Raw genomic sequence first — 113,884 nt, 5'->3', positions numbered from 1 at the left:
TGGTAATGAGGCTTCACTTCCTAAGGCCAAATAATTGTTATCTTTTAATTTCAAAGCAACACTGTAGGGTAGAGCTATTATTAATCTGACTTTGCTGCTGATGAACTAAGCAAAGCTAAGTTACTCATCTAAATTCTTACAGAAAACAAATCATGGAAATCTGACTTTACTTTCTTTGACTTGACTTCGCTTTCTCACAAATGTCTCCCAAGCTTCCCCTTATTAATGTTATTATAGTCCCTATTACAAAAGTTTATTAGCTTCTCACAGGGTCACAACTGAATGAGATGAAAATTATTTCATAGTACAATAACTCATATAAAGTTATGCAAATTACTTAACCTGTTACAAACTTGTAGTCACAATTAGATGAGTAAATGCATATAATATGCTTAGTACACTGTCAGGCACACAGCACTGACTGCATATTAGTTGTTAATAATAGCAACAAGATTCTTTTAATAATGGATAGAGACATTTGTCTTATAATAGTGGGTCATTATGTACACACTGATAATAGTTAATAAAATAATGGTAAAAAAAGGGAAATAAATCTTTGGCCTATGCTCAATATTTTTAAAAATATATAATTTTTTTTTCTTTATACCTGTACACCTTTGTACTTTTACCTCTTTATCAATAGGGATAACCCAGAAAGTTAAGCAGAGACCCAGCTTGCTCATGGGAGCTTAGACTGCTGTTGTACTTGGTGTCTACAGGTGTTTCATGATGTGTCTCATTTTCCAGGGCTCCCCTGAGACCAGAAAATAGGTCTCCAAGTTGTGGATGACTCTCTTGGTTGACTGCCCCAAGATTGCTTCCTGTGCATTATTTGCTGTCTGGAGGTGGTCAATATATTGAAATGTGCAGCTCCTCATGCAGATGAATGAGTTCATGATTTCAGATGCCTGGAAGGATGAAGGTTATCCTTTCTTCTGCTGGGTTATGCTTTCCCCAGCAGTTTCCTTGGTGAGTTCTAGAGCCTAGTTAACTGGTCAGTGCCAAGTTGCTGAAGCTGGATAGGTTAGAAATCATGCCTACACTGTCTTCCTACATAGTTCTAGGTACCACGATCTTACCTTTTTTTTTACACTTACTATTTGCCATGAAAAAAAAAAAAGTAGCTTGTTTTTTTTTCTTTTTTAATCAATGATTAGATTATTAGATGATTGCCAAAAAGAATGGATTTCTTTTTGATTGTTTTAATATCTTTGGGTCAGAATAAAACTGGCAGAAGCATTTTATATTTCTGTGAGTAGCCTGTGAAGCAGAAATGATTCAACTATTCTCATTGAGTAGAAACTGTAGTTAAATAGCTAATATTATACTGGAGGAACTTTAGTAATGTCCATGTGGTGGAAGGTAAGGATAATTCTAGATTGTATAGCTCCTCAAGAAGAGATGTATTGATGTTGCTGGACCAGTGAAGGGAGTCATCGAAGTATGTTAGTGATGGGAAATCTCTTGTTCCCCTGGTGTCAGCAGGTGACTCAAGTGGTATTCTTAGCTATCATTCCTCCCCCTCAGCTCATGTTCCATGAGCTACATCCCATCTCGCATGACAGATTTCTGCTTTAGAATAATACTCAACAGTAATCCACTAGGACCCTTTAGGCAAACAAGCACATGCTTTTATGGAGGAAGATTATCTATCAAAAATAGGCTGGTTAAAAGGGCCCAGATTACTAGGAAACCTCACTGCTATACCTATCCAGTGAGGATCATGTCTAAAGTTTCTTAAAATCTTAAAAAAATAATAATAATAAAGTTTCTTAAAATCTTGAGCTCATCCTCAGCATCTCCCCATGAGAGCCAAACTGGGAATCATAAGTACTTATCAATCTTCCAGTCAAGAGAATCTCATGGATACTGATACCATGAAAAGAGGAAGTTCCAATTTTAATCATTTGTTTAACAAATATCTAGTGTTCAAGGACCAGAACTGTGATCCATGGTGGGGACTCAGCACTAATGAGATAGACCTAGTCTGCGACTTCGTGGAACTCAGGTTTTACTGGGAAAGAAAAATATGTAAATACAAAAATAATTACTTAATTGCAATTATTGAAAATGCTTTGAAGGAAGAATAGAGGGTATTCGAGCATTTATTAAATGGACCTAATTTAGAATGAAGGTAACATTTAACTTGAAAAGCAAAGGGTACACCGAATTTAGTCAGGCTAACATGATAGGGAATTGGTACAGGAAACAGGAGTATGGGGTTGGGAGAGAAAAGATGGGAGGATGCTTGATTCAGGCCGAATGAACAATGATCCTGCATGGAGGCCACACAGGAGACCAGATTTGATGTGGCTTAATAATACAAAAAGAATAAAGGTCTGTGAAGACACAGAGCAGGGAGAGTTAGGGGAGGAGGTTGGGAAATGAGCCTGTAAAAATGAACTGGGCCTAGAAGGTAAAGTTAAACAATTTGGATTTTATTCTTAGAGCAAAAGCAAATATCTTTTTTCCAGTTTTATTGAGATATAATTGGCATATAACATTGTGTAGGCTTAAAATGTATAACATATTGACATGATACATTTTTATATTGCAAAATGATTACCACCATAGCATTAGTGAACACCTCCTTCCTATCACATTATTACCATTCCATTTTTGTTGTAAGAATATCTAAGGTCTACTCTTGTAGCAACTTTTAAGTATATAATACAGTTTTATTAGCTATAATCACCATGCTGCCCAAAGATCCCCAGAACTTGTTAATATTATAACTGTAAGTTGGTGCCCTTTGACTAATACTTCTCCAATTCCTCCGTCCCAACCCTGGTAACCATCAAGTCTAAGAAAGATCTTGAAAGCTCCTGAGCAAGAGTGAGTCCTAACCAAATTTATGTGGAGGATGAATTGTAGGAAACCAAGAGTAGAAGAAGAGAAGTAGTCCAGAGACCATCCTACTAACCCAGGTGCGTATGAGGGGGCACTGGAGTTCTATGAATACAAAAGAGACCCAGGGAAGACCGATTTCCCAAAAGTAAAATCAGCAGGACTTGATGACTTATATGGGGGTAGTGTGAGGTACAGTAAGATGTCAGGAGCTTTATCCCATGAGTCAGTGGTGATGATGTTTTTTGCAGGGAGAAAGATACCTTGGAGAGGGCAGACATAAGAAGAATGAAGTTGAATTTTGGGAGAAGGTGTAAAAATCGAGAATTACGTTTTAGTAAAACAACACATGTAGTTACAAGTGTGTAAATTAGAAGAGAACTGTGGTGGTGTAGATAGTACTCAGTATAACAGGAGATTAGCTGATTGCCTAGGGCAGAGGTATTCAATTCTCAATTTTCATTAAAATCACCTGGAGGAATGTGTGTGTGTGTGTATGTGTGTGTGTGTTTAATATGGATGTTCAAGATGTAGTCTGAAGCAATTGGCCCAAAATATGTTGAAGTGAAGCCAAGAAACAAGTATGTTTAAAAGCTTTGGGGCACCTGGTGGCTCATCAGTTAAGCATCTGCCCTTGGCTCAAGTCATGATCTCAGTGTCCCGCCCTGGGGGGTGCCTGCTTCTTCCTCCTCTTGTACCCCTCCTCCTGCTTGTGCTCTCTCTACCTCTCTCAAATAAATAAGTAAAATCTTTAAAAAAATAAAAAATAAAAGCTTCCTTAGGTGATCCTAGTAAGCCACCCAAATTAAGAATTACTGGCTGAGATGAGGGAAAAGCTAAAATTAAGTTGGTTTTCACCTTATGTTCAAATTTTCTCATATTCTTGTGCATCTTAGTGCTAACATCACCTAACTGATGATAACTTCATTTCCTCACAGACGGTTTCTTTTGTCTCTGTTAGTCCCTATTGCCTGGACTAAATCTCCTGGGGTCTAACAAGAACAACCACATACAATGGAAAAAATCAAAATCAGGGGCACCATCCATGGAGCAATTTGAAGGTTTAAGGATCTTCTTTTTTTTTTTTTTAAGGATCTTCTGAATAATGACTATTCAGAGGTCTCTTCAGAGAATGAATGCCTGTGGATGACAGTACCAAACACAAAGAATCACGGGGGAAAGGAACAATGCTATTGCCAGGCTGTGTAACATCTCTTTTCAAATGCAAATGTCTCAGATACTGGGGTATCGGTTACTCATTCTAAAGAAAAGGTGGACAGCCTCAGACCCTGGCAGGACTTCACCCCATCACTCGGCTCTTGAGTCACTGTCAGTGCTCCTAAAAGATTAATTTCCTGCCTGGTGAGCTGCTGTGGCTTGAAAATTCAAGTATAAATAACAAGTGTCAGAAAGTCTTTAATCAGTGAATTAGCATTTCAAAGATCAAAGATAATAGACCTTGAAGTCTCTCTCAGCTCTATAGAGCTGTCACCAGGCTAATAGTTGAGACACTGCTGTCTCCTTCCTTCCTTCCTCCCTCTTCATAGTTGTCCTGTGGCTTACAGGGTGGCACCCCCCTGCCAGTGTAAGAAATGTGCTTGCTTATTCATTCCTTTTCCCTCTGTGGTTTTTCTATGAATGTCTTTTTCTATTTTCTGTTCTTGTCCAGCTGTCCTCTTCCTGTACCTTTCATGATACACATATTTATTGAGTTTCTACCTTGTTTTAGGCTAAATTGTTCTGTGCTAAATTCTGGATATTTCACAAAAAAGAAAAGAAACATGAGCCTTACCCATGATATATATATATATATATATATATATATATATATATATATATATATATATATATAATGTTTGCATTTTCCCTTTCCTTCGGTCTGTCTACCTTTTCTTTCTATTCTGTTAAAAAGAAAACCATAGGCCTGGAATGGAGGCCTTAAGGTCGAGGCCTCAAGTCAGTAAACCAAGATTTCACACATAACTTAGCTGTAATTTCAACCCCCTAGAAATGTAACCTTTAACCAGCAAATATGGGAATTTCCTGGCCAGCACTAGGAAATGTACTGATAGTTTCCTTCTGTCTCCCTTAGGAAGGCCACCTTATCTGAAACAATGGATTCTTTGCCAGATGCCTGGGTGGCTCAGTGGTTGAACCTCTGCCTTTGGCTTAGGGCATGATCCTGAGGTGTGGGGATCGAGTCCCCCATTGGGCTCCCTGCCTATGTCTCTGCCCTCTGTGTTTCTCCTGAATAAATAAATAAAATCAAACAACAATGGATTCTTTGCTAATAATTTCCTTTTTCTCACACCCTCTCTACCTTCAAAAACCTTTCCTTTTCTGTAGTCCTTGGAAGCTGCCCTCTGCTTACTAGCTCGGATGCTGCCTGATTCATGAATCAATTAATAAAGCCAATTAGATCTTTAAAATATGCTCAGTTGAACTTCTGTTGTTTAACTTCTTACATCTCCATTAACTGGCTGTAATGTGGAATTAAATTCTTTAGAAATGCAATTTATGTGTATTGAATCTAATCTCCCTTTCACTGTGCCATGTTTTAATGCTTTTTTTTTCCTTCAAAAATTAAAATAAAACAATCACTGAGGCTAACTGAGTAGAGTCTGGGATATCATCTGGTATTCAAGCACATTAATAATTCTCAGGAAAATGTTAAAATTATTCACATCAAGTAGAATAAATAAAATACTATACTTAGTCTTATGTCCTTTTAGGTCAAGTTTTGCTGCACAAAGAATCTCTGCACCAGACTTAGAAAGATTTTATAACTTTCAGAGCCTTTTAAATTTTAGAATAAGGATAAAAGTCTTTAGATTTCCCCAGCACATGCCTGCCCATAGTAAGCATTCTTAGAAATATGTGTTGAATGGAATTTCATCTGCTTTATTTTCTTTAACACTAAAATAAAATATTTTAGCATTTTAATATTTAGTATCATGTAAGGATAAATATAAATTAAAAATAAGAGGCTTGATTCTATCTGTTGAAAATAAGAGATTTTCCTCCCTTTCTTTTTCCAGGAAAGTTATAATTGGAAGTACTCTCTCCTTTCTTTGAAGTGTACATGAATCCTTTTGAAGACTAGATTGGCACTTGGTCGGTGGTATGACAGAGAATGTGTTAATGTGTTTTTCAAGGACCTGGGAGTCATCTTTGAAATGTGAACATCAATGGAGGTAGGATCCCTCGCTTCCAGGTTCCCCGGGATGATGGTAGCCTAACTTAAGTGGGTACTTTGTTCCAAGTTGCAAAGCTACTTTCTGTCATAAGTGTTTTTCTTTTTCTTTTAAAAAAGATTTTAAAAATGTATTTATTTATCTGAGAGAGAGAGAGAGAAAGCATGAGAATGAGTGAGGGGAAGGGCAGAGGGTGAAACACACTCCTGGCTGAGCAGGGAGCCCAATGTGGAGCTCCATCCCAGGATCCCAAGATCATGACCCCAGCCAAAGGCAGACCCTGACTGAGCCACCTAGGACCCTATTTTTCTTCTTGTTAAAGCCAATTAGCTAACATAGACAGTCACCAATCACCAAGTAAGAATGAACTATGTGTGGCAAATGGTGTTGTCACATCTTCTTAGTTGAAGACTAGTTATTACTTTTCTTGCAAACATGTATGTGATGGGTTGTATCTGCTTAGTTACATAAAGGAATGTGAGTCCTTTCTGACCTTGCAGTCACTTAGAGGGTTTGCCTATGACAAGTTTCATATCATCCTGGTTTAATGCTAATCTGGTTAAAAAGATAAGTGTTTCTCTACTTCCTTTGTGGAGAGTATTTCTGGGTTGAAAGAAGATTTTATTTTTAATTCTATTTCCCCAACAATTTATACCATGAAACAGTAGCCACATTTTAAAGATAATGTCAGGGGTGCCTGAATGGCTCAATTGGTTAAGCATCTAATTCTTTTTTTTTTTTTCTTAAAGATTTTATTTATTTATTCACTAGAGACACAGAGAAACACAGGCAGAGGGAGAAGCAGGCTCCCTGCAGGGAGCCTGATGTGGGACTCCAGGATCACGCTCTGATCTTGGTACCAGCTCCAGTCTTGGTCTCAGAGTTGTGAGTTCAAGCCGTACATTGGGCTCCATACTGGATGTGAAGCCTACTCTAAAATAAATAAATAAATAAAGAGAATGTTCAGCCAGTTTTAACTCCTTTCTACCAAAAGTTTTGCTTGCTAAAGATAAATTTCAAAAAATAAAAATAAAAAATAAAATAAAATAAAGATAAATTTCAGTTAATGGTAAATTAACTTCTTTCATAAAGTATGGGTAATTGGTAGATGCCACTTGTAAAAGCAATATGTGTACCTCTTAAATATTGCTGCATAAATCGGAGACTGCTAGGATGGAGTGGGTAAGGGATGATATTTGAGTAAAAAGAAAGAAAAAATAAAAGTCAATAACAAAAGGTGAAGAGAGAAAAGAAAAGGATCAGGGCTGAGCTAGTCTAAGAGAGTATTTAATGGGCGTGATGATTAATTTTATGTGTCAACCTGACTGGACTATGGGATACCCAGAGAGCTGGTAAAAATCTTATATCCTGGTGGTTCCCTAAGTGTGTTTTCACAGGAAATTAGTATATAAATTGGTAGAATGAGTAAAGAATATCTTCCTCACCAATACAGGTGAGGGTCATCCAATTGTTTGAGGGTCAGAACAGAACCAAATGGCAGAGGAAGTTCAAATTCACTCCTTTTGTTGGAGGTTGGACATCCAGCCCTTGAACATCAGTGCTTCTGGTTCTCCAGTTTTCAGACTCAGATCTGGATTTAAACCATTGGCCCCTCTCTAATTTTGGGGGTTTTAGACTCAGACATACCATTGGACTCCTTGGTTCTCAGGCCTTGAGACTCAATCTGAATTACACAAGGGTTTTTCCAGATTTCAGATGGCAAATCATGGGATTTTTTGCCCTCCATAATTGTATAAGCCAATTCCTATAAATGAATCTCCTTCTCTCTCCCTCTCTGTCCTATTGTTGTTTGTTTGTTTTTTCTGGATAACTTGGACTAATACAATGAGACTCATTACAACGTTCCTATAGAATTACCAATTTTAACTCAATTAAGATCACAAACACATGTGCTCCTATGTAAACTTAGTTTTATCCAGGCCTTTGAATGAAGTTTCATTGGTCATCTCACTGCATATATTGGAACTTATACTACTATATAAGTATACTACTATACTACTTATACAACTTATGTTGTAGGCCTACAGGTATTTTCAGAATTTAGGTGTTTAATCAGTTAAAACATCTTTGGTTGCACAGAGAATATGTGACTCAATGGCCTTATGAAGACTTATGTTAGCTCCTCTATCTGCCAGTTTAGAGGTAGGACAGGGCTTCATGACTGACTGAATCCAGTGACTCAGACTCCATTTTGTCTTTAGTCTATTGGTTGTAACTTCTTTGTGTTATCATCCTCAGGCTTCTTATGGCATTTTCTATGCTTTACAACTTCCTACTATGACAGGAAACTTTTGCCCAACTGTTTCATGTAAGACTACTGAGATTCTCCTTAATCAGACCACCGTTTTTCACATGTCTACCTCTGAATCAGAGCTCCTGGCCAAGAGAAGCCTAATAAACCACTGAAGACCCATCCTTGTAGATAGAGTGAGATGACCTTCCTCTGTGTTACATGTACTGCTTGGGAAATTAGTGTATACTTTTATCAAGGGAGAAGGTAGCTGAAGTAAATGGACACTGGGGAGGTACTCAGCCCATAATGCATAGTATAGGTCAACACATGTCTGTACAATCTACAATCTACTAAGGAATCCATAAGTGTGTTCTACTATGTTCTTGAGAAGACTCAGGGTATGTCTGCTTTGTGTATATTCCCATACCAGTATTATCATACTAGCAATGAGTCATAATGACGTGACATGCATGTGCATGATAGGAATAGTACTGACTACATTTGGTTTTCTGGGCAACTTCATAGTCTCTTGTAGTAGTTACTTAAGAAAATGAGCTATACAGAGTGGCTGGGGCATTTAAGAACTGGTATAAATTTGCCGCGCTTCCTCTTCCTGTGTCATGAGAACCTTAGAAACCTCATGTTGGGATACTCACATTGCTAGGTGATAGAGCCTCCATGAACCCAAATCGGGTGACAATACAGAGCAGAAGGCTCTGCAGTCTCTGATGGGACTGCATAAACAAGAAATAAACTTCAGGGCAGCCCAGTGGCTCAGCGGTTTAGCACCACCTTCAGCCCAGGGCGTGATCCTGGGGTCCTGGGATAGAGTCCCACTGTCAGGCTCCCTGCATGGAGCCTGCTTCTCCCTCTGCCTGTGTCTCTGCCTCTCTCTCTGTGTCTTTCATGAATAAATAAATAAAATCTTAAAAAAAAAGAAAAACAGAAAGAAACTTCAGTTTTGTTAATCCATGAGATTTCCAGGTTAATATTACCACATCACAACCTGCTTATCTTGATTAGATATTACATTATTATTATATTGTATATGTGATTATCTGAGCATTATTATAACTTTCAAGTGTTTTTATCTCATATTTATAAAATAATATTTATATTGCTGGGAGTCAACTGCTGGTTCATTGAAATATTTTCTCTTATGGTTCAATCTTTGTCTCTTTTAGGGCTATAAATTAGTATATAAAATATGCCTTTCTCTACCCAGCCTTGCCAATGGGTCTATAGTTTAACTACGAAAGTATATGTTATTTTTATTACTAAAATGCTTAAGCTTTTAAGTTTCATGCTTAAGGATTAAAGTTACCACTATAAGAAAGTACACTTAAGAGCACAGATCTGCTACACTGAAAATATTTTGTTGCCACTAAGTTGAGAATATACACAATTTTCTGTATCTTTTATCCCCTTTTCTTTTCACTGTGATTAATAAGGTATTACAAGAAGAGTGTAATTGCAGGTTATAGATGAGTAAACTGAAGGTCAGACTTAACCAAGGTCTAATCCAAGATTAGACCCTAAATCAGTGGTATTTATATCATGCCACATGTCAAAACCACTTCTCTAAACAAATATAATAGTCACATTCCTAAGATTTTCTAAAAAGATGAGGCAATAATTAGTCTTACTTTTAGCAACATAAACTAATTTACTGCATTTTGCCTTAAGCTAATTGGTTAGAAGTGGAAGTTTATGCTTGCAACAAGAATGATTGAAGAACTCTCTTATCTGTGCCATTTAGTAAGTAAACTTCAAATCTAAAACTATTTATTTCTAAAAATTAGCATTGTAACATTTTATTATAAAATGTTTGTTATAAAAAGTACTTATTTTGCAACTGAAGACCTAAGTTTATGATGAACATACTTTAGAACCGGCAAGGTAGCTGCATAGTGTATTAGATATTGTGCTGGGGGTCCCTGAGTCCACCCTCAAGTTCCATGAGTCACTGGAAGGATCCAGAAAGGTTAATATATGCATGCTTGTGGTTTATTACAGTGAAAGGATATGGATTGAAATCAGCAAAGGAAAAAGGTACGTAGGGAGAGGCCCAGGAATAACCAGGTACAAGTTTTCAGGAGCTCCCTCCCAGGTGGGGTCTCACAGGGACACACTTAATTCTCCCAGCAATGATGTGTGATGACACATGCAAAGTGTTACAAACCATGGAAGCTCACATAAGCTTCAATGACCTGGATTTTTTATTGGGAATCAATCGTATAAATGTGCAGCACAGAGTGACTAACCACAACTCAGACTCCAGTTCCCCCCTGCTCCCATCCCCTGCCAGAACAAAACAGACATTTACTATAAAAACACATAGCCCGAGGCTTCAGGCATACAAACACACATAGGTAAACTACTCCAAGGGCTCAGGCCATCTCCCAGGAACTGGTCTAGGGCAGTCCTCAAGACTGGCTTTTCTTTGAAATGCAGGTTGAGTGACTCAGGCCTGCACAAAATAGTGAATGCTTTGGTCCCTAGATATAGAATGGGACCTGGGATTAGGACAAAGCAACTCTGCCCTATGACCAATAATGGATCCCTCATGATCCCTAAAAACTCAACTTTGTGATCTTTAAAATGGAATAAATAGCATAAAAAAGCATACTTCATGATCTCATGAAGTATAATAAAAAACAAGTGAAAGAATAGATATAAATAAGTTTTATAATTTATACTTTATTCAGGTGATTATGGAGAGTAGGGGCTAGAAACCTTGTAATAAATGTGATCGTGTCGATATTTTGTGCATTTATTTATTCATTCAGTAAGCACAAACTGAATGCCTAGAATTTGCTGAGACTAGAACAAAATGTTAAACTATACTAACATGCTTCCTTCGCTCACAGAATTCATCATATGTTAATAATAAACATATGATACCCTTAATAAAGGGTAGAGAGATAAGTGAAAAGACCTGGGAGTGTTGTGATAAAGATGGTGATGGGCTGGTAGAGGCTGTGATGGGGGTTGCTTAGATGAATAATGTGACCAGGTTAGTGGTGTTCACCAATTATTCAGTTATTCAATTCATTCTAGTCAAGGGACAGTGAGCAGAAGTTTCATGAATCCCTTTTGAGTGGAGGCTTTAATAGCAGGTGTGTGTTCTCCAGGCTCTTGGGTCTCTGCATGGAGGACATTTGTTCTGACTTTGAATTTTGCATGTATGAAGAATAAATGTCTGTATTGTTAGGATTATGAAATTCAATGGTCAAACTTTTATTGCAGCTTGGTATACTGTACTTGACTACTGGGATACCCAACCTAGACCTAGGAGTTAGGAAGACCCAGAGTAAAAAAATATCAGGGAATTAAAATAATTCAGTGTGATTGGATTAAAAAGTGCTTGAAGGGCAGTGAGAAATACTAGGATAAGAGGTAGGTATGGTCCAGAGCTAGGTAGGTAAGGTCCAAAGCCTTGTAAACCGTGTTAAGGAATTGGACAAATGACAAAGAGCCATTGAAAATTTCAAGCTGACATGATAATCAGGTCACATTTATGTTTTAGGATGATTACTCTTGTTGCAGGACAGAGAATAGACTGAAGCAGGTCAAAATTTGAGGTGAGGGAGCTAGTTATAGAGGCTGGCAAAGCAAGGCTCCAGGAAAGCTATACTGGATTTATGGGGAGACTAGGGATGAAGGGTGGGAGTGGGGAGGAGAAAAATAGAAATAAATCTTTTTCACAGGCTTTGGGAGGGATTCTAGCAATGTGTTCAAATAGATTAATGTTTTTGTAAAATTTACAAACATAAGATATTTTAACCCTAATCAGCTGACTCTCTACTCCAACTTCCCCTCTGCTAATCTTCTTCCTGTTGAATGGCTTTGTAGAGGCTGTCAGCATATTTGGATTCAGTTAGGGGAAGCTGAGTTGGGGATATATTTAGTTTGGGCTTAGTGTGAATAGTTTTGTAGCCTGCAGCCATTTCCATATGTAGTTAGTTAGTCCATATATATTTCACATATAGTTTAGCTATTCCCATGTAGGGATGGCTTCTAGGAGAATTCATACTGACACTATGTCAACTCACCCCATGAAACATGAAGGTGCAGTGCCAGAAGTCATAATGTGTTATGGATTTTTCCTATGGAACCCAGCACAAAAAGACATGGAAAAGAAAGAAGGTTTGTGATTTATAGGGTTAGAAATCTGTAGAAAATTTTTTTCAGTTATCAGATATGTAAAATTGTAAATGGAAGCTACTGTCTCAACCACACCTCATCAAAATGGAAGTTTTCTCATATCAGATAGAATTACATGGAATTCATCATATTTCACTACACACAGACATCAATGCAAATTCATGGAGTATTGTCAATTCAAGAGTATTAAACAATTATGAAATGCCTTGAAATGAAATAAATTTGTTAAGGAATGACAACTAGCATCAAAGATAGCCACCAGGGCCTCCTGGGGGGTTGCCCTTATATAAGGGCTGAGTCTCCTCCCCCGTATCAGGGGTTTGACCAATAAAGTATGAATAGAGGTGATTAGGTGACCTTTGAAGCTAAGTTCTAAGAATTCTTGCAGCTTCTGCCTGGATCTCTTGGAACATGTACTCCAGGAGCAGCTATATATTGTGTAAGAAGTCCAGTTACTTTGAGATTGTGTGACGAACCTCATGCTAGTCACTTGAAGAGCCTGCATTCCCCCCTCCCCACTCCCCCCACATTCCCACCTGCTTCAGCCATCCCAGCTGAGGCTGTGGTGAGGAAGCCATCATGTATGTTTGGCTAATTGGAGCCTCCAGATCACTCTAACTTTAGCCTCCTAATGACAGCAACAGAATGAGGAATCTCAAGTGAGAAAATGCCAAGCTGAGTATACAAAACACACAGAACCATGAGAACTGATAATAAATTATTGTTTTAAGATTCTGTGCTTTAGGGGTGGTTTGTTAGGTAGCTTATAAATAACAAGAATCACTGTGTTATGATTAAAGACAGCCACAGGGAATCCCTGGATGGCTCAATGGATTAGTGCCTGCCTTTGGCCCAGGGCCATGATCCTGGAGTCCTGGGATTGAGCCCCACTCCAGGCTCCCTGCATGGAGCCTGCTTCTCTCTCTGCCTGTCGTCTCTGCCTCTCTCTCTCCTCTGTGTCTTTCATGAATAAATAAATAAAATCTTAAAAAAAAAAAAAAAAAGACAGCCACAAAAATCCTTGCCACACTCCTATCAAGAGTTTGAGTCTATTTTTCTCTCCCCTTGAATTTGGCCTGGCCCATGACTGCTCTGCTTGATAAGTACAGTGGAGGTGATACTGGGCCAATTCTGAGTCCCATCTTTAAGAGGATTGTTAGTGTCCCCCTTGCTCTTAGGTTGTAAATTCACAAAGATTGCATGGAAAGCTCTTGAGATGACATGGAGAATGTTCCAGGTGAACCCCAGCATGTGAAGATGGACCCTCCAGACCAGTGTGGCTGCTACATGAATATCACCAAATGGCCCTGTTAATACTGTATAGAGCAAAAGAACTGGCCAGCCAAGCCCCGCTCAAATACTTGACCTATACAATTGTGAGATATAATAAAATGGTTATTGTTTTAAGCTATTAAATTCAAGGGTAATGTGTTATATAGAAATAGATAATGATTAGGGGTTTTCCCCAAATATATATAGCATTACCAATAATAAATTGTGACTGTAAGTTGTAAAGTAGAAAATGTTAATCTAACTTATTGATAATAAATAGATTTCGATCAACCATGCTAGCAGAAAGACTGAATTAGGTTTCTATCCTTTTTGTGGAAAATACTACAAAATGACTATAATATAAAGGAGAGATCAGAAAGTAAGAAGACAAAATGCAGGGGAAATGTATTATAGAATTGTATAAGATGGTTAATTAATACAAACAATATGATTTTGGGGGGCATTTTGTAGTACTTATTTTAAAAATCTAAAATCTAAAAATTTGTTGTGTTTTTTTTTTTCCATTTTAGACAATTGTGTTTTGTACCTAGGTTAATTCTATTTTGTACCTTGGTATCCTTTTTCTTCAAGAGCTCCTCCAACTTTTCAGAAAACTGAGGTCAAAGGCAAGATTTTACAAGCTTCCAAAGAGCATAAAAAATACAAATTGTCATAAGCAAAGTATCAGGTGGGACACCTCTGTGGCTCAATCAGCTGAGTGTCCAATTATTGATTGATTTTGGCTTAGTTCATGATCTCAGGGTCATAGGATCAAGCTCTGCTCAGGCTCCATGCTCAGTGAAGAGCCTGCTTGAGATTCTCTCTCTCTGTTCCTCCATATGCTTGTACTCTCTCTCCTTCTCTCTTAAATAAATAAAAATCTTCAAAGTATCAGGAATTAGAAAGACTGTGGAATTTTCAAGAGCACCATAATATAAAATTTATTATAGAAAGACCTTTCAACTTATAAGAAGAAACAAATTTCAACCTGGAATTCAATATACTAGGATCCATTAATAAAATGACAAAGAATGAAAACATTTTCTGACCACTCTTATGGTCTCAAAAAATTTACCATGCTCCCTATTTCAGGAAAGTTTTAACAACTTGTGCCAGTATATTTAAACTTGTGTAAACAGGATATGACTTAACTCGGCACATTTTTAATTCCAAAAACTAGGTCTCTTTGCCCTAAATTGTACCTGGTAGGCTTTGCCAAAAATATCATGAAGACACAATTGGCACTTTATGGCAGTAACGGCTAATATACAAAACCCTCTGATGTGAAGTGACAAAGATCAACTTATTAGCTCCATTCCCTAAAAAAGTTACCGTTCAAATGGAAAATTTGTGCAAGAAACCAATTTTGAAAATACATAGGTGGTTTTACTATTTTGTTCTAGAAGAACAATAACATTATTTATATAATATAAAATCTGAGATTACTTCATGCTGTAAGTTTTTCTCCACTCTGCCACTCTTCACAGTATAATCACAAAGAGATACTCTAGGACCATGATTGACACCCCAGGAGTCCCCCATTACCTTTTTCCACTCACTGTTTCCACACATACTTCCTCAAATGCATGACTCACCTGACCTTATTGTTATCAATCCCCTGCTTTTATTTCCAGTCTTGCTCTTCAGCATTCATCTCTAAATACTGCATTAAAATAGACATTCTTGAATTTTATATGAATGGAATCATACAATATACATTCTTGTACTTCTGTTTTCTTTTAACTCAGTATTTGCAAGACATATCCATATTGTTGAGGTAGCTGCATCCTGTTCTCTTTCAGTTTGGAGATAGGTTTCCATTATGTGATTGTAGCATGATTTCATTATCCATTTCCAGTATAGATGGATCTGAGTTGTTTCCAGTCTGAATGATTTCTAGTGTGCCAGGAACTACATTATACTACATCAATCTTCCTTTTAGAATTCATAAACTGTTTATAGGTAAGAGGCAGAAAGATAATTTTAAAAAGAATTAAATACATTTGATCACCCTTATAAATGTCAGGTTTCCTTCCATTTTCTCAAACATAATGACAGTTTATTTAAATAAATTCAGTTGACCCCTTTAATTGCACCTTTTCTTATTCATTTTTACCTGTTTTTCTCTGATATACGTGTATTAGCTAAGGCACTATTATTAGTTTTCAGATATAAAAAATTATTTACTGACATAGCCATCAGACTAAATAAATATAATACATGCTGCTTTACAAGACTCAAAATGGAAACAGATTCAGGCCTTCAAATCAATAGGGTAGATTTCTAGAAAGTTCTTTTAGGTATGATGGAATCTTGAAAATGTCAATTCATTTCAAATTGTACTCTCTTTGGTACATCATTAAGATATCACATGAAAAAAAAAACTGGAAGGGAGGATGTGGAGAAAACAGAGGCAAAGAGTAAGCAGATTATCCCATCCTTAAAACTGATTGTCCCCCCTCATTATAGCCAGCTGATCAGTGGTCTGGTTGGATTTGTCTGGCTATCAAGCTGGTTTTGCCCATTAGGCCCCAGAATTGTAAAATAGCTGAATATGCCACTAAAAATAGTCGCAGAAGTTCAGAATTGAGATTTTAGTGCCATAGTATATGACAAGATAGTCCTATATATGCATACATTTTAGTCCCATTGACATTATGTGGAAAGAAAAAAAGGTTTGTAAAAAACAAACAAACAAACAAACAAACAAACAAACAAACAAACAAAAACGGGCACCTGGGTGGCTCAGTGGTTGGGCATCTGCCTTTGGCTCAGTGGCAATCCTGAGGTCCTGGGATCCAGTCCCGGATTGGGCTTCCCGTGGGGAGCCTGCTTCTCTATCTGCCTGTGTCTGTCTCTGTCTCTGATGAATAAATAAATAAAATATTTTTTAAAAAAAGAAGAAAAAATAAAAAAAACTTCAAGTTTAATTTGTAGTTGGAAGAAATTTTCTGAAAATGAATTATTATTTGAAATCCTTTGGCATTAATAGTGAAACATCCTAGGGCAGCCCCTGTGGCGCAGCGGTTTAGCACCGCCCGCAGCCTAGGGTGTGATCCTGGCGACCCTGGATCGAATCCCACGTCAGGCTCTCTGTATGATGCCTGCTTCTCCCTCTGCCTGTGTCTCTGCCTCTCTCTCTGTCTCTATGAATAAAAAATAAAATTTATAAAAAAAGTAGTCAAACATCCTACATAGGAAAAGGGAGACAATATTGTTGTAGGACAGAAGAATATGTCGCATTCATTTGCTAAAGTCTGGCAAAACATCAAAAAGGATACCAGGGAAAATAGCGGGAGAGATAGACCTGGAAGGAGCGAAGCAGCTATTGATCAGCTTCTTTTGTCTTATTCTTGGCCAAGAAACTCCCTTCTTATGCTTCACTGAATTCAAAAGATTACAAATCATTTCAAAGGAAAGATTCTACAGTTCTTTCCTTTATTTGTCCTGGAGACAGAATATCAGAGGAATAATGGGCCAAAAAAATGTGTTTAAAAAAATCTAGTTGTCACTAGAAATCATTTACCTGGATCAATTTTCATTAAAATCCTTGACAGACATTTTAAGAATTGGCATTTGGTTTATTTAATAATATTTCAGGAAATATACTGGGGTTTAGCTATAGCAACTTAGTTGAAGTGATTTAAAATTTGCTATATCACTGATATTTCATGTGACTATAAGATGCATGTGAACAATTTCATGTTTATCTAATTTCATGTTCATATTTCTGAGAAGTCCAGGAAGTCTTTTGGTAGAGCAGTTAATGCTGTACAAAAATTTGGGAGTCATTTTGCTTAAGATTTATGGAACACAGGGACGTCTGGGTGGCTCAGCAGTTTAGTGCTTGCCTTCGGCCCTGGGTGTGATCCTAGGATCTGGGATTGAGTCCTGCATCAGGCTCTTTGCGTGGAGCCTGCTCTTCCCTCTGCCTCTGTCTCTGCCTCTCTCTCTTTGTGTCTCTCATGAGTAAGTAAATAAAATCTTAAAAAAAAAAAAAAAAAAGATTTATGGAACACAATGAAGTCCTTGTATTGAATTATTAAAAAAAAAAAAAGTTGACCTTAAACTTGAATGGCAAAAAAAAATAATAAAAAATTAAGACATGTCAAGCTAAATCTAAACCACGAAGGTGTTTTAATTTTTTATTAAAACATTTTTTAAAAACAGACTCTTATTTTTTCTCCTTAAGTAAACTTTACACCCAACATGGGGCTTGAACTCATGACCCCAAGATCAAGAGTCACATGCTCTACTGACAGTGCACCCCATGAAGTGTTTTTAAATGTTTGTTAAAACTTGAAATCGATTACCCAGATGAAGTTAAAGAATTTTCTTCCCTGATAAAATGATGAGGACTGAAAAATTGAAAGATGATTTGAAATGTGATTACAGAAATATTTTTAGGACATAAGGGGAAAATGTAGTTAGAGTTATTTTTTAAGAAAATCCACCTCTCATGTCAATTGTGGAGAACATAATTGAAGCTAGTCCCAATGTTATACTCTGATATTCATCATTGCATTTGTGCTGGTGTTTTCATCCACTGATTGACTGAGGCAGGGATACTGAGGCAGCTGCATTACAGGGAAGCATGCTAAATTTTTTGGACATCTGACCTTGGCTCAAAGACCCTCTTCTGGCCTTGCCAAATCTTATAACTACCCTGAAGTCTAACAACGTCTTCTTCTATCTCTCCTTCTTTTTTCTTCTTCCCCTTTGGCTCCCTCTCTCCCTCCTTTTGTCCCTTCTTTCCTTCCTTTTCTACTTCATGGAAGTCAGACCTCCATTATGTTCTTTTAGCACTCACAACTTCCTGTAGCTCCTAGGAAAGCTCACGTATGTCTCTTCCAATAAATCTCTTGTACATCTTTCCAGTCTTGGTGTCTTCTCGGAGTATCTGGATTAATGCATAAGAATGCTGTTTCCTTGATTTAAAACAACAACAACATAGGAGAAGGAGAATGGAGTGCACCAATCTCCTGAATTGTTAAAAATTCTTTTCATATTAAAGAATTATTCAAGGGGTTGCCTGGGTGGCTGTCAGTTAAGTGTCTGCCTTTAGCTCAGGTCATGATCCCAGGGTCCCAGGAGGCTCTCTGCTCACTGAGGAGTCTGCTTCTCCCTCTGATCCTCCTCCTTCTCATGCTCTCTCTCTCATTCTCTCTCTCAAATAAATAAATAAGTAAAAATCTTAAATAAAGACTTATTCAAGGACCTAGAAATTACACGTAAAATTCATTAGTTTATCTTTGAGTTTTCAGGAGCTGTCTGATCATCCCAACATCAGGATCATCTCTGGGTCTGATTCTATTGACCATTTCTTCTTTTAAGCCAAAATTTTTTGATCATCCACACCCTTCATAATTTTTAAAATATTTTATTTATTTATTCATGAGAAACAGAGAGAGAGAGAGAGAGAGAGAGAGAGGCAGAGGGAGAAGCAGTTTCCATGCAGGGAGCCCGTTGTGGGGCTCGATCCTGGGACTCTGGGATCACACCTTGAACCAAAGGCAGATGTTCAACTGCTGAGCCACCGAGGCATCCCCCCTTCATAATTTTTTTATTTTGTGTCATAGTATATATAAAAGAACTGCTGAGAGTGAATTAAATAGTATTTACCCCCAGAAAATGGTACATGCCTTAATCTATCAGGCTGCTACTCTCGTGCCTAACGCAGTCTAAACTATAGTTGAGCTGGGTCAGAATTTGTTACAGGTTTAATTAGATTCAATCAGCATTGGCTTCAAATATTTTTGAGGGCATGTTGGGGACTATTTTTTCTATAGGAAGGAGGCCTTTGTACTTTATGCCCCGTCACCAGTTTTCTGAGCCTTGGAAGGTATCCTGTGGTTTACAATCTAGCTGTTACCATTTTGTTTGCTGAGGAGTGGTCTTTGTTCTTCAGTCATGTCCTTGTGAGATCTCTCCTTATGGTGATGCTCTTAGATTTGGAGGGCTGTTACAGTATATCATAGAGGAAATTTTTTCTTCTGCTACTCCCTTAGTCTTCAGCAGCCAATGCCCTGCATTAAAAACCCAGGTTATGCTGTAGGGGTCTTTCTCATCTTTCCTGTCCTGACCTCAGCTGTTAACGACATTTATTTATTTGGGTAAGATCTGTGAACCTTGAGAGAGGTGTGGAAAGAGCACTCTTCTCTGACACAGACTTTATTTTTTTAAAAGATTTTATTTATTTATTCATGAGAGATACAGAGAGGCAGAGACACAGGCAGAGGGAGAAGCAGGCTCTATGCAGGGAGCCCGACGTGGGACTCAAACCCGGGTCTCCAGGATCATGTCCTGGGCTGAAGGCAGTGCTAAATCGTTGAGCCACCCAGGCTGCCCAGACAGACTTTAAAATGTGTAACACCCTCATGGGTTAAAGCTGGCAAATAGTTGTAGACTCTCTCTAGGGCTGAGGCAACCTGAAACTGTCACACTAGTTCACACGTGGGCATTAAAAGATGGTTAAATGGTCAACTATTTTCTCTTTGTCTCTCACTCCACACAGTCTTCTTTCTACAGCCAATCCATGTGAGATAAAAGCAATTGTGAACTTTTCTTCCTAAGAATGTCTTATTTCTTCCTGGATTTTTGTTCTTTTAGGTATTTTTGGGTCTTCAGTTCTCTGATTTTTTTTTTTTTTTTAAGATTTTATTTATTTGAGAGAGAGAGAGAAAGTGTGTGAACACAAGCTGGGAGGAGGGGCAGAGGGAGAGGAAGACTGCTGAGCAGGGATCCCAATGTGCGGCACAATCCCAGGACCCTGGGATCATGACTTACATGAGCTGAAAGCAGTTGCTTAACTGATTAAGCCCCCTAGATTCCCCATGTTGTTGTTGTTGATTTTTTAACTATGAATTTGTAGTGTATCTGGCTTATTCTTAATAGGATGGGCCTAAATGGTGGTCTTTTATAAATCCTAAAGAGAAATTCATTATTTTTTTATTTTTTAATTTTTTTTCCAGTTTGCAGTAGTTCCTCGGTTTTCTATTAAAGCCGATAACTCTTAATCAGACAATGCTTCTACAGCTACAGCTCTTGTCTGGCTTCTGTAACTGTTCCCTAAATTGCCACCTAGACTTAAGGGAAATCGTAAATACCTGTTGTTGCTAGATCTGAGCTGTCCCACTATCCTTTGTTGGCTTCCTTTAACCCTGTCCACACTTTTTAAAACAGTCTCTTTATTAAACTCTTTGCAATTATGCTATTTGAATGAGCCATATCCTTCCTGCTGGACCCCTGACCAATATATTGGTGGCATTTCTCTGAGATGAAAGAGATTCAACCCGCAAGGAGATGGGAGAGGGTATTATGAAGAAGACAAAGAAGAGTTGCCATGGTTGGGGGAGCAATTAAGTGGTATCAACATTGGTGGCATCCAGGAATGAGAAGAGGAAGAACAGATCTCCCTGCTAGCACCTCCTTAGTATGTCTCTGGCTTTTAAAATGGAAAGCGGATGGGCAGCCTGGGTGGCTCAGTGGTTTAGTGCTGCCTTCAGCCCAGGGCCTGATCCTGGAGACCCAGGATTGAGTCCCACATAGGGCTCCCCGTAGGGAGCCTGCTTCTACCTCTGCCTGTCTCTCTCTCTCTCTCTCTCTCTCTCTCTCTCTGTCTCTCATGAATAAATAAATAAAATCTTAAAAAAAAAAAAAAAAAAAAGGAAAGCTGAGGGGCACCTGAGTGGCTCAGTGGTTGAGCGTCTACCTTTAGCTCAGGTCCTGATTCCAGGGTCCTGGGATAGAGTCCCACATCAGGCTCCCCTCAACGTGCCTGCCTCTCTCTCTGTGTCTCTCATTAATAAATAAATAAAATCTTTAAAAAATAAAGTAAAATGGAAAGCTGAGCAACACCTATTGTTTGGGTTGGAAGGTCATTTTCCATTTGTGGAAAATGGAAATGGAAAATCATTTTCCATTGATTTTTGGAATACTTCTGGGTGTATACAAAAAGTTAATGTGGAATACAAAAGCTAAATAATCAATGGAGTTTTCTTGGTACGGTGAGGTTTGGGGAGGTTGGGAGGGGAACAGGAAATTACACGAATGCTATTTCAATTAGCTGCAGTGTTCTACTTAACATATATTTAGCATCTCCTATCACATAATTTACTCAGCATGAACCCTTAGGTTCCATATGCATATCTGAACATTTCTTAATATAATAGGAACCTTTTTTGGTAGAAGGTACTATGAAACAACCAAGCCTTTATTGGCTTAGCTTAGTGGCTGTAACACAGTAGGTTAAAAAACTGTTACATCTTACTAATCCCAGCTGACACATGCCAGGCACTTGCAAAAAGTGCTCACCATAATAACTCAATTTGTGGCTGAGGAATCTGAGGATACAAGATGTATTTCCACAGTAGTCACTCCATAGCGTTAACAGACTCAAGACTCTAGCATTTAAAAACGTCTCGCAATCTTTACTTGTGAGAAAAGAAACGCTCATGGCAATTCAAGATTGAAAGACAAAAACGATCCCTCCTGATTTTCTCTTGAATGCACATATTCACCGCTATTGGGCAGTTTGCAAATCCCCTTGGAATTAATGTGACCCGGGCTGGAGTCCCATGCATAGGCCACGTACTTGATGCATTTTCTGAGACAAGCAGAGATTTCATTCTCTCCTTTAATTCTTTGACTTATTTACCTCCTTTCACTCCCTTCCCCCTTCTTTTAAATCCTTCCCCTTCCTTCATTTATTTTCCCACTATTGCAGCCAAACAAGGCCAGGTGCTTAATTTTAAAACCTCATTCAAAATGGTGCCACGTCATCCCCATGGCCAAGAACGGAGAGGTGCTGTCACAGCTCTCCCTGCCAGCGTGGACCTCCGGCCAGCCCCGCCCTCTCCTCACCTGCTCCCCGGGAGGCCGCAGCGCGGTGGCTGTCACACGGCCCGGCCCGGCCCGGAGCGAGGTCCCCAGGCCTCCGCCCCCTCCGCCCCCCCTCCCCGCGCCCCGCCCCTCGCCCCTCCCCGCTGCCGGCCGGCGGAGCGCATTTATTTGCATATTTTACCTTTGTTCCCAGCCGGCGGCCAATCAGCGCGCGGGGCGAGGCGGGGGGCTGGGCGGGGCTCGGGCTCGGGCTCGGGCTCGGGCTCGGGCTCCAGCTGCGGCGGCCGCAGGGTCCAGAGCGGGTTCGAGCCGCGGCGGGCGCGCAGCGCACTGCAGCCCCAGCCCAGGGCCCCCCCACCCCGGCCTCGGCCCGGCCCCAGAGGCGAGGACAAAGAGGCCGCCCCGGAGGCCCCGCCCGGGCCACGTTTACCTGCGGCCGAGGGCAGGCAGCTCGGGCTGCAGAGATGGTTTGCGGGGGCTTCGCGTGTTCCAAGAACTGCCTGTGCGCGCTCAACCTGCTGTACACGGTGAGTACCCTGCGGCCGCCCCTCTGCTCCGGGGGGCTCTGCACCTGCTCGGCGGCCCTGCCCGGCCGCCCACGCTGCGCGCCCGCGCCTCACCAGCCGTCCCCGCGGGGCCCGCGAGCCGCCGCCTGTCGCAGTCCCTTCCTTTGCTCCATTGTGAAGCCGCGTCCCTCTGGCCCACCGGCCGCCTCTCTGTCCCGCCCCCTCACCCACCGCCTTGTTTCTCAGTCCTGCGACCAGACCTTCCCGCTTTCCCATCCCCATCCCTTCTGATAACTAACCCCTCCGGGGGGGCGGGAGAGCCGCCTCGGGGTTTTGGGGACAGTTCTGCAAAAATAGCGTGATCCGAAACCGACAACGCGGCATATGGGCAGTGTGCATCTCGGTGAGCTCTACGTGCTCTTGTGGTTTGAACTGAGGTCACCGAGTAGGTTCACAGGATATCCGCAGCTTCCGAAGTTTGTTTCGTGCTTACATAAAGGGTTGTCTTTATTTATTTAATTTTTGTTTTTTTTTTTTTGGGGGGGGGTGGTCCGTTTGCTCACACTGGATGCTTTTTCCCATGTGGTCTCCCGTCTTATTAATGTCCTAACTCCATTTTAAGCCAAATCCTCCAGTAAATAAGCAAGCCTCCTCCACCCAAGCCATTTCTTTCTCTGCTAACAAGCTTGGGGCTTTTAGATTTAAGGTACAGTCTATCTCTGTGATTTTTGAGGCTCAGCTCTGGGCAAACAGAGGGATGGGGGAGCAGGTTGCTGCTTATTGATTGCCTGTCACATCCCCGGGTTTGCATTCATGATTCCATTCCTCATTCTGACAGCCGTCCGAGGCGAGGGGGTATTGTCTACATTGGATACGTAAGATAACAGACCAAAGAGGGGTTTAATAAGTTTACATGGCTGGTGGTTGGCGAGTCGGGAATAGGACCTAGGCTGTGGGGATCCAGATCCTTCCACAGGCTTCTCTCTCAGGTGGAAGAAACTTCCTCTTCTGTCATCATCCCTCCGTCCTAGTCTTGCTCCCTTCTATAAATACACCTGGAGGTTTGCAGCACCCACCCTGAAAACAAACCCAGCTCCCCCTGCATTAGCAGAGAGCTAGGCCATCTGTGCAAGCTTAGGTTACATCTTTGGAGTGGAGAGGCTGCCTTGTGGTCACCAACAGGAGAGAGAGGCTGGATCGTTTTACCATTACTGTTCTTTTGTATATGAACATGCTGGCAAAGCTTTGAAGGCAAGACAGTGGAATAAAGTATGTTTTTCTGGCTAGTTCTAGGAATCTAATCACATGGTCACCGATAGTAGACATGGGGGAGGGGAATTGTAAAACACCTGGTGATTCAGGGCCTTGTAATTGGAGACTCATGTCAAGTTTCAGATCGGTATCCACATTTGTCTCACCTGAAGCATATATATCATATTGATTATTAAGTGCTGACCAATTATCCAGGTATTTTCTTTTATTAGCACTATTAGCCAGCTTAGAACTTCAAGTTCACCATTTTGTGCCCTGAATTTTGCCCCCACCCCATGATTTAGTCATCTGTTCACCAGACATTTACCCCATAATGTCTGCTTGCATGCTTACTTGACTGAGAGAGGTCTATATAAATTAACGTGCATTAGATATGATACAGATTAATGTGCTATATATATTAAAGGCAGGTTATTTTTAAGTCTAGCTGTTTTCAAGGTATGTCATTTCTAGTTGTATTTACTGTGTATCAGGAAAGCAAGGAGAAAGGAGATTTTTTTTTTTTTTTTAAGATTTTATTTATTTATTCACAAGAGACAGAGAGAGAGAGACAGAGACAGAGGCAGAGGGAGAAGCAGGCTCCATGCGGGGAGCCCGACGTGGGACTCGATTCCAGGATCACACCCTGGGCCAAAGGCAGGCTCTAAACTGCTGAGCCACCCAGGGATCCCGAGAAAGGAGATTCTGAAGGAACATTTTGAATTTTATATCTAATCCAACTTGACCTTCAAAGTGTATTCTATTGATCTTAATAGCTATGCAGTAAACCTTAATTAATTGAAATTCACAAGGCTGTAAAATGGTTAGCATCCTTCTAAATCCTCGACTTTTTAGATAAGAAAGATATTTTAAGAAATGAATTACTGTCTACTTATACATTGTGAAAAAGCTTAACTAAGGCCGGCAGTTTAAATTGGAGCTAAGTGGAAGGTAAAAGTTGGACCAGGTCTTAAACAGATGCTGAAACTGAGCTGCTGTTACTAAGATTCCATATCTTCCCTGGTCTCTCCCTCAACATTTTTAAGATGAGAAATGTGAAATATTTGGGGGTAGGGTTGAAGTTGAAGACCTAGGAGACATTTCTTTCTAAGGTACAAATAGGTGGACCTTTCACAAGTTCCAATCCCACCAGGGTAACTGCCTTTGAAATATGCACAGCATTTCAGGACTGAGTCTGAGGTCATTTCTAAAACTGTTAGTGAAACCACGATTGCATATGGGAGTGGCAGGTGTAAAGGCCATGGCCTGCTCTGGTGTTGAAGAATTTTCTTGAGGAACTTAGGACTCTCCAAACCAGACTGTCCACATGCTCAGGTGGCCTGCTGATGAACCTAAGATGAGAGCAGAATTCATGATCAGGCTAGAAAGCATGTCACTAAGATGGCTTGGAAGGAACATCCCCCAAACTTGTCGTGGACTTCTGGTCACTAACCAAAGAGGCAGCTGATTCTTGTTATTTATGGTTTGGCTTTTTAGTCAATAGGATCCCTAGTACCGAATAACTTTAAATTAGTGTAGTGAATATAGACTATTTATAGATAGGGTAGGAAGAGGAGTAGAATTCTCTTCCTTGCACCTTCACGGTATTATAAGAAAGAGAAAGACTGGCTTCAGAACTTCTGCATATTTAAAGAAACTGAACATTTCTTTACTCAATAAATCTTTATTTACGACAGGCATTGTTCTCAGTTTAGGAAGACAGCAGTGAACCAAACTGGGCTTTGAAATCAATACGGCTTTATGAAGCCTTTAAAAAAAATTTTTTTTTTTTTTAATTTACTGTCTTTTCTCCATATGACCTCAGGAGCTTTATTCAGTCAATAAATATTTGCCTAATGGGTATACTCTGCTAAGAACTGTGGGGAGTAATAAACACATACAAAGGCAAATACCTCCCTGCTTGGTGAAAACAGGATCTAGTTTGCATACATGGAGTGGGACAATTAAATGTGATTTGAGGGAATGACTGATTGTAGGTAGCATACAGTTTAGGACTAGGGGGCAGCTTTGTGGCTTAGAGAAGTTGGAGTGAAAAAGGTATAATGAAATTGGGGAAAATGTAGAAATAGCGGGACTCTTTCATATTGCTTAGGATATAAACGCAAATGAAAACTACTTTGGGAAAATGGTCTGTTTTATGTTTAATAATTTATCTTAGAATACTTTTAATTGAAAATGTTTTGACAGTGACAAACAACTTTTTAAAAATACTTTTGTGGGGAATCTTAAGAATATGAAATAAATGTTATTTTAAAATGTTAACATTTAGAAGATTGATAATTTATGTCCATGTCCTTTCTGAGCAGAGGAGAAGAGACTTTTAGGAGTTGCACTGCTGATTTTTAACATAGGTATTAAATATTATATATAATACTTATTCATATATATGCATAGTTTTAATTGAGAATATAAAGAACATGAATAACTGTGATCTTAAAATAAGGGTCGTTTCAGAAGTTTGTTTCTTTTTCTGTATTCTAAATCCTTTCCAAGTTTGTTTTAATGATTTTTTTTTTTTTGCAATTTTTTTCCTATACCTTTGCTTTTTTTTTTTTTGTTTAATTTCTTGCTTTGGGAGAAATCTCCATACAGACTCAAAAGTTATACTAATTTACATCCATTCTAAGACCTAGATTTATAATTTACATTTGAATATCTGAAACTGGATAGTCTTAAAACAGATAAACTATACCATATGTAAAGGTAAAAAAAAAAAAAATCTCTACAGTGAACAGAGAAATAATTGAGTTCAGAAGAAAACCTAACTTTGAATACCAACTCTACAACTTACTTGGAATTTAACCTTGGGCAAACAGCTTACTTTATTCGAGCTTCAGTTTTTCCATTTATAAGCTGGTGATGATATTTTTCATTCTTGCCTCATGAGTTTTAGGATAAGATGGAAAAATGGATAAATGCTTGGGTACACTACAGAGAAAAAAATAGTTACAACTTCAAGAAGAAAAGTTTATTTTAAATTTCTTAATTACAAACCTGCATATGATAAGGAACACAAGCTATTGGGATTTCTAGCACTTAATGTTAGTTGGTGTTTGTTTACTCAGGCGGGCCCTACGGAGGCAGGAGTTCATGCCCTCAAAGTAGTAATATTAATCTTTTAGTTGTAAGAAAAAATTACTGAGGTATATAGTAAGTATAAATATGGAATGATTAACCTGTACATTTATTTGAGTCCCATTCTGGTCATTAGAGTGTTGGAAAACTTTAATTTTGTTTAGTCTTAACTTGAAAATAAAAAAAACACTAGTACTTCAGCCAAAGAAAAAAAATCTACTTATTGCTGTTACTTTCAAATGATTGCATTGATGTCATTTTTCAAAAATCTGATCATAATTTTTCAAATTACTCTTGTTTAATATTTTCATGTGTGGTTAGGTTTATGTTATTTCTGTGTTCTCGTTCAGAGTCTGAATGAATTTAAAATATTTAACTGGTTGCTAATTATTTTCTTGCATTTTGATTTAAAAATGATTCACTGTTTACAGAACCTGAGAGTTTTCATGTGATGCTGTTGGGCTGATATTTATAGGCTGCCTTCGTGCCAAACATGTTTGTAATATTTCCCAACTTTTGATTTAAAAACAGAAACAAAAATGTGCTATTTAGGCCATTTCTCACTTGAAGTGAGGTTATTGACTTTTCATAAAATTTAACAACATATGAGGCATTGCAAAGAATGAAACAATTCATTTTGGGAAAAATTGTATATCAGCCCATATTTGAGAAGTGAGATTTGTGTATTTCAGTGGCTTGATGTACATACAGTTTAAAGTGGTTTAAAAATGGGCCATTATCACTTCAAACACGTTTGAAGGACTGGTGAAGGTAGGTTAGGTTTAGATCCTCCTTGTTCATGTCACATTTCACCTGAATTTATACTCCAATTTTTTTTTTTTTTTACCATTGTAAAATGAGTGATCCAAACCCATTTGTGATAACAGATGAAAACTCTTAGAGAATCAACCCAAATTCTTGAGGATGCCTTTCAAGATCTTTCACCATCTGCCCCTCTCATTTGCAGCCCTTTACATATTTTAGCCACAGAGAATTCTCCACACAAAATGCTCTTTGTTGTCTTTCTGTTTTTGCTGATCCCCTGCCCTCAACCTAGAACACCTTGCTCCATCTTTGTGAAGTTCCTCAAATACAGCCCCTTACTTCCTTAGTCAGAAGGCATTGTTTCCTTAAATTTTTACTTGGGAAACTTGATACTTGAGTACCACTCCAGACTAAGTCAGTCAATTCCAGGGAGAAAGGGAAGGCATGTGATTATATTTTTTTAAATCTTTTTCAAACTTCCTACCTAATTGTAAATTACAGCAAGGGCTGAGAGTCCCAACTGTAAGATTTTGTTTTACTTTGTCTTTGCCTTTGACCATACCGATTCTCCATATTGTAGATAGCTTTGTGTTTGCTTTTTACTCTAGCTAAAACATTACCCCCCCCCCCTTTTTTTTTTGTTATTGTTGACAGAAGTTATAGCCTTCTCCTTGTTGGATCCTTCAGTGTGTAGCATTTCCTTTTTTTTTTTTTTTAAATGGAGGCTAGGGGCAGCCCAGGTGGCTCAGCAGTTTAGTGCTGCTTTCAGCTCAGGGCCTGATCCTGAAGCTCCGGGATCGAGTCCCGCGTCAGGTTCCCTGCTTGGAGCCTGCTTCTCCCTCTGCCTGTGTTTCTGCCTCTCTCTTTCTCTCTCTCTCGTGAATAAATAAATAAAATCTTTTTTTCTTTTAAAGAGGCTATACTCGAAATACTCCTTGAATTTGTAGAATTGGTTGCCCCCTTTTCACCAGGGGCAAAACATACCTAATGAAAACTTCATAAAAATTATAAAATAATTATATTTAATCATAAAAGGATTATGGTGCCTAAGTGGCTCAACCAGCTGAACATCTGACTTTTGATTCCAGCTCAGGTCATGATCTCAGGATTGTGAGACTGGGCCCTGCATCAGGCTCAACACTCAGTGTGGAGTCTGGGATTCTCTCTCCTCCTTTTCCCTCTGCTCATCCCCCTGCCCTCATGCTTGCTCTCTCTAAATAAAAAAAAAATGAAAAAAATATTAAAAAAAAAAGATAATTTATTCAAAATTAAATCTAGAAGGCAGCCAAGTATTTTAAAACTTGAAAGTCAGCGTTGGGTTAGAAAATAATAATAAGTAGGCATTACTTTTATATATCCCTGGTAGGATCTGATATGTTTCTTGAAATACACTTTTATCGTCTGTTAGCCAATCTTTCATATACTTCTCAGGTTTTCTTTTTTTTTAATTTTTATTTATTTATGATAGTCACAGAGAGAGAGAGAGAGAGGCAGAGACATAGGCAGAGGGAGAAGCAGGCTCCATGCACCAGGAGCCCGAGGTGGGATTCGATCCCGGGTCTCCAGGATCGCGCCCTGGGTCGAAGGCAGGTGCTAAACCGCTGTGCCACCCAGGGATCCCTACTTCTCAGGTTTTCAAATAATGTTTCCTATAAACAAATCCACTTCCTATAAAATTGTACTCTACATCCTAGTTGGCTAGGGTTTTTTACATTATTAGTCTACTATGTAATTATTAGTCCAAAATAAATATGAGATGAACCTAAATAATTTTATTTCTTGGGGATCCCTGGGTGGCGCAGCGGTTTGGCGCCTGCCTTTGGCCCAGGGCGCGATCCTGGAGACCCGGGATCGAATCCCACATCGGGCTCCTGGTGCATGGAGCCTGCTTCTCCCTCTGCCTATGTCTCTGCCTCTCTCTCTTTCTCTCTCTGTGACTATCATAAATAAATAAAAATTAAAAAAAATAATTTTATTTATTTTCTTCATTCCTATAATAAATATTAATTGAGCATCAAGAGCAGTAAACAAAACCAGAATGTGCTGCCTTCATGGGTCATACATGTATGGAATGAGTAGACGATAAGCGAATAAGTAAATTACACATCAGATGAGAAGGTAAGAAAGTGCTGTGGAGAAGAATAGAGCAAGAAGAATGAAAAATAGGCTGTGGGTGGGTAGGGAGGATAAGTGTGTATTTAGTATATCGTCAGGATTAACCTGCTTGGGACGACAACCCTGGGACAAGGATTTGAAGGCGATGAAAGACCAATATCTAGGAGGAGTGTTCCAGAGAGATGGAGCTTTGAAAAGATCAAGGAAGAGGAGTATTCCTGGTTTATGCAAGGGACAGAAATAAGTCCATTGTGACTGAGACTGGATTAGGGGGTGGAATGGTGTAGGATATGAGTCGGAGAAAGTGTAAGATGCAGATGATGAAGGGCCTTGAGACCACTGGACAGATTAGAATTTCTATACGGAGTGAAATGGGTAGCTATTGGTAGCTTTGGGTCTGATTTTTCACTTAGAGATTGTCTAGCTTCTGAATTGAGAATGGGTTATAATAGACAACAGGGGAAGTAGATCACATATAAGACTACTGCAGTAATTAAGCAAGAGATGTGGAGGATGTGGACCAGTGTGATATCAATGTAAGAGAAATAGTCCGATTTGAGGTGTATTTTGAAAGTAGGGCCAACTTATTTTCTGATGGATTGGAACGGGGCATGAGAAAAAGAGAGGAAGCACGGATTACTCATGATTTATGGCCTAAGCAACTGGCAGGATGGATCTTCTATTAATAGGAAGATTGTGGGTGGAGAAGGCTTTGGGAGGAAGAGGAGGGGTTCAGTATTAGATGTGATGCCAATCACATACTCAAATGGAGATGTCATAAAGCAGTTAGACTAACAACAATGGGGTTCAGGGGAAAGGAGTAGCTGGATGTTTAAATCCTGGGAGCTGTCAACATAGACAGTGGTATTTAGAATTAGTACTGGATGAAATCCACAGGGTAGTGAGGATAGATGGAGAAGTGCAGTCATCTGTGGAATGAACCAAGGGCCCTTTTATAGTAAGAGCTTCAGGAGACAAGAAGGAACCAGGAAAGGAGCCTGAGAAGGTAAGAGGAAAGCCTGTAGAAGCTGGTACCCTAGAAGCCAAGCGCAAGTCATTTTATGGAGACCGATTTGAACATCTGTCTCCAATGCTGCTAAGTAAGATGAGGACTAAGACTTGGTCCTTGAATTGGTCAGTGAAGTCATTGGGAAGAGCAGCTAACCTGCTTTTCATGTGACAAGTGCTCTGCCCCTCAATAATAATATGGGGTCCTAATTACTTTTCCTCTGCTGAGTGCCCAATACAGCCCTGGCATATGGTTGATGTTGAATTAACTGAATGAAAGAATCAGTGCGGGGCTATTGTGCCCATAACTCCACTTCTCATATCCCAGAACTCCACAGCAGGAAGGGGTAGGGTGCCTTTTGAACTTGGTTGGCAGCTGTGAGTGCCACCTCAAACTGGTATCTTTGGAACACGACAAGTCAAGATCCCTTACTTTTAATTCCTGTTATATAATTTCTTCTTAGCAGATGTTATGTAATATGTATATGTATTTCGTGCCCGATGAAATATCAAATCTGCTTGGCACCATGGAAAACATAAGGAAGAAAAATATGTGGCAAAGTCATTTCAGGCTTCCTTGTTTCATTTTCATTCTTCAAATGAAACAAGGAACTGAGGTCCTGGCGTCAACACTAAATGTCTGGACATTTAGCAATATCTAGATTATTTATAGAATTTTCAAATTTCTACCCAGATATTTGGCATCATAGAAACACATGCTTGATCATCACTGAGTTGTTCTGCAGTTTTTCACGTTAGGTAGAAGTTCAGAGGGATAGTTTAGCATTCAAATGTAATTGCTCATGATGAATATTAAAGCATATACAGGGAAGATAGTCTGGGGCCTTTGCTTTCTTTATGTGTCTGTGGATGCTTGTGTACATTTTGGTGGTATAGTCCCTCTAAACCTGATTCCCATTTAAAATTTCTTACCCTCCACTACTATCACAACTTCTCTCTCCTATTTTTGTCCTGACAAAACATTTTTAAATAATTTAATACAAAATTGAATCCAGTTTTTTCAAATGTTCTATATTCCTCTTTTGTCCTCAAAGCAATTCACTTTGGTACAATTCAGATGCTAAAAAAAATGTAGAAGTAATTAGAACTATTTTAGGGATAATTCAAGTTTCTCTTTGCATCTTATTTTGAAATGTGGATTTTCATGAAAGAATGTAAATCTTTTTTATTGGTTATATATAAAGAGATAATCTGAAACGTTAGGCTGAATTTCTTTCCCTCAAATATTAAATCGATTAGGGAATAAGCATTTATCTGTCTTTAAAGAGTAATGAGCAATATCATGAGCTCTTTCATTCAGCAGTGTATTTTGATTACCTCTCCTCTACCAGCCACTTTGCCGGATGCTAGGAATATTAGAAAAACATGTGCCTTGCTTATATGGCACCTAAAGTATAGAAGGCTCATTAGAAGACTTTGTAATATGGCTGGAGGTGGGGAATAGTGGCTAATGAATTACCTCCAGCAGTGATCCAGGCTCTTCACATCCTTGGATGTGTTAGCTTGGGATTTGGACTTTATTCTAAGATTAGAAACAACAGATCCCCAGCCTAGGAATGAGCAGATCTTACTGGCTTTAAAAAAAAAAAAAAAAAAAGGGATCCCTGGGTGGCGCAGCGGTTTGGCGCCTGCCTTTGGCCCAGGGTGCGATCCTAGAGACCCGGGATCGAATCCCACATCAGGCTCCCGGTGCATGGAGCCTGCTTCTCCCTCTGCCTGTGTCTCTGCCTCTCTCTCTCTCTGTGACTATCATAAATAAATAAAAATTTAAAAAAAAAAAAAAAAGAGAGACCAAAGACCACCATATTAGGAATAGAGTCCAGCTCTAGGTAATAGAAACCCAGCTACTGCTGCTTAAAATAATCTTTATTATTTGCATGTAGGTAGATGTCCAGAAGTAGGTAGCCCAGAGCAGGGGCATAATTGAAGGATCTTATCAAGGTCTCAGTTGTCATTGTTTACCTGCTCTACTGTTATGTAACTTTCTTCCTTTTCACCAAATTGCATTGGCAACTCTAGGCATTTTAATTTGTTCCGTTCCAGAAGAAGGATGATACTGTAAAATGCTTTTCCTTGGAAAGGTGTGTCTTGTTGAAACGGTTTTATTGAGATTGTTTACATACCATAAGCTAAACGTATTTACAGTATAAATTTAGTGAGTTTATATATATATACCTCTGAGCCCCATTACCACATTCAAGACCTTGAACATATCTATTACCACCCCACAGTTTGCTTATTCTCCTTTGTAATCCCTCTCTTCTGCACAACCCCTGCTCCTACTGCAAGCAACCACTGACCTGCTTTGTGGTACATTTTAGTCTGGAGTTAAATTTGGTAAGTCTAGGAGGATGTTTGCAGACAGAAGATGGTGTAGGGCATTTCCCTGGGTCATTGATTTCCCTTCTTGTTTGTCCTTAGAGATAAGTTTCTGGGAGGTCTTTTCACCTAAAAGGTAGTGCACATATTTTTAAAAGCCTATATTTAAGGTGAAGGACTTAACAGTCTATGGGGAAAAAAAAAGTCTATGTAGGGAAGGTGGTCTCAATTCTACAGGTAGATAAAATCTCTGCAAGTTTGAAGATACTAAAAAAATTATGATAAACACATTGGAAGATGAAGCTTGTATTTATCAGAATTCTTTATGGGTCATAGATGAGCTAAAAAGAATGTGTTGACAAAAGAGCACAAACTTTTGAAAGCATACGTAGAATTGGGACATCCAAATAGTTGGATTGTCAAGTATGGCTGGATCAGGGGTCTCAGAAAAGATCAGAACTCTTGCTTCTTTTATATACTAGCTCAACTTGATGCTGCTTAGATTCTTTTTAAAGATACCTCTTTCCATGTGCCAAGATAGCCACTGATAGACTCAATTTTAATTGTCCTTATAGCTTGCTATGCCAGAGGAACCCATTTACTTTTCTTTCAATATTATTGTATTATGGAATGGAACATACTAATTGACACCATTGGTTTATGGACCTTCCATGGACCAATCACTGAATAGGAGGATGAGCAACCATGATTGATAGGCCTGTGTTGTGTGTGTCTGCTGTTAGTAATGGTCTTATGAGGCCTGTGAAACACTGTGATTGAGGTTTACAAGAGATGAGTATTCTGGGTTATCAAGACAACACATGTCAATTACAGAGGCCATTCCTCTTTTGGACAGTAATTTGGTTCTTTTGTTCCTAATTCTAGAATAGTCTAGCAACGTCATCATTTTAAAAGTTTAGTGTAGTCGCCTAATATTCCAACACACTCCTAAGCTAGATTATAAAGATCATTATGCACAGCGTATGTTTTTCTTTGTTCTCTCATGGCGTTGCATGTATCCATAAGTGTACAAACACGTGTTTATTAGTTTTTAAAAAAGGTTATGTGCAAGAGTGATGCTAAACACTTTAAATTCTTGCTCCCTTACTCTGGGCCGTGCACTGTGCCCTTTTGTGTGAATGTAGGTGTATGTGACAACATTTCTAGGTTGGGTAAAAGGAAAATAAAAGGCACAAAATAAATAAGCTAGCGTTTGGTAGTTAACTGATAGAAAAGTCCTATGAGTAGAAGACTTCACTGTTCTTTTCTAAGTGGCTATCCAGCGAGGTTTCCTAGGGAGTAAGTTAAAGAGATGCTATGCAAACCCACAAGAATCTGGCTACAAAGGAAGAGCTACATTTTATGCATTATAATGTTGTTGTTAGTATTATATCTCAGTGTTAACAATTACTTAAATATAATGCTATGCACTATGATAGGGCTCTACAGGGAGAAAAAAAAAATGCACCAGGCAGAAAGTTTGCCACAGTTCTGGCCTCTGTCATTGGGCATGTAATTTTGCTACTCAGATTTATCATCTGTAAAATGGAAGAGAACAGATCACTGGCCAGATAGCTTTGTGTCTTGGTGTTCTATGAGTTTGTGCTGTTATGTGAGCCCTGGTTGGCAATTGCTGTGTCCCTTCTACAAGAATCTTACTCAGAATCCATCCCTGTGTGAACTGTTGCTTCTGCCACCACTTTCTCCTCTCAGGACTTGCTTGGGAAAGTAAAGCCAGTCATAGATACTTTTCTAAGTGTGCTTTTTCCATTAGAGCTCTTAGAATCTCTCATTTTAGAAGTTCTTTCTATATGATACACTTCTCTTTGTTTTAAAGCAAAAACAAGAAAGGTTGGTGCTTCCTGCTCATAAAAACATTGCTATCAACGAGTTAACAGATCCATAATCTGTTTTTATCAGTATTCTGTCTCCCAAAGGAAGGAAACTATTTGTCATAGGTCTAAATTTACTTTCTATTACAATTGGTCTCATAGGAAACTGTTGTTATTATTGAACAAAGGATTCTTGCAGTTCCTTTGTCTACCAAGTCTAGTAACAAACTTAGGCTTTTGAATTATACAGTTAGAATTAATCTAATTGGCATTAATAATTTTCAGATCACTAGTTTGGAAGACTTCATATAGCCCTATTCTCTTCAAAATTACAAACCAACCATAACATATAATTACCACTACTCAGAAATAGTTTCATTACTATCTTTAAAGGGCTTCTTTTCAGTAAAAGTTAAAGAAACTCTGATAAGCAAATTTAATTAAAGATATATCAGAAAACTTTGGGTGCTCTTTCTAATTTTAAAAACTAATTTTGAATACTTGAGGGCTTTGTGTTGCAATGTATTAGAAACATTAGCCACACAGAACATAACATTTATTTTTTTTTCAATTATTTTGTTAAAAAACTAACAAATTTGGGGATTTTTGGAAAATGGACTAACTCAAAAAGTTTATGTTTGGATAGTTTTATCGTTGTGGTCATAACTGCAAAATTTATTTGGGATTGGACAGTTAACTCTGTGTTCTCTTCCACCTTACAAAGAGAATGTGTATTTGTGTGTTTGTCAACATGCCTGTGCTTGGGAGTTGGGTACAAGAAAGAGAGACAGGGTGGTGTTTTTTTCCCACGTGAGACCATCCAAGTATGATCGATCCAGAGCTTTGCTTTCTGTTATAAGTGAGTAGAGCTATTACAGTTATTGGCTACTGCCTTCAAGTGTATACCACCTTCGTCTGAAAGCCTTCCTTTTTCCTAAATGGGAGCACATCATAGGAGAGAACGTACAGTCTTTGAAAAAGCAGAGATGAAAATTAATATGAGAAAAAAAAAAGAAAGAAAAAAAAGAAAAAAAAAAAAAAAAAAAAAAAAAAAAAAAAAAAAAAAAAAGAAAATTAATATGAAATATTTGAGAGATGAATGAGAATATCTTGATTTATGTGGTTGTGTTTGAGAAATAAGGGAAACAAAGGCTGGATGAGGAAAGTTGGATCAATTTACAGAGGAAAGCAAAGCAGGAGAATTTAGAGTTGGTGCCATGGTGAGAAAGGAGCTTTTCAAGATTGGCTTTATTTGAGAACTATTTCATGTGCAGGGAAAATATTATGTGGACTCCTGTGAACCCAACAGGCTGATTCCTCAGATGCCAGTGTTTTGCCACATATCCCTTTTTTTTTTTTTTTTTTTTTTTTTTGGAAGTTAGGTGATCTAACACAGTTCAAGGCCTGTGCCATCCCCTTTCCCATTTTTCCCCTTCTCAAAAGTTGTCACTGTCCTAAAATCAACATCTGTTGTTTCTATGCACATTTATATATTTCGGACAATTTGACCTATTAGTCAACTACAAAGAATATAAGGTGACTTTTCTGGGATGCCTAGGTAACTCTTGATTTCAGCTCAGGTCATAATCTGAGATTCATGAGATAGAGCCTGGTGTCTGGCTCTGCACAGGGTGTGGAGCCTGCTTAAGATAAGATGCTTTCTCTCTCTCCTCCTCTCTCTCCCCACCTTAAAAGACCTAAATAAGGTGACTTTTTGTGCGTTTAAAAATTAAGTGGTATGTCTTACCGTATTTATGTAATTTACTTCATTTGTTTGAAATTTATTGATTTAATAGAAAGATCAAAATCATTTGTATTCTGTGTGATCATGTTAGAGTTTACAAATGTCAAAGTTATGGTTTCTGAGGTTGTTGAACATTTTTTGCTGCGACACACAAGGCTGCAGCAAAATCCTGACGTATGATGTCTAGTTGGGGACATGGGTATTTCTTTTGGGTATTATTCTAGAAGCAGAATTGCTGGCTTAGTATGGGATACATATTTTTAATTTTCCTAGCTGCTGCCAGCTTGTTCCATGAAGTGGCTATAAAAATTTATGCTTGTATTTCAATGAGTTCTAAATTCTCCACATCCTTGGTATCATCAGGCTTAATTTTTCCATTCTGGTGCATATGAGATGATTTCCCATTGTTCTGATTTTTGTTTTTCTGTTATATAATGAGATTTAACATCTTTCAGGTATTGATTGTCTTTAGGATGATTCTTTGGTGAATTGTCTCTTATTACCTTTGGCTACTTTATTGTGTGCATTTTGTCCTTTTAAATGGATTTGTCCTTTTAAATGGATATATATATATATATATATATATATATATATATATGCTGGAAATAACCTCTAGTTCTAGGCTTTCCTACATTTGTCTGATGATTTTTATTATATAGAATTTGAAAATTTTAATGTGGTGTATAGTGTGATAGGTAGAACACAGGATCTGCAGCCATACAGCCTGGGATCATATCCCAATTCTAACCCTTCCTTACTATGTACTTTTGGCCAAGTTACTTAACATCTCTGTGCATCATGTTCCCTATCTGGAAAATGGAGGCAGTAGTATTGCCTACCTCTTAGGGTTATTGTGAAGATGATATTGGTTATTGAATGTAAAGCACTTAGAATACCTCCTTGCATGTAGTAAACACTACATTAGTATGATACTTGATTTGGGGGGTTTTGTGTAAGAAGTTTTTCTTTAACTACAAAGTCAAAACATTTTTCTGTTTTGTCCGAAAAGTTTAAGTTTTGCTTTTATATTTGGGGTTTAAATCAATGGTGTGAGGTAGGGACTACTATTCTTTTCAAAATGCTTAGGTTATTGTCACAAGGCTATTTTTTTTTTCTTTTAGATTATTTATTTGAGATACAGAGGATGAGAGAGAAAGAGAGAGAGAGAGGCAGAGACACAGGCAGAGGGAGAAGCGGGCTCCATGTAGGGAGCCCGATGTGGGACTCGACCCCGGATCTCCAGGATCACACCCTGGGCCAAAGGCGGCGCTAAACCGCTAAGCCACTGGGGCTGCCAACAAGGCTATTAATTAAAGCCACCTCTTTCCCTACTGATTTGGAATTCTGTCACCTTCAAAGCCTACACTGTTGGTTTATTTAGATCTGTGTCAACTACTTGATTTTGATTATTGAACATTTGTAATAAATTGTGATATTTGGATTTTTAACTTATTTTTTAGTTTTATTTCTAGGTTTAATTTTATTAATTAAAAAAAAATTAGGGGCACCTGGGTGACTCAGTCAGTTAGGAGGCTGCCTTCTGCTCAGGTCATGATCACAGGGTCCTGAGATCAAACCCCACATCAGGCTCTCTTTTCATGGGGAATCTGTTTTACCCTCTCCCTCTGCCCTTCCTGCTGTTCTCACACTGTCTCAAATAAATAAATACAATCTTAAAATATAAAATGAAATAACCTGTCCAAAAGATGTAGAGCCAGGTAGGCCCAGGTTTTGCAGAGCATGGTGAAAGCAACAACAAAGAGAGAGCCCAGGATGGTTGCTTGTAAGCACTGACAAAGGTTTATTTGCTACTAAGAGCATTTCTTATGCATGTTGCTGGTGACACTGCAGCTGGGCTAAGAAAGAGTGGAGAAGACACAGTCTGTCTTTCTTTCTTTCTTTCTTTCTTTCTTTCTTTCTTTCTTTCTTTCTTTCTTTCATCTATTTATTTCAGCCTATTTAGTCTTAAAAATGTTCTTAGCCCTTTGGTGACAGGTAACATTTATTCTTTCATGAAAATTAATAGATTATTGTATCAAGTTCCACCCAAAAATATCTTAGAGACTGACTAGCAATACATTGAATTTGTAGGCTAAATTGGAGGTGAATTGATGCTTTATTATAATGTTTCCACTCATGAACATGTTATATCTCTTTATTTAATGCAGTTTTTTGGAGTGTTTTTAGATTTTATTTATTCATGAGGGACACACAGATAGAGTTAGAGACATAGGCACAGGAAGAAGCAGGCTACCCACTGGGAGCCTGATGCAAGACTCAATCCCAGGATCACAACCTGAGCTGAAGGCAGATGCTCAACCTCTGAGCCACCCTGGTGTCCCTAATGCAGGTTTTGATGTTCTTCAATTAACTTCACAATTTTCCCCATGAAGGTCTTCTAATACTTTTCTTAGATTTACTTATATGTACCTGAGATTTACAGGGCCTATTATGAATCACATTGTTAAAAAAAAAAAATAGAAAGTCTTGGGGGGGTGCATTAGCATGTTATTGACATTTGTATAGTGTTCCTATTTATAGTAACTTTTCTCATTCTTACCAGTTTTAATATTTACAACCTCTTGGATTTCCCATGTGGATACTCCTATTAATATGAATAATGACAGCTGTGTTTCCTCCTCATCTTTAATTTTCACTCTTACTCAGTTGTCTAAGATCTCCACTGCAACACTGAAGAGAAAGCGTGATAGCACCCTGGTCTTACTCCTGAAATTTGAAGGAAATGTTTCTCACGTTTTATCATTGAGTATGATTTTTTGCTTTGGGTTTTTGATAGCTATTCTTCATCAGTTAAGGACATTTTGGGGACTTATGTTCTTTTTCTCAAAAAAGTAATTTTGTCAAAGGCCTATTATATTTTTCTTTTTTTTTTAAAGGAAGCTTGATTTATCTTTCCTATAATATCTTTCTCTTCTTTCTACTTTCTTTGGCTTTGCTCTGTTTGGCTCTTTTTCAAGTGTCTCTCTCTTTTTAAAAAGATTTTTATTTATTTATTTGAGAGAGAGAGCAGAACAGGGCATGAGCAGAGAGGAGAGGGAGAAGCAGGCTCCATGCTGAGTAGGGAGCCTGATGCAGGGCTCGATCCCAGGACCCTGGGATCATGACCTGAGCCGAAGACAGACGCTTAGCTGACTGAGCCACCCAGGTGCCATTCAAGTCTCATTTTTAAATATAGTTTTGTTTTGTCTATATTGTTTTTTATTTTTTATCTTTTTAGTCAGTTTAAACATAATTTTAGTCTCATTTGGTTAATTCTATTACCTCAACATCTTGAGGGCTCTAACTTTTTTGCTGTGTCTGTTGTATCCCTCTACTGGAAAATTTCTTTTTTCTTATGTGTTTTGTGATTTTTGATAGAAAAATTTGCTTTTTTCTTTGGGAATGGTGTGAGGGCTAGGATTTGCAAATGTCCCTCCTGAATCATTTTGGATTTGCTTCTGTGAGTTTTCCTTCTCTAAATCCCATCACTGCCTTTGATTAGCTTTTATCTAACTTGCTTGGCTTGAAGCTTCCTGCATGCCTGGCTAGTGACATTTAGACTCCAGACATTTAGACTCCAGACTTTCAAAGCTTAGAGTTTCTCTTTGTTGCAAAAAGCTTTTAGAAGGCACTTGGAAATCTTTGTTATCATCCTGGGGGTGGTGGTGTAGTTTTTGTATAATACTGAAAATACAGCTTTCTAGAAAAGCTCGTTATGTAAGGGTCTTAGTTCTCCTTCCCAGTCCTGCCTGGTTTGAAACTCAAGTCCCTCCTCTTCAAGGACTGTTCTGATTGACAGACTCCTTTCTACCCTTGCCATCCAGAACTATTGCTCTCCTGCCCCCCCACCCACCCTACCCCACCCCACCAGTTGTATGCTTACAGTCCTGACTTTGCATTTCCCCTTCCTTTCTGGCCTATAGGACTTTCCTATAGTTTCTTGGTGCTCAGGTGTATATTTAAATAAAATATTATAATCTTTTTCAATATTTTAAAGTATTTGCAGCAAGGAAGATTCTATGGTAGCTCAGTTGCCCATGACCCTAGGACCTTCTAAGGTAGGCTGAATAATATCCCTTTGCCCCCAAAGGGGCACATCCTAATCTTTGGATATGGATTGTTATGTTACATAGCAAAAGGAACTTTGAAATGTGATTAGGCATTTGGAGATGGGACGATTAATCTGGACTATCTGGGAAAGCCCTATGTAATCACAAAGGTCCTTATAAGAGGGATGCAGGAGGGCTCTACTCAAAGAGATGTGTTAGGGAAACGGGTTGTACACTAGGATTTGAATATACTATGCTGCTGGCTTTGAAGATGGAAGAAGTGGTTGCAGGCAATGGAATGCAAGTGTCTTCCAGAAGGTGGAAAAAGCAAAGAAAGGGATTGGCCCAAGAGCTTCCAGAAGGAATGCAGCCTTATTGACATTGTGATTTAGCTTAGTAAGACCTATGTTGGACTTCTGACCTCTAGAATTGCAGCAGAATAAATTTGTGTTGTTTAAGCCATTGCACTGGTGGTAATTTGCTAAAGTGACAATAGGAAACTGATATACTTTCTTCAGTGTTTTTACAGGAGTGCTTGGTATTAGTGATAAGGATAGACTGACAACAATGGTAGAGACGTAGTGGAGTGAACTTGGTGAAAAATACTTCTAACAGAGAGGTCTATTGATGGGAGTATCCTCTTTTTTTCTCTTACTTAAAAAAATAATCAGGGACACCTGGATGGCTCAGCAGTTAAGCATCTGCCTTTGGCTTAGGGCATGAACCTGGGGATCCGGGATCGAGTCCCACATCAGGCTCCCTGCATGGAGCCTGCTTCTCCCTCTGCCTGTGCCTCTGCCTCTCTCTCTCTCTGTCTCTCATGAGTAAATAAATAAAATCTTAAAAAAAAAAAATCAGAGCAGAGAAACTTGTGTATGCTTTAGATAATGTTTTCAATAATAGCATAATGCCTAAACTGAGACCTGGAATTTCTTATTGATATGATAAAGTATCCCTTTCTTTCAGCTGTAGATCTTGTTTTTCAAAAGGGAAAAGATTTTCATTTTTAAGGAGGCTATAAGTTGGTAACAGAGCAGAAGACAATTTTCTCATTTTGCTGAGATATTGTTGAGATGTAAATAAAGGATTTGGTCTTGTAGGAGGGTGCTGATAGGGATACCTGAATACTTCAGCTGCATGGTAGGATTCTCTTAGTGGTAAAATATAGGACAGCTTTCTGTAACAGAGGTTCCTGATTTGTCCAGTGCTCACTGTGTGAATTGTTCTGTATTAGTTTCCTAGGGTTTCTTTGACAGATTACCACAAACGTGGTGGCTTAAACACAATAGAAATTTATTCCTGCAGTTGAGGAGACCAGAAGTCCAAAATGAAAGCACCATCAGGGTTGCACTCTCTCTGAGAGCCCTGGGGGAGAAGCTGTTCCTTGCCTCTTCTATCTTCCGGCTGCTGTTGGCATTCCTTGGCTTGGAGCCATACCACCCTCTGCCTATGTTGTTACATGGCTGTCTCCTCCCTGAGTGTCTTCCTCTCCTTCTCTCTTACAAGGATACTTGTGATGACGTTTAGAGTCTACCTGATAATTCAGGATAAGCTCCTCCTTTTAAGATTATTAATTTAGTCACCTCTTTCGCTATATAAAATAATATTTACAAAATATTTAATATTCTTTCATTATATATTTATTATAAATAATAGTTATATTCTCTTGTTCTATAAGGTAATATTCACAGTATGGTCATTTTTTTCAGCCTACTACCTGTGCCTTTACTATTTCTACTCAGTCTTTGGCCTATTCTGTTTATCTGGACTTTTTGGATTATTCTGTCCTCCAACCCATCTTGTAAAAATACTGGTAAAGCAGTTTTTTGTCCCATTATAATTTTTTATTCTCTCCTACACTGACTTCTAGAGCAAGGGTCAACAAACTGGCTGATGGGCCACATCCATTCCACTGCCTGTTATTGTATACCTGCCAACTAAGAATGGTTTTATATTTTTAAATGATTAAAAAAATCAAAGGAAGAATAATATTTTGTGATTAAAATCACATGAATTTAAATTTCAGTATCTGTAAATAAAGTGTTATTGGAACACAGCCCTGCTCATTCGTTTGCTGTTGCTTTTGTGTTACAATAGCAGAGTTGAACAGTTGTGGTAGAGGCCTCTTGTATGATCCACAAGGGTAAATGATAAATATCTGACCTTTTACAGAGGAAAGTTGCCAACCTTTTTTCTAGTAGGGATATTTTGTCTCTGGCTTTTAGTGTGTAGTGGGCACCAGTCATTTGCTGTTGAATATTTGACTTGTAAGAATTTCGTTAATATAGTAAGGATTTGGTATGATTCCTAAAAGGATTTTTTTAAACTATGAGGTTAGAAGAATTGTAACTACTGTATTATTCATCCTTCTGATCTTTTTTGGCTCTAAGACTCAGAGTGATAATCCTGCTTCCAAATTTAATTGAATTAGGAAATAAGCATCAGACTCAGGAATTAAGGTTGGCAAGTGTGCTGGTTAATTTCGTGTGTCTATTTGGCTAGGCTGTGGTGCCCAGATGTTTGGTTGAATGCTAGTGTAGCTATTGATTTGAAGGTATTTTTTAGACTGAACATTTACACTCAATTGACTTTAGTTAAGCAGATTACTCCCATTGTGGTATGCCTCATCCAATCAGTTGAAAACCTTAAGAACAAAAACTGAGGTTTCCTAAGGAAGACAGAATTGTGCTTCAAGACTGGATCATGGAAGACCTGCCTGAATTATCAATCTGCTGTCCTCCTACAAATTTTGGACATGCTGGTCCCACAATTGCATGACCCGATTCCTTAAAATAAATCTCTAAGTACATATCCTGTTCTTTTTCTGTGGAGAACCCTGACTGATACAGCCAGTTACTCTGATGTGTTGAAAATATGGAACACCTTCAGCATTTGGTGCTGTGGTGCAGTGCGGATGCTGAGGTGAAGGCCTGTCCTCGCATCCTCTTACCTTCTTTCACTTGTGGAAGGAAACATGCTATATTTGGATAACACAGAGTCAGGAATAAGCTTGCTGGTGGTGCAGAGGACTTTTTCTCAACCCAGGATAGCTGGAAGTCATGAGAAGATGGAGAGTGAAGCAATAGAAACAAGACAGAAGCAAATGGACCTGCTGATAAAAGGAGCATGTAAGAAAATGAGAGGGACCAAACAATTTCTGGGTGGCAGTTTCTGAGAATTCCTTGCCTTCTCCCACTGAGAAGAAAAGTTTCTGGTTATACTAACTGCAGTGGAGAACACCAAGTCCATGTAACTTCCTAACTTGGTTCTGTCATGCTACAGACAGTTTCTTTCCTTCTCAAGATCTGCTTTATAATCAATGGATAAAAATAGAAATAGATGGAGTTGTCTGGTGGCTCAGTTGGTTGAGCATCTGCCTTCGGCTCAGGTCATGATCCCAACGTCCTGGGATTGAGCCCCAGAGCCCTATGTCGGGCTTCCTCCTCAGCGGGGAGCCTCCTTCTCCCTCCCTCTGCCCTTCCCTCTGCTTCTGCTTCTGCTTTCTCCCATGCATGCTTTCTTTCTCTCAAATAAAATCTTAAAAAAAATACCAATAGTTCTATTTGTCAATATTTCAGTTTTACTTGTATCTGTACACATGTAAGAAGTTGGAGATACTAAAATATTTAAAATTTGTGTTCCTACACTATGATTACATATATAAAAACTTAGATATTTGAGTAAAAATCCATTTGAGTGAATGGTGATTTATATTTTGAAACAACGTTTATTGGGTCTTGAAATGGTGCTAGAAACTATATTTTAGGTATTTTGATGCTGTGTATGGTACTGTCATCCACTCACTCCAGGAAATGGTTGACTCTCAGTTGAAGATATTGCTTGGTTCCTGTCCCACAGCCTCACCCCAGCCCTCCCACATACCTGTTTCAGCTTTATCTTCTATCACTTCATCATAATCTTTACATGGCATGCTCTTTATTTGCTATTCTAAAGAAATAATCATAACTTTGTTTTACAGGTAATGACTGACTTTGAGGCATGCATCCTGCCTCTTGGTTTTATTTTACCAGTATATAAATATATGGAGTATAAAATAGTTTTGTCTTGCTCAGAATACCACTGTACTCAAAATAGCTAAACTGTTTCACATTGTCCTACAAGTTTTAATAGTCTCTGAATTCTAATAGGATGCATGGTGACACCGAAAGCAATTGTTTTCAACACTTTGAGAAATTTTTGACTGCAAGGCACGGGTTCCATGATAGATCCTGGGGATACAGACAGGCGAGAAATGGGGCCTTCCTCCCAAAGTTCTCCCAGTCTCCTAGGAGATACAGGCTTGGCAACAGAAGGAGAGTGTGATGAGGGGAACAATGGAACTATCTTTGAAGAACCGTTTACAGGGGATGAGGAAGGCATCACAGAGGTTACAGTCTGCCTGCGTTTGAAGGAAACACAAGTGATTTCCATGTGAAGTAATCAGTAAGTTGGACTGAGATATTGGCATCTAGGAGTTTTACATATGCCATGATTTCAAAAGCTTAGGTAGAAATTATTTAGGCTTAGTAAACCAGATGACCTCTGAGGCTTCATAATAATTTCATAGATGATTATTAGTTTTTTTTTTAAAGCGTGACTGAGGATTAATTTGTTAATACAGTACAATACTATCTACTAAGATCTTGTGTGTACTCTAGTATTGAGTATGAGTAGTCATTTGTAAGATACTGAGAAGTATTCTTGATGTTATATAAATTGATATTTTCTTTCCCTCTTTCTCTTCCCCCTGCCCCATCCCTGGCCCATTTGGTTGTTTTTTCAGTTGGTTAGTCTGTTGCTAATTGGAATCGCAGCATGGGGCATTGGTTTTGGGCTGATTTCGAGCCTCCGAGTGGTTGGTGTGGTCATTGCAGTGGGCATCTTCCTGTTCCTGATTGCATTGGTGGGGCTGATTGGAGCGGTAAAACACCATCAAGTGTTGCTTTTTTTTGTATCCTTTTTTAAAAGAGAATTTTTACTCCAATTGAGTTTGTTCTTAACGTTTATTGATTATTCTTTTGATAATTACAACTGATTTGGAATTATCATTAGGAAATTGTCAGGGAGGGGACCTGGGTGGCTCAGTGGTTGAGCGCCTGCCTTCAGCCCAGGGCGTGATCCTGGAGTCCCACATCGGGCTTCCTGTGTGGAGCCTGCTTCTCCCTCTGCCTGTGTCTCTGCTGGTCTCTCTCTGTCTCTCATGAATAAATAATAAAAATCTTAAAAAAAAAAATTGTCAGGGAGTAACTCTTAGCATGCCCTATGTGTATTTGTTTAACATTAGGAATGTTTCTTAGGGTGAAATTATTATTATTATTTTAATTTATTTTTTAAAGATTTTATTTATATATTCATGAGAGACACAGTCAGAGAGAAGCAGAGACATAAGCAGAGGGAGAAGCAGGCTCCATGCAGGGAGCCTGATGTGGGACTCCATCCCAGATCACACCCTGAGCCAAAGGCAGTCGCTCAACCACTGAGCCACCCAGGCATCCCAGGTGAAATTACTGTATATGTTCCCACTTTATCCTTTGCACATCATGAAGAATGTATTCTGCAAATTCAGTATAATCCTATTTATATATTGCAAATTTGGAGTTAAATTGAATTGATTCAGTGACCTCTAGATCCTTTCCAGAAGGTTAATATGTGGTTGAGAATTTCAATGATTTGTTTTTAGATTTTAATATTAAGAAACCTTAAATACATTTATCTATATTTATTTCTTGTTTTATATATGTAAGAATTTTTATCTTAATCTAAATGAAATTCTAACAGATCAGCTTTTAGTTAAATATTAGTATTTTTTATTATGAAATATCTGCAGTGTATTAATGAAAATAATAATTGTGTTCTCAGTGAACTTTCTCCAGGTGCCATTTGTTCTGTTTTCTGGTTGAATTCCTTCTAGTACATTCTGAAGTTGTCAGTACCTCTATTTTATGTTAAGAGTATTGAGAAATGCCTTAACTTGAATTCTCAGTACATGATTATTCTCTTACTTGTATTTATCGTCCAGTTTTCTGTATCATGTGCTTGCTTAGCCCTGAACGAGGAGCAACAGGTAAGCAAATATTTTTTTTTCTTTTACTTTATTATGCCTTATAGTATGTGTAGGAAAAATGGGGGAGAAAAGATTGGGATATAAGATAATTCCTCCTTGCTCAGAATGGCATTTCACTGTTCACACCTAAAATCTGTTGTTACTGGTTGCATTAGTGGGACTGATTGGAGCCCTGAAACATCATCAGGTGTTGCTATTTTTTTTTGCATCCTTGAAGTGAAATTTTCTCTTCACTGGGTAAAAAGTGCTACTAGTAAAAGATGTTCACCCAGTCTTTTCCCACCACTATACAATGAAATGTTTGAGATTCCATTCTAGCAATGACACTTTCCAAACTCTTAATCTGTAAAAGAATATGCATCTCAGTTTATGGCAGTGGAAAATGTGTCTTGTTTCAGTCTGACAATCTTTTGAACTAAGTGCTTCTTCTTTTTTTTTTTTTAAGATTTTATTTATTTATTCATGAGAGAGGCAGAGACACAGGCAGAGGGAGAAGCAGGTTCCATGCAGGGAGCCTGACGTGGGACTCGATCCTGGATCCCCAGGATCACACCCTGGGCTGAAGGCGGCGCTAAACTGCTGAGCCACCCGGGCTGCCCCTAAGTGCTTCTTTTTAAATGCATGTAAAAATTAAGACTTTTCATTCTTGAGATAGAAATGGTGCTTTCCTTTTTGTTACAAATTTAGGTATTACCCTTTGAAAACTTTTAATCATCTTACAAAGAGTATTTATTAAGGTACATTAGTTATTAAAAGTTGCAGGCTCTAGTTTCATACATTTTGTGCAGGGGTAACACATTTTAATGTATATATTAAATACATTTTCTAGGGTCAGCTTCTGGAAGTTGGTTGGAACAATACAGCAAGTGCTCGAAATGACATCCAGAGAAATTTAAACTGCTGTGGGTTTCGAAGTTTTAACCCAAACGACACCTGTCTGGCTGTAAGTACAAAATGTAAAATACTTTTTGGAGATGTATTACATACAACAAATAATGATTAACATGAAAGGAATGGAATTTCTGATGCTGAGTTGTATTTTTACAATGCTTTGCATATACCTATATTATATTCCGTGTATACTATTGTATCATTTGTCTATTCTCAAGTATCTTCTCGTGAGAGTACTAAATATTCCAGAGAGGCCAGACACAGGTGCTTGTGGTACTTTACCCCTAATTCCTTTCCCATTCAATTCCTCCAGGAACAAGTTGTGAAAGAAAAATAAGCAGATTAGCTAGCCTTAGAGGTAGAGAAGAGCTGTGTAAATAACTTGGTTTTGAAGCAGGGTAGTAGGAGAGTAGTCTATTCAAATCTTTGGGCTCCAGTTAAACATCCCCAGCAGGGAGGATACATGGGACCTAACTCCCTCCCTTCTTCCCCATGACAACTTCCTGCTCTTTCTGTGTGGGAGTTGAGCTAGCGATGGACAAGTTGGAGCCACCCAGGCCAGACCCCTATATGAGACTAGACTCGCAGTGTGACCCTACTAGGAAGTTCACACGTGTTTATATTCCGGGGAAACTCCTATCACTGTCTCTGAGACCGGAGCTGGATTTTTCCCTCGATGAGGCCTCTTTTGTGGGATTATTAGCTTTTTAGTGCTATGTGACACATGTGTTGTCTCAGTTTCTATGAATCAGGAACAGGAGAATGGTTTAGTTGGGTCCTCCACTTAAGGTCTCACCTGGGTGAAATCAAGGTGTTGGCCAGGCCTGCAATCTCATCTGAGGCTTGGGGTACTCTGCCAACCTCAGTGGGTGTTGGCAGAATTCAGTTCCTGGTGGTCGTAGTGCTGAAGTCCCATTTTCTTACTGGGTGTTCCTTAGTTCCTAGAGGCTGCTCTCAGGTTCTAACTATACAGCCATCTTATAATATGGCAGCATCAAAGTCAGTATGATAATCTCTCCATTCTGTTAAGATGATGTCTGTGTAACCACCCTGTGAACATTGCAGTGACTGTATCGTTTTCACAAAACCCATCCACACTCAAGGTGGGGTGATTACTTGGGGAGTGTAAGCTGGGGTTGGGAATCTTTGGAGCCATCTAAGAATTTAGGATAATACTAAACAGCCAAGGTCCCAATCGGGTATAATACTCTACTCACTCATTTTTAGGTGTGTTCAGTGTTTATCTGCTGTCTGTAATTGTACTTTGAAATAAAAGTCCTTTTTTTTTTTTCTTTTAATTGATACAGAGCTGTGCCAAAAGCAGCCACCCATGCTCACTGTGTGCTCCAATAATAGGAAAATATGCTGGAGAGGTTTTGAGGTTTGTTGGTGGCATTGGCCTCTTCTTCAGCTTTACAGAGGTGGGTGCAAATAACTCACTATCTTTCCACTTTTGTCATAGGGATTTCTGTTTTTTTTTTTTTTTTTTTTTTTAATTTTTATTTATTTATGATAGTCACAGAGAGAGAGAGAGAGAGAGGCAGAGACATAGGCAGAGGGAGAAGCAGGCTCCATGCACCGGGAGCCCGACATGGGATTCGATCCCGGGTCTCCAGGATTGCGCCCTGGGCCAAAGGCAGGCGCTAAACCGCTGCGCCACCCAGGGATCCCAGGGATTTCTGTTTTATATGGCAAGAGGGCATGGCATTTTGCCTTAGCATGGCCCTTAACTTTCGGAATGTATCAATGAATATTCTCATGGAGAACTAGGATTATAATCAGAGGAGCCCTGGCTTGAAAACAGAAGACCTCACGGATCTAGGTTTAATTTTATACAGGGCAAGATGCTTGACTATTAAATTATGTAAAATGTAATGAACAAATGAAATGAGTTTAGACCAAGTTATTTCTAGAGTCTTCTGTTTGTAGAGTTTTATGATAAATTAAAATTTTAGATTTCATTTTGGAATAGGTAAGACATTCAGACTATTAAATATAAATATTATAGAACACACACATACATATAAAGATATGCTTTAAAAATTGCCTTCCAAGCCCATCCCTCGTTATTCCTAGCTTTCCAAAACTTAGATAAACAGTATTAATTTCTTATTTATAGTAACTTGATATTTATATAATACTAATATATTATATTGATATTTATATAATATGTATATCATATTAATACATTGATATGTAATATATATGTCTGTAAGCAAAACCACACTCATATTGTTGGATAGTTTTGGAGGAATGCTAATTCCTTTTGCAGTGTTTTTATGAGGCTCTTGATATCTTTGGATGTTTTTTGATATAGCTGAGTTGACAATGTGTATCAAAATTAATTTTTGAAAAATTCATACATTCTACTTACAGTGCTTTATTTCTTGGAGATAATCCTATAGCTATGTAAAATGAATAGACAGGAATGTTTATTGCTGTAATAGCAAACCCGTGGACCAGCTTGTGGTCTTCAGTAATGAGCTGGTTAAATTAGAGTGCTGGGGAAGGAACAGTTTCTCTGCCCTTCAAGTTCCTTCTATCTAGGCTAAGACGTGAGAAATGACTGACAGGAGAAAATAAAATTTAGGGGATGCCTGCGTGGCTCAGTATTTCAATGTCTGCCTTCAGTTCAGGGCATGATCCCAAGGTCCTGGGATCAAGTCATGAATTAGGTTCCCCACAGGGAGCCTGCTTCTCCCTCTTTGTATGTCTCTGTGTCTCTCATGAATAAATAAAATCTTAAAAAAAATTAATATTCTATATATAATGCATATACTGCATTTGCATATCTAATTTATATAACATGTATATGATATATGGTCAGTATATAGCACATTATATATACATATATGTGGATATATTATATTCTATTCAGTTTCCTTTTCTTCCCTTGAGAATGAAAAATTCACACTTGGCTGTATTAACAAAGTTGAGATAAAGACCAAAGTTAATATTCATTTTTTAAAAGAAGTCTCCCCTGACATCTCTCTATTCTGAGCAGTTTTTTCATTTCATGTTTTCTCAGAAAAGAGCTGTCTTACTTGTGGGTTGGTTATGACATTGATTCAAGAAAATTGATATACTGTTTAAAAACAATTCTGTGCATTATTCTTTTGTTTCTTGTTAAAAGTAGGATCTTTTTCCATGAAAATTTAAAAATATCGATAGGAGAAAAACTGGGATGAACCATCTCCATATCCCCCATTAGCCAGATCTTTCCATGTGGTTTCCTTTTTATATTTGGAATTTATTTTGTGAATTTAATTCTTTTGAGCAGCTCCATTTTCTCTTCATCAAGTTACACTATCTTCAGTTGTGCCTATTTTTTTTTAAGGAATTTATTTTTCTTAAGAGCAGTTGTAGGTCCATAGCAAAATTAAGAGAAAAGTACAGTAAATGTATATGTAAACTTCCCACATATTCCTTGTCTTTACACAGGCATAGTCCCTCCTGTTATTGCCATTACTCACCAGAGTGGGACATTTGTTACAGTTGATGAACCTACATTGACGTATCATAATCACTCGAGGTCCATAGTTTACAATTAGTGTTTACTTTTGTACATTTTATGGATTTGGATAATTGTGTAATGACATGTATCTATCATTATAATATCCTAAGGAATATTTTCACTGCCCTGGAAATCTTCGCTGTTCTGTCTATTCACTCTCCCCCTACTGTTTTTTAAAAATATTAATTCTCTTAAGAATATAAACTCATGAAGGGCACCCAGGTGGTGCAGTTGGTTGAGCGTCTGACTCTTGGTTTTGGCTCAAGTCATGATTTCATGGGTCATGGGATCGAGCCCCATGTCAGGCTCGGTGCTCAGCACGAGGAGTCGCTTGAAGGTTCTCTCCCTCTCACACCTCTCCTCACTCACACACTCTGGCTTGCTCTTTCTCTAAAATAAATAAATCTATTTATTTATTTATTTAAAGACTATAAACTCATGAGTCTTCGGTGTCTTAAGAGCTAAGAAGACTTAGTGATCTTTCATGGAATCCTGGTCTATCTTTTATATACCATGTCCTTTGAATCCTGGCTAGGGATTTTAATAATAATTTATCCAACAGTGAATGGTACAGTAACACAGAGATTGTTACTGTGGTGATGGAGAACATTTTGGATCATAATTCTCTAGAAGTAGTTTAAAGGACTAATGAGTAGTTATGAAGTCAAACAAAATTTAGATAAAAAGCTGGCACAGATCTAACATGGAAAATATAATGTGAAATTCATTTTGTTCCATTAAAATTTTGTCATTTTCGGTCTAAAAATTTTTGGTTATTTTAAGTAAATCAACTTTGAGGTAGCAGAAATAGAATGGACACTTCCCTATTTAAAAAAAATATATATATTAACACTTCAGTGAACCTGGCTTGGCAAATGGCATGTTAACAACTTAGTACTTTCCTAAAAGTATAGATCCCCATAAGGTAGGAATTAAAATATTTTTTAAATATCTGTGTTGGCAAAATTTGTTATTGTGGGGGGTTTTGTTATTGCTGAATTTTCCTCAACCCAGTGTTTCTGAATTATCAAAATAATGTGATATTTTAGTTATCCAGACAATTCAGTGTTTGTATTAAGTTCCTCTTGCTGCACTAACAAATAATCATAAATAGAGTTGCTTAAAGCAACACACATTTATTACCTTATACTGCTAGAGGTCAGAAGCTTAAAATGCAGGTTCCTCTGGGAGGCTTTCTGGGAGAACATGTCACCTTGCCCTTTGCAGCTTCTAGAGGCTTCCTGTGCTCTATGGCTCATGGCCTTGTCCTCCACCTTCTAGGCAGCTATGCAGCACCTTCTCTCTGACTCTGCTTCCTGCTGCTTCTGACATCCTGTGGACTTTCTCTGTCCACAGGATGTGGACATTGTTTTTTTCCTGCCTCTTTTTTTATAAGGACCCTTGTGATTACATCAATGAGCCCACCCATATAAACTCTCTGTCACAAGATCTTTAACCCAGTCATGCCTGCAAAGTCCCTGTTACTGCATAAGGTAACTTTGTCCGAGGTCCTGGGATTTGAGGATGCAGAAATCTCTGGAGGGCCAGTATTCATGTTAATTGTTTTCAGAGCATCTAAATTAAGACAATTACTACATTTGAAAGGGAAAAAGAAATATCTTCCTCTTTGAACAAATGATGCCAACACTTGAGGGGTTCCAGATATTTATTGGTGCACTGAAGAAGTAGGTAAAACTTTTACTTTCTCTTCTTTTTTTTTTTTGTCTTCTGTTCCAGATCCTGGGTGTTTGGCTGACCTACAGATACAGGAACCAGAAAGATCCTCGTGCTAATCCTAGTGCATTCCTTTGATGAGAAAACAAGGAATATCTTTCATATTTGGATCTTGTTCACTTTCTCTAACTTAAAGTTCAGCTAATTGCCTGTTTAAGGAAGCAGTATCTGAAAAGTTACATTATTATTGACAGTGGAATTATATATTTTTACTCTTATGTTTCTCTAAATGTTTTTCTTTTCCCATTGCTGAAAAAATTAGAAACTTGTGGTCCCCTCTAAACCTCAGTGGTACCTGGAATCTACTGTCCTCACAGTGTCTGGCACTGTCCACTGTGGCCTTTCTTAGCATTTTTACCTGCAGAAGAACTTTGTATGGCACTATTGTGTTGATCCTATTGTAAATCTAAATATACATCTCACTGGAATAATTAATTGTATGTAGCACTGTGCTGTGTAGATAGTTCCTATTGGAAAAAATGAGTTGAAGTTTATGAAAGCCAGAAGGTATGAGATTCTATTATGTTAAATTCAGTAAGGGAAATCCAAAATCCCTCGTTTTATTCTGTCTTTTTAGGAAAGCTGTATTGTGGTGAAAATTGTTAACATAAAAGTGATTATTTAGTTCTAGTAGTCTTTTATGATTACACTAATGTAGCCTAGAAATAGCTATGTCCTTAGGAAAGTGTGGTTTAGTTTTTGATTTTTTACAGGTAAGTACAGAGGAGAAAGGATCTCACGAATGTTCTGATGTGTAATATTTGCCTTCAGCTTTTGAAATGGAATGGGTCTGAGAAATTCAGAAAGTATAGCTATATATTCTTCATATTCTTTTATAATAATTTGAGGTCCAAAAAGACTGCATTTTTAAACAAGTTACTATTAATGCATTGGCCCACGTAGCAAAAAGATATTTGATTATCTTATAAATTGTTAAGTACCTTTTTCATGACTTTTCTCAGTATTGTAACAGCAACTTGTCAAATCCAAGCATATTTGAATGTGAGCTCCCATAATTTGAAATTGAAATAGTACTGTGGTTCTGTATATTATGTTAAAATATTAAATAATGGAAACCTTTCGTCATGTGTGAATGTTTTGATTAAAAGAAAGTAATGGTAGAATTGCTAAACGAATTAAGTGAAGTGGAATTCTTTATTGCTTTGTTGGTTTTTTTGTGTGTGTGTGTATTTTTTATTGGAGTTCAATTTGCCAACATATAGCATATCCCCCAGCGCTCATCCCGTCAAGTGCCCCCCTCAGTGTCTGTCACCCAGTCACCCCAACACCCCCTGCCCACCTCCCCTTCCACTACCCCTCGTTCGTTTCCCAGAGTTAGGAGTCTCTCATGTTCTGTCTCCCTCACTGATATTTCCCACTCATTTTCTCTCCTTTCCCCTATGATCCCATTCACTATTTTTTATATTCTCCATATGAGTGAAACCATATGTTTGTCCTTCTCCAATTGACTTACTTCACTCAGCATAATACCCTCCAGTTCTATCCACCTCAAAGCACATGATGGGTATTTGTCGTTTCTAATGGCTGAGTAATATTCCATTGTATACATAGACCACATCTTCTTTATCCATTCATCTGTTGCTGGACACCGAGGCTCCTTCCACAGTTTGGCTATTGTGGACATTGCTGCTATAAATTTTGGGATGCAGGTGTCTTGCTGTTTCACTGCATCTCTATCTTTGGGGTAAATCCCCAGCAGTGCAATTGCCCGGTCATAGGGTAGCTCTATTTTTAACTCTTTGAGGAACCTCCACACAGTTTTCCAGAGTGGCTGCACCAGTTCACATTCCCACCAACAGTGTAAGAGGGTTCCCTTTTCTCCGCATCCCCTCCAACATTTGTTGTTTCCTGCCTCGTTAATTTTCCCCATTCTCACTGGTGTGAGGTGGTATCTCATTGTGGTTTTGATTTGTATTTCCCCTGGTGGCAAGTGATGCGGAGCATTTTCTCGTGCTTTTGGCCATGTGTGTGTCTTTGGTGAAATTTCTGTTCATGTCTTCTGCCCATTTCATGATTGGGTTGTTTGTTTCTTGGGTGTTGAGTTTAATAAGTTCTTTATAGATCTTGGATACTAGCCCTTTATCAGATGTGTCATTTGCAAATATCTTCTCCCATTCTGTAGGTTGTCTTAGTTTTGTTGACTGTTTCTTTTGCTGTGCAGAAGCTTTTTATCTTAAGTCCTAATAGTTTATTTTAGCTTGTTTCCCTTGCCTTCATAGATGTATCTTGTAAGAAGTTACTGTGGCCAAGTTCAAAAAGGGTGTTGCTTGTGTTCTCCTCTAGGATTTTGATGGATTCTTGTCTCACATTTAGATCTTTCATCCATTTTGAGTTTATCTTTGTGTATGGTGCAAGAGAGTGGTCTAGTTTCATTCTTCTGCACGTGGCTGTCCAATTTTCCCAGCACCATTTATTGAAGATACTGTCCTTTTTCCAGTGGATAGTTTTTCCTGCTTTGTCGAATATTTGTTGACCATAGAGTTGAGGGCCCATTTCTGGGTTCTCTCTTCTGTTCCATTGATCTATGTGTCTGTTTCTGTGCCAATATCACACTGTCTTGATGATCACAGCTTTCTAGTACAACTTGAAATCCATCATTGTGATGTCCCCGGCTCTGGTTTTCTTTTTCAATATCCCCCTGGCTATTCGAGGTCTTTTATGATTCCACACAAATCTTAAGATGATTTGTTCCAACTCTCTGAAGAAACTCCATGGTATTTTGATAGGGATTGCTTTAAATGTGTAAATGGCCCTGGGTAGCATTGACATTTTCACAACATTAATTCTTCCAATCCATGAGCATGGAATATTTTTCCATCTCTTTGTGTCTTCCTCAATTTCTTTCAGAAGTGTTCTGTAGTTTTTAGGGAATAGATCCTTTACTTCTTTGGTAGATTTATTCCGAGGTATCTTATACTTTTGGGTGCAATTGTAAATGGGATTGATTCCTTAATCTTTCTTTCTTCAGTTTCATTGTTAGTGTATAGAAATGCCACTGATGTCTGGGCATTGATTTTTGTATCCTGCCACGTTACTGAATTGCTGTATGAGTTCTAGCAATCTTGGGGTGGAGTCTTTTGGGTTTTCTATGTACAGTATCATGTCATCTGCAAAGAGGGAGAATTTGATTTCTTTGCCCATTTGAATGCCTTTTATTTCTTTTTGTTGTCTGATTGCTGAGGCTAGGACTTCTAGTACTATGTTGAATAGTAGTAGTGAGAGTGGACATCCCTGTTGTGTTCCTGATCTTAGGGGAAAGGCTCCCAGTGTTTCCCCATTGACAATGATATTGGATGTGGGCTTTTCACAGATGACTTTTAAGATGCTGAGGAATGTTCCCTCTATCTTTACACTCTGAAGGGTTTTGATCAGGAATAGATGCTGTACTTTGTCAAATGCTTTCTCTGCATCTATTGAGAGGATCTTATGGTTCTTGCTTTTTCTCTTGTTATGATCTATCACGTGATTGCTTTACAAGTGTTGAACCAGCCTTGCATCCTGGGGATAAATCCCACATGGTCATAGTGAATAATCTTCTTAATGTACTGTTGGATCCTATTGGCTAGTATCTTATTGATAATTTTTTCTTCTGTGTTCATAAGGGATATTGGTCTGTAATTCTCCTTCTTGGTGGGGTCTTTGGTTTTGGAATTAAGGTGATACTGGCCTCATAAAATGAGTTTGGAAGTATTCCATCCCTTTCTATCTTTCCCAACAGCTTTAGTAGAATGGGGATTGTTTCTTCTTTAAACGTTTGATAGAATTCCCCCTGGGAAGCCATCTGGCCCTGGACTTTTGTGTCTTGGGAGGTTTTTGATGACTGCTTCAATTTCCTCCCTGGTTATTGGCCTGTTCAGGTTTTCTATTTCTTCCTGTTCCAGTTTTGGTGGTTTGTGGTTTTCCAGAAATACATCCATTTCTTCTAGATTGCCTAATTTATTGATGTATAGCTGTTCATAATATGTTTTTAAAATCGTTTGTATTTCCTTGGTGTTTATTGGTTGTGATCTCTCCCTTTTCATTCGTGATTTTATTTTATTTATATTTTATTTATTTTTAAAAGATTTTATTTATTCATAGAGACAGAAAGAGACAGACAGAGGCAGAGGCACAGTCAGAAGGAGAAGCAGGCTCCATGCAGGGAGCCTGATGTGGGACTCAATCCTGGGTCTCCAGGATCACGCCCTGGCTGCAGGCGGTGCTAAACCACTGTGCCACTGGGGCTGCCCCGTGATTTTATTAATTAGAGTCTTTTCTCTTTTGCTTTTAATAAGGCTGGCTAATGGTTTATCTATCTTAATAATTCTTTCAAAGAACCAACTCCTGGTTTTATTGATCTGTTCTACAGTTCTTCTGGTCTCAATTTCATTGAGTTCTGCTCAAATCTTTATTAACTCCCTTCTTCTGCTTGGTGTAGGTTTTATTTGCTGTTCTTTCTCCAGTTCCTTTAGGTGCAAGGTTAGCATGTGTATTTGAGTTTTTTTTTCCAATTTTTTGAGGGAGGCTTGTATTGTGATGTATTTCCCTCTTAGGACTGCTTTTGCTATATCCCAAAGATTTTGAATGATTGTATCTTCATTTTCATTAGTTTCCATGCATCTTTTTAATTCTTCTCTAATTTCCTGGTTGACCCTTTCGTCTTTTAGCAGGATGCTCTTTAACCTCCACGTTTGAGTTTCTTCCAAATTTCTTCTTGTGATTGAGTTCCAGTTTCAAGCATTATGATCTGAAAATATGCAGGGGACAATCCTAATCTTTTGGTATCAGTTGAGACCTGATTTGTGACCTAGTATGTGGTCTATTCTGGAGAAAGTTCCATGTGCACTTGAGAAGAATGTGTATTCAATTGCGTTCAGATGTAAATTTCTGTAAATATCTGTGAAATTCGTCTGGTCCAGTGTATCATTTAAAGCTCTTGTTTCTTTGGAGATGTTGTGCTTAGAATATCTGTCATTTGCAGAAAGTGTCATGTTGAAGTCTCCCAGTATTAGTGTATTATTATCTAAGTATGTCTTTACCTTGTTTATTAATTGATTGATATACTTGGCAGCTCACACATTAGGGGCGTAAATATTCATGATTGTTAGGTCCTCTTATTGGATAGATCCTTTAAGTATGATATAGTGTCCCTTTTCATCTCTTACTACAGTCTTAGGGATAAACTTTATCTGATATGAGGATTGCTACCCCAGCTTTCTTTTGAGGACCATTTGAATGGTAAATGGTTCTCCCACCTTTCATTTTCAGGCTGTAGCTGTCCTTAGGTCTAAAATGAGTCTCTTGTAGACAGCAAATAGATGGGTCTTGCTTTTTTATCCAGTCTGAAACCCTGTGCCTTTTGATGGGATCATTTAGCCCATTCACGTTCAGAGTTACTATTGAAAGATAGGAAATTAGTGTCATCATAATACCTATTCAGTCCTTGTTTTGTGGATTATTTCTTTGGGCTGCTTCTTTCTTTTACAGAGTCCCCCTTAATATTTCTTGCAGAGATGGTTTGGTGGTCACATATTCTTTCAGTTTCTGCCTATCTTGGAAGCTCTTTATCTCTCCTTCTATTCTGAATGAGAGCCTTGCTGGATAAAGTATTCTTGGCTGCATGTTCTTCTCATTTAGGACCCTGAATATATCCTGCCAGCCCTTTCTGGCCTGCCAGGTCTCGGTGGAGAGGTCTGCTGTTAATCTAATATTTCTCCCCATATAAGTTAGGGATCTCTTGTCTTTTGCTTCTTTAAGAATCTTCTCTTTATCTTTGGAATTTGCAAGTTTCACTATTAAATGTTGAGGTGTTGAATGGTCTTTTATTGATTTTAGGGGGAGACTTCTCTATCTCTTGGATCTGAATGCCTGTTTCCCTCCCCAAATTAGGGAAGTTCTCAGCTATGATTTGTTCAAATATGCTTTCTGTCCCTCTGTCCCTCTTGGCATCCTCTGGAACCTCAATTATACATAGATTTTTCCTTCTGAGGCTGTCATTTATTTCCCTTAACCTTTCCTATGGTCTTTTAATTGTTTTTTTTTTTTTTTTCTTTTTTCCTCAGCTTTCTTCCTTGCCATCAACTTGTCTTCTATGTCACTCACTCTTCTACCTAATTAACCCTTGTTGTTAGGACCTCCAGTTTGGATTGCATTTAATTGATTTTTAATTTCGGTCTGATTAGATGTAAATTCTGCAGTCATGAAGTCTCTTCAATCCTTTATGCTTTCTTCCAGAGCCACCAGTAGCTTTATAATTGTGCTTCTGAATTGGCTTTCTGACATCGAATTGTAATCCAAATTCTGTAACTCTGGCAGAGAGTACTGTTTCTGATTCTTTTGTGGTGAGTTCTTTCTAGTCATTTTGCTCAGTGCAGAGTGGCTGTATGAGTGGGCTCATACAGAATATCAACCATGACTTAAGTAAATTTCACCCTAGATGATTCTGCTGAGGTGTCAGAGACCAGAAATTGAAAGCAAAGATCAGAATGAAATAAAACAAAAGACCACTAAAGTAAAAAACAAACTTTAAAACAAAGTAGTAAAAAAGAAAAGGCCAAGAATCCTAAAGAAGAAGAGAAAAAAAGAAAAAAAAGGGTGGGGGGGGGGACTGGGAGATGGTGGTGGTGATGAAGTTGTAGTGGAGGGGGGAATATAGTCTACCTGAGGGATTCTAGAGGGTGATCCTCTTGTTTCTATTAAGTTATGTTAGAAGATGCTCAGTCCCAAATTTATATAAACCAGTAATACTTGTAGTGGGCCCCAACATTGACAACCAAAACACAAATGAGATAAAAGAGGGGGGCAGAATAGGAATGAGGAATCTCACAGAATGAACGAGCACAGTATACCACTTGGTTCTAGGTGTATACTGGTCATGTTTTAGAAGGTATTAACTTCTGCCATTGTAGAACAAAATGAGGCAGAGAAAACAAAAAACACAAAACAAAACAAACACATATTGTATATATCCCAAAATTAAGTTGAGTATGTTGAAGGGAATCTAGAAGTGGAAAATATATCTAGGACCTGTAATTGTTAGAAATATGAAAGTCAAAAAGGAAGAATCTTAAAAATGAAGAGGTGGTAAAATATTGTAGTCAAGGTGGGAAAAGAGAAAAATACTGGAAATTTTTAGTCTGATATAAAGAAGAGTTGTAATGGGAAAAGGAAAACAAAGGGGGGGGAACCCTCTAGTTCTGTATACTATATTCTCTCAATTTTCCCTTGGTCCTGGAGCTTTCCAGCAGCTGTTGGGTCAGGAACTTGCTCTTCCCCTGTCCTTCCAGCTGGTCTTCTGCGGGAGGGGCTGCTGTGCTGATTCTCAGGTGTGTGCACCTGGGGGAGCTGCCCCGTCCCCTACCGGGTGCATGGCTCCATGGGAGCTGCTGACCCTGTGAGGCCCCTGTTTTCCGGAGGCCCCACTCCGTCCCAGGCACAGAATGACACCAGGAGGAACAACACCACTGGCAGCGTCCAGGTCCCCAGCCCTGGAGTCAGCTCCCCCAGTAACCACCACAGTCTCCCAGTCCTCACTGGCCTGGCAGGAGCATCCTGGTTGTCCTGTGCCCTCCCCACCTCTGCCTGTCCCGGGGGCGGGGGTGGGGGTGGGGGGTGGAGCGCAGGATCCTGGGCTGTGTCCCCCGGTGCTCTGGGCTGCGGGGCCTGCGCTGCTGGAATTGCCTTCCCCGGGGCCCCCTCCCCGGAGCCGCCACCTGAGCTGCTCCCGGGCCCGCCGCTGCTCCAGCCCTTTACCCGCTCGGCCCTCGGGGTGCGGGGCGCTCTCCCCGGGGCGCACCTCCCCTGTTAGTGACCCCGGGAGCCTGGGGCTCCACTGCCCCTCCTGCGATCCTGCCTGGTTTCCCCGTGAGCGCCTTTCCCTCCGGGAAGAATCCGGTGCGGATTGTTCAAGTTCCCGCTTCTCCGGGGCTGGGCCTTCCTGTCCTGGAGGCTCCCGCCGCCCCCTTAGCCGGCTCCTCGCGGGGGCCCCTCTCCCACTGGATTCTTATTTATTTTGTTTTTCCTCCTTCCTACTTTGTTAGAAGCGAAAACCCTTCTCTCTGTAGTGTTCCAGCTGTTCTCTCTTTAAATCTCAGGTTGAATTCATAGGTGTCCAGGAGGATCTGAAAGTAACCTAGGTAAGTTGGTGGGGCCGGGGGAGGGGAGGACCCTGCTCCTCCACTCATGCCTGCTCTCTCTTTGTTTTCTCTGACCTAGAGCCGAGTGCCGGTGTTTTAGTGTATAATCCAGCCACAGAAATGAACTTCCAGCACTAATGTCTCCTGCCAGCCCACCCCAAATTCTTTCTTGAAATGTTACAGTATTTAATATTTTCTCTATAGTGAGAATTGTTTTTTTGTTTTGTTTTGTTTTGTTTTTGTTTTGTTTTTTTTTTTAGAAGAGAAGTCATTCATATTTATTTGGGGGAAAATATGTAAGTTCTTTCATGTTACTAACAATTAAGTTATTGTATCCTATGTAGCATATACTATTTTATTGGTAATTGTCATGCTGATGGGTTTTAGGCCGAGAAAGAGGACAAATGGTTTATCTATAGAATTTTAGAGCATTCTGTGGTTGTGTCACCTCCATGACTGTGGAAGACTGCTTTATCTTTTAAGAAAACCAAATTATGCAATTCCCATCATACCTTAAAGGAGGAAAAATAATTTTCCCTTTTTTGAGTTCTTGTCTTTGACTCAGTCTAATACGAGTCAGATTAACAAGAGAAAAACATGTTTATTAACATCCATAATATTTATTAACCTGTATGCATATCTATATATAGCTAAGATATTACCCCAAACTGAGTAATTCTCCAAGATGGCACAAGACACCATCTTAGATACTATCTTAGCTAAAGACCAAAGAAAGCAAGGTGTGTGTATATTTGGATGTGGGAATTGGAAGGAAAGACAGCTATGAGGGTTACCAGAAAAAGCACTATAAATAAAGGTAAGGCTTGTCATATAGATTTAAATCAGTGACTTCTGCAGTGCTAAATTTCTTGTGATTTGGAGTTATCCTCTTCCTGGTACAGAGAAGGAAACCCTTTTCCGTATAGAGATTTCCTTTATAAGCATAAATTTCCCTTAAAGAAGGGTTAACTTCTACTCTGTTTACAAAGCTACTCCTGTGTCTGCTTTAATTTTTTCAGAAATAATGAGCTCAAAACAATCTTAATGCCAGGGAGTGGCACATTCTGTTCTTCTTCGATGGCATATTCAGCTCTGGGCAACCCTAACAATGTTCCTACTTAGGCCATAAGATGTGATTATAAGTGACACACGAAGTAAGTGCGATTTTTGAATAATGTCTTTAAGGCCTTTTGTATTTTCTTTGTTTGCTTTGTTACATTTTGAAGTTCCCATGAGATTCTCATGTCTTGTAATACTTTTCTTGGTACAAGGATTATATTGGAAAGAGCTCTTCCACAGCCGTGGTTTCTGCTCTAATTGCAGTGGCCTTATTTGGGTCAACCCAATTACAAAGCGGGGCCTGGGAAGCATGAACCTTTAGAGCTTCTAAACTATAGGATTCTAAGAATGGGTGGTAACGAATGGCTAACCACTCAAGAAATAATACATTTTCAAGTACCAAGAGTAGCCTTGTTAGATTAATTCAGGCTTTCTGTTACCTCAGGCAGATCTGAAGGTGAGACATTGCCCTGCTGTGTCTGGGAGGTCTCCTGTGATCTTTGTGTCTGCGTGCAGAGATACAGCTCACATTGCACAGTTTATTATAAACCCACTGGAATGGCCTATTCTGAATCCCAAGTGGCTGCTAATGAGGCTGCAGAAGTCAGTCTGATCCCAGGATTATAAGAGGGCCACTGTCTATGTGCTTAGAACTGTTGCCTGTAAACACACAGGGTCCAAGGAGGGTGTTTCAGATCAGGGTCTGTCTTTGAATTGCAACAAATGTCTGTAATGCATACTCCAGACCCTGGAGCTCCTCTCTCTTCACTTCGCATTGATTTAAAAAAGAAGCTCTACTTATTTTTTAAATGTCTCTTATTCCCTATTTACAAATTCCATTTAGAGGAATATTTCTTAGAACATTTGCCCAATCAGACTTGATGTTAAGGGTGGAACTTCAGTTAATATAATGCTAATGCAAAGGAAAAATGTTAGGCTGCAAATCAGAGTTCATGTGGCATAAATTCATCTCAGATTCTCTGATGGAAACAAGTTTGGTATGAAAACCAGTTCTGCATGTTCGACCTCAGTGATATGCTGCTGAGTACAACCTTGCAGAGAGGGAAAAGAATCCAGAAGTGGGGTTTCAAGTTCTTAGTTTCCTTAAGGCAAAAACCTCCTCCTACAATTTTTTTTTAAATATTTGTTTGACCCTGTTTAAGTTTATTCATCCTTTTGAAAATGCACTAAGTAAATATATGAAACAATTTCATTTTATAGCTTTATAGCTGGTACTGAACAAATTAGAATCACATTTTTATTTCATAGTATTTCATAGGAAAAGTTTTAGACATCATAATTGTACAAATAGGATCATTCACATGTCAATTGTTTTGTTAGAATTGACAAAGTTAAAGACCAAGTTTTTCAGGTTTCTGGAAATGTGAGGGGTTTGTGTAAAGTTGCTATGCACTTCTTATTTGGGGGGTTGGCAAGTTAATTTTTACACCTGGTTATCTATGCCAAATGCAATTATAGTATGTGTTGTTGGTCAGTGTTTTCTAAATAGTTTTAAGGGAACAACCTAATAATGCCCTTTACCCTGTTCCTCCACTCAACCCCAGAGAGAGAGAGAACAAAGGTCTTCTTGTTCGTCACAATCACAACTGAGTAATTGTAGTCATTGACCTACCTCCTGAGAAAGTGGGCAGGGGGGAGAAAATCAGACTCTTCTACCATATGCCAGGCTACTTCTCATCCACTCTCCTCTGGAAAATCAGCTTTTGGCATTCATTTTCCAATGAGGGCGGGAGGGAGTTCTGAGTTAAAATATACGGTAAACAATAGACTGTGGTATCACTTGGAGGGTGAAACCACCATCGCTTACTTTCAGCATCTGGCTTTTTACCGTTTATGAGGTCATAACTTGACAAATGGCTTTTTAAAAAGTCAGGCTCACTTTACTTAGACTTTGAAGCCTGCCTTATTGGTGAGCAAACTGAAGGGGGTTCTGTTCCTGCCTTAGAGCTTTTTTTTTTTTTTTTAAATCCTACCCCAGCTCCTGTGCTCACCAGTGACTGTTAAATATAAGGACCTTAGAAGCTACTTAGGATTACTGAATGCCTGAAACACACAAAAACCCATAGTAGTAAAAAAACAAAAAACAAAAAAAACCATAGCAGAGCTAAACAGTTGTAGATGTTCATTTGAAGACTGCAGTCCTCAAGCAGGTGAAAATGGTATAACCGGGCATGTTGGTCATCCATGTAAATGACTCACAGGTGATTTATATTACCAGCTTTTTTCTTTTTTTTTTTTTTTTTAAGATTTTATTTATTTATTAGTGAGAGACAGAGAGAGAGAGGGTGGGGGGGCAGAGACACAGGCAGAGGGAGAAGCAGGCTCCATGCAGGGAGCCCGAAGTGGGCCTGGATCCCGGGTCTCCAGGATCAGGCCCTTGGCTGAAGGCAGTGCTAAACCGCCGAGCCACCCGGGCTGCCCTACCAGCTTTTTTCTAAATTACTTTCTCTTTTCCCCCCTAAGCCTTGGGACCTCTGATAAAACTGATAAAATATTCTTTTTCTTTTTGGTGTGGTAAAATACACAGAGCATAAGATGTGTCATAATATCAAAATATCATTTTAACTATTTTTAAGTGTGTAATTCAGTGTCATTAAGTACATTCACATTGTGGCCCAACCATCATCCCCACTAGGTTTTTCATCTTCCAGAGCTGACAGTGTGTACCTGGTAAAAAGTAACGCTCCCTCTCCTTCCCCCAGCCCTAGCCCCACCCCCTTCCCCTCTACTGTTAGCTCTCACAACTACCACTCTGACTATTCCAGATACCTCCTGTGAGTGGAAAGCAAGTATTTGCCTTATGTGACTGGTTTATTCAATCACTTAGCATAATGTTTTCAAAAGGTTTGTCCATGTTGCAGCATGTGTCAGAATTTCCTTCCTTTTCAAAGCTGAATAATGTTCCATTGGTTGCATATGCTGCATTTTGTTTATCCACTCATCCACTGATGGACATTTAGGTTGCTTCCCCCTCCTGGCTATTGTGAATAATGCTGCTATGAACAGGAGTGCCCCGTAGCCTTTTCCTGCTTTCAAATGCTTGGGGTACATACTCAGAATCGTATGGCAATTCTCTGCTTAATTTGTTGAGGAACAGTCATATATTTTTTTCACAGTGGCTTCACAGAATTATTAGATTTCCACTGTGTTACATTTTTCTTCAATTGTTTGAAATAACTCTTTAGACTTACAGCATTCTTCTAGTTCTCTGTAGCTAGAGAAATAGTCAAGATATGCTTTTATTTCAATTGATTTGAACACAAAGATTGTGAGATGTCAAGAACAGGCTTTGCCAATAATTCCATAAGCTTCCAGCAGAAGTTCTTCCCTTTGCATCTTCACTTCTCATTCTAACTGCTGGGTACACACACTTCCTGGAGTTAAAAGCACAGCAAGGAAATATCTTTCATTTTGTTTCTTCACAATGTTTATGTGTAGAGATGACAACATAGTGTGCTTTGTCTTAATAAACTATGTAATCATTTTATTTGGTGGTTGCCTTTTTTTAAAGTATGTTTAAATAATGTTGCCATGAGCATCTTCACAGAACTCTATATTTTTCTTGAATGATTTTCTGATCTGCATTAGGACAAATTTTCAGAAGTAGAGAAGACCGTGGCTCTGCTTAACACTTTTCTAAGGGAGATTCAACTTCCTTGTAACCTTAACATTTGACTTCCCAGAGATTGATTTATGACTTAAAAATTATATGTGTTGTTAAAATAACACTTTGTTATTCAATAAATTTTAAGAACTTAATCTTAGCCAAATTAAAAAAAACAGATTTTTGATTTTTATTTTAATGTATGCTAGAGGAAACCTGAATATCTTAGAAGTTGTCATTCAAAATATTTGTTTATATAAATGCATACTAGTTTTCCCTTCATTAGCTCTCAGAGAACTTTCTAAATATATTTAACATTTTTAAACATGTGTACCTACTTATAAGAAGAGAGATGAATCTCTCTGCTGATATTTTTACTGAGGATCTGTATATCATTAAATCAACCATATGTACACAGAACCTATTAGTATATAGCTCTTTGGTAGTACTATGAAAGAGAATTTAAAATATATATTCTGCCCTGGAAAAGATAATAATGCCAAAGGATCTATTCAGAGTGGTTCTAAAAAAAAGTTTGTCAAGACAAGCAATAGATAATCAATGTATCAATATTCAAAACATTGTACGGACCACCACAGCCATTTACAGGCCAAAGAGGTCAGTGGGGTCTGAGTGATAAAGAAATTCCATGTGACAGTGAAAGTGAGATTAAATAGGTAGTGAAGAAATTAATACACAGTTCTAATTTTTGTCATTCAGAATAAAGAATTGAAAGTAGCTAGAGCTGCTCCCCTATTTGATGCCACTACCTCTCTCAACTTCTCCAGAGGTAAGTAGTGATCTCTGATCTCTGTTGCATAGACATGATGTCTGTGCCCTTTGCTGTTCTCCATCTTTTGGTGAAGATGGGAACAACTCAACTAAATTTACTCCAGGGCAGTACTCTAAAATCTTGAGAGGGCAAATGTATTACAAGACTAATTCTTAGGATTTTTTGAGGGTATGTTCATAGGTACAAATGCTTTTTGAATGACCTTTTCACAAAATCAGTGCACTGATGGAGAAAGCTGTCAGAGATTTTCTCTGAGAGAGTTCAATTGTGCAGAATCTAACTAAAACTGAATTCTTGAAGGTAAGCGTGTATTTAGGAGGCTGGCTAGAGTCAAGGAGGTGGGGGGTGGGGAATTCTTCAGTTAGTTACCTAATTTTTTGGGACACCTTTTTACATAATCTTTTACAGTCACACAAATTCTGTTTTGATACTTCTGTTGAATTAGCTCATGTCTACTTTTAGTCACTGAGTGAGCGAATAGTGAAGTGAGATGAGAACTTTTTCTGGTCTTCACTAATTCTCTTGAGTTTGTCTTGTCTCTTCTTTGAGTACTTCATGTGTCCAAAATAATAGCTTTTCTCTGAAGGACAAAGTTGGGGGGGGGGGGAATAACAGTTTGAACACCCCCAAAAGGATTTATTTATTTTAAAAAAGCATGACTTCCTATGGTAGTATGCAGTATTATTTTCATGCATGTACAGTTGAAACAAGATTTTAAAAAAATAGCTGTTGTAACAATAACCATAATCTAATTAGCATGTCCATCACTGTTCCTACATTTTCCAAAGTCTTCTAGGATCTCCTCTGGTTCCAAATCTCAGGGCTGGACACAGAAAAAACTTTGCAGACTTTTTTTTCTCTACAATTCAGTCTTTAGCAACTTCAGAGCTTTCTTCATGTTGTCGAGCACTAATGGGAAAAAGGTTGCCACAGTTAACAAAGATGTCACCAGAAATTATACTGATAGCTTTAGTAACCCCTAAACGTAGATATTTATTCGTTGTTGAATGGGGTGCTGTTTCATGATAGGGTGAACAATTGGTAAATTTGTTATAAATTTTTTTCTAAAAGTAGGTGAATTAGCTTTTATTACACAAGCCAATTGTCTTCCAATATTTATTACATGTCTTTTCTACAAAGCATTGTAATATCACCTGTGCAGGATACCTGCCTTTAAGGAATTCAAAGTCTTATTAAGAAATATATCTTGAGAATGGCCAGTATGTGAAATGTGCTTCCTTGGTCCTCCCTGCACCCTCTGGAGGCATCGCTAATGGACTAGGATAATCTTGGCTGCTGCCCAGATGCAGCCTCAAGTCTTCCCCGGCATAATGTTCTAGGTCAGTGCCGCTCAATAGATATATTTGTGATAATGAAAAATATTTAGTGCCTGTGCATTGAGTCCTTAAACTGGTTACTATGCCTAAGGAACTGAATTTTAAATTTTAATTAATGTAATATTAAAGAGTTATGTGTAGCTCATGGCTTCCATGTTGGGCAGTACAGTGCTAGGCAGCCTCTAGTCATTGTGCAGAATTGGTTCTTAGGACAAAACCCAATTTTCTTCCATGAAGGACTAATTAGATGCCACAACTAGGTACAGTCTCCCATTGAGGTGCTTTGTCCTGAGTCTCTCAACATTTTTTTCTTTCCATTTTATGGCAACTCCAGGGAAAGTGAGTATCTTACCAACTATTGGGAAAAATCTTTACTTCTGATCTTTAAAATTGAACCTAAACTCAACATCAACAAACTGGACTACATTATTTCACTTTCATTATTCGGAGAAAGTGTTTAAGGCATGCAGATTCCTGTTATAATAGTACAGTTACTCTTGCACTTGATTCTATGGTAGAAGGAGTTTGTGTGATCGGGTGCCTAAGGAAAAGCAGGAAATAGGATCATAGAATCCTCCTAGAGGAAAAGATACCCAATCTAAAGAATCTTTCACTGAGATTTAAATAAATGAGACCAAGGTGAATATGATTTGCCAGAGAGCACAAGGCTAGTTAAGGCCAAACATCCTGTGTGTCTGAGCAGAGCTTTCTCCTTCCTCATCATGGACTCCACTCCTAGCACAACAGCAAAGAGCCATGTCAAGGAGAGGACACTTACGTAGAGCTATATCTGAAGGTTCATAAGCGTAGAGACGATTTGAGTATCTTCCAGTGATGTCAGCTCTAACTGTCAGGGATGGGTCTACAAAGAAAAAACAAACAGGAATGGAGTTTCTGTTCCCGAGTAAGCTCTGTTGCATGAGGAAGCCCAGGTACTTATCCACGGCCAATGTAAAGAACACAGCGTGTGATCTGCCTTGTGGAGCTCTAGTCTATCTACTCTGCAACCCGGCCTGGCTGCCAGTACCCAAAGCAAGGCCTGGAGCACTTGACAGCTGTGCAATGCTATTTGTGGGAAAGGTTATGAACCCTGCTGTCTATCTATAGCAACCTGAAAACAGAATTATCCATACTGGCAGGGAGGTGTTGGGTACCTTGGTGAAAACACTGGCTTTCTCTGCTAAAGAATTAATTTAAACTTTTGAAATGATTATGTCGTAATTGCAGCATGTTACCAAGAACAACCTAGATAATTAGAAACCCACATCCAATGCTAGTTTTCAAAACCAAGGGTGGTTTTTAATGAATAGAAGAATGCAAACCCTTAAGAACATCAAAGGTCAAACAAGCCTGTAGGGCCCCTCTCTTTTCATTATATTGTTATCTAGCTGCATTTAAAAAAGATTTAGGAGTCTTTCCCTTTGTAAACATATGTCCCTAGAGGTTTAAATCCTTTTTTCCAGGTTTTATATTTAATTTGAAGCTATCAACTAATGAGAAAAGAAGGCATTTTAAACATAAGGTGTATCAAAAAGGGAGGTACTAGGATCTACACAGGTCTAGAAACCTTGGCTCGTGAGAGAGGATTGAAGGGGCCTAAGGTGCATGTCCTGAAAACTAGATGTAGGCATGGGAGAACCAGCTGCTTGTATGTAAATTCTGCCACTGGTACTTAAGTGGACAATCTGTCATTTCAGAATGTTGGAATGGGCCCAATTGACATTAATTACAAAAAGCAGACAGTTATTTGTTCAACAAAGACTTAAAACCTATTATACTTCTGCTACGTGCAGAGGATATAAACACGGGGTCTAGTCTTTGTAATAAATTAACATAAGAAAAGCTTTTTAACTGCCCAATCTTTGGCTCACAACACCACAGGCAGCACAGTGGAACTACCTAGAAAGCTTTAAGAAAGACATCCAGCCTCCCACCCTGCAAGATTTGAATATAATTGGTTTTAGGTGTGGCCTGGGCTGCTTGATTTTTAAAATCTTCTGGGTGATTCTAACATGTAGCCAGTGTCTACATTCCTGAGCTGAGTTGGTTCTTTTGGAAGGAATTGAATGTGGGTTAAAATGCCCTGAGACAGGAATAATGCTATGAAAAGAACTGCACACAGTGTAACTGGATGACCTATAAAGTCCCAATTTAAGTGTTCTAGATTTTCTAAATCCTAACAAAACTGAATCTATAAAATTAGCTCGAGGTCAGCCTTCCTCATTTTTATCCTTCACTTGTTTCTTTCCTCTGTTATGTGCATTTAGTGTGAACTTGGATGGATTGTATAGGTGAACCAGTTGATGAGTGTGAGCTCCACCATGTGATAGATTTATTTCTACATTGTCCTTGAATCACTATAACTTGGCTCAAAGCCAATCTCAATTCATGTGTCTAATCATTTAACAAGTATTTATTGCCAGCCTACCATAGGGTCATGATGAAACTATGATGGTCAGAAGAAATAGACACAGGCCCAGCCACAAAGAGCTGTAGTCCTATGGGGAAAATAAATACTGAACAATCACCTGATAAATACAAAATTATAACTGAGGAGAGAGTGCCTACTGAGAGGAGCATGGTGCCACAAGAGCACATAGTGCGGATTGTGTCCAGTCAGTGAATGACAGTGATGACTGGGGAGTTAATTAGGCAATGGCAAGGTGTATGAGGTAAGCAGGAAAAGCTTGCCAGTAGAGGGAACAGCATATGAAAAGTACCAGTGGCTGGAAGGAGCATGGCTCTTCTGATTTCTTCCAGCCATATTCCTAATGTGCCCCCCCAAAAAAATTATCAAAAAATGTCAAAAAAAAATCCAACATACAAATTGAAAGTTTGCCTGATGAAAAATATGAATTTACAGACCTGATGATGTATTCAGGAAAATGAGTAATACATTTAAACAGTTAGTAGAGTGCTTTCTTCTCAGATGTATTTGTGACAGGGCACGGTACATTTACGTTAGCAGATGAGAAACAAACGTGGAAATAGGTATACGTTTGAATTTTCTAATGATGAAATGTTGAGAAATGTAAAGGAATGTTAGACCCCTGGCTAAGGTGTGACAATGGCCATGGCCAAAATGGAGTGGCAGGAGAGAGAGGGGGCGCAGCACTTGGGCAATTATCACTGTGCTTGATCTCATTGCCATCTTTACTTACCTACGAATATGATCCTGGGGACATACTGGCCATCAGGAGAAAGGTGTTTGTCAGTTGTTTCATACTAAAATTAAAAGAAAAGACAGCTTTTAGTTTGTCTATTCTTTAGTTATTTTCAAACTCATTAATACAGAAATGTGGCCATTACTGGGATGGGCTTCTTGAGATGCTGTAAGGCACATCTCTTCCACCGGGAGTTTATGACCCAGATGGGGAGGCAAGCTATACACATGAAGTTGCTCTAAAGCTAGAGCAAACTAATGCAGAACTTGAGGTAGAGAGCGAGTGAATGAATATGATGAAGAGCAAAAAAAGTTCAAGAAGGGAGACTATAGAGCGAGTTACAGCATTTGGGATGAGTTACATCTTGGATGAGATAGGAGGAAATAGAACAATGAAAACCAGTCATTTTCAGAGAAATTACAGAAACAAACAGGCTTATCTTATGGCACTTATCTTTAAGGAATGCATGTCACTTGAGAGATACAGTAGGAAAATGAATATTGAGGATCCAGTTGGTGCAGTGTTATGAAGGAAGACCAGTAGGTGCAGCGGGCAGGTTAGATGACCAGAGCAGGGCATCTAACCTTGTATGCAAATTTCACTAAGACTCTCTGAAGTGGGTAAGGAGGAATCTTAAAAAATGAATAGGAGTCAGATATGTGAAAAATTAGGTTACTCCAGGCAGTGGTAGAGATGGCACAAAGGTAAAGGAAAGGCATAGCACTTTCTGGTATGACCATGAGTTTGGGAAGGATTGAAATATAGGGGATGTATGATGCAGTGGAGAAAGAAAATGCTGGAGAGCTGCTTCCAGGGCCGGCTCATGAGAGGTCTTGCACACCATGCCAGTGTTTGCTCGTGTTCAGAAATAGATCAAAACCACTGGAGGGATTTAGAAGTACCATAATCCCAGTTTGGTTTTTAGAATCATTACTCTGAAGGCTATGTGGGATTAGCTGGGATTTATTTTGTAGGCAGCGAGCCATTTAGTAATATTGTAGTAAATCAGGCAAAGAGAAATTCTTACACTAAATAGTGGGCCTCACTTTATATGGAAGTGACCGATAGCAAGAATATTGAGACATTAGAACCACATCGTTTTTTGACTACTGGAGGCCTGGAGGAGAACACAGTCTTGAATGAAACTTTCAGTGAAACACGTAATAAAATTGAGCTATTTGCAAATCTTGCACCAAGCTGATAAATTCATTGTTGGACATGTTGAGATTAAGCTAATAATGCAATATCTGGACCACAGTGGCACACACAAGTGGGAAATTGTTGCCTGTTTGAGTTAGATGTGGGAATTAACCATGCATGGGCATTGATTAAAGGCAGCTGTGGATGAAATTGTTCATAGAGAATATAAAATATTAAAAAGAATATAAAATATTAAGGAGTCAAGTAGAGATTCACCAAGTCACTAATATTAAAAGGTAGGAAGAGGAAGAGAAGCCTATGGAAAGAGATACTGATGTGAATGCTCTTTGAAGAAGTCAACCTTTGTCAACTTGTGAAGAGGTAGAGAAAGAGAGAAAGAGGGTGGTGAAGGGGAAGGAAGGGAAGGAGGGAGAAGACATAGGGTTAGGTCATCTTGTGAGTTGTTTACTGTTTGCTTGTTTCCTTTTGGAAGGAAAGTGGAACCTGTTTGTATCTGAGTAGAAAGAACATGCAGGCAGAAATGTCAGCCATCAGGAAGGGTGTTGATGATGAGGTAAGGTGGGAATGCATGAGGCTAAAGCCCACGTGCAGTGATGTGCTTTAGACAGCCGGGAAACTGTCACTCCCAGGGAGAGAGGGGACAAGGCCTAAGAAGGGGTGTAGAACATCAATACTGTAGGGGAAGGGGCCTGGGAAGAGATTTGTAAAGATAAAAACCTTCCCATTAGTATAGCAACAGAGAAAGCCCTGACCACAGGAGCCTATTTTTCAGATAGCCTAAAATGATTAATTACTAAATAAAAGCATAGCTGTGCAAAATAGATTATGAATAAAATATCTTTTTTTTTTCTTTGTAATCTGTGAGATGTGATCCTTGGGATAGACCCCAGTCAGTGCAGTGGGACTAATATGCACAGGAAAAATGAATCATCCATTTCAAATAATGAGCCATGGAGAAAGGTCAGTGATGATGAAAAGTGAACTTACGACTAGATTGAGGAGGACAAACTGCTCTGCCAATTTCTGGATTTCTTTATTTTCAGCAAACACTTTCTTTAAAGCTAGAAAATACAAAAGAATCATGAAGTATCCATCTCATTGCTGGTTGAAACCATTGTTCTCTGTTATATTTTATGCTGAACTGTATATTTAATATACTAACTTTGCCTTTTGAGGAAACAATTAGTGAAGTAGTATCTAGGCCAGTGACTACCTTTGCTGCTTGCCATTCACTCATTCATTCATCCACCCATTTTTTTCCAACCCATATTTATTGAGAGATTCCTATGTGGTGCACCCTGTTCTATGCACTTGGTAATATAGCAGTGAAAAAACAAAAAGAAAGGTAATGTGTTGTCTTCCTAGAGCTCAAATGCTTATGTGTGACAAAGACCATAAACAAGTAAATACATAATCTAATAACTTCAGATGGAGATATGTACTTTGAAAAAAAATGAAGAAAGGCAAGAGGTTTAGGAGCCATAGAATGGTCAGGGTAGACCTATCAGAGAAGGTAACGTTAAAGGAGAAAAGAATCCGTTCTAAGATTTATGGGGTATGCCATACTAGATGAAAGAGGCAGCAAGAGCAATAGCCCTGAGGCAGAATGCATTTAGGTCCTGGAAGAAAAGCACAAAGGCCAGGCTAGATGGAGTGGAGAAAAACCAAAGGAAGAATGGTAAGAAAGCAAAGATAGCCAGGGGCTGGATTATGTCCAGCCTTGTAGACCATGATCCAGAATTTAGATTTAATTTACTTTTTTTTCTCTCTCTTTTTTAAGATTTTTATTTATTTATTCCTCATGAGACACAGAGAAAGAGAGAGAGGCAGAGACACAGGCAGAGGGAGAAGCAGGCTCCATGCTGGGAGCCTGCTGTGGGACTCAATCCCGGGTCTTCAGGATCAGGCCCTGGGCTGAAGCCGGTGCTAAACTGCTGAGCCACTGGGCTGCCCTAGATTTAATTTACTTGTGATAAGAAGCCACATGAGTGGCTTGAGCACATGAGTGAAGGGATCTGATTTATGTTTAACAGCCTCCTTCTGACTTTGGATGGAGAACTCACTGAAGGTGACCAGTTAGGTGGCTTCACAGTATCCTAGACAAGATGCGACCGTGGTTTGGATCAGGGCAGTAGAAATGACAATAGGAAGTGGTTGGATTTGGGCGAGACCTACATAATATATGGAGCCCAGGAAAAACAGAATTATGGAGCCTCTTCTTCAAAAATGATTATGTATTTTAAGACAGCACCAACCAGAGACTTAAATCTAGCAGAGGAACCTTCCAGGCACTGGGCCTTGGATGCCTGCACAGCTTGCAAGTCCATGAAGCTGGGGTTGGCTTTGGATATATTTGGAAGGTAAAGCAGTGGTATTTGCTGATGGAGTAGACATGGGATATAAGAGAAAGCAAGAAGTCAAGGATGAATCTTAAAGTTTGTTTTTGTTTTTTTAAATGTGCACCAGCAGTTAACACAAAGTATGGAAATATTTAAGTTAAACTATGTTTTTACTATATATTCTGTTTTATTTTTAGATATTCTGTTTTATTTAACTGTGCCAGGCACTCAGGCTAAAAAGAGAGAGACCCGAATCTTGGCCCTATAGCTACAAGCCTATAAGGAAAAGTATAGTTAAAAAAATAGATTACCTTGACTGTGTGGGCATTCATCCAGGTGATGGATAATCATTAAGGGTTTGTTGCTGTAAGAGACAAAAGAGAAATTGGGTAATTTTAATGAGTAAGATTTCGTGTATAGCTACTTATCACTAGATGGTGCTCTTGTGAGCTGTGAGAGAACTCTGTAGCCCTCGTCTTTACCTTGTCTTGGATTTGTATAAAGCTTCTTCATAGGTCTGAGTCCAGATGAGCTGATCACCCCAACCTAGGACAAAATGAACCAGTATATTTAAAGCTATTACAATTTCAGGCTAAAGCTGTTGAAAAGCAGTTGTAAAGACTGGGATAAATATATACTGGATACTAATTGAATGCAAAATCCTCTAGAGAAAGTAGAAGCAATTATAAACTTTGATAAATTTAGAAGAAACACATTAAAAAATATTTTTGGCACACAAGTCTCAGCGTCTCAATGAGGCAGTGTTGGAAGCCAACTGGAGGCTGACTCCTACCTCTGGAGAGGGTCTGGGGCAGTTTGGGGGCTGAGTCCTTGGTATCTTTCTTTGCTCCTGATTTAACTGTGATATCTTTGGCCAGAGTGTAAGAGAGGGCGACGAGGAGCAAAAATGCTGACACCGAGATCTTCTCCATGGCAAATCTGATATGGAAAACAAACAGGCAAAATGTCAGTAACACAAAAGGGAATTAGTGGCCATTAGAACCCTCAGACTACATCACAACCCTGACATATAAAGAACTTGAGGCTTAGTATGAAAACCTTCCTTCCACACAATTTTCCTAAGACTGCATAGTATAAGTATCTATCAACTTTTGCATCTATCAGTAAACCCATGTAGATGTAAATATACTGATATAGCTCTCCATAGAAGCCTACAGTATAGAAATAGGTATATAGATAGCGAGAGAGGCAGAGACATAAGCAGTGGGAGAAGCAGGCTCTGTGCAGGGAGCCCGATGTGGGACTTGATCTGGGGACTCTGGGACCACTCCCTGAGCCGAAGGCTGATGCCCAATTGCTGAGCCACACAAGCATCCCAAAATTTTAAATTTCAAACATTTTAGTACTGGAAGGTGCCTTAGGTGTTACCACCTCCATTTCTACTCCCCATGCCTCATTTTATAGATGGAGAATATGAAATTCAGGGAGATGAGGGCTTGAGAGATGGGTACAGAACTGAGTCCTCTGGATCTTGTCATTTTGCAGTGCTGGCTCCCATTTTCCCATCCTGAAACAATTACTCTAAACGTACATATTTCTTTCACCTTCTATTAAAATGGAGATATTGCCCTTAGAGAATTAGATCTAAGTAAAATTAATCCTTATTTAAATTAAAACCTGCCATCTTTGTCACTTAACTGAAAATTTGTATCCATATAACTCTCTCCCTTGTGTGACATTTACTCAAATTCCATTTATTACTTCTGAATTGACTAAAATATGTCTATGCAAGTTCAGTCTCCTGAAACAATTCTTTGACTCTGTCCATGGGCCTGGATAGTTAGGTGACTGTGGGTATATATTTTAGTGCACAAAAACCATTCTGTGGGGCTCATAACACAGAAATCAACTCTGTGTGTGTCTCTTTGTTAATTTTTTTCCCTTCCAGTTAGCTGAGACAGAAAACATGCAGCTGGTATGAAAACCTTCCTTCCACAGAATTTTCCTAAGACTGCATAGTATGACCAGACTGAAGTTAATTCCTTAGGAAAGTTATACTAATTCAAAGCAGATGCCTATAAACAGGAAAGTGAACATTATAGGTAAGATCCAGGAGTGAGCAAGGGAGGGAGCTAATTAGTAAACAGAGTTGCACTAGCAAATCACTATGGTTATCCATCACATGTAGAATTGGAGATTCCAGTAAAGACAAAGATTGAAATTGCTTAACACCTCACTGATACTGGTGTAGGTATCAATAAACTGCAAAGGAAGCAGGATGGACTATTAATACTTAATATTTTTTAAGGGGGGGAAAGTTTCTCATGTTCTTTTTTTTTTTTTTTTTTTTTTAGTTTCTCATGTTCTGATGGCTTGAGTGGGAATCTTTACTAAGCATTAGCTGTTTTTTTTTAAAAAAAGCATTTTAAGTTATAAATCCAGGCGATGCCTTGGCTTAAACTAACCAATTATTATCTATCCAAATCATGGTGTGTAGCCACAAAATGTCTGCTTCAAAAAACACAAACAAAAAGCAAGGATATACTTTCTTCATTTTCTACTCAGATAAGAATATCTACATAGGTCAACAGTTCCCAGCCTTGTTAGTACAAAGACTTTTTTTTAACATAGAAAAGAAAAAAAAAAGAACTTTGATATGAGAATAATTGTACTTTTAAAATATCAGTTGATTCAGAAACATATCTTGGCAACTACTTGGAATATATCAATAAACATTCGATTTTGTCTTTTATTTATAGCAATAGCCTCTATGTTAGAAAAAATTGTGAATCGGTGGTAGAGCATTTTTGTCTGTCTGGTTCATTGATGGTTCTTGTTGCATGACCCCTTGTCATAGCTCTGCAGAATACCAGCTGGAACAATTGACATAATGTATGTATTTTATGGCAGGATGACTCACTGAAGCCTAATGTCACTCCTGCTGTATAGATATACTACTGAGGGCTCATGTTCTGAGATTCATTCTATCAACTTTTCATAATAAGTAGCTTCTGCTTTGCAACGGTCCTGCATAAACCACCTCAAAACAGAATGCTAATCATGGGAGATAGTGAGAATTTGGACACATGCACAACCTGTTTGAAACCAGTACTTTTTACTGGTCACTATATGTCTAATCTTATCTTTAGCAGGGAATGAACTTGCAGGAAGTTTCCCTGCCCCTGTTGAAATGCTTCAGGAAAGCAGCCAGATCTCTCCTCTTACAGCCCAGCCCATGAATTTCAAGACTGAAGATGCAAAAAGAATATCTTTACAAGGGTTGGAGAAAGAGAATTATTTTTCTGATTTGCAGTAATATTGTGAATTGCAGTTCCTAGTGGGCAGTCTGATCTGAGATTTGCCAGTCCTGTGGGTCTGGGCTCTAGCCAGTGGGTGAGAAGCAGAGCTTTAAATGGTGAGCAGTACACAGTAATAGAAGACACTGGGTCCTGTCCTAGGCCTGAGCACCCTTAATTAGAATTCACCCACCCTTAAACCACTTATTTCTAGAGAGAGAACGTATTACCTTGAAACAGCTCAGGAACACAACCCTCTTCCAGGTCTGGCCAAAGAAAGGCCCTAATAAGCTGTTGATGGAAATTCCATTATTCATTCTCCAAATCCCATTTCGTTGTCCTGGGAACTACCTGGCCCTTCTCTCTCTGTTGATTCCTGCAACTTTACACAGTAATCTGAGCCCAAAACTCACTCTAGCAAGTGCCTTGTAAACAGTCTTGTTAGGAGTCTTACCTGCTTTCCCCACCCACCTGTCGGTATGAGCCAGCCGGCCTCAAAGCGGTCCAAGCCTCCTAGTGTGCTAGCTCAACCCAAGCCTCTATTTATGCACGGAGCACACCTCAATCCCACCCACTAATCCCGTATTTACATGTTGCAAACTCAGAAAGGAACTTTCCTTTTCCCCAGGAACGATCTTCCCTGGGCCAAGAGTTCTTTGTTTTTAAAAATGACATTGTACAGGGTATGCTTTTCAGTATGCATGTTTTTGACTGTTTGTGAAAATATATTGTGAAGAGACTTGGAAAAAGATGGGCAGAGTGCCAAATCCAGGTAAGCTTTAAATGAAGATATTTGATTCGTCTGAAGGCTGATTTGTCTTTACATGATTGGATGGAGCGTGTGGTTTATAGATTTTTTTCCCCTCCCCTTTGGGCAGATTGCCTTTATTTAGTTGAGAACACACAAGAGATGATTCACAATTCTAACTTCTCCAGCCATTTGACCTGCCACCCTCCATTGTAGTACAAATTATTTTTTACCATTCACTTCCTCTTCCTGGCAAACAAAATGTACACTCACAATGGCTACGAAGAGATTACAAGTCAGGCATTCACGGAGTATTTCAAAGCTGAGGAAGTTATTGAAAAAAGACACCTAATAATGTGAGTTTCTGTTAAATACACTGTAGTTGAATATATACAGCAACTTCCCTTGAAAAAGTTCATAAGGAATTCACAGATACTCTCATTTAACAGCAAACTTTTCTGCAAGGCATGCAGGAAGCCATTCACCTCATTTTTCAGACTGCGAAACAGGTCTGCAACTTGTTTTTTCACTCAAAATCATGCAATCATTCACTAAAGATTTTAGGACTGAACTCTGATTTTCTGTAAAAAATTTCTATCTTGAGTTTTGTTCATGAAGCTATATGCAATCCTTAAAAGCTTGAATGGATAAATCTTTAGCCACAGAAAATTAACTAATTGTATACAAACCCTACTTTTTAAAATGAGTTAAGGGATCCCTGGGTGGTGCAGCGGTTTAGCGCCTGCCTTTGGCCCAGGGCGCGATCCTGGAGACCCGGGATAGAATCCCACGTCGGGCTCCCGGTGCATGGAGCCTGCTTCTCCCTCTGCCTATGTCTCTGCCTCTCTCTTTCTTTCTCTGTGTGTGTGACTATCAAAAATAAATAAAAAAATAAAATGAGTTAAGATTATACTATTTCAAAACATTTTTAAGTATACATGTTTTTTGATAAAGCCAAAATTCCAATGGGCAAAGTAGTGGTTCCCAAAATACTGAATTTTCATTCCCTTACTAAAGGAGTTTACAGAGGTAATTTCTTTAGAAGTTCAAATGAAAACTGGTTGGCTCAGTAGATTGATCTTCTGACTCTTGATTTCTACTCAGGTCATGATCTCAGGGTCATGGGATCTCAATAAATAAATCTTAAAAAAAATGTTTGAAGACAATGATTTGAGATAAACATTAAAACTGGAAAGGCTTTTATATAAACCCTTAGTCTATTCACCCCTTAGAATATTCAACTCAATCCTCTCAGCTGTGCAGATGAAGAAACAAATATGTTAAAAAGTTAATGATGCTGAAGGTCTGACAATTCCTTTAGGGCATTGCTGGGACCAAAGCTCAGGTGTCCTCTAGTCCATCACCTGCTCAGAGTGGAAAGTGGGCAGTATTTGGGGTCACAAGATTTCAGTCTGAGTCCTGCATCCTGGTGCATGCTCATTGGACAAGCAGAGATGCCATTTACTTCTTTGAAAACTTTGATTTCCTTTTCTATAAAACAAGGGCGCTATTACCATATATGACTGTTCTGAAGCCTCTCCTTGGCTTCTTGAAGCTGTCTTCTCCCTACATCTTCACATGGCCTTCCTCTGTACCTATGTCCTAATTTCCTCTTATAAGGACACCAGTTATCTTGGATTAGGGCCCATTGTAATGATTTATTTTACCTTAATTTCCTTCCTAAAGACCCTATCTCCAAATATAGTCATATTCTGAAGTACTGGGGATTATGATTTAAACATCTGAAGTTTGAGAGAATACTTCAGTCCATACATTTGGTAATTAAAAATGTCTCAGGTTTGTTATAATTAATTACAATGGTATTGTAATTGTTCAACTTTATTCCTATGCCTGATCTTGTGTCAATAAATAGCCAGTACTTGTGCTAAGGTATGACAGGGAGGAAGTAATTATTAGAATATACCCTATACACATCATGATGATGATGAAAACTATGATTGGCATGCATAGCTTTCTTGGTGTGGAACAATGAGGGTTTTGTAAATGGTACAAGTTTCTTATATGTTATTAAATGTCATTACTTTTAACAGTGATGTCATGTAATCAGTGTTTTAGATTTGGTGAAAATATGTTGTTAGTAAATTGTTTTAGTTTTTTAAATAGGCTCCACACAGCATGGAGTCCAGCTTGGGGCTTGAACTCATAACTCTGAGATTAAGACCTGAGCTGAGATCAAAAGTCAGACTCAACCAACTGAACCACCCAGGAGCCCCAATAAATAACCATTTTGATTCCCCAAGTAAGATTTCATAATGTGTTATATAAGATAATGTTTGTCAACAATGTTTGACAATGTATGTCAAACTACACATAGTACCAATAACCCTAGAGATAGTTTAATTAAGGGTACTCTATACCTTTGTGTTTTATACATTTATGTCATCATACTTTCAGAGGCTTTTATTCATGCAGATTTCAAAGTAGATTATTTTATATTTTTCAGCAGAATTTGGAGACTTATAACAATAACTAGCAATTATTGAATATCCAGTAGGCACTGGGAACTTGACTATATTATTTCATTTATTTGCACGTTCTTTTATTTCTTCACCAAATAGTCATTGAATGTACTTGTGTAGCAAATAGTATGCCAGGCATTAAAGATAAAAAGGTGAAAAGGAAATGGTCAGTTATTGAGGTTGCCAGACATATACATAGACAATTGTCATTCAGAGCGTTAAGCCATGTCATGGAAAAACTCAAAGAAGTTGAAGACATTGCCCCTGTCCTAAGGTTACTTATGATCTGATTGAAAAATGAAGATAAAAACTCACTAAATATCATACAGTAAGGGACAAGTAGTCAGCTGTTATTTTAAAGAGAAGGTAGAGATTGATATCCACTATAATGTTTACATTGATAGTGGAAAGCAAGATTTCCAGATGGAGGAAAGGTTAAAGAATTTGCAAAATATGTTTGTTGGATATTTTTTGTTTGTTCGTTTATTTGTTGGATATTTAACATTAATTTGTTGGATATATTGATCTACTAAAGTGAGATCTATCCCGGTAACTCATGGACAATAGGTTCAGAAAGGTGTTTTGAGGCTAAATACCTGTGTCCTTGGATGTCATTATAAGGAGTTTAGATTTCACCCTTGGAAGGAAATGTCCTGTGGTGGTAAAGAGGGCCAGTTGTAGATTCAGATTGGTTTAAGTTCAAATCCAGCTTTATGATTATTGCATTCTCTACTAACCAACCCCTGCAAATTATTTAAACTTTCTGTGTTTTAGTTGTCTTGCTTGTAAAATGGAGATAGATAGCAAGACTTGCTTTCTACTTTCTGTGGAAGATAATATGAAACAATTGAGGTAGAGTGCTTCGAATGCTACATAGCGTGTAGTAAGGGTTCCGAAATATCAGTTATTATTATAGAATGTATTACTTGCTTCTCTGCATTACAATCAGTTAGGTCTCAGCCCATTAACTCCATTATGTAATGTTAAGTCTGTGAATTCCATGACAGCAGAATCTTTGATTCTTCTTTGATTATAGCCTATCACAGGGCTTAGACTTTCAAGACGTACTATTGGAAAAATGAATTTGTCATCATAACAACCTCGTCAGACATGATTGTTTTAGAAATAATGAAAGTAAATTCAGATGTATGGTTGCAATTGACTCAACGACTCAAAACTGATGAATGGAGGGATGACAGAAAGCCTCCATAATTGCTGATGGTTAATCCAATATTCCTTTCAGTCTACCAAGCTGCCTTCTGATGTCAGAAAGTAAAGAGAGAAAACTGTAAGCAAATGTTAACCTCCCCAAACAGAATAATAATGAGCTTTATGTGGAGGAAAATGAGAATAGCTTCTTGTCCTCAAGGACTTTGCCTCTAACAGAAGCTTTTCAAAATATTTATCTAACTGCAGATCAGATTGCTGAATGAAGAAGCTTTCCCTAAACTCTAGCTTAGAGAAATAGACACATAGCATTAGTGTTTTGACTTATAGGATGAGTTGATTGCCATTTTAGTTTATCTTGATGTTTGATGGGGGCTTTTGTGTACAAAAATAATTATTTTCTGGGACACCTGGGTGGCTCAGTGGTTGAGTTCCTGCCTTCAGCTCAGGGCATGATCCGGGGGTCCTCTGCCCATGTCTCTGCCTCTCTCTCTGTGTTTCTCATGAATAAATAAATAAAGTCTTAAAAAACTTTTTTCCCACTTTTGGGGTTTAATTGCTATTCAGTGTGTTAAAGGTAAAAATTTAAGGCTCACTTTCCCTAAATCAGGTTTAAGAATTAATTTCAGTAGGTTAAATTTACCAGATTAGATTTAACCTATGGACTTCAATAGACTCCATTAAAGATCACAAATTGATTCTTTTGTTTCAACAGATTTAAACTCAGTTGATCAATAACCTCTTTTACAAACTTTGTTAATAGAACTCTCTCAAATACTTTTAACTATGATTTACAAATTTAAAACCAGTACCTCTAATTCTCTTAAACTTTTAAAATGACCAATGGGGCAGATGTGCAGACATAATTAGCAAAACCTTTTTAAGCACTTTACCAATTCTTATAAAATCATGAACAGAAATTATTGAATATTAATTTCATTTCTATTAACCATTTAATGTTACAAATAGTCAAATATATTTTCAATTAAGATTCTAATTCTAGCTTATTTTTAATTGTTCATAGACTAATATTCAGATTCTTTAAAATATTAGCTTTTCTTATATCTTACAAACACCTAAATAGCAAACACATAAAAGTTATCTCAATAACTCAAAACTTATTCTTCAACTTCACACTTAGAAATCTTAATCCTGATCTGAGGAATATTGAGATCTGAGGAACTTCAACAATTTTATTCCTATTTCCATTCTTTCTTGGGGCCAGCAAAGAGGAAGCAGATTAACCTCTTACATGGACAAAGGTTCCTGGGTCTAAAGTTTGGGACTATGATATGCATCAAAAGCTGCAAAGTAGTTATTGACATATTAATTTAAAGTTGTACCGTTAGATGTATTTCTCAAGGGAAAGTCTAGAGCAGAAGGCTCTACACTGAGCCTTATAGGGAGGTGAGGAAAAAAAGTGCTTGTAGGGCAAAAAAAGAAGCAGACAGAAAAGAGTATGAGGACATCCAAGACAGTGCTATGTCCCGAATCCAAGTGTAGCAGGACCTATGAGCATGAGTCAACAACCTGCATGTAATGCAGGTGAGATAGTTTAGGGCTGGAGAAAGGTACCCACCGCTTTAAAGCATTTGAATGGTTTCCAGAGCTGTCTGACTTGTAGCCAGACACTTGGAGAAGACGTCTGATTGGGTCAAATTAGTTGTTTTAAGTCAAAATTCATGAGTAGCATGGGTTGAAATATTGAAAAGCCATATTCTCTGATGTAGAAGTGTGTTATCTTCTTGGGTCATGAATAAGTGATTATATGTCCCACTTTGTCCAGAAACGTCTCATTTTAGGCCTGTTGCTGAGTATAATAATTAAAAATATCCCCCTTTACTCTCTGAAGTAGTATAATTTGGGTAATAATCATATTGTCTAGATGATGAAATCTATCAATGTGCTCTGTAGGAAAAATGCTCACACATGTTTCTCCTTTGAGGAATCCATAAACCCCAGCTTAAACACTCTTGCTCGAGTGTTCATATGTGTATTAGCCATCTCAAGGAGCCCACAGCTTTAGAATTTTTGCATTTAGCTCTCTGTACTTGTTTTATAGCAGAGTCTAACATTTCTTCCTGGTTATCAGGAATTTTATACTTTGTACTAAACTGGAAGGAATCCTTAGTATTCTAGGCATTAAAGTCTCTTGTTTTACCTGAATAAAGATCCACATTCCAAAATCCTTTTAGATCATGGTAGAGATGTGCTTTATAGGGAAGAAGACATAAAAAGTAATTTAAAATGTATACAGTGTGGGTGAATGCTTTCCCTATGAATTCTAATCTTTTTGAAATTGAGTATGTATAAAGGAAACACTAGTATCATCCTATTATGTTGAATTGAAGTTCATTGCCAGTTGATATGAATAATCTCATAAATAATTAGACTCTCCTGTGGAAGTGATATGCTACTGATGAGTTTGAATAGGGTGGAAACAGGAGTAATTTAAAAATATGTATTTGGTTCTAGTAACTTCTTTAGCCATATATGAAAGGAGTTCAACTTCATTAAGGAGACGTGTCCTTAGCAGTTGGAGTCTGACCCTAGAGTCAATATTGTTACATGACAAATACACTTCTGCGGGTGGAGTCCTGAACAAGCAGAGATGCCGTCCGAAGCTGTCATTCCTCCTTATGCAAGTGATTTTTTAAAAGCCTAATCCTGCCTTCTGAGATAGCATTACCCTGACTTCAGTTCTAGGATATTTCTTTTGGTAATTTTTTAAACTTTTCTCCTTCAAAAACTATTTACCATTATTTTTCCTATCCAGAGTGAACAGACACATTGTCTGTGGTCATGACTTGAGTTTTCTATCTTATGATCTGGCTGTCTGTGCATTGATGTGGCATGTGTTTTGTAAGGGACAGTGGCAAATGAATATAAGTGTAATATGGAAACAACAAAATATTACGTATCAATATTTGCTTGGTATACTCTAGCCTATGATATAATGCTTCAAAGTTAGTGAAGTTTTCTTTAGTGAGTAAAAAACCTGTAAATTTTAGTATTTTCACCTACAGCAGAAAACACTCTACTATTAAACAAGTGGGATCAAAAAGAAAGTCCTATTATGTTTATAATTTTCTCAACTGTCAAATACTAATAAGTAATTTCCCAAAACTTCAACTTTGTGGTGCATATAAATGAATATATAAGTGGGCATAAAATTGAACTTTCTTGGCATCTTTTTGTGATCTATGATTCCAAATTTGCCTTGAGTGTGCTTGTGTGTGTCTTTTATATACCAATTAATTCTGTTATATTGTTTCTCCAAATGGAATAATTGGTTTCAAAATCTGAGTTTGGATAATTTTGAGGTTTTCAAGAAAAAACAACCCTTCACTAATGATGATTTAAAGAAATATAATCACTTACTGCTTTCACAAATTGATCTTTTTGGGACACATTGCGCTGATTTTTTATGTTTTATCCTTAAAGTACCAATGAAAGAGTAACACGTACTTACATTCTCAGTCTTCTGTTTGCCTGTGTTTCCAGGTGACTCATTCTGTAATAACTTTATTCTCCTAGTCCTCAGCAGTAAGTCAGCCCTGAAAGCAAACAGAGAACATTTACTTTCTTCCAGATTTCTTTAAACCTCGTCATCATTTTAAGACTAGATTTTGTGGTGTTCGTCGCGTTGCATTTTTCCTAATCTGTGCTTATAGGAAAATACCACATTTGTTCATTATTTCTATTCTTTTCAACTGGGCACAATGGGAAAAAATGGGTTCTAATTCAGTGAATATTGAAGATGTAATTTTAGAAGTGTGTCTTAATTACAGTTAAACCAGTTTTCTATTATTCTTATTTTATGTTGGTATGCCAAATGAAAATCTCTAAGTATAAGAAATCCTATCAACTAATTACTGTAAATGTTCAGCCATTTGATAAATTTGGTCGATTTCCTGAGGTTGTAAGTATAGTTTAAGGGATTTTGAGTGTCTCCAGGGCACGAAATGCAGATATCCTATAAAGAGGTTTTCATATGGAATCATTCAGGTCTTTTGTTTAAAATACCAGAATTAGTATTATGATAGTTTTTGTTTTATAAGCACCAAACTATGGATAGGGAATTTTTAAAAATGCAGATGACTACATGGACATCTTATTTACAACTTAAAGATGAGTCTTATCGGATTCATTTCACTAGTCCTATTCAGGCTCACCTTATACTGCTCTTAAATGAAAATCTTCATTTCTTCACAGTGATTGCAGAAAGACTTTTATGTAACATGACCAAAATTTGTATCATCTACAGCTCAGATTAGTTTAGGAAACTGGGATTAATGGCCTTCTGAAGACGGGGAAAGGGAATAAAGCAAAAAAAAAAAAATCTGTGAAAATAATTACAACTTCTGAAATCATACATTTTAGTGTATGTCTTAAATTATTATTAATAACCATAGCAGTGATTTCTGAAGTTTTAAGGTGCTGACACAAGCACAATTTTCTCAAAATGTAATTGGCCATTCATCCTATGTTGAATATTCTCTTGATTCTTGGTAGTAAATTGGGTGCTGTGGTTAGAACATTTCCCCCTTGTGGCTTCATTTGTCAATGTTTATCATAAGCTTCTCCTGCATAATTTCCCTATTGGAGTCATCTGATAGTTTAGTACTACTGGACTATGGAAAAGTGGATAAAAGGGCGTAAAATGGTTGCTCTGTGACTACTAAACTAACACATGAATTTTAATAAAGAGTTTTTTTTTCTGCAAAATTACTCCCATAGGTAGAATTAAATTTTTATTTTTATTGGTTTGGGGTGTTATTTTTGCAACCATTTCAAACAGTATACCTTGCTGAATTTTGGCAAAATTGCCTCTCTTTGTTGATTAACTACATGTTCTGAGCTAGATTAAACCAGAGATCTAGTATGAAGTAATAAAATATTTATTTTGGCATGTGATGCAAGAAAGACTAAACTTGAACCCATAAATGGGCACTCAACTCTGTGGTCAACTAATATTCACAAGCAAGAAAGAATATCTATTCGAAAAAGGATAGTCCAGGGATGCCTGGGTGGCTCAGTGGTTGAGTGCCTGCCTTTGGCCCAGGGTGTGATCCTGGGGTCGCGGGATCTAGTCCCACTTCGGGCTCCCTGCATGGAGCCTGCTTCTCTCTCTGCCTGTCTCTACCTCTCTCTCTCTCTCTGTGTCTCTCATGAATAAATAAATAAAATCTGAAAAAAAAGACAGTTTATTCAATAAATGGTGTTGGGAAAATTGGACAGCCACGCGCAGAAGAATGAAACTAGACCATTCTCTTACACCATACACAAAGATAAGCTCAAAATGGTTGAAAGATCTAAATGTGAGACAAGAATCTATCAAAATCCTAGAGAAGAACACAGGCAACACCCTTTTTGGACTTGGCCACAGTAACTTCTTGCAAGATACAGCTATGAAGGCAAAGGAAACAAAAGCAAAAATGAACTATTGGAACTTAATCAGGATAAAAAGCTTTTGCACAGCAAAAAAAACAGTCAACCAAACTAAAAGACAACCTACAGAATGGGAGAAGATATTTGCAAATGACCTATCAGATAAAGGACTAGTATCCAAGATCTATAAAGGACTTATTAAACTCAACACCCAAGAAACAAACAACCCAATCATGAAATGGGCAAAAGACATGAACAGAAATTTCACCAATGAAGACATACACATGGCCAACAAGCACGTGAGAAAATGCTCCGCATCACTTTCCATGAGGGAAATACAAATCAAAACCACAATGAGATACCACCTCACACCAGTGAGAATGGAGTAAATTAACAAGACAGGAAACAACAAATGTTGGAGAGGATGTGGAGAAAGGGGGAACCCCCTTACACTGTCGGTGGAATGTGAACTGGTACAGCCACTCTGGAAAACTGTGTGAATGTTCCTCAAAGAGTTAAAAATGGAACTACCCTATGACCCAGCAATTGCACTACTGGGGATTTACCCCAAAGATACAGGTGTAGTGAAATGCTGGGACCTGCACCCCAATGTTTATAACAGCAATGTCTACAATAGCCAAACTGTGGAAGGAGCCATGATGTCCTTTGACAGATGAATGGATAAAGAAGATGTGGTCTATGTATACAATGGGATATTACTCAGCCACTAGAAAGGATGAATAACCACCATTTGCTTCAAGGTGGATGGAACTGGAGGGTATTATGCTGAGTGAAGTAAGTCAGTTGGAGAAGGACAATCTTTATATGGTTTCACTCATATAGGGAATATAAGAAAAGTGAAAGGGATTATAAGGGAAAGGAGGGGAACTGAGTGAGAAAAATTAGAGAGGGAGACACTGGGTGTTATACTATATGTTGGCAAATCAAACTTCAATAAAAACAAAAACAAATTGAAAAAAAAAAAGACTAAACTTAAAAAAAAGAATCCTCAAAGCATATCATACTGGAAACAATGGTATATCCTCTGAAATCCTGTCACTAGGAAGCAGAGCTACAGATTGAACTAGCTCATAATCTTTTAAAAAAATGACAGCTTTCACAGGGAGCTTTGCACATCATTCTGAGTTTCTGATTTTGTGACCATTTTCCCTTTTGCAAGCCATTCTGAAGGAACATCTCAGGTTAAAAGATAATGCAATAGAGGTGTTTTATGCTCAGAAGGAGGATGTTCCCAATGCAAAAGTGGTGCCCAGTGGACAACTTTATGCTAGCTTATTGCCAGGCGCTGGTTAAATATAAAGAGTTTAATAGTTTCTTTCCAATCACAGGTCAGCATCGAAGATATGGCTACAAATTCCATTGTTTAGGCTGTGTTATTATCTAAAGTCCAAGAAAAAAGTAATTCCAGGGTCATATCTGTACTCAGTGCTTATTGCAAAAGGAGGAGAAATAAGACAATGCTTCTTCCACCCACCAGTAAAACCCAAAAAATCCCTGGGCCTTCTTTGTACCGTCAGCATCTGTCTCAGCAGCTAAACCTGCTGTCCTCAAAACTCCTCTTCCAAGGAGTTCACTAGACAGAATACTATGTTACAACAAGTAGTTGTGTAAACTTAGAGCTGAGTCAGGATCTCCTATGCCATTCCTGTCAGTATCATGCCACTGGAGCTCTGAAGAGAAGTATCATACTTTCTTATTGCTAGAATTGGGGCAGAGTGCTGCCCTGTGACATCTTGACATTTTTTAAAAATAGAATGCATATGGACTCACATCAGGTTTTCCTGGAGAGCACCAGGATGATATTCCACTTGTACCACCCCAGGTCATGGATATGGTATGGTCTGATTATTTTTAAATGATGTTATCTCTCATTTCTAGAAGTTTAATTGAGTTCTTTATCAATCCATCTGTTTATAGCATTATATCATTACTGTTTCTTTCCTTTTAAATATTTCTTTAACAATTTTAAACTGACTTATTTGAACTGGCAGTGCTAAACAGACCTCTTATTTGTGTTCCTTGTTGACTTTCTCTTGTGGGACCATTCCTTGAAGGAGACTGTATTCTTTACTTGTGAACTCATCTTCCATTGGGATTATCTTTCCACATGAATCCAATGGCTGGGTTGTAGATAAGTTTCTTTCTTTCTTTCTTTCTTTCTTTCTTTCTTTCTTTCTTTCTTTCTTTCTCTCTCTCTCTTTCTTTCTTTCTGATTTTATTTATTTATTCATGAGAGTCACACACACACACACACACACAGAGAGAGAGAGAAAGAGAGAGAGAGAGGCAGAGACACAGGTAGAGGGGGAAGCAGGCCCATGCAGAGAGCCAGACATGGGACTCGATCCCAGGTCTCCAGGATCACACCTCGGGCTGAAGGTGGAGCTAAACCACTGAGCCACCCGGACTACCCTGTAGATAAGTTTCTATAGAGGAGCTTTGAGTTTATGTGTGGCAGGTGCCTGAGTAGTATCTTTGGTGAAGGTAATTTTTGTGTTATTCTCCTTTAGAAGATTGCACCACAATGGGGATAGTGTAAACTTCATTACCACACCCACACCTCAGACAGGCCAAGAACTTTGCTTTTTTCTCAAGACTACATTTTATTTTGACTTCCTTTACCAGGTCTCTGCAAAGACCATTATTTTCCTGTGTTTCTTGGCCACGGGTGGTCTTTTCTAGTCCTTTTTCCCCAGGGTCCTAGTTTCAGCTGAGCTCTGTTCTAGCTCTCTATCTTGAATCAAAATCACTTTTCCCGAACTACTTGGCACTGTCTGGAACTGTCATTTGGATATGAGCAGGGTGTAAAACCAACCTGGTATCCTGCTATATCCAGGTCTGAATTGATTTATGCTCATGCAAGCTCTTGTGATTACTTTTTACTCAGTATTTGCTTGATGGAAAAGAGGATCCAGTGAGACAGTATGGAGAGTATTGTCTAAGGAGTGATTATTGCCATGGTGATGAGGGAGTGTCTTTATTTAAGGTCCAGCCCTAGGCTTTACTCATTGATTGATGAGAGGGAGACTAAGGAAGGGAAACAGGTGAGGAGGGCTGCTGGCAGCAAGCCTGGGATGAGCCAGGTGGTAATTACAAATGTACTGCATAGCAGATGGGTACCCAGTTAGAGGCCTTATTTGGGGTGGGTAAAATGACAATACTATCTAATTCTTTCTGGTAGAGTAGAAGAAGGTTTCCTGCTTTTATATATTTATTCTCAGAATGAGAAGTGATAACATCCAGGATATGTGTGCCCCAGTGTAAACATCTAAGAAAGAAAGCTAATGGAACATAGAGTGAGTTAGAACATTTCCTGGGATGTGTATCTTTATTCCAATAACACTCAATGTTTAATACTACCACGTTTTTAATATATCTAATATACTATCCAGGAGTACACATGTAGTGTATATATATCTACATACATACATATATATATACACACATATTCATGTGTGTATGACTCTGTTTATATATGTACATATCAAGTACATAAGTATTTTTGGTGGTAATGAATCATTAATAAAAGTGATGGAAACTTTATTCAATCAAAAAGTAATTGTGATGTGCTACCATTCCCAGGTACTTTTATAAGCATAGGAATTCAGTAGTGATTAGAACAGCAACATTCTTGCTCTCATGAATTTCTAGTGCAGAAAGGCAGGTAATAAATAAAATAAGTTAGCCAAACATATAGTGTGTTAGATGGAGGTAAATAGGAAAGAGAAAAATAAAACAAGGAAAGGGACATGGAGCATTAGTGGGCATCTGCAATTTTAAATCAGGTGTTTAGGGAAGACTTCCCAGAATAAAAAGTAAGGGTATTGGCAGAGGCAAGAGCCAGGACAAAAGTGCTGAGGAAGGAGTGTCCATGGAGTGGAGGAGGCCATCTGGGTGGAGCTGAGTGCGCTAGGAAAGGAGAGTAGGAGACAAAGCCAGAGGTACACCAAGGGGCTGTCGAAATTTCCTGTTGCAGCAGAAGGCACTACATCCTGTCTCCATGGAACTGAGAACACTGGGCAAAAGCACTGTAACGTTTGTGTGAACTAATTCTTTAGATTAAAGGGTGGAGGAGAATTCTGGGTGGCTGTTGGAGAGAGTGTGTTGTGTTGTTCCCAGGGTTAGTCCTAGGAATGGTAGAGCCTGTCAAGTTCTCCCTGAAAGTCACGTCACTCCCCACTTCAGCAGGCCCAGCCTGTGTTGTATCCCTGCAGCACTGCCTCAGGATCCTTGCTCTGCAGTGATCAGAGTCATCTGATAAGCCTGTCCCTGACTAGGCTGATATTAATTTCAGGTTGTCACCCTCTATGCCTCTTTAGGATGCTTGAGAATAAACTTCCGTTAAGACTCAAAGAGCGTTTAATTTGAGCCTTTGCACATAGAAATTGACTTTTGTATTTAATTGCATGTGTGGCATTGTGCTAGGTTGCTCAGGGAGGTACAGAGAAGAAGGAGACACAAGACCTACTCCCAGGGAATTTACTGTATAAGACAGGGATGCGGGAGGAAAGAGACGTGTACAAACAACCACAGATTTTAATGATAGAATTTCAGGGATGCTTACCAACAGTATGCAAGATATACTGTGGGAGTGAAAACTTACTGGTAATTTTTAAAACATAAAAATATAAGTAACCGTAAAAACTTCTCTATTTTGAACTGTGATCGTCAGTGCCCTGCATCAGCCTGGATGGAGTGCAGTCCTACAGGAGAGTGTGATGCCATGTTAAGAGCATGGGACACAGGAGTTTGAATCCTTGTTATTAACTGAAGGACCATGGGTAAGTTACTGATCTTTCCGTAGTTCAGTTTCCTCATGGTAAACTAGGGATAAAATAGCAGCTACTGTACAGAGTGTTTTAGAAGGGAAAAATGAGATTACATCTCTAATGTACAGCCCCTGGAACACAGCAGGGCCTTTGCAAATGTTTCATATTATCCCAAGCAACAGACTCCCTCCTCCTTACCCTTTTAAAACCATTACCTTTCTCTAGTTACACTATCTTTATTGACAACATTTATTGCATAGATAAATAACATTAGGAATAATCTGAAAGCTTTGAGAGAGAAATATATGGAGAGATCCTATAAACTTTGGGGAAAAAAGTTCTCAATTCCCCAACTGTTAAGCATGACAGAAATTCTGGAAAACTTAGCTTCTAGAATTTAACTTTTTTTTTTTAAGTGGACTTTTTTTTTTTTTTTTAAGTGGACTTCATGCCCAGTATGGAGCCCAACATGGAGTTTAAACTCCTAACTCTGAGATCAATACCTGAGCTGAGATTAAGCGTTGGACACTTAATTGACTGAGCCACCCAGATGTCCCTAGAATTTAATTTTTATGGATGTTACATATAGTGTGTCTGAGGGGTGGTGGGAAATAAAGACTGGAAACAGCCATAGGGAAGCAGTGGAGGTACTTAGTGGAAGGGTTTTCCTTGCCAAGGAGTGGACTTCTTTTGCAGCAGGAAGAAATGTGGGGAAGGAGAGGGTAGCTAATGAAACTTGATGTGATTTATTTTGTCTCCTTTCAAATAAGGGGTGTTTTTTTCTGCCTACTTGAAGTTGGGAACTGGATAAGGAAAAGATTCATTTATCATAAATGACAAAAATCCACTCAGCCCAAATCAAGGTAACTTGCACAATCTCTGTGTTGGGGATGAAGTACAAGTTGTGAATGGGGTAAGACACAATTAGAATGTATAAAACAAGGGCAGAGGGCAGAGCTGGGGGCAGAGCATGACTTATAAATGCTCCCAGACAGCTAACCAATCTTTCTTCCAAAGAAAAGATTGTTTTTGAATGAGACAAATCACACAGCAGAGGCACTTGCAATTCACTCTTAGTGACTTTGCCTATGTGTTTTTAACATAAGTTTTTTGTTTCCTGGGGTTTTATTTCTCTCTCTCTCTCTTTTTCTCCACAATTTCACACTAGTATGAGATAAGCTGAGAGCATATTTCATGGATAATTTAGCAGATAGCTGGAGCAAGGGGAAAAGGGTATTGAAAATAGGGAAAGAAGAATTTCTTTTATATTAAATAACACAACCATTTTTTTTTAAATTGTATGGCACTAGATTCATATTCTATCTGAGCTTTTTTTTCCCTGGTAGGATTAAATCTTCTTTGCCTAGTCATTAATACTTTGGGGATAAAAATTTTTAAAAAGCTAAAAATGTCCTACTTGATGCTTCCTTCTCACTTGACTGATAGGGTAAGGATAACATTGATGGTTATGCTTGACCAATTGTGTAGGCCATGAGGCCCAGCTTCTTCATTTCTAAGAAGAATATGATAGTAGTGAACTAATTTGGGTTGCTAGGAGGAAGATAAACAGTAAGATTGTAAAGGGTTGGCTAAATATTAAATACTATACAAATACCTTTGGTGCTGCTATTCAGGAAGAACTCCTGACCTTTAGATAAAGTTTATTAAATTTCTGAGGGAAGAAAATGAATGAACAACAAAGCAGGCATTTACAGTTGGAAATCAGTTCCCTGGTACTTTACTGATAACTAGACTGGTTTTCAGTTATACTTTTCCTTTTGAGGAAACACACACACTTTAGTAACATGAGCCTATGAATAGTCCTACTCTCATGAAACAAGAGGCCATTTTTACAAAGAAGGAGGCTGGAGCAAAGAATATAAGTGACTTGATAAGTATCAGCAATATGGTAGGCGAGAGGGAAAATTCACATGACCATCTGTTTCTCTATGTAATGAGTCACTTACTCCATGATTCAACTACAGTTGTACCAAGCATAGCTCCTGGTACCTAGTAGATGTTCAATAAAGTATTTATGGCTTGAGTGAATATTGTTTCCAACATGTCCTATGGTACAACCAGCAGTGTGTTACAGTGTGAAATACACTCATAAAAGGATTTGTTCATGACTGTGGGTTTCGTATGTGTTTTAGTATCCTAATCCTGAGGTCATATCCCACAAATGGAATAAACAGTGGCCTAAGTAGAGCAAAAAGCAGTCTCTTCCCTAAGTGTTACATGTTATCATTTCCAGAACACTTTTACATTCATTTTCTCTGTCGACTCTATGAGGTAAGAAGTGTGGGTATTTGTTCCATTTTTCTGGAGAGGAAATTGAAACAAGATACATCCCTGCCTAACGTTTTATGACTAGTACTTTGCAAGAAATTAGTTTTTTTTTTTTAAGATTTTATTTATTTATTCATGAGACACACAGAGAGAGAGAGAAAGAGAGAGAGAGGGAGGCAGAGACACAGGCAGAGGGAGAAGTAGGCTCCGTGCAGGGATCCTGATGTGGGACTCGATCCCGGGACTCCAGGATCACACCCTGGGCTGAAGGCAGGTGCTAAACCACTGAGCCACCCAGGGATCCCTGCGAGAAATTAGTTTGACTAGAAAAGAAGTCTCCTGATTCATACCCCCATGTTCTTTTTCCTTCTTAAAAAAGATCCTCTGGTAAAAACAAATGAACATATAAATACAATTTGAGGATTGTCCTTTAGTAAAAGGATTAAAGTACCAAGAGCCTCTGTTAAGTAAAAATAAATTGCCTAGAGGAGGTCTATCATTAGTACTCATGGGATTTTTATGTTGTATTGGTTGGGACAACAGAACTAGGAAATACTATGTGTCAGTCTCAAAGTGTTTTACAAATATTCACTATTTCAATCATCACAATGACTCTATGAAGTAGGTACCACAAATACTCCTAGCTATCAAATTTACTTAGCGTTTGAGTAGCAAAGTTGGATAACAAGGGATATCATATCATGGAAATGAATTTGGTTCCTGATTTTCAGACAGCAGTAGTGAGAGTTTGGATAGGAAAGGATTTATTCAAATGTATTCATTTTCTAAATTTGAATAGTAAGGATACCTATTTTATTCTACTTACTTGGAGGAAATTGAGGCCAGGGAAAGTGAAATAACTTGCCTAAGGCCACCAAGTTGTATATTGTGAGTGCTGAACCTAGGACTCAAATCCAGAGTCTTGTGAGTTCATATTTACTGTGACATGCTGTCTTTCACTAGGATGCTCAGTTGTGTCCCAGAAAATTTAGGATCTTAAATGTTGAATAGATAAGCAAAAGAACTAGAACAGGAGATCATAGAATATGGGTTCAGGGTTGGGAGAAAAGGGAGAGCAACTCTGTGATGTGAGTAGATAGATTTTGACTAAAAGACATAAGCTTATCTATGTTTTTACTTTAAAACCTAGGGGGAAAAAAAAGGGCTTGTCTCTAAAATATCTGCTGCCCAGAAGCTGTGTTTAGCTTAATGTTATTAGAAAAGTGATTAACCAGCTGGAATCAGCATTAGCTACTCTGGCTTCTTCCTGTGTGTCTGATGTTTGGAATTCCAGCTGCAAGGCACATGCTGAATCGGTTCTGCTTCACTCAGCAAGTTGCAGCAAACCCCCCAATTTTTATTAGGGCTCTGTTTCCTAATGATACTCAGTGGACATTATTGTCAAGAGATGTTCCCTAGGAAAACGATTTTGTAGTGAAATAAGCTTAGAAGTCACTGCATTATACAGTACCCTAGGCGTGTTGCACATTTGCATATTAAAGGCATTATGAAGTTCCATGGGAAAGAGGTCTTTTAACTTCGCCCAAACAAAACATTTTTCCAAACTATCTGATCAAATAAAATTTGCAAGGGGTTTTATTGTTGTTATTATTTGCATAATATCTATTAACATTCCATGCAACAAGCTTTAGGAAGTCTTGCACTAGTGTAGCAACATGTTTTATCATGTTTTATATATTATATATAAATATTTTATAGAATGGTATTTTATAGAATGAGACTACCACTTAGTTAATAGGATAATATGAAACCTATTCCTAGAAAGGTAGGGCTACTTACACATTTCCAGTATGCTTCTGTGTGCATAAAGTTCTTTTATGTACATCCTACCATGTGACTCTTAAAATCATTGTTTGAGAAAGTAGGACAGCTATCTTTACCTCACTTGACGTCAGGAAAATTATAGCTCAAAAGGGTGGTGTCACTCTATCTCTTCAGATATCCAGAGCTATGTTGATGGCTGTGACTTTGTTTCACAAATGTGTTGAATTACTGCTGGGGGGACTTGTCATTGAGTTATATTTTTCATCATGGTGATTGGTTTGCATTGATCTGTCAACATCCTTTGTGGTGGTTCCCATTAATAGTGGGAGACATTTATGACATCTGATTTGGAAAGAGCAGTTTATGACCATGAAGCTGAAAATAGAAAAATAAATATTCTGTGAGAAAACAGTGGTGTTAATGTATGTTCTATACAGTTGAAATAACTTGACACCACTAACACACTAAAATTTTACAAAAATTGGTCATTATGAAGTGTTACCTTTCAGAAAAAATACTAGACATTGAGTAATAACCCAGAAGCCAACAGGATGGTAGTGGCTATTAGTGGAGCCCACTGATTATAGACCCATGTGTTAGAATCAATAATCACAGTAGAGGGAGGTTGAAGTTGGGGAACAGCTTTGTACTGATGAACAACATAACTAAGCCACTAGCAATTTTTACCCAACTAAACAGAATAAGATTTTTTTCCCTCTGTCTTCCTGTAGGTTACTTAAACATTTAAAAATTTTTATTTCAATTTTTTATTTCAGTTCTAGTTAACATATATGGTAAAATTGGTTTAAGTGTAGAATTTAATGATTCATCACTTTAACATATAATAGCCAATGCTCATCACAAATGTGCCCTCCTTAATGCCCATCACCTACATAGCCCATCCCCCATCCACCTCCATCCATCAACCCTCACTTTGTTCTCTATAATTAAGAGTCTCTTATGGTTGCTTTCATTTCTCTCTCTTTTTTTCACTTTTCCCTATGTTCATCTGTTTTTTCTTAAATTCCACATATGAGTGAAATCATATGGTCTTTCTCTCACTAACTTATTTCTGTTTGTACAATATACTCTAGCTCTATCCACATAGTTGCAAGATGGCAAGATTTCATTCTTTCTGATGGCTAAATAATATTCCATATATACTACATCTTCTTTATCCATTCATCAGTTGATGGACATTTGGTTGCTCTCCATAGTTTGACTATTGCTAATAATGCTGCTTTAAATATGGGGGTGCATGTATCCCTTCAGATCAGTATTTTTGTATCCTTTGGGTAAATACCTAGTAGTACAACTGCTGGATTATAGGGTAGTTCTTTTTTTTTTTTTTTTAAGATTTTATTTATTTATTAATGAGAGAGAGAGAGAGAGAGAGGCAGGGACACAGGCAGAGGGAGAAGCAGGCTCCATGCAGGGAGCCTGATGGGACTTGATCCTGGGTCTCCAGGATCACACCTCGGGCTGAAGGCTGCGCTAAACTGCTGGGCCACCATGGCTGCCCTGGGTAGTTCTATTTTTAGCTACTTAAACATTTTTAGAATTCCATTTTGAGATATCTGTAGTATTTCTGAGTGTATCTGTTTAAATTTTCTAGTTGTAGCTCTAGGCATTAAGTTATCTATGCATAACAGTTTACTACGATTAGTATTTCACCAATTTGAGTAAAGGGTACAAATTTTACATCCCTTTATCTTTTTTTTTAAATATAATAGTCTTAACATATTTCCTCTACATATCTTGAGCACCACATGATATATTATAATTTTTTTCTTTGAGCATTAAACGTAATTGGGAAAGCTCAAGAGAAGAAAGCACATCCCTTGCATTTATCCATATTCTTACTCTTTATATTCTTCCTTCCTTTTGAAGTTCCTAGATTCACTCTTTTAACATTTGCATTGTTTCAATGGTTTTCTTTAGCCATTCTTTTAGAGTAGGTACTGGCAAAAAATTCTCAAGTTTCCTTTACTGGAGAATATCTTGACTTCCGTTTAATTCCTGAAGACTATCTCATGGAATACAGGATTCCTGGTTCATAATTTTTCCTTCCAACATTTAAAAAATGTCCCCTTCCTCTGGCTTCCAGGATTTCTGATAAAATCTGCTGTCATTTCAATTGTTTTACTCCTACATATAGACACAATAATGTGCCATTTCTCTGTTGTCAAGACTTTGTCTTTAGTTTTCACAAGTTTCATTATCATTTGTCTTGGTATGGATATCTTTGGGTTTACCTGTTTGGGTTCTGTAGGTTTATGTCTATTGCCAAATTGAAATTTGTCATCTATTATTTTTTCAAAGACTTTCAGTCCCAAAAGTCTTTTTCCTTGCCTTTCCTTTCAAGATCTTGGTGACATGAATGTTAAATTTTTGCTATGATCCCACAGGTCCCTGAGACTGTGTTCATTTATTTTTTTCAGCATATCAGCATATTTATTCTCTGTTGTTTAGGTTAAGTGATTTTTTTTACCCTTCTTTCTTCAAGTTTACTGATTTTCCTGTTTCTCTCTATTCTGCTATTGAGTCCATCCACTTTTTTTTAGAATTCAATTGCATTTTTCCATTTAAAAATCTCTTCACGTCTGTTTCTTTGCTGAGACTTACCAATTTTTTTCATTTATTTCAAGTATCTTTTCATTTATTGAAGTATCTTTATGATGATTGTTTTAAACTCCTTGTCTGATAATTCCAACATTAGTGTCATTGTACTATTGACATCTATTGATTGTCTTTTTTTTCCCCATTCAAGTTGAGATTTTCTTGGTTCTTGCTATGATGAGTATTTTTATTTTTCTAATGGATCTTGGATATTTTTGACATTATGCTATGAGATTCTGGGTCTTATTTAAATCTGTTTTATTAGTGACACATCTGATACCATATGGATGAGGGAATTGGGGAACCATCTCCTTACTGCTCAGTGGTGATAGAAATCCACATTTTCTGCTTAACCTCTGTTAACACAACCTCTGGGTTTGAGTACCTTGTTATGGCTGCTAGGAGTGGGACTTCTGACTTCCCACTGGGCCTCCAATGACAATATCCTGCATGGGAAAGGAAAGAGTGCCTCATTATTCTTCCCTACATAGCCTTTACTGACAACCCAAGGGTGGAGAGATGGGAAGATGGGTGAAAGTCCTCACTTCCCACTTGGTCTTCTTGACACCATCACATCTGGGAGAGACATCACATTATCACCAAATAGTGGTGGAAGTTTTGGCTTTCTGCTTAGCCTTTGCTGACATTGGTAATAGGGAAGCTACAAATTTTCCCATACTGTTTGGTTAAAGAAGAGTGGTTATTGTCTAAAAGTTTGCTGTCTTGCTAGGTTGTACCTTTCCTGGTCTTTTGACTAGAAGAGCAGGTTTTTCTTGGAGTTTGTTTTGTGTGCATTCATTAGTTGTTTCAGGTTGCCAACTTCTTCAATCCCAAGTTTAGGGTGTTTGAAGCAAAAAGGAAACCCAGGGAGCCCAATTCAGTGCCATTCCTTGGGTCCTGAGGAAAATATCTGTTTTGCTTTCTTCTTTCTGTCTTTAGAGTCTTGGTCTCTGTTTCTCTTGGTCTCTCTCTGTCTCTCTCAGTCTCTTTCTCTTTTTAAAATATAACATCCATAGTTTTTAGCTATACTTAGGAAGAGAAAGAAGAGAAGCACATACACTTTATTCTATCCCAAACTGGGAGTTCAGAATGAGATCTTTATCTTTGCAAAGACTGAAATAGCTCAGCTTAGGATTTAAGCTTAGAATTAGGCAGAAATAACACAAAGAACTGTAACGATATTATTCCATCCATTGAGAGTCAACTCTGTGCCAGGAACATACAATTATTTGTTTCCAATCCTCACAATACTGTTATAAGGCAATTATTATTCCAATTTTATAGATGAGGTGAATAAGTTCTTAGAAGTCAGTAATTTGCCTAAGATTTCATATCTAGTAAATGTTGGAGCAATGGATCAAACCTTTGTCTGATTCTAAAGGCTGAGTTTTTGTTTATATACCAAAATATATAGGGCAGGGGGCAGGGAAGGAGGCTGAACCTGCACATAGAAAATGAGGGCCCCTAGCTTCAAACAATTATTAAATGACACAAATGTGAAAGTGTAAATATTCTATGAATCCCTCATATGTAGACAGTGTGTGCTGGAGTACATGGACAGGCTGGCAGAAAATACACCTACTATTGGTAGGTGAGTACAATATTCCCCCTTTTTACACTGGATTGTTGGAGTAAAGAGCTCTAAATATATAAATATTAGGTTGGGATTCAGTTCCATTTGAATGACTCATGATTCTTTGTAGATTATAAATGGTAGCATTGGTAATATTGGATAAACATTTATTGAATAAATAATCATCCTAATCAAACACTTGTTAGGCTCTGAGCTAGGTGCTTTACTATTACCGTTTCTCTCCCTTGCAGCAATATGTCAGGTGGGTATTATTATTTCTTACATAAAGAAGCAAAAGCCTTGAGACAAATTAGATGACTTATCTAAACTAATCTAGGTTTAAAAAACAACAAAAAACCCTAACATAGGTTAAAAAATCGCTGAACTAGGATTTGAGTCCAGCACCACTCAAAATATGGGTGCTTGACTATAGCACACATTGCCAAGAATTGCTGAAAAAAGCCAAAGGTGTGACCATAAAAAAAGCAGTGAGGGAACATTCCTGTAAATTGTCCTTTATTTAAGCCAAGATTCAGATTTTTAAAAAATATTTTATTTATTTATTTGAGACAGAGAGAGAGAGAGAGAGAGAGAGAGAGAGAAAACACTCGAGCACGGGGAGGGGCAGAGGGAATGGGAGAGTGGGAATCTCAGGCAGATTGCACTGTGTGTGGAGCCCGATGTGGAGCTTGACCCCAGGACCCCAAGATCATGACCTGAAATCAAGAGTTGGACACTTAGCCAATTGAGCCACCCAGGTGCCCCAAGCCAAGAATCAGATTATGTTGTTAATTAACACCTGGCAGTGGAGCCACTTAGGCAGGCACTTCAAATTTGACCTTTTAAGGAGGGTTGTAGTTTGCCTTGATGTTAAGACCCAATGACATTTGTCCCAAGTTTATTTTAGTCTGTGAGTTATTTCTGGAAAGCTCTAGAGTAGCTTCATGACTCCCAAGGTGAGAGCATCATTTTTACATAACATTGTTTGTCTCTGGTCCATTTTTGTTTTTTCAATCCAACTCTTGGCCATTGATGAATCTGAACTTTTACTTACAGTAGAAGGAAAAGAAGGTTAACTTTGAGTTGAACACTTTCTGTAATGCAACTGTATAAATGGTAAATACCACTTTGGAACAGTGCCTTTGTTTTGCTGTGAAGTCACACTGTCAATTATCATTAACTTGGACTTCATCATAATAAATATCTGGCTAGTTTGACATTAAACTTTGATATGTTTTTGGAAAAGTGAGTCTATGCCAAAAAATGGTGTAAATAAGATTTCAAGTGGGAACATTAACCTATTTAAGACAACAAAGTAGGGGTGCCTGAGTGGCTCAGCCAGTTAAACGTCTGCCTTCAGCTCGAGTCATGATCTCAGGACTCTGGATCGAGCCCTGCATCAGGCTCCCTGCTCAGCAGGGGGGTCTGCTTCTCCCTCTCTCTGTCCCTTGCCCCTGCTTGTGCCTTCTCTCACTCTCTGTCTCTCAAATAAATAAATTTTTTTTTTTTTTTAAAGACAACTTGGGCAGCCTGGGTGGCTCAGCAGTTTAGTGCTGCCTTCAGCCCAGGGTGTGATCCTGGAGATCTGAGATCAAGTCCCACATCAGGTTCCCTGCATGAAGCCTGCTTCTGTCTCTGCCTCTCTCTCTCTGTCTCTCATGAATAAATATTAAAAAAAAAAAAAGCTTAAAAAAAAGACAAAATACTAATTAAAAACTTGAGCAGTTTAACATAAAACTTAGTAGGTTGAGATAAATGCTTCTTATATAGTTTATCTCATAAATTAAAAACAGACCATTTTTATCCATTCTCTATCCATTTCATAGCAGGATCCAATTATCTAATCTTGAAAATAAACTACTTTCTTTTTAACTAGTCTATTTCATGTTGTACTGTATGAATGAGGCATTCACTGAGAATCTGAGAAGAGTTCCAGGTCTTTTAACCAATTTAACAGTCTTGATCAGTCTACTAACTATTGAGGCTCTGAGAGCTCTGAAGGCAGAAAACAAAATCAACAAAAAAGTATTTGTAGGTTTTGGATTGGGAAGCCTGGCACTATTTCTAATCCAAGGGGATTTTCCATATCTTTATGTATACATAGTAGTTCCTTGTAAAAAAATTTTTTCTAATAGTTCTTGGGCTTCTCTGAAGCTGTGCTCAGCATATGAGGATAGGCTTCTGCTAACTAACTAGTTAACCTTCCCCTTGAGTCCCAGTTATAGTTCCAAATCAAAGCTTGAAAAAATGGCTCAAAGTATACCCTTCTTAATAATGGATTTGATTTTAAATCCTTGGGTGCAAATGAATAATGACGTTAATTTTCCAAAGAGAACATGTTTCCTATTTTTGAAGGTACGTTGAAAATGGTCAAGTGTGGCCCTTTGACTAGCCATCATTTATAGGAGGGTGAACCTTCATCAAGTATCAAGATCTAAAATTATCTCTCTTTGTAGGCACTAGGTTATAGTAGCCAGAGCACTTACATAAACCAGGAGGCAGTGGATTGGCCTCTGGTGGTTTTTTCCGGTCCATCCATCCTGGGTCAGATGAACCAGAGTGAAATGACAAAGACAGATCTGGTGACCTCTTGCTGGCTGCAGCAATATTTTAAATGCTGTTCCCCGCCCTCTCCAAATGATAGCATTATGGTAAAGTGGTAAAACAAACAAACACATTCTCTTTAAAAAGATTTTATTTATTTATTTATTTGAGAGAGAGAGAGAGAGAGAGAGAGAGAGAATGAGCAGGGGGAGGGGCAGAGGGAGAAGCAGGCTCCTCATTGAAGTGGAACTGGATCCCAGGACTCTGGGATCATGAGGTGAGCCTAAGGCAGACACTTAACCAACTGAGCCACTCATGCGCCCCAAATACATTCTTAATTGGTTATTCTAGAGCTTAAAAAATCATGTAACCAATATAGAAGCTTCTGAATAGGATTTAAATCACCAGTAGCTAACTTTAGGTAATATATAAAGATGCTTGAAAGAGAGAAGAAGAGGGCCTCCTGGGTGGCTCAGTTAAGCAGTCTGCCTTGGGCTGAGGTCATGATCCCAGGGTCCTGGGATGGAGCCCTGAATTGGGTTCCTGCTCAACAGGGAGTCTGCTGCTCCCTCTCCCGCTGCCCCTGCTGCCCCTGCTTCCCCTCATGTGCACCGTGTGTGCCATGTGCATGTGCTCTCTCAAAATCTAAAAGAGAAAGAGAGCACCCTCTTGTTTCTCTACTTTGTGTGTGTGTGTGTGCGTGCATGCTCGTGCAGCATAAAATTACTTTCATGTAAAGATTTCTAAATCTGTGCAATTAATAGCTTAGGTAAATCTGGCATTTTGTTATACAATGGTATTATGTAAACTGTTACTGAGAGAGGCTTCAACAAATGGCTTTCCTCCCTTAAATACTCAGAACTGGATTATTTGTGGGAAGAATGTAGCTTAATCTCTCAATTTGCTTTTACATTTTCTGCTATGGACCGTCCCTGTGAGTTGTTTGCATTTTGTAACGTAAGAATGAAAAATTTCCCCAAATTTCTTGAGTAAGATGTTAGATAGTAGCCAACACTGTAGGAGAGCTTAATGCACTACTTAGATGGGAGTATCAGGATTAGATTTTTTTTTTTTAACGTTCAGTTCTATCATTTGTTTTGTGCTGTGACACGTGTTTTTAAAAAACACCCAAGATTCCTTCCAGTTTAAGTGGTAAACCACAAAATAATACCTTTATTGCGTTGTCTGGAAAGAGACCTTTCTCCATAAAAGAAGTTTCACTAGCTCAATAAAATAATTTATTATCTGACAGAAATCTGGAAGGACACGTCAATCAGACTGTGAGAAAATGCAAAGCTAGCTATCTCTTTAAGGAGGGTTCAGGTTACAGTTTAAGAAGTTAAAAAATAAAGAAAAAAGTGGGCCTCTTAAAAAGAGTCTGCCATGTTAAAACTTTTGAAATATTTACTGTCACTGTTGATTTTTAAATGGCACTGAGAAACTTCAGAGGCATTCAACATCTTTACTTATTTTTCTAGCTAATTAGCACAGTCAGGTTCAGATTTATATTTCTTTTATTCATTTGTCCCTAATGATTTCTGAAGCTATCTATGAATATTTATGTTTTTTTGTTCAAAAATTAATGTTTTGTCATCTTATGATGTCTCCCTGAAGATGTCTGTTTTCTGTTTGTTTGGAGTTCATCACATTCCTCTCTTGGTTCACACTCCTCACAAAAATCCTTTCAGTCTGGTTAGGCTTTGTGTGATGGGTCCCTTTCAAATCATGTTCCTCCAAAGGCCCATTGAGCTGCTTGTTGACTGGGACATTCGATGCCCTCTTTTGAAAGTTTTGGCATGTTAAAAATATAAAGCTTTCTACAATACTTTGAATTCTATTTCCCTGTTTCAAACTCTGCTCAGAAGTGTCTATTTGGTACTTTAAATGTCCTCTACAAGATAAGTCAAGTCAAAAGCATTGTGTAGTAAGGGAAAGTGCATAGAATTAGGGATCAGCCTCTCAAGGCTCAGCTTTCTTACCTATAAAATGCGAACAATTATACAAATCTCATAATGTCTCAAAGATAAGATATGAAAAAGTAAATAGTCTACTAGAGCATCTTGCTTATAAATGCACAAGAAAAGTCACTTTTTAAATCATATAGGTTCTTTTTTTTTTTTAAGATTTTATTTATTCATGAGAGAGAGAGAGAGGCAGAGACACAGGCAGAGGGAGAAGCAGGCTCCATGCAGGCAGCCCAACGTGGGACTCGATCCTGGGTCTCCAGGATCATGCCCCGGGTTGAACGCGGCACTAAACCGCTGAGCCACCAGGGCCGCCCAATCATATAGATTCTTTAATCTTTAAAACAAAAAAATCAGAACCCTTATGACCAGAGGTGTTTTAGCTTGCTTTTCTAGGCACACATTAGCTCTATTGAATTTCTCTCCTTACCTAGTTTATGATAGGCCCTGAATATCTATAGATCTCAAAACAACTTTACTTCTTAGCTTTGCTAGGCTTAGTTTGAAAAGCAACTTTGAAAATTTTGTTAGCATCTGTTCTCTTTCCAAGTATATGAATGTAATAATCTTTTGACAGTTCTGAGTGAGATTCTGTACCAGGGCAGTGGTTGCTTGACACTTCCAAATGTCATTAGGTGGCTCTCCCAGATGTGCACGGCTGTGCCATAAGAAGTATTTGTCTTTCAGGTTGTCTTAATGTTTGTCTCTGTCTCTCTTACTTTGTTTCACTCTCTCTGGCAGACAGTATTTTCCAAACAGCTTGTGACAACAGCTCCCATTTCACTTGTTCTTCTTTCAATGTGACTTTACATTCCTCCCATTAAAATGTGGGCTCTGTGTTTGCGCTTCGTAAATCTGGTGGTGCTCTGTGACTTTATGTGACTTCCAAAGAAAGATCATGAAAGCAATGCAATTGTTGCCTGATTCTCTTGGGGTGCTTGCTCTGGGAACCCAGCCACTATATGTGAGAATACCCCAACTAGTGCACAGTGGCAGACCACAAGGAGAATATACATACACTTTTCTGGCTGACAGAGCAGCTGAGGTCCCAGGTGGAACTAGCATCAGATGCCAGACATATGAGTAAAGATACCTTAAGATGGTTAAGACGCCTGGGGCACCTGGATAGCTTGAAAGGGGAATGCTTTTTACAATTGATCATGTGTTATAGTTGGATTAACAACATTTTTCATTGTTTTCACAGAGAGAGAGAGAAAGAGAGAGAGAGTGAGAGAGCGAGAGAGCGCTTTCTTATAATAGATTATATCCTACTTTGGTAAAATGCACGTTACATTTTCTTTTATATTTTCAACCTAACAGATGCTAGAATCTGGGAAATGCGCTTGTTGCAGCAATGGAATATGTATACAAGAAAATGACAACTCAAGAACCATTTTAAATGGCTGGAGCGATGCAAAGCTGAATAGTCAAAGACTATCAAAGATCTAGTGGGCTCTAAAATAAGGCCAGCTTTAGTGTTCTATTGTTGGCTTGCAAATATATGTATTTTTACTCCAAGAACTGTCATCATTTAGACACTTGGTAATCAATATTAATTGGGGCTCTGCTGGAATAGGGTCTCATAGGTACATACCCAAGACCCAGTGAAATTTACTAGGATAACTGCTCATGTTGCTCATTACTTCCCTCTTCTGCAATTAAAGGCATCTCTTGCATCAAAGGTTTCTGGTATCTCATTTTATCCTGATATTATGCTTGTAAAATTTATTTTCCTCTAAATCAATTATCATAACTTCAGCTTTTTCCAAAATATCACTGCATGTTTGCAAGCTTTTGTACCAATTTATAGTTTTGTAATTATTGTAGTAATAAATGTGCTAAGTATTGCAGATTGTTTTAAATATTTATTTATTTATTTATTTATTTATTTATTTATTTATTTATTTATTTATGATAGTCACACAGAGAGAGAGAGAGAGGCAGAGACATAGGCAGAGGGAGAAGCAGGCTCCATGCACCGGGAGCCCGATGTGGGATTTGATCCCGGGTCTCCAGGATCGCGCCCTGGGCCAAAGGCAGGAGCTAAACCACTGCACCACCCAGGGATCCCTGCAGATTGTTTTCATCCACAGTATCTAATTTTCAAAATTTAATCATCTTCCTAAAAGTTTTAATGATTTTATACACTACAATGGATCAGTCTAAATTCTTGATATTCATAAAAGGAATGTTCATAGTATAGTGAGAGTTAGGATGCATTTAGACAAAACTTCTGATCAGATGGCAACATGTCCACCTGTAAACAGGGTTATTGCATCTGCTCTGGCTGTTGCAAACATGTCTTGGCTCAATAGCTCCATGTCTTGGCTCAATAGTTTATATGTCTTCTTTTAGTGGGGTTGTTGCTGAAATAAAAGGATTTCTTGTCTGATGAGGAAGCAAGTTTTCAATATTGGTTCTTTTTATGCACCTCTGAGAGTTTCCTTTCCTTTCACAGGGAAAAATGGCAAATAACTATTTTGAAATTATTTGAAGCCTCTATTTCAATTAATAATATATAAATTGCAGAATTAAAGATAGACTGAACTTTTAAGTCATTACGCTCTGTGTGATGAGATCTCTCAGAAATTTAGTGATTTCTAAGACCCCTAAGGTTAGAGAGGTGATTTGTACAGCTGTCACAGTTTATGAAATACACCATAGCAAAAGAGACAGTGCTCTGAATTAAGATCAGAGGAACAGAAGGAATCGGCTACAGGAAGCACTGCCAGAAGGGTGTTTTCAGCAGGAGCAGTGAGTGCAAATAATCTGAGGTGCCAATGAGCTTCTTGGCATGAGATGGAAACAAAAGGGTCAGTGTACCTGGGGTGAGTGAGAGGAACACTGGTACAAGAGTGGTGGAGAACCTACAGAACGGGAGAAGATATTTGCAAATGACGTATCAGATAAAGGGCTAGTTTCCAAGATCTATAAAGAACTTCTTAAACTCAACACCAAAGAAACAAACAATCCAATCATGAAATGGACAAAAGACATGAACAGAAATCTCACAGAGGAAGACATAGACATGGCCAACAAGCACATGAGAAAATGCTCCGCATCACTTGCCATCAGGGAAATACAAATCAAAACCACAAGGAGATCCCACCTCACACCAGTGAGAATGGGGCAAATTAACATGGCAGGAAACAACAAATGTTGGAGAGGTTATGGAGAAAGGGGAACCCTCTTGCACTGTTGGTGGGGATGTGAACTGGTGCAGCCACTCTGGAAAACTGTGCAGTTTCCTCAAAGAATTAAAAATAGATCTGCCCTACGGCCCAGCAATTGCACTGCTGGGGATTTACCCCAAAGATACAAATGCAGTGATACGCCGGGACATCTGCACCCCGATGTTTCTAGCAGCAATGTCCACAATAGCCAAACTGTGGAAGGAGACTCGGTGTCCATCGAAAGATGAGTGGATAAAGAAGATGTGGTCTATGTATACAATGGAATATTACTCAGCCATTAGAAACGACAAATACCCACCATTTGCTTCGATGTGGAGAGACCTGGAGGGTATTATGCTGAGTGAAATAAGTCAATCGGAAAAGGACAAACATTATATGTTCTCATTCATTTGGGGAATATAAATAATAGTGAAAGGGAATAAAGGGAAAGGAGAGAAAATGAGTGAAAATATCAGTGAGGGTGACAAAACATGAGAGACACCTAACTCTGGGAAATGAACAAGGGGTAGTGGAAGGGGAATTGGGCGGGGGTTGGGGTGACTGGGTGATGGGCACTGAGGGTGGTATTTGGCAGGATGAGCACTGGGTGTTATGCTGTATCTTGGCAAATTGAACTCCAATAAAAAAAAATTAAAGAAAAAAAAAAAGAGTGCTCGAGAGAAGGCCAGAAGAAGGGAAAGGGATCATTAGTACCTTATAGGTGATGAATTGTGGACACTGGTGACTGCCTACCTAACTTCCATTTTCCCCTTCTTATGGACTAAATGTCCGTGTCCCCTTAAAATCCATATGTCGAAATCTTAACTTCCAAGTATGATGCTATTTGGAGGAGTGGCTTTGGGGAGGTCATGTGGTCATGAGAATGGAACTCTTTTTTTTTTTTTTTTTTTTTTTTTGAGAATGGAACTCTTAAGAGTGGAATTAGTGCCCTTAGAAAAGAGACTCGAGAGTGCCCTCTCCCTCCCCCCCATCTTTCTCTCTCTTACTTTCCCTTTTTTTCTCTCCCTCCTTCAATATCTTGTGAAGATACAAGGAGAAGACAGCTGTCTATAAACCTGGAAGAGGCCTTAACCAAGAATCCAACCACACTGTCACTCTGATGTCAGACTTCCAGCCTCCAGGCTGTGAAATATGAATGACTGTTGTTTAAGTCACCCAGTCTGTGGTGTTCTGTTATAGCAGCCTGAACTAAGGCATCCTGAATTTCCGGCTCATATCCATCTTCATGCATTACTCTTGTATGTCAGCAGGAAGCTAACCTCATCTCCAGCTCCAATGAAGGGGCCTTCATTGGCTGAGGCCAATCAGCTTATTCCAATCCTCTGGTCATAGTTAGTGTTTTGAGGGTGGGCTTGTGACCCAAGAGACCACAATAGGGCAAACCACTGGACACTTCTTTCTTCTTTTAAGACCTAAACAAGAAAATCTGCTTTCCTGATTGTGTCTTACAGGCTTCTTATGAGCTATTACTGGGGGACATTGACCACTGGGGACAGCAGAAGAATGCGGAAAGTAGAACTTTGATGAGATTTTTGAGCTGCTTTACTTCTACATTTTAAAAATGTCAATCAACAAATTCCCTTTGTTGTCTAAGCCCATTTGATTTGGGTTTTCTTATTTCAGTATGCACAGCCACAGTCCCACTGGGAAGCCATTAAGTGGTTTTATGTCAGGGAGTGGGATACCCTAGTTCCAGTTTTTAAAAAGGTTATTATAGGTTAAATAGTAAAGGGGGTTAATTAACTTACAAAAGGAAAACCTGGATCAAGAAAAATAGTAAGATGCCACTGTAGTAGTTTATGTGAAAGATTATAGCGAATAGGCCTAGGGGGTGACATTGGGATAGAGGAAAGGTCATATAGAAAGAAAGAAATATATCTTAGCAGTGCAATCAATAGAACTTGTTGAAGGGTTGGCTGTGGGAGATGACGAACAATTATGGATGACTTCCCTAAACCCTGGGAAGGTTTTGATGGTAACCATTAAGATGGTGCCATTCAAAGAAATGGAGAAGCAGCTGAGTTGGGGGATGGGGTGGAAAATAAGTTTGAGATGTGTCAACATTTGAGATAAATGTTTTTTTGTTTTGTTTTGTCTTGTCTTTTTTACAGAGGATATGTCAAGCATACAGTTGTGTATATGAGTCTGGCGTTCAGTGGAGAGATCAGGGCTGGAAGTGAAATTTGCAAGTCATCAGCTTACTGGCAGATTTTTTAAAAATAGAATTAGATGAGGTAACTTACAGAGAGATGTAGATAAAAAATAAAGGAGAGCCTGGTATGGAACCCTAGTGCTTTCAAAGCTTGAAAGTTGTTTAGAGCACACGGGAGGATATGAAGAAGGATTGGCCAGAAAGGCAAGTGGAAAATCTGCAGTACGAAGAGTTGAAGTAACAAAAAAGGAAAATATTTTGAGAGAGGTATCCATTCTGCGGAGTTCTCCTGAGAGTCCAAGTTGTAGGGAGAGAACTGCCCATTTATTTAGGCATGATGGAAATCTGAGATACTAGAGGACTTTCAATAACCAAAGAATATATATATATATTTTACTTACTTAAGACAGGTAAGTTCTAATATCTATGCTTTATTTTTTTTAAAGATATATTTATTTTAGCAAGAGAGAGTTGTGTGAGCACATGAGAGGGTCAGGGTAGAGGGAAGTGCAGGGAGGGGCAGAGAGAATTTAAAACAGACTCCGTGCTGACACAACCCCCCCACCCCATCCCACCCCACCCCATTCAGGGCTCCATCCCCAGACCCTGAGATCATGACCTGAACCAAAACCAAGACTCAGATGCTTAACTGAGTCACCAGGTGCCCTAATATCTATGCTTTAAACATAATAGCTCATAGATTATGAATCATAATTAAGCAGAATATTTGATCACAGTAATTATTCTAATAAAATAACTCCCAGGTCTTAAAAGGCTTCATCCCACAAAAGTAATTAAAAATGATTTCCATTCTTACTTGCACTTCTTAAAAAACATTAATGGAGATTCATATAATAACTGATAGCCTCAAATTTTAAATTCTCTTTTCTCCTTAATTCTCTCAAAATTGTAGCAAATAGAGAGAGAGAATGAGAGGAGGGTGGGGGAAATGTGCGTGTTTTTCTCTCCTAGTATTTTCAGAGTCTTTCCCAGATACCCATCCTTGACTTTCTCTTTTCTTCCACCTTCCTCAGCCTCTCACCACATTGCCTTCTCCCAGTGAGTGCAAAGATTTTTGGTTCTAGTAGTAGCCATTTTCAGGCCACATTTGGACGATTGGAAGATCCAATTACTGCATTCCTCTGGAGCTTCTTTTTGAAGGGAAATGCAAGAAGCCACTTGGAAATTGTATCTCACTTGGATTGCTTTTTCCTTGTAGAGAAATTCAGATGAATCAAATTATCTTCCTTCTTAAATCTAATTTTCTAGTCATGTTGGATAGGTTTTATGGGCCAAATTATTTTGCTTTTTGGAGGAGTATACATTTAAATAAACTTTCCCACTGTTACTCATTTTCAAAAGTCAAAATACCACATTTGAGAGGACTTGAAATTTACTGCATTTGTGAAATTAATTTTTATTCCAATGGCTGACTCTTGCTTTTCTTGTGTTGTTGCTTTGGAGAAGATTATTTGTTTTCCATAATGTCATTATCCTATTGAAATCCATCTGTCTCATTCCCCCTACAGTGGGACAGCTCTTTCTAGCTCAGCAGGGAAGCCAAATTAAATACCCTTTCAATAAGTAATGAAAAACAAAAGCAAAAAAGCCAGGCCCACATGGAAGTGACAGGTACGCATTCTTGTGTTGTAAAGGCGTAATGTGAGACTAATAATCTGTTAAACTTGTTGAACACTTACTCATTCCTTCATCAGTGTATTCACATTTAAGATAAAATATGACCATGTCATACTGTGGAAAGAAAAAAAACTTTTTTTTTTTTTTTTTTAAGATTTTACTTATTTATTCATGACAGACACAGAGAGAGAGAGAGAGGCAGAGACACAGGCAGAGGGAGAAGCAGGCTCCATGCAGGGAGCCCAATGTGGGACTCTATCCCCGGACTCTAGGATCACGCCCTGGGCCAAAGGCAGACGCTCAGTCGCTGAGCCCACCCAGGCATCTCATGAAACAACATACTCGTTAGACAAAGAAAATTAGACTGGTCACACTCTTTGGGAAGTTGACTAATGTCCTTTTATTAGAGCTAAAGTATGCTTTTACTGTATACTTCAAAGAGCTCTCCAAATGGGAGAAATCCAAATGTATCTCAATACCTTTCTGCTTTCTGTTTTCCCTTATTGGTTAGGGCAGGATTTAAACCAAGAGAAAGGAAAGAAAGGACTCATGGCACATTCAGCCACTTCCTACACCAGTTTAAGTGCTGAGGTGTCCTAAAACTTCAGATAGTCTTTGAAACTAAGCTGACGAATGTTTTTCTTATTTATTCTGGTCCAGTGCAAATATTTGTCTATTGAGAAATATGTAATACATTAGAATCATAAACCCACCATCTGCTTACAGTGAGCCAACACCCACCTGGAAGGAGACGGATATGGGCTGGTATCCTGTTCCTCGTGCTCCTAAGTGAAGGCAGCTGACGCTAAAGAGCCCTGCTTTGTTTGAGCTGCCCCATGCTACGATTCCCTGATAAAATTACAAAAGGGTGTGTACATTTTCACAACTCGTAAAGATCACTTTCAGGTTCTTTTAGAGAAATCTTTTTAAAGTAATTGGCTTAAAAGGAGGCTAAAAAAAAAAAACCCATCAGCTTTGGGTAGGTGGGTGCATTTGTGAATTCTTGTTAATGGTCTGATGCAAGAAATGAAATAAAATAATAAATCCCCCCAGTTTTGCAAATATGACAACAGATCTGATTGTCCACATTAGCTGGGAGAAATCTTCACTGGTGGAAAGAATGAAAATGCAAAAGGACACTTTACTCACAGTGGTTTGTCATTTTAAATTACCTTAAGTCCTCATTTTAGCTGATA

The 113,884-nt window shown here is 38.4% G+C and overlaps 2 protein-coding genes across 4 annotated transcripts; one reads left to right on the top strand and one right to left on the bottom strand.

Annotated features, from left to right (window-relative positions):
- The first annotated feature begins 22,841 nt into the window (after positions 1-22,841).
- Positions 22,842-54,620, top strand: TSPAN13 (tetraspanin 13). Its single transcript, XM_077856659.1, has 6 exons — positions 22,842-23,102; positions 46,065-46,232; positions 47,265-47,345; positions 48,175-48,288; positions 49,544-49,657; positions 53,488-54,620. The coding sequence occupies exons 1-6, from the start codon at positions 23,040-23,042 to the stop codon at positions 53,560-53,562; spliced, it is 615 nt and encodes a 204-aa protein (XP_077712785.1). The 5' UTR covers positions 22,842-23,039; the 3' UTR covers positions 53,563-54,620.
- An 11,313-nt stretch (positions 54,621-65,933) lies between these two features.
- Positions 65,934-78,930, bottom strand: AGR2 (anterior gradient 2, protein disulphide isomerase family member). Of its 3 annotated transcripts, none has more exons than XM_077856655.1 (8): positions 78,826-78,930; positions 75,891-76,036; positions 75,580-75,643; positions 75,409-75,461; positions 73,746-73,819; positions 71,595-71,658; positions 69,212-69,295; positions 65,934-68,005 (listed from the first exon to the last, which is right to left on the bottom strand). In XM_077856655.1, exons 2-8 carry the CDS (start codon positions 76,027-76,029, stop codon positions 67,956-67,958), a joined length of 528 nt encoding a protein of 175 aa, XP_077712781.1. In that variant the 5' UTR covers positions 76,030-76,036; positions 78,826-78,930; the 3' UTR covers positions 65,934-67,955. The 3 variants fall into 3 exon arrangements, with proteins under 3 accessions (XP_077712781.1, XP_077712782.1, XP_077712783.1); XM_077856656.1 differs by having other exon boundaries at positions 78,809-78,920; XM_077856657.1 differs by lacking the exon at positions 78,826-78,930 and adding an exon at positions 78,585-78,742.
- Positions 78,931-113,884: the final 34,954 nt, after the last annotated feature.

This window comes from Canis aureus, chromosome 18 (genome assembly GCF_053574225.1).
Source record: "Canis aureus isolate CA01 chromosome 18, VMU_Caureus_v.1.0, whole genome shotgun sequence".
Lineage (NCBI taxonomy): Eukaryota > Metazoa > Chordata > Mammalia > Carnivora > Canidae > Canis > Canis aureus.
The sequence above is the reverse complement of the archived record's forward strand: the minus strand, read 5'-3'. Positions and strand labels throughout refer to the sequence as shown.

What these genes read in the sequence shown, in the direction of transcription:
- TSPAN13 (XM_077856659.1), top strand. Translation starts at nt 23,040, where the DNA reads ATGGTTTGCGGGGGCTTCGCGTGTTCCAAGAACTGCCTGTGCGCGCTC. An exon ending in CGCTCAACCTGCTGTACACG is followed by an intron (nt 23,103 to 46,064) that starts GTGAGTACCCTG and finishes TTGTTTTTTCAG; the next exon opens with TTGGTTAGTCTGTTGCTAAT. An exon ending in CCCTGAACGAGGAGCAACAG is followed by an intron (nt 47,346 to 48,174) that starts GTAAGCAAATAT and finishes TACATTTTCTAG; the next exon opens with GGTCAGCTTCTGGAAGTTGG.
- AGR2 (XM_077856655.1), bottom strand. Translation starts at nt 76,029, where the DNA reads ATGGAGAAGATCTCGGTGTCAGCATTTTTGCTCCTCGTCGCCCTCTCT. An exon ending in GCCCCAGACCCTCTCCAGAG is followed by an intron (nt 75,644 to 75,890) that starts GTAGGAGTCAGC and finishes ATTTTGTCCTAG; the next exon opens with GTTGGGGTGATCAGCTCATC. An exon ending in TGAATGCCCACACAGTCAAG is followed by an intron (nt 73,820 to 75,408) that starts GTAATCTATTTT and finishes TGTATTTTCTAG; the next exon opens with CTTTAAAGAAAGTGTTTGCT.